Here is a 119,333-nt window from a genome sequence, read left to right as displayed (position 1 = left end):
AGGGGTCCCTGCCATGGCCAGGGAGAGTCAAGGGCTCCTCCCTCTGGGGTTAGGCCCCCCAACTTGGGCTCAGGACTTGGGGTGGGGTGGCGGTGTTGGACTGGATCCAGGACTGGGAATAACATGGCAAAAAGGAGGCGAGGATGAGCCTGTTGCCTTAATGTGAGGCTGCATCTCTCAGTATCTTAGAGCTGGAGGGTGGGGGCCCAAAGGGAAAGAAACTGGCCCCAGTCATGGCGATTCCCTCCCCACCCTGGCCCCAGCCAACTCTCCAGACAGGAGCAAGCAAGGCTCAGGGCCTGGCCAGCCTGTCTCAGGGAAACAAGTGCCAGAAGCTGCTCAGTTTTGAGGAAGCCAAGAGGAGACCCCCAAAGCCAGGCCTGATGGGGGACAGCCCCTCCCCGGTTTAGGTTTTTATCCCCCTACCCCCAACCGACGGTGGGGGTAGGTGGGTAGATGACTGTGCACTCCCCGGCCTGCCCCGGAGGAAAACTTTAAGGTTGGGGGACAGAGAGCAGCCTGCCCTCCACCGCCTTCCTACACAGGGTCCCGGGCACCTGGGGAAGGGCGAATGCCCCAGCTCCGTTAGCCGAAAAGTGGCCGAAAAAGCCACAGAAAGAGTGGCGGGGCCAGGACGGAGCCCTCGGCCTCCCCAACATTCCAGCCCCACGTTCTCACCACCCTGCTCTGAGGAGCCTCTTAGCTCCCCACCCCAAATGGGGGTTCTTCCTGGAAAATGCCACAGACGTCGGCTTAGGCGCGGGGGTAGCCGCCGCAAGCTCGGGGCAGGGGCCCGCAGGGTCTCCGCGCAGGCCCTGGACAGGTGGCGCGCGCCCCTCAGTGGCCGCTCGAGGGAGGAGCTGCCAAAGAGCCCCGCACCCCAAAAGCAGGACTCTGAGGAGCACAGCCACCCCCCCCATGGCCTCCTGCAGGCTCTCAGTGAACCCCTAAGAAGAAAGTGATGTGACTTACATCAACAGGTCACCGTGAGGCTGCACAACAACTTACACAGCCCTGTCGGTGTCGTGTTTTGCTAACAGTGATAATGGCGACACCAGCAAGAGGGAAAGTCATTTGAAACTTCGCAATGACCTGGTGAGGTGAGTGTTATTATTTCCAGGTTACAAACGAAATGTAAACTCAAGAGCACATAGAAGGAATTGGCAGAAGTTGGATTTGAACCCAGGAGTGATCCCAAACCTGTGCTCTTTGAAAGACCCTGCCCTATAATCACTCAGATCTTACCAAGAGAGGCCATTCCCAGCCAAGGGGTAGCTTTTTCTTGCCCATCTCCTGCTCCCAAGAGAGACTGCACTGGGGAGAAGGCAGGGAAATGGCCGTTCCTTTTCTCCAAGGATCAGTGGTAAACCTTTGCTTTTCTTGTTTGACTTTCACCAACGTTATCCCATGTGAGCCTCACATTAGCCCTGGAGGGAAAAAGCAATTGCTGAGGGAGGAAGCATTAGCTCCACGTAACATTTGACCCCAAAGTCAGCTGTCCACTCAACGTCCAGTCCTGCACCTACAGGAGCCGGGCCAAACCTAACACCTGAGGCCCCTGAAAAATCTACTCACAGAACATATTCGCAAAACCTTTCTGACGCAGGATATAGAAAGAACTCCTACAACTCAATAACAAAAAGATAAACAACCCTATTTTTTTAATGGGCAAAAGGTTCCAACAGATATTTCTCAAAAGAAAATATGCAAATGGCTAATAAGCAGATAAAAAGATGAAAACATCATTAGTCATCAGGGAAGTGCGAAATAAAACCACAACGAGTTACCCTTATTCACCCTCCAGAATGGCTAAAATTAAAAAGCCTGACAAAACCAAATGCTGCCAAGAATGTTAGTTAGAACATTCATATGTTATCGGTAGGAGTATAAAATGGTACAACCACAATGGGAAAAGGTCTAGTGGTTTCTCATAAACTAAACATACACCTACCCTATGACACAGCAATTCCATTTCTAGGTATTTACCCAAGAGAAGTGAAAACATATGTTCACAAAAACACATGTATAGGATTGTTCATAAAACCAAAAGCTGGAAACAGCCCAGGAGATGGACTGTGGTATGTATGCCTATACAATAGAACACCACTCAGAAGTAAAAAGGAACAAATGACTGATCTCAAAAATGTTATGCTGAGTGAAAAAAGTGTTACATAAAAAAGTGCCTACTGCACAATTCCATTTATATAGAGTTCTAAAACTGGCAAAATAATCTATGGTGGGAAAAAAGTGAGAACAGTGGTTGCCTCTGGGGGATGGGGCAGAGATTGATTGGGAAGAGGCATGAGGGAATTTTCTGGATTGCTGGTAATGTTTTATATCTTGACTGGAGTTTGAATCACATAGGTATATGCATTTGTCAAAACACAAAGGTACAACTGATATGTACATTTCATTGTATATAAAGTTTTACCTCTGTTTTAGTTTCCTAGGCTACTCAAAGCAGATACCACAGATTGGGTTAGCTTTAAACAATGGGTATGTATTAGCTTACAGTTTGAGACTGTGAGAATGTCCAAATCTAGGTATCATCAAGGCAATGCTTTCTTCTTGAAGACTGGCTGCCAGTCAGCCAGTGATCCTTGGTCCTCTGTCACATGGCAAGGCACATGGCGGCATCTGCTGGTTTCTTCCTTCTCTTCTAGGTTTTGTTGCTTTCGGCTTCTTGCTTCCATGGCTTTCTCCCTCTCTCTCTCTCTCTCTCTCTCTCTCTCTCTCTCTCTCTCTCTCTCTTTCTCTATCTATCTATCATCTATCTATCTATCTATCTCTAGTTCTATCTCTATCTCTATCTCTCTATATCTCTGTCCATTCCATTTAAAAAGGACTCCAGTAAGAGGATTAAGACCCATCCAGAATGAGGTGGGTCACACCTTAACTGAAGTAGCCTCATCCAAAGATCCAACTTACAATGGGTTTACACCCACAGGAATGTATTAGATTTAAGAACATGTTTTCCTGTGGTACATACAGTTTCAAATCACCACAACCTCTAAGTAAAAAAAAATCTGTAAACAAAGGAACCCTGGTTAAGAGCATGCATGTTTTTAGAGGGAAGGCTCTCTGGCCTTCTGTCTACTGCTTCTACCCACCTCCTACCACCACCAAAAAAAAAAAAGTGCTGCTGGTCCAGGAACCACACCTGGAGTGGTGAGGACATAGAATGTACCTTCCCACCTCTTCACCATTTTTCAAACTTTCTCCCCTTTCCTGCTTGGGTTTCGTCCCCCACCCCATACACTCACCCCCTCTGTGCCCATCCATAGCCTACCTTTTCCCATCCCTCCTCCTCCAGCAGATTACAACTAATAATAATAATAATTATGAAAAGTGACAACAACAAGAGTCATTTGTGACACCTCACTAGGTGTTCGGGACCATGCTACACACTTTACAAGTGTTACTGAGCTTAATCCTTTAAACGGTCCTATGATGTAGATACTAATAGTGCTCACAGATGAGGAAACTGAGGTCCAGAGAGGCTGAGTATTTGTCCAAAGTCACACAGCCTTGGCCATCTGGATGCTTCCCATGGCTCTAATTACTGGCAGCCTTATGGAGACAGCCTTTGTGTGTGTGTGTGTATGTGTGCGCTCACACGCTTGCGTGTCCTCTTTCCACTGAGATTACATTGTCCTTGAGGGTAGGGTTGGGATAATTCACCCCGCCCCCCTAATCAGAGCCTCTTCTTCAAAGCAGGGCACACCACCATGCCCAAGCAACTCCCAGCCACTTCTGTAAAATGAGGCCTAACGCCCGACTCTCCCCTCCCCTCGGGCTCTCGCTCTGGGGTCCCCTCAGCTGGGATGGAGCCCCCCAGGGATCCCTAGCAGCCGGCTCTCTCCCCTGCTGTGTGGGCATCTCCAGGGCACACCCGCGGGCTCAGCTTATCTCTGCTCTCGTATGGCTCCATCTTGTCTTCTCCCCATCACAGGGGGACGTGGAGGAGACCCCACCAAAGGCTGCCCCGCCCTACCCCAAACACTCCTCACCAACCCCCACCTTGCCCTGGGTCACAACCGTTTCCCCTGGACTAGTCTCTGAGAGCAGGGACTGGGCTGGTCTTGTCGCACTCCTCCCCAGCGCCTGGCATTTAGTCACGGTGGGGGTGGGGGATGGGGCAAGACACCTCTCTCCAACCCCACCCCAGGTAAGCTTGCACTCACTCGGTCTCTCTATCTGCAACAGTGCGCGGCACTCCGGCCCACAGCTTAGGGACTTGACGTCCTCAGACACAGAGCATTTCCCACTCTGCGTCCCAAACCCTGCCCTGCAGTTCCCATCCCTTCCCCAGCACCTCCTCCCACCTCCCACAGGCTCCTTTCGTGGTTTCTCTCCACCCTCAATACCACTACTCCTGGGAGGATATTTTACTTTCCCAGGCAAGCTCGGAGATGCAATTTCTACTCCTAAGAGGTTAGGCTAATTGCTCTTCCCAGAAGAAAATCCTCAGAGGTTTTCCTTGTGGTGGGATAGGAGGTTTGAAAATTATATGTTTGGGACAACATCAGGTTCCTATAATAAGTCTTTCACAGACCTGCGGCCCACTTGGGACTACAAGCGCCACCTGCTGGCCAAAGTAGGAAGTCCGCTGCGGAAGTATTCCAAGAGCGGACGTGACCCAGCAAAGTCACTGAGAGACGGAGGCACAAGCTGTTCAAACAAGGTGCGCGTCCATTGGCCAGGCCCAGAAACAAGAACACAGGTCAAACAAATGTTCAGACTTCCCATTCAGCTTTGCTTTTTCATAGTGTAAAAGCCCCATAACAACAGAGGTCTCTAATTTATTGACACATGAATTTTGAGATATCCAGGGATGGAGAGGCTTGTCATGTGGCTTTTTTTTTTTTTTTTTTTTAATTTCTGTAACTTTTATTTTGAAATAACTTTAAAGTTAAGGACAGTTACAAAAATTATATCATAATACAAAGAACCCCAATATACCCCATACCCACATACCCTATTTGTCTACCTTTAATATTTTGCCACAGTTTTGTATAATTCTATCTATATGTGTGTCTGTCTATCCATCCTTTACATATCTATATCTAATTACATATATATACCTATTTTCAAAATAATTATAGTAAGTTACATATATCATAATCCTTGAACTTGTCATACCCCTATGCATATTACTGACCCCATAGGAAAAAAAGGATCATAAGAATCTCTTATCAAAATAGAATCTATGAAAAATAGATCTGCTGATAAATTGGACAAACTAGATGAAATGGACAAATTACTGGTAACATCCGAACAACCTACACTGACTATACAACAAATAGAATATCTCAACAGACCAATTCCAAGCAAAGAGATTGAATCAGTCCTCAAAAATCTCCCAACTAATAGCTCAGGATCAGATGTCTGCACAGGTGAATTCTACCATTCATTCCAAGAAAAATTAATATGAATCATGTTGAAACCCTTCCAAAAAAACTGAAGAGAAGGGGACACTCCCTAATTCACTGTATGAGGCCAAAATTATCCTAATGCCAAAGCCATATAAAGATACTATAAGAAAATAAAATTACACACCAATTTCTCTTATGAATATAGATGCAAAGATCCTGAACAAAATACTTGCAAATTGACTCCAACAATGCATGAAAGAAAAACAAGATTTAAGTCGATTTTATCCCAGGCATGCAAGATGGTTCAACATTAGAAAATCAAAGAGTATAATACACAACAATATCAAAAAGGGAAAAGACAACATGATCCTCTCAATGGATGCAGAAAATGCTTCTGACAAAACACAGCATTCTTTCTTGATAAAAATACTTAGAAAGTAAGAATAGAAGGAAATTCCCTCAACCTCACAAAGAGCATAAATGACAAACCCAACTTAACATTATACTTAGTAGTCAAAAAATGAAGCTTTCCCTCTAAAATCTGGAACAAGACAAAGGTTTCCACTGTCACCACTGTTGTTCAACATTGTTCTAGAAGTTCTAGTCAGAGCATCTAGGCAAGAAAAAGAAATACAAACCCTGCAAATTGGAAAGGAAAAAGTAAAACATTCACTATTTGCAGATGACATGAACCTATATATAGAAAGGCACTTGACATGAATTCAGAAAAGTGGTGGGGTACAAGATCGACAGCTAAAAGTCTTTACTCTTTCTACACACAAACTTTGAATAATCAGAAGTAATCAAGGAAAAAATTTCATTCACAAGAGCAACTAAAATAATAAAAAATCTAGGAATAAATCTAACCAAGATATAAAGTGTTTGTACACCAAAAAAAAAAAAAAAATTGCTAAAAGAATTAATGAAAGCCTAAATAAATAATAGACTATTTTGTGTTAATAGATTGGAAGAAAAATATCATTAAGATGGAATGCGTTCATGGATCTGTGATATTCTGTTATTCTTCAAACAGATTTGGGATCCAGGTTTAAGTTTTAGTAAAGACCAGGATCTGCATCAGTTAGAGGCAGTTGACCACTGCAGCTGGGGTGTGGGGTCTTCCGGGAGAATGACAGGATACAGGTATGGAGGTGACCATGGAGGGCTTGGGGTCCAGGGCACCCATCCTGGTACCTGAGGGTTCTCCATGTAGATCACATGTGCGGAAGTCCACATCAGCTCTTCAGGGCACACGAAGATGGTGCAGGCCTGGAGCTGGAACTCGGGAGGTGGAAGCTTGGCCATGTCTGCATGTGGGCAACCTGAGGAGATGCTGTCCTCCCAGTTATACTCCATTATCCTGTGTAGGGCCTCTCCATAAAGACAAGGCAGGGGCTCAGTCCTTGGTTTCTGGTTGGCCTCATGTATAGTCCAATATAAGTCCATCAGACTTATCAACATGTGGAGACATTGTCGCCAGCTCTTCTTTATGCCCCTCTTCCTGAGCCCCTGGGCAATTGATTTCAACAGCACGTAATTCTTTTTCTTCTGAATGGGATACATCGCATGTTCAAGGGATTCCCATTCCCAAAGGAAACTCCTGATTTCCTCATCACTCCAAGGAGTATTTAGCTGGCCTGAGTGCTTCTCTGGTTCTTCAGTGTCTTCTTCCTCTACTTCCTGGAGATTTCTCGTCATGTGGCTTTAAAAATACCAGCCACACACTCTGTAAATATTATACCGTGAAAAAAAAAAAAAAAATATATATATATATATATATATATATATATATATATACACATTTTATACATACACACTCATATAAACACTATAAACCGTCTAACTGATGACGAGCTCTACCACTTCTTATATCAAATTAGATTATGCAGGCTTTATTCTGTTAGATTGCTTCAGATTCACCTTTGAACAAATGGGTTCTCTCAAACATTAAGGGGGGAAGTTAAATTGAAAGTAATTTGTAGTCTCTCAACTTATAAAAGCACATACTCATTCATTAATGCAACTGTCCCACGACTGGCAGTTTACTCTATAGACCCGTCCATGATCATGGGTACAAAGATACATGTACAGGGATTTCCCCCACAGCCCAGTTTATGCTAGATGAAAAACTGGGAACCACCAGTAGGGCACTGTTTAAATAAATGATGGTACATCTATATGATAGGAGCTAGATAGCCCTTGCAAAGAAGGAGGAGAGCCATATCTGCTTAAGTTCAACCACCTCCCAGATGTTGTGTTCAGTGAAAAAGCAACATGAAGAATATCTAGACTGTGGAGATGGTTGCACAACTCTGTTAATTTACTTTAAAAAATCAATGACTTGTTGAATCCCAAGTTAAACCATGGACTATAGTTAATAGTACATTTATAAAAATATGCTACCCTCAATTGTAACAAATGTTACACACCAATGTGAGGTGTTAATAGTAGGGTGGTGTATGGGCATCCTGTATTTTATGGATGATTGTTCTGTGACTCCACTACTTCTCTAATAAAGAAAAATAAAATAGAATCAATGACTTGTATTCTTTAAACGGGTATATTTTATAGTATGTAAATTATACTTCAATAAAGCTACTTTTTTAAAAGCACCATCAAGGATAATACGTAACAAATTCCTGTAAAACTAAATAAAAAGTACACATATAATCATGTATGCTTGTATATGTATAGGAAATTCAGAAAGGATAAATAAGGAAATAGTAGAAGCTTTTTGGAGAAGAGAAATTTTTATTGCATACACTTTGTACTATACCTATTTTTTACAAGCACATGTATATCCTTTCAATAATTTTTTATTAATTTTCATCATTCCATAGAGTATCTGTTTCAATAAAGTCTCCACAGCAGAATTTGAACCAGGAATTTAAATAGAATAAGAAATAATTTTAATATTTTAACAACTTAGAATAAAAAGAAATGTTGTTTTCACCAAAAGTCTTAGGTTTTATACACAAGGCACTTACTTGTCATGAATAGAATTTAAAGAAAGCTCTTTTTCCCCCATGACAATAAGACCCAGATTAAAAATGCATATACACACACATACAGTGATTTTTGTTTGTTTCTAAAAATAATACCTGTTTATTATAGAAATTTGTAAATAGAGAAAAATATAAAGAAGAAAACAACAATCACTTATAATCCTACCCTTAAAGGATTATAAGGATACTCTATACCCTTTAGGTATATAGCAAATGCTAGCATTTTCATGTATTTTCAGCCTATTCCTACATGTGGATATTGTTCTGTTTTACAATATTAGGACCGCATTACAAATAATTTTGCATCCCATCTTTTATCACCAATTCCCATATCTTGAAAATTTCCCAGATCTTTAAAAATATTCTCTGAGCACATGCTCTTTAGTGTGTGCATTATATTACATCCTATGAACATTTTCTTGTGTGTTTAACCAATCTCTCTTGGACATTTGACTGCTTCCAGAGCTGTGCTTTATAAACAGTGCTGCAGAGAATCTCCCTGCAGACCGATCTCCCTGCACATCTCTGACAACTTCCCTAGGATAGAGTCCTTGACTTGGAAGTCTGGGTCAAAGGACATGCACATCTCAACACTCTGGAAACAGGTTGCCAACGCCCCCTCATAAATGTCATAAAGGTGAGTTAGGTGAACTAGTGAGTCGGATGAGACACACAGCTGATACCTCAAGCAAAGAAGCTGGAGTCATGATTACGGAATTGCTGCTAAGCATAAAGCACCTTGCTAGGCACTTTATACTTGCTATTCCACTTAATTCTTGCAAGAGAGGTGTTGTTATTGTCCCCATTTCACATATGAGGACACTGAAGCTGACCGAGGCTGGGAACCTGCCCAGGGTCTGTCTCCTAGTTCGTTAATGCCACAGCCAGGACAGAAAATCCAGTCTGTCTGATTCTGAAACCTACACTCTTTAATCACTCAGGGGAAAAAAAAAAGACTATGGTACATTTTCTAAAGAAAACCACTTTTCTAGGTGTCTGAGTATTCCTGGGTCATGGAGTAAACTGAAGGACTCCATAAACTGGTCCATGGGCTTTTTTTTTTCCCCAGTATCATTTTTTTCAATTGTGAAGTTTAACATATATACATAACAGTGATAACTTTCAAAGTACAATTTAACAACTAGAGAGCAAATTTCAAAGAATGCTATGGGTTACATTTCCACAGTTTCAGTTATTTCCTTCTTGTGAAATATAAGATACATTCAGAAAGGTGATAACTTTCAAAGTACAATTTAATGAGTAACTATAGTGCAAATTTCAAAGGATGCTATGGGTTACAGTTCCACCACTTTAATGCTTTCCTTCTAGCTGTTCTACTACCCTAGCATCTAAAAAAATATATTTATATAAAGTTTCAGTATTCATAATCCTTTGTTAAATCCTATCTTGTCTGTTGCTACCCCTTCCTCTCATTCAATCACTTTCTTGATCCTCAGGGGTGTCCAGGCAGTAATCACCCTAACCTGTCCATACTGAAAGGGGGTGTTGACATTGTGGGAAAGGGGGTTGCATGTGGTTGATATTCTTAAAGAGGCTATTGCCTCTGGATTTTAGGACTTGTCTGGCCTGGGAACACTGGTGGATTTAAGTTTCTAAGAGATAAACTTAGTGGGTGAAACTTTTATAGAATCTCAGATAGGGATCTAGGTATTTCAAGACTAATGTTGGTTACAGTCCACAGGCTTTTGAAATGCAAATATTAATGTTCATACAGGAAAAAAATGAGCAAATACTTGGCCCAGATATCACCAAAAAAAAAAGAGGGGGGTTGGGGTGGGGTTGGGGTACAAATTCCTGATTCATAGCCATCAGTCTTACCTTAAGAATGAGGCAAGAAGGAAGAAAAGGCCATGAGTTTGCATTTTAAAGGAAAACATTTGACAGTTCAGGGCTGATGTATAAGCAGAACCTAGGCTGGGTCCGGGGTGGGCAACGGGCTCCAGGACCCCACACAACCTTGATCAGCCCCTGGACATGGATGGCCAGGGGCTGCAGCTCAACCCGGGTGAGGGAGACCATCTCACTGTGTCCTAAATCTCTTTACACAGCAGCTGGAGAAATCAGACAGGCACGCCCCACATTTAGAAAGCTGGGAGACCCACGTCGGCCAACATCCACAGCCCAGAGCCGGCAGACATGGGGTACAGCCACTGCACACCCCACCTTTCCTAGGTCCCTTGAAACAGGGCCCCCTGAGCCAGACATCTGACGCCAAAGGGATATTACAGGAGCTGCCACTCCGCTGTTTAGGAACAGGAAAGTCTCAAGGAGGCTGTACTTGTTATTATTAGTTGCAATCATTTTTGTGTGTGAAGTCCTTAGGATTTTCCATATTCAGGATCAAGTCATCTGCAAATAAAGACAATTTTACCTCTTCCTTTCCAAACTGGATGTCTTTTATTTCTTTTTCTTGCCTGATTGCACTGGCTAAAACTTCCAGTACTATGCTGAGTAGACGTGGTGAAAGCAGACAATGAGATATTTTACATTCTTATTTTCTGTAAGAAAGGAATAAGTTTCGTTTTCACATAGAGACAGCATGGAATAAGGGAAATGGAGGCAAAACCAGTTTAAACAAGCCCCAGACAAAGAGAAGAGAGAATCTGCCTGATGTAAAGAGACATGAGGTAGTATCAGAGGCGGGAACTCACAGCAAAAAAATAAAAATTTGGGGGGGGATTGGCTAATCAGTTCAAAATCTCAATAATGAGCTAGTTGGCTCTCTGGGATTGGCTGTACAAATTAAAATCTCAAAAGATGAATTAGTTAGTGTTCTCGGATAGGCTGTAACCTCTGTAGTACCCAGTCAATGGGGAAACAGGGGAGGGACTTGCGAATTAGGAGTAGGAGATTTAAAGATCGCCATTCTCTTCCTCTGGCGCGCCAGCCTTCCGCGTGTTTGGCTGGACGCCCCATCTTGCAAGATCGTAAATAAATTCTTTTCTCCTCCAGAACCGAGAGAGCGTTTATTCCCTTACAGGTACCACTTTATTTCCGACATTTTCATAAGTCTTTGAACTCCAGTGTGTATTTTACACATACATTACAGCTTAATTTGAACCAGCTACATTTCAAATACTCAATGACCACATTGGGCAGTGCAGGATTCCCTACCTTGCCACGCTGCTGGTAGGCTATGGCCCAACCTGTCGGTCAACACCCCCTGAGCATGCCCAACGCTGTAGTCCAAGCTCTGTCTGGCCTGTGCAGCATGCTTTGGTTTCTCTTACATCTCTCCACCACCAGCTCTCAACAGAGAGCTTTGCACAGAGGCTGCTCAGGGCCTTTGTTACCCCTTTTCTATGTTTCTTTATCTCTAACACGGGGAGTCCTATGTTTGTCCTTCTTCCCTCCAGGGCCTGGAGGCTGGGCAAGAATTCAACTCAAGAGCTTGCCAACCTGTTCTACCAGGCAGCGTGGTAAGGTGGCGGGGGGCACACTTGTCTTCCCACGGCCAGTTACGCTTCTGAGAACAGGAGGGCTGGTGGAGCAGGCATTGAGCAACTGCCTGTGCTCAGCTCTGCCCCAGAAACTGTAGAAGAGATCAAGAGGTAGAAAATAGCTTCCCCGGCTTCAGGAGAGCTGACCAGCTTCATGGACATCAAGACAGACACTCAAGGAAACCAGAAACCTCAGGTATACCCCAGGCTCTCAGGCACAAGCCAGCCAGAGGCAGCAGGATATGTGAAGAGAATGGAATGAAGGGATAAGAGTCTCTCTCTGAGTGGGACTGCTTGGCCATTGTAGGGGTTGAATAATGCCCCCCCCCCAAATTCATGTATACCCAGAAACATGGAATATGATCTTATTTGGAATTAGGGTTTTTCAGATGTAATTAGGTTAAAATGAGGTGATACTGGGTTGGGGTGAGTCTTAAATCCAATGACTGCTGCCCAAATAAGAAGAGGAGAGGACACAGAGAAGCCCACAGAGAAGAAGGTCATGTGCAGATGGAGGCAGAGATTGGAGTTAGGCTGTCACAAGCCAAGGAACACCAGGAGCCACCAGAAACTGGAGGAGGCAAGAAAGGATTCTCCCCTAGAGCCATCAGGGAGAGCATCACCTGCTGACACCCTGATTTTGGACTTCTAGCCTCCAGAACTGTGAGAAAAAATTTCTGTTGTTATAACCCACCTAGTTGGTGGTAATTTGTTATGACAACCCTAGAAAGCTAATACAGTCAGTAAGAGGTTATTGCATCCCAACTATATTCCACAGGCAGAAAAGTCCAGAAGCATAAACACCATGAATGAGATGAAAAAGAACTATTGCATTTCATCAATTCCAAGATGTACATATTTTTCACATTTTACTATCTCTGAAATCTGGGTACATCTTATAATTGATGGCAGCTCAGGTTATTTTTATTTTATCAACACTTCCCCCCCCTTAGAGGAATGTAAAATAAAGGTGCCTCTTAAAATGACAGTGTCTTAGATTCACTGAAATGCAATGTTATTTATTGATTCCTAATTATGCTGTAGGCACCCCATATTGGTCTGTTAGCACACATTGTCATAGTTGTCCCTCACACACTCCAAGAGCCCTACATTACAGATGATAAAGAGACTCAGAGAGGTTAAGTAACTTTCCCAAGGCCACACAGCTAGTAAGCAGCAGAGGCAGGATTCACATCAAGGTTTGCTGGGCCCCAGCACCCCTGTGTTTCCTACTCTACTGTCCTTGTCTCCTTTCCTTCCAGAAGAAGCAAGGGGAGCAGAGCACAAGCCAGCTTGTGATTTCTGCCCTCAGGTCTACAGGTCCTATGTAATTCTCCAGGGTAGGTTATCCCCCTGTCAGCTCTATTTGGATCCTTATTATGCAGCTCCAAGCCCAGAAGCTTCCAGGAAGCCCTGGTTCATGGCCTACAACTCACCCTGTTCTGGGGCAGCTCAGTAAATTTGGCCTCTGGGGCCTGTCTCCACTTCCCACTCTCTCCAGCTCTAATTGTGGGTTTCCTGCTGCCTTCCCATGCTCACTGAGCTCTTCATGGCCAAACCTGCCCGCTACTACTCTGCCCACGCCAGGCCCTGGGGAAAGAGGCCACAGAAGTCCCCTTCCCCACCCCCCAAGGTGGCAGTGATGGGAAGGACTCCTCTGATTGCAAGCTCTCTCATCAGATGGGACCTGGCTAGCATGGTGGTCAGGCCACGGCTCCCACTTTCAAACAGTTGGTGACAGATGGGGCCACCGTGAGGGCCCATCTGCATTGCAGCCTGGGGGGATCCAGTGGGACGGCCCAGGCCTGTTCACCCACAGGCCAAACCAGGGTGGTCATCCTCCAAACAGGCAGGGGGACCTGTCTCCTGCCTCCTCCATGCTGTAGCCATGGTCCTGCCAGGTCCTGGGTCCCCAAACATGGCCTCCCTGTCTTCGGGCTTTGTTCCTGCCGACGCTGTGTGTTCTATTTCTCCCTGCCAAGCCTGATAGACTCAGGCTTAAGCTTCTAGTCTCATCTCAGCTGCAGGGCTGCCCCTAGGCAGGCTTCCACTCTTCCAGGTGCCCAGGGCACCCTCCCTGACAGCCATCATCAATGTGTCTTCACATCCACTCAACAAGTATCTGTACCTTGATGAGTAGACTCTGTGCTAGGTGCTGAGGTCACAAGACAACATAGAGGGGACATGGACAAGTAGGCAGTGTGCTGGTTTGAAGCTGTTATGTGCCCCAGAAAAGGCCATGTTCTTTCAAACATTCCTGTGGGTGCAGACCTGTTGTGGGTGGGACCCTTTGGTTAGGTTATTTCAATTTGAGATGTGACCCAGCCCATTCAAGGTGGATCTTATCCTTTTACTGAAGTCTTTTATGAGAGGACAAAGGACAGAAAAAGCCCAGAGAGTTCAGAGAAAAGCCCCAGAGAAGCTAAGAGAGGACCCACAAAGGAAGCCAGCAGAACCAGAACCTGAAAGCAATGAAACCCTGGAGAGAAGCACCAGCAGACACTGACCCTGTGCCTTCCCATGAGACAGAGGTGTCCTGGATGACAGCAGCCTGTCTTCAGAGTTCAGATATCATCCTGTTGATGCCTTAATTGGGACATTTTCACAGCCTTAGTACCTGGAAATTGTGAGTTAATAAATCCCCATTGTAAAAGCCAAAACATTTCTGGTATATTGCATTCCAGCAGCTTTAGCAAACCAAAACCGTCAGATAATTACAATAGAGGATGGTAGGTGTTAACCACGACGGTGAAGTGTTGCAATCAGCTCTGCATTCAGTGACATCAACTTGGTAGCCTGAAATCAGCCACGGTGGAAGTATTACACCACAGAAATCAATGAAGGAGGCAAACCAGGACTTTCCCCATCCACTGCCCACCCCCAGAGAGCCAAGAGGAGCATTCCAGAGGGCTGTAAGTCCTGGGGAGAGCCACCAGCTTGGTTGGGGCTCCCCTAGACCCTGAGACAAGGATTTGCGAGCAAGTGGTTTATTTGGAAGGTGATCTCAGGCAATACCAGCAGTGCGACAGAGAAGGGAAGGAACTTACCTAAGGGGCATTATCAAGCCATTTTACCACTGTGGAAAACTGGGGATGGCAGACGGTCTAGAGAAGGCCTCAGTCATCACGCTGAGCTGTGAGGAAGCTGGGGTACTGACCCACCACACCCCTGGCAGGCTCGGGTCGGGCATGGATTCCCTGGCACTCCCAGCCAGCTCTGTGCTCGGCACCAGGCTGTTCCAGTCCACAGTGGCAGGCATTCACAGCAGGCAGCCTTCGTCAACTGGAGGCGAATGCCAAGGAGATCTGGGTGGGGTCCAACAGTGTGTGTTACAGGGAGCCCACCCACACTTCCAGACTGTAAATCTCCCAAGGGCTAAGACTCTGTTATCCTTCCCTTCCAGGAAAAACCTGAGCTCAAAACTATCTGTATAATCATATTAAAACATTATTTGCCTTTTGCCCTCTCCTTCTCTTATGAGTGTCCGTGGAGTATTTCAGAGGCTACATGATGTGTGATATTGCAATAGTTGTCACACTATGGATGTGTGAAACAAATATGGATGCAGAAGCAAATATGAGAATCCAACTGTTGTCTATACAGCCAGACATTAAAGAGATTTGCAAAATGTTATCATACCAATCTTCTCACTTTTTTGTGTTGTTTTGAAAAATAAATTGTTTTTCTTAAAAAATATATTTTACTGTTGACATAAAATGCATTCATTCATTTTTATTTTGAATTAAGAAATAATACTTTAAATTTTTCTGAACTTTCATGTCTAACTTGGTAAACATTGAGAGATACAACCCATACAAACAAAGGCTTTTAAGAGTCCTCAGTTCTTCTCAAGAGGGCAAAGGGGTCCCAAGACCAAAAAGTCTGAGAACTATTCTAGGCTCAGCTTAAAGGAGTAGATTGCACACACATTGTGGAGACCGGGTAGAGAAGGTACCCTGAGAAGAGTTAGGCTGGAGACTAAAAACAATGAACATTTGTTGAGTGTGCCAATCGAGCAGTGCACATACCATAACCTCTTAACAATCCCATTTTATAGAAGAGGAAATTGAGTCTCGATTTGCCTGAGGCTGGCACGGTTGGGATTTGGACCAAGGCAGGACAGTCTGCCCCCTCTCCTCACACTGCCCCACTTTCCTGATGAGCACGAGTTGCCTGGGCAGGAAATATGGCGACTCCATCTGTGCTGGACCCCTGGACCCCACGGCCACAGTCAACCCAGCCCCGGGGAGGCAGCACCAACAGAGTAAGGCTTTGTCATGACAATATGCAACTCAACCCAAGGATGACTGCCATTCGGCATTTAAAAGAAAATACCCCATTCCCACTACAAAGCAGTAATAGAAAATGTTTTTAAGCCAGTCACTTTCCTGGACCCTAAAAGAGCTCTTTTGCCTCAATGCCTAACAAAGTCTCAGCAGGGTGCCCAGACTCATTGGGATCCAAAACCCGTCATCACCACAAACATGGGAAAGATGCCAACCACATCAGTAAACAGGGATATGCAAATTAACACAATGGGGAGCAATTTCCACCCCACAGGTGCCGGGCCAGGGGGAACCAGTTAGGCGATGTCAGCTGATGGCCCGGCTCTGGGAAACAGGTACCTTCACACACCGCTGGGAGTGTGAGCTGGTGGCCCTCCTTTAGAGGCAGCGAAAGATGAGACACGCTGGTATCTGGAACCAGCTACATACGCTTGTGCCAACCCAAGGAGGCATAAACAAGGATGTTCACTGTAGCCTTGTCTGTAAAAGCGAAAGCCTGGCAAAAACCAAGCCATGGGTTTTGAGACAGTTGAAGAACGAGGTGACTCTCCAGATACTAAGAGTCGGTGAACCAAGGGGCAGTGGCTGCTGACTTGTACTCTGCCTCCCCAGAAGGATCCCTCCAGCCGGGGTCCAGGTTGACGCCTGGCACACACCGGTTCCTGACACCCTCCCATGCACACAACGCCGGCACCCACAGCGCCCTCTAGGATATCCGGGGGGTGGGGGGCGGTATTGACACCCAGCACCAGCGTGGTCTCTACCCGCCCCCCACAGGGGCTCAGTCCGTGTCCATCAGAGGAAAATTACTGGAATATTATCTGGGTCAAGGCTAAGGCGTGGGGAAGGCCAGAGGGCTCCGTGGCCAGGGCCTCAATTGGACTTTGTCGTTTTCACTGAAAAGATGGAAGGAAAAGTTAAACCCGCTGCCCATTATGGGGACCACAGCACCTGTTGCAGGCTCCGAATTAAAATGCTAATTATTCTGCAGTGACCCGTGACGCATTCCATATGCTAAATGTAAACACTTAAAATGTGGGCTCTTTTTAAATGTAACCCCAGGGTGTGTCTGTGTCTCTTTCTCTCAGAGCGAGTGTTCCGGGGCCCCTCGCAGCCCTTGGAGTCTAGGTCGCTGGGTAGGGGCGGGTCTGAGCTTGGGGAGGCTCCCGGCGCTGCGGGACGTTGTTGCGGAAGAAAAGGGACTCGGCTGCGCCGTCGGGAGCCGCGCGGTCCTGGCGCCCCGGAGCCCGCCCCTCATCGCGCGGAGGAGCCCGCGGCCCCAGCGCCCTCTCCCGACTGAGCGGTCCACACCGAGAGCGAGAACTCGCTGAAGGACTGTGCATTTCTGTTTTCCACCTAAAATCGGCCTTTCCGGGCAGCCCCCGCGCACGTGACCAGCCTGCCAACCCCCAACCCGCTCCTGGCCCTCGGAAACTGCGGTGGTAAAACCGAGACCCCCTCCTCGGGGGTGACTGGACAAATTGCACATGAATAGAAAGGAGGCGTCAGGCTTCTAATAAAAACAGGGCCCGCTTACCAGGCTAATTGTTTTACATTCCTCTTTTTGCTTAATCCTCACCGGAACCCCGCTGAGGTATTCGAATTCCAGTTTTGGAGAAGAGATCAGGAAATGGGAAATTTAGAGAAGGTGGCTGAGCTGGGATTTGAACCGAGGTCTCAGCCCAAAGCCTTGGCCCTTAACTCGAAACCAAGCTATGGCAAGCAACTCAGGTGAGTAACTAAAAGCGACCCCTTTTTTGCCAGGAAGGAACAGAGCCTGGATTTGAACGCAGCAACCATACTCTGGAGCCTCTGCAGAAGCCACAATTTACTTTATATCCTACTTTGGGCTTAAATTATGAGCATTCCTCACGCCACTACATGTTCCTCAGGTCATTACATGTTCTTCACAGCTGCTTGACAGGACTTTGTATTTCTTAGAGAGCAAGGTTTAGCCAGACCAAGAAAAGGCCCTCTTGGCGTCACTTGTCACCTCCTTGCACATGGGAGCTGCACGTGTTTCTTACACTAGCATCCTTGGTCCAGCCCATGCTCAGGAACTGACATTTCTAGGAGCATTAACAATTTTCTACTTTCATAAATCATCTTAAGATTTTAAGTTTTACAGGTGAAGTTTTTATATTGACATTTCACAATTGAAAGACATTTTATTAGAATAAGACCTTAAATTTCTGAATTAGGATTTCTCAAACTGGGTTCTGGGTGTTTTCTTGGGAATCTGAGAATGTATTTCTTTTAAATGACATTATTGCTCTGGTTGAATTAGCCTGTTTTCCTGAGGATTATCCAATTTGTAGTTTTCCCCAACTGAAGTGTTGGGTTTTGTTTTGCTTTCTTTGTATGATTATAAAAGCAACACTAGCTTTACACACACACACACAAAATAAATACCAGATGATCTGAAATGGTACAAAGAAGAAACTGGACACTAAAGAAAGGAGCAGTCTTGGGGGGTGGCAGTGAGGGGGAGCCCCATTGCTCCTGGGAAAGGGCCTGCTGCCTCTGGAGCAGCTGGAGGGGCTACCAACCCCAGCCCCTCACCCTCCAGGGCCATGAGGCCCCAGAATTCCTCTTGGCAGTGACCCAAGGTCCCATGTAAAGCTTATGAAGTTTGGTAACTGCCAAAGACCATACACCACCCATACATAACCCAGAAGCTGAAAATACCACAGTTTCTCCTCTAGGTGGCTTGTGTACCCCGCTCTTTCTGCAGCCTTCCTTGGGTAGTGGCTCGGTGTCCATGCCTGCCCATCCCCTCTCACACACGGCTCAGAAAACACCTGCCTTTCCAGGCCCGGACGCTGGGCCACCTCAGTCTACAGGGCCTGAGCTCCTTGGGCCGCGTGCAGAGGTTGGGAGCATATTTTTCTCTCAGCCCTTCCAGGCCCAGCTACACAGCCTGTCCCTTCCACCCACAGCTGGGAGGGAACCCCCCCCCCCACACACACACACATACACCCGCAGACACACAAGTAGACTAGGCTCAATCCTTGTTCCACAAAGCAGGGTTGGAGGACTGAGCAGACCCTCTTCCCCCATGGGGCCACCTCTGATTTCCTCCCATTTCACTGAAGGTCCAGTTCAAGACCCTTGAGGCCTTGGGTGCTGGAAAACCATCAGGCCTGTGGCCCCTGCCCCAGACGGCTTTCCCTTCTCCCTGATGGTTCAGCTATTAGGCTGGTCCAGTGTTCAACTGGGTGGGGCCAGAATTGTGAAACAATCGGCCTTCCTTCCTCCCAGCCTTCCCAAGCTTTCATGCTGCCCTGGGTCCTTTGGGCCTTGTGAGAACCCTGTACTTACCTTCAGGGCATCTTTTCCCCTAGAGGGATATGAACTTATCTGACAGCACTGAATAGGTTCACCTGAAAAGCAGCCCCTCAAACAGCCCTCCCAGGCATTAGCTGCCCCACATCCTGGATATCTGACTCTAAAGGCAGCTGCTGCAAAGGGCCACCGATCCTTCCGCACTCGAGCCTGTTCACAGTGGGTGGGGCATTACAGGTCAACAAACCCACCGTGCAAAGTGCAAACACTGTAAAATATGGTCTCCCTTGCCAGGCACTGCAAATGCCCTGCTGTTGAGATGCTTAAATTAATTTCCATGAGGGAGACCTGCAGTAAACGCACAAAGGAATGCAGGGTGGAGGCTCATACTGGGTCCCAAATTAGAAGAAAGGAGGGAAAGATGAATTCCTTCTTGGAGGTTCAGGCCCTGGTATCCTCATCTGCAAACTGGGAACACCTGCCTCAAAGAGTCACCAAGGAGGGGAAATGAGAGTGTATGTGAAAGCACCTATCAAAATCCTTGGCATATAGATGTCAGTTGAATCAGAAAATATGACTACTAGAAGTTCTTTCTTACACCCAGGCAAAATCTTCCGGTTGGTAATAATGAGATTTTAATCTAGTGCTTTTCAAAGTATGGCCCATGAACCTGCTTGGATTACTAGACCCCTACCCAGTCAGAATCTCTGGGGATACAGCCCTGGACTCTGCATCCTTAACAAGCTCCCTAAACAATTATTGGACATAGCAAAGTTTGAGAACCTCAGGTAAAGTGGATAAAACAATGCTTCTGGGTAGTAGAGAGACTTAGGTTCAAACCCCAGCTCTGCCACTGACTTAAGATTCCTATGCTTTAGTTTCCTAGTTTTTAAAACAGTGATAATAATATTTGTGAAGATTAAATGAGACAATTCATGTAAATTAAGTAAGACTTGGGCCAGCACGAAGTGCCCAACACGTTAACCATTATTTTTCTCCTGCTAAATGTTCCTGGTTCCTTCTGATAATCCTCTGCGGCACAGATCCAAGCCACCTCACCTTCCCGGGAATGACCCAGGTGAGTCCTGGTGGCAGCAGGTCAAATGCAAGAGATGATGATAGGGTGAGGTTTTGCTTCCGGCTCCCCTCAGACTGTAAAATGCTGTAATGACAGACTCGGCCACTGGAGGGCAGCATCCGCCCAGCTCATTTTTAAGAACAGGCTCCTTAAAAGGAAGCATCTTCCAGTAGCAGTTGTGGGGAAGGTGGAATTCCTAATGGATGTCTACTTGACACTGGGCTAATTGCAATTAGAAAATGGAAACTTCACTCCTAAACCTGAAGCCTCCAACTGGTGCTCAGTGCCAGACAGATTTCTGACTCCTACACTGCCCACATGCCTCCTGGGGATTTTTTTCCCACTGGCTGCACACAAAAGGACACAGAGGCAGCTGAGGAGAGGTGACAGCTCCTTTCCTGGACCCTGTCCAACTGACGCATATCTCGGTCACCCGGGTGTTAAATGCCGAGTTCCCTTCTCAGCTCGGCCTCAGGAATAGTTTCCTCCAACCAGTGGGTCCCAGTGTCCTAGTATTGTTTGAGGACCTGGACAGGGGGTTCCCGAGTAGGTCACTCTCCCCAAGCACATCCGTGAGAATGGCCTGTGCCTTAATTTGGGTTACCCCCAAAACATCACCTAGACAAGGATTCTAGCATGAGTGGTTGATGTGGGAGATGGAGGGGATTTTAACAGGGGAGTGAGGGAGTGATGCAGGGCAGGGCAAGCAGCTGATAAAGCACGCTCCTGGAGCTCATCCACCACAGTGGGCAATTGGACCTAATCCTGTGGGGAAATACTGAAGAAGAGTCCAAACACACGCCTTAAAAACATCCCACCCAAGGGGCGAGGATGCTGGTGTGTTCATACTCCAATCCCTGAGAGCTGAGGACTGCTCTCAGGGACTCCTTCCTCCGTAATCTGCCCCAACCTCAGGCAGAGTGGCCTTTTGTGGTTCAGGGGGCGGTGGGGGTGAGGGGCGGGAAGCTCCTAGGCACAGAGATGCGGGTATGCGGGTACCGGCTGGTGAAAGGGTGCTGGAGCACTGAAAGCTTGGAAGGGTATGGGCATGGGCGGGGCAGTGGCAGCAGCTGTTCCGGGCTGCCTTCGCCTCTGACGCAGGTACGTGCCGGCTGCCCACTGCCCTAGCACCAATTCCCCTTCCCTCCAGCAACAGCCCCCATCTTCAGGTGGGAAGCCAGTCGCCCTCCAGTCATGGACATCCATCATGCGTGTTGATGGCACCAGCATCTGGAGAAGCCCACACCTTACCTGAGTTTTGGTGGGTGGCAGAGTCAGTTTCTGTTGCTTGCAGTGAAGAGTTTTGATACCCCTACACTGAGTCCAGGTGGCTTGAATGGGGCTCCACCCTCCACTCTAAGGGTGAGCATCTGAAACCAGGCCAGGCCTAAGCCAATGAGCAAATCTCATTGCCCTGGCCCGACCACTGTGTTGCACATCTCCAGGATGTCATTTTGTGTCCAAGAGTCTCTCTGCTAGACTTGAAATTGCAAGGCAGTGAGGCTGGAGCTGTGGGCAGCCATTTTGCCCCCTTGGAGCGAGAGCCTGTTTGACAATGCAGCCAACCCAGAGAAACTGGGTCCTGCTGGACTTGCATGAGCCTCACATGCCTGGGAAGCCAGCATTACCTCTGGATTCTTCAGTTATTCAGGTCAGTAAATTACCCTGGCTTAACAACTTTGCTTGGGTTTTGTATTTCTTGCACCTAGAAGGTTCCTAACTAATATACAACCTAATAATTGCTGAGCAACTTCCACAAATGACACTGGGTTGGGAACAATCACGAGTTATCACATATAATCATCTTATATTGATGATGTCTGAAAACAAACTCCCCCACAGCATCCTCTCTCTCGTCTCTCTCCTTCTTTCTCTCTTCCACTGTGGCTCCAGATTTACTGTTCTAGAGAGAGCACTGGACCATGAGTCAGGATACCTGGGTCTTACTCCAAACCTACCCGTGACCTGGGATGAAGAAAGGCCCAGGGGCATTGGTTTTCCCCTCTATCAAATAGAGAGGTTGGACTCCATGGCCTCAAAGGTCTTTCCACCACTAAACTTCTATGAACGTTCTTCTCCTTCATCGCCCATCTTTAGCCAGTCACTGAGGGCCATTTTGTTTCCTTGGAAATCTCTAACCTAATTCTTTCTTCTGCATTCCCCACTGCCATTACCTTTGTCACCCTGTATATAAAAATGGGCTCTTCCTTTCCTTTCATTTTGCATAGTCAGATTGATCTTTAAATGCTCCTTTTATCGTGGCATCCAAATTTCTGAACTAAAAAGAATCTTACAGTTACCAGAGTCTGGGAAATCCTCACAGAAAATTCTGGAAGGACTAGGGGACAACTTCTTCAATTCTGATCATTAGCGTAAACCCCAAATGAACCTCAACCTCTATTTTCTCAGGTGACTGAGTCTCATTGGTCATGTTGCCTCCAGATCTCCAACCCCCTTTAAGGACTTTTGGCTACAGGTAACCAAAACCCACTTGAGCCACCCTGAGTTAGGAAAAGGGAAGTGTCACAAGGTACAGGGAGGCAATTCTTCTCGCTACAGGCTTGGGCTGATATGTGGCTGAGATCAGGACCACTTGTCTCTTCTCTGCTGTCTCTTGCTTCATTCTCTCTACTGTTAAACACCAGCTTTCTCTGCTCTATGTCCACACTGACAGAAAATGTCCACACCAACAACTTCTGAGTTTCCAACTTACTGGTCCAGCTCAAGAGCAAATAAACTCTTTTAAGCTTCTTCACCACCTTGTTGGCTCACATTAATTTTAAAACCTCTCAATCTCTTTTCCATGTGATCCTGCTACAGCCTTCCACCTTGGAGTTGTATATGGGTTTTCTTAGACCCAGTTTATTACATTTCTAGGACTGCTATAATAAAATACCACATGCTGGGTAGTCTCTCACAGTTTCTAGAAATCCAAAATCAACATGACAACAAGGTTGCTTCCTTCTGGAGGCTCTGAGGAAGAATTCGTTCCATGCTCCTCTCCTAGCTTCTGGTGGTTTGGTTGCTGGAATTCCTTGGTGTTCCTTGGCTTGTAGATGCACCACTCCAATCTCTCTCTGTGTCCTCACAGTGTCTCCTTGTGTGTCCCTCTGTTTTTACATGGCCTTCTATAAGGACACTAGTCATTGGATAGAGGGCACAGCCTAATTCAGCATGACCCTGTTTCCAAATTAGGTTACATTTACAAGCACCTGGGGTTAGGACTCCAATGTATCTTTCTGAGGGACCCAATTCAACCCATGACACCCAGTTTCATGGTTTTACATTTATCCTATAAAAGATAATCTTATGAGATCACCCCCATCATTACTGACTGTTGAGAACTTTTTAGATTCTAATTCTCTTATTTACCTTATTGCCTTTATAGATTTGATGAGTCCAAGTCATTAGGAAAAAGGCTGAACAAGACAGGACCAATGATTGGTCCTTACAGCATGTGGAAACTTCTCTGCAAGTTGTCAGATTGATAAGCCGGCACACAATGCACATGCTTTTTCACTCAGTCACTTGTACCTCCAGCAGGACTCTCCCCCATTCCTTCTGCTATCTTTCCCACAAAGACTGGAAAAGATACTGCTTGCCTGAATTTCAGCAAGTATTGCGATATACCTGTATTGCTCTTACTGTAGAGCCTGCTATCCAGTCCCCAGAGAAGACAATGTAAGTCAAGCAGAGCCTATTCTTCATGGAATCGGAATAAACCGATCACTGTATCCTTTTGCAAGTACTCACAAATTATCTTTTTAATAGCTTTTTCTAGAAGCTAACTTACTCTATTAGAGTTTGCAAAATCTCCCTTGCACACTTTATTAGGAAAATAGAACTCAAAGAGATTCTTAAGTAAAAAAAGTATGATTGATTGGAAGATGCTAGATGGGGGCAATTAGAAAGTACATGTTTAAGTAATCTGTGATAAGAATGGATGTTTTATATTGTCTTTGAATCTCTTAGCTAGTTGAATTACACAGAGTAAGTTCAGAATTAATCTTTTGTTTCCTTGTTTCCTTTTCTGTCAAAAGTAGGATTCAGATTTTGAGCAGTTGACGGGCAAATCCATTTGGTAGACTGAATTTCATTGACATATTGTGTATTATGGATTGAATTGTGTCCCCCCAACAGATATATTCAACCCCTAATCCCATCCTGTGAATATGACCCTATTTGGAAATGGAATCCATGAAGATATTATTAGTTTATTAGTTAAGATGAGGCCAAACTGGATTAGGGTAGGCGCTGGCCCAATATGCCTGGTGTCCTTATAAGGCGACATGTGACAGAGACAGAGATTCAGTTAAGCCAAGGAACACCGTGGCCTGCCAGCACCCACCAGATGCCAGGGGAGAGGGATGGAACACTTTCCCTTTACGAGGAAGCATGGCCTCGTGGACACCTTGATTCTGGACTTCTATCCTGCAGAACCATGGGACAGTAAGTTTCTATCGTTTAAGCCAACTAGTCTGTGGTACTTCATTACATCAATAACTAAGGAACCATCATACTTATAAGATGCTCCATTATTGTATGAACCATTGGAAAAAAGTGTTACCAATTAAACTGACACAAAGCTTTCTTATCATTCAGAACTGTATTATGTATTTTATGTATTTCATTATGTATTTTATGTATTTCATTATGTATTTATTGAAAGAGCTCTTTGATTTAGACATTTTTATAATCTATCACACTTGTGCATAGATAAAAAGGAAATTATAAGCAAAAACAAATTTTCTAAAATTTCATCAAAAGCACAGTCCAATTCTTTTAAAATTACCTGTTGCAGTCTTTAAGTGCCTATTTATACACACACCACTGTCCTCTGTGCCATCAAGAGCACTGATTAATGCTGCGTTTCTTGAGAGGGCCCCACTATGACCTTCAAGATTTTCTTTCAGTGTGCCTTTACCCGTTCTGCAAGTTCTGACACTGGTGCTGGATCTTACCAAAGGTGTTAACAGAAGTCTCTCAGAATACTGCCAGGACTCACATTCCTGTTTCAAATGGGCAGGCAATGACAGGGCTTGGGGGTTCTCCTTGTCCTTGGGTAAAATCACCCTGGAAGTGTATAATTGTCTCATCTTGTATCCTGGTCTAGAATCTCCTAGTGATACATATCACAGCTCTGAACCTTTGACCCAAAAAGCCAGCACCTCATAATGAGGGGACTTTAAGCCCCCTTCTAGAGGTACAGAAATAAGTAAAAGACGAAGTAAATCAAACACTTAGTATTAATACGTTGCTGTCATTCAGTGCTTTTATACCCATCATGACAACCTGTGGACAAAGGTGTCTGAATCTTGATTTTAATCTGAAATGTGACAGTGAATCTAGACATGATTTTAATTTTGGGGGTATAAGAGAAGATTTTAATTTTGGGGGTGTAAGAGAATCTGACTGTTGGTAAACAGCATTGGACCGCTCAAGGGAAACTGATTTACTACTTTTATAATATTTTTGAGCAAGATTTTTCTATTTAGGTTTCAATCTGCCTAGGTCAGTTTTACACTCTTAAGAGAATTAACTTTACTGAAATCTGTAAATATGGCTTAAAATGTTTAAAGGAATTAAATTAAGCTTGTAAATGGTGTTAGTTATTTTGAGAAATTTAATCTATTAAATGTATGTGGTTACATATTAAATAACAAGCATTTTTATTTTTACAGGAAGTTACATTATTGATATAACAAGATATGTATGATGTAAGAAGTAGGTTTTTAAAATTTTACCTCTCAAACAGGTTGAAAATTAATTAACTATAGTCATTTGCACACAGACAAAGAGCCTTGAAGTTTGTGAAATATCTGAGTGGACACACTTGTTCAAATGCCTCTTACAGATTATAAAACTGTACATTCGTAAGGAAGCCGACTGATCATACTTTTGGAAACTGAGGCACATTTCTGGTTGGAACATTTCCCGTCTTTAACCACTTTGCCCTTGGTTAGATACGCATGTAAACAGCTAAAACAAGATACTTGGTGTATTGGCCTCTCTCAAGACTTTGGCCCTTGAACCAGGCTCTGGCCTCTCTCCACAGTTTTCCCTACAGAGCTTCAACTTTGTGGGAAAACCTATAGGAATGTTTCCCAAAGCAAATTCCATGCTCTCCGGACCCTCTTTCCCTCCCAGCAGCCCTTCTCCCTAGACCCTCTTCCCCAGGGCAGTGGATGTTCCAGAAATCACTGAACTAATCCCTAAACAAGAGATCCTTGCCCTCAAAGACTGTCATGTTTGGCCCCAGCTCAACAGGTTCCAGTTTGGTCTTAATCCCCTTAATTAAGGGGACATAGCGTGTTAAGGTGTCTCCTATTTTTATGAGATCCTTCAACTAGGTCCCTTGAAACTTAAAATAAAATTGACCACAGCTGATACTGATATGCACCAATATGCTATGAGCTGCATGTGTTATAGCACTGACTTCACAACACTATTCTCCCCATTCAATAGATAAGGAAACAGCAGGGCACTCTTTACCCATCTTGATAATGGCAGTCATGGATTTGAACCCTGGCAATCTGAACAGACCCAACTCCCTGCAGATGCTACATGCCAAGTTGTTTAACTCCTAGACACACCCATAACTTGGAATACAGATCTTTGGCTTCAGTTGCTAAACTGCATTTCTGCAGCACATTGAGATGTCAGTAAGTCTTCACTGCCATGCACTTGTCAGCAAAAGCCTCAGGGCAGAGGGACAGGTAAGAAAAGAATGGGAAAAGCTAGAGCCCTGCATACAGATAACCCAGGGAGCTTATTAAAATGCAGATGCCAGTTTAGTAGGTCTGGGGTGGTGGATTTAGTAGGCCTAGCGATTCTGCATTTCCAATAAGCCCCCCAAGTGATGCTGAGGAACCACACTTTGCATAGCAGCAGGTAAGATAACTCTTGCAGAGACAACTGAATCTGTCCCATAGCAAGAAGGAAGTGGGGGGTGGGGTGAAGACACACAGATGTCTACAGAGCTATTTGCTAACTGTGGATGGGAAACAAATGAAGGTGGAGCTAGGACCTTATTTTCAACTCATACATGTCCTGTAAGGAAACCACCTTTTCCTTTTAAAAATGGAAGTGAAGCATAAGAAGTTTGCACTAGGGTCAAAAATACATTAAGGGTGGGTACAAGTGCCCCACACCATCCTTGACCCCACAGATGCTTCTGGAAAACAGCAAGCAAGGAGCAAGCCAAGATCTATCACAAGAGTGTCCTTGTTTTAATATGGTTTGTACTGAGCAATAAATTGTCCACATTCTCCAGGTCTGTCCTGAACATTTTAAAAAGTCAATATTAAAAAAAAAAAAAGGTGTGTGCAGGTAAGAGGCTAATCGTACCTCTGGACTTAAAAATGTAAAGACAAGCCCACATAAATTCTCTTCCTTAAAAAACAGCCATTTCAAAAGATTTTCTTTAATATCATAAAATATTCTCATGGATAAGTGAGCTAGCAAACACACATGCACCACTGTGCCTTTTGCCAAGATTACCCACTCCCCCCACCCCCACTCCAAGGTGGACATGAGATTGGAGAAAAGAATACAGCAGATGGAACAGATAGAGAAATTAAAAAAAAAAGTCAATAAAAAGGATGGAATATAACATTGTGCTTAGTTATCTTCCTATGTCACAACAAAACACTTCGGTGCAAACAGTTAATTTTTCCTCTTTTCCACTTACGTCTGGTGGAGAAAAAAAATACTTTTTCTATAATAAAATATGTGGCTTTTTGTTTGTTTTTGTTTTTACTTTTTTAGCGGAACTTTTTTTTTCTTTTTTGCAGAAAATAATTTTATAAACTGTCACTTCGCGGGCAGGAAGGCTCGGCGCCCGGCGAGTCCCAGCTCGCCCCCTGCGGGGCTGAAAGCGGAAACCACACCGGGGCGGGAGGCGGGGGAACAGCGGAGGCGCAGGACAGGGCGCACGGCGGGCGGGAGCGATGGCGGCCGGACAGGGCGCGGCGGGTTAGAGGTCACTCTCGCCGTACAGCGCCGTGGAGAATGACATGTAGTCCAGGGCACCCGGCACGGCGTCGGGGCCGGCGTAGGGGGCCATCCGCGCAATGCAGTACTCAGCCTGGTCGGGAGGCAGCTCACGACGCAGCTCGTCCACCGTGATGTAGTTCTGAGGGAAGAGAGCACCATCAGGGCGACCACGATACTCGGCGGCCGTAAAAGCGGCGCGGCCGCAAAACGCGGCAGCCGTAAAACCGCACTTACGACATTAGGTACTCTGTCCCCATTTTGGCCCCTCCTTGTATATAGCTTTTTTTTTTTTCTGGATAAATTTTTATTCTCATGTTTTCCACCTCAATCCTACTTTGGCCTTCTCCCAGGATAGTTTAACCTAATAATTATACCTATAATCTCATGTACCACACTACTCTTCAGTAACTGCATCTTGGAGCAACTTTAGCAGCTGTTTCTGTGTAAACTGTAATTTCTAGGGAACCCCGCACCCATTCAAATGATCTCTCTGGAGGCCATGGCCAGAGAGTCTAATCTTAATGAGCGTTCCAGCAGATTCCAATGAGCATCCAGGTTTGGGCATCACTGCCACATACTGCATCCTAAATCTGGCTGGGCCATGTTAACCATGTTTGCAAAATGTTACCTTGCCCTGTCCCAGAGTTGGCTCCCAGCCTGGATCTCTGCCTTCCCCTTCCCTGGGGCTTGCCCATGACAAGTCTACGTGGAAGCTACTGCTTTCGGGAACCCCCTGCCCCCACCTCTGCCAGAGTCCCCTAGGGCCCTGATTGAGAGAGGGGAGGCTACCCTCATGTCACTCTACTAAAAGTCAGGAGAACAGGCCCTTTCTGGGCCTCAGGTGCCTCCTCTGCAGAACGAGTCACTTCAACTAGATCCTTTGATCTAACTATGAATCTAAGGAGGGTGGCCTTAGTCAGACCTTTCAGAACCTCTTTGTAGGCTCAGTCTTTATGTCCTTGTGTACTGTGACATTTAGGAAATTATACTCCCTATTGTCTTTTGCTATTTACACTGAATCTTTTCAGTCCTGAGGGAAGGATAGCATTAGGATGATCCTGTGAATTTTTCAGAAAGGAAGGTTGGTTCCAGAGCCCCCAGTTTTCTCTCGATGCTCCTTGAACCTTTTCTGTAATATTAGGGGGATCCATGGCTCCTATGAACCCCTTCAGCTCCTGAGGCTAGAGACAGTGGTGGGTTTGTGTGACATCCAAGTCCACCAATGACCATCTCAGCCCAGTGCTGAAGTGGGCCTCTGGCTTCTATAGAAACAGCCCCTTTGCATCCCTCCCACTTTTCCACTGGCAGGTAGAACACTGCAGCGCACTTCAGGGTATACTTGGGAGATTTGGAATCCCAAAGCTGACTGCTGCTCAGAGTAGAAAAATGAGAGATGTGCCTCCCTCATGCTTCCCACAGTTCCTCAGCCTGCTGCCCACCTATACCCCATACCAGTGTTGGAGGATGACGTAAGGGTGAAGTCTGAGGGGTCCTCAGATGACCTCTCTGACTCCCAGTCACACACCCCACCCCATGATAGCCCTTCATCACAGTCACTTCAGCACTAGACACTTCTTGAAGGAGTCCCTGGTAGGGGATGCCCTTAAGCTAATACTGTGTCCTAACACCTAAGCTGGCCCAAGGCATTACAGAAATAAATAGGGGGGAAGCAGCAAGGAAAGGTGGGATTGTACCTGGGAAGAAAGAAGGGTTGGGGTGCTCCTGTCCAGCCCCGCCCTCTCTGCTCCAGGTCAGAGTCCTGTCAGTGCTGCCACCCCAGCAAGGCGCCCACACCCGTAGCAGACCCACCTTGTCCCCAGCCAGGATCTTGAAGGAAGCCATGACCTGGTCAGCCGTGTCTGTGTCAGCCGTCTCGCGGGACATAAAGTCAATGAAGGCCTGGAACGTCACTACCCCCAGACGGTTGGGATCCACGATGCTCATGATGCGGGCAAATTCTGCCTCTCCCTGGAGAGAACAGCCATTCCCAGGCCCTGTCAGCCTCTCAGCCCAGGGCCTGCTAGGAATATCTCATACGGACCTGAAGCCCCTGGGGGTTCAGAGGAGCCTGTGGCCGGAAGAGGAGGGCACAGTGGACCCCTGACCTAACCTGCGTTGTCCTGATAATGTAAGGACACAACACCCAACACTGAAGACCCAGCTCCAGATTCCCACCCACTACAGATGCCTGGGTTTCTCCTTAGCGCAAATAATGGCGCTGCCATGAATAATAACAATCACCGTGGCTGATGCCCACATAGCAATACTGTTCCCAGTGCTTTATGTATTTTAATTTAAATTCATTTAATTTTTACCACAACTATATGAGGTAGGTATCTTACTCCCTCCATTTTAAAGAAGAGAAAGCTGAGGCCTAGAAGGGCTAACTGAGTTGCCCAAGGTCACACAGGCAGGAAGTGGTTGAGTCAGGATTTGAACTTGGGCAGTCTGCCCCAGCATCTGTACTCTCACCACCATACTGCATTTTCTACGTGCCAGGTTTGTCCTTGGCAGTTTAAATCTGTCTGTTTGACCCTAACAACAGGCTTGTGGGGTTACCTTCACCTCAGCTGTGGCTACAAGCTGGTGATGGCACAGTTGGGATTTAAGCCCCAGACATGTGGCCTCTCGCACTTGCAGGCTCTGGACTTTGTGCAAGTTACCAAGCCAAGCCCCCCAGCCTGCTCAGAAGGCTTTGCCCCGCAGGAGAGGGGGGCAGACCCAGAGGGCCGGGGACAAGGGCAGAGGGATGCAGGCCTGGCTGGAGCCTCAAGTGAGATTTAACCGCAAACCCAGAATGTCCAAAACACCAGTCCTTCCCACCAGCCTCAGGGTCAGCCCAGCCATTCACAGCAGGAGTGACAAAGCCTCTGTCTCCACAGTTAAGCACCGGAAGATAAACTGGTGCAGAGACTGAGGAAGAAAAGCCAGGCCTCCGGGACACACAAAGCTCCCCGGTCGGGCCTGGCTTCCAGGGTGCCATCTCCCCCAAGGACCAGAAACCTGAGGCCCCTCTGAGGAGGGCAGCGCAAGGGCCTCCAGCCTCAGCTAGGACGCGGCCTCTCTGGCTGGCCGGCCGCTCCTCGCTACGGCAGGCCGCGGCCCAGCAGAGAAGGTGGGGTCTACATTACCATGTTGTAACCCATGGAGATAAGGCAGGCGCGGAAATCATCCGTGTCCATCATGCCTGTCTTCTTCTGTGGGGTGGGGGGTGGGGGCAGTGGCACCAAGACACAAGGAGGGTCAGAGAAGGGGGAAGAGGAACGGCCGGCCCAGGGCCAGGAAGACGGGGCACAGACGGCAGAAGGCAGGACAGGGTTCATGGTTTGGAGGTCAGGAAGGGGAGAGGGACGTAGGAGTAGATGCAAATACATATCCAGGGAACATGTCCACAGGAAGGAGGAAGACAGTAGGGAGATGCACAAATCCGTCCAGAGGTGGAGAGTGGTGAGGAGAGAGGAACGCGGGCACCGAGGAGGTTCCCATGAAAGACAACCGAGGGCAGAGTTCAGAGGTTGGAGTAGTGGGAGGAGGAGCCCAACACGGGCAGGCAAGGACAGCAGGAGAGGACGAGGCCCGCGGCCCACAGGAGTGGGGGACAGGGAGAGCAAGACAGAGAGAGAAGAGAAAAAAGGAGAAACACGCGTTATTTCTCGCCCCAGATGCTGCCCCTGAGCATGCTCCATGCAGGAGTCAAGTACCTGGGGGTCGTTGCCAATATCATAACCCAAGCTGATGAGGCAGGCTTTGAATTCCTCGGGACCCAGCGTGCCGGAGTGATCCTGGGGCCGCGGTGCGCCAGGCAGCGAGCCATGCGGTGCCAGGGAGGTGGAGGCCGTGAGGGGTGGGGGGTGGGCCATGCCCCAGGCGGAGGGTGGCGTGTGTGGGGGGACACGTGGATGGTCATGCGGATGGGGAGGGGGGAGGGTGGGAGGGTGGGGAGAGGGGGAAATAAAAGTGCACATGGTTAGACACACGGACGAGGTTCCAGAGGGTGTCCTCTCCCCAGCACACGTGGCCCTGCTCTGGGAAGCAGGGCCAGAGGGGAGCACGGTGGGCCACGAAGGTGAGAAGCCCCCCCAGAAGTGCCCCAGCCCCCCTCCAGCCCTGACACCCCAACCTTGGTTTCCTTGAGGGCTTCATGAATCCCCACCACCACCCCAGGAGCCTGGAGGGCAGTGAAGCAGGCAGGGGTGGTGGACAGCACCTCACACCCCATGCTCCCACCCCCTCCATCCCCAGGGTCCTGGGAAGGAATAATCCACCTAAAACCCAGCCTGTCCTAGGGCTGGGATGAGAACCCAGGACTGAAGATCCTGACGTTCCAAAAGCTGCCATGAGGGGGCAGCAGGGAGCTTCTCTGGCTCCTCTGTCCACTTACACAGCCCCTAAGTAGAGGCAGGGGCGAGGGACATCCCCAAGGCCAGTGGGCAGCAGGCCTTCACTTGGGGCTGTGGTAGCCTTCCTCCTAAGGGTTCATTCCTCATGGTGGGAGAGCAAGGGTCAGAGGTCAAAGGTCCTCTCCCTCCACCCATGGTTGAAAGCTCTCCCCGGGAATGCAGGCAAGATTGAGGCAACAGAGCAGGGATTTCAAGGAGGGCTTCGTGTGGGAGCAAGGAGTGAGGGCAGCTGATGGCAGGGCCTCCCTCGCACTCAGCCTCCTCCTCATCACTTGCCCAGGAACCGGCCCCTGCATGTCAGCCCAAGCCCAGAGCCACCATCCCCTCAGGGGCGGGACCTTCCAGCACCCAGGGGCCAGGGCCGGGGGCTGCTCCAAGCAGCCGTGGAGGGGGGCCTCTCACCCGGTCAAAGTGGTTGAAGGAGGCCCGGAACTCGTTCATCTGCTCCTGGCTGATGCCCTTGGCATCCCGGGTCAGGATCTGGTTCTCCACCTCGTTGATGGTCCTGGCGATGGTGGTGAGGAGCTGCTCCCAGCCCACGCGGATGTGCTGGAGGGGGGCGATGAGCCTGTGAGCAAAGGGGACCCAGGCCTGGGCTGCCCCTGCCCACCTCTTCCTCCCCTTCCGTCTGGATTCCCAGGGGTCAGAGGGAAGGGGCACCAGCAGCGTGAGGCAGCCTTCCAGGTGGGGCGGGGCCACTACCTGGGACAGCAGAGACCAGGAATATGGGTGGGGGATTAGGGCAGGAAGGAGGTGGATTTGGTAGTGGGAAATATTAAAGGATAAAGCAGTGGGTGATCCCCTGAACACCTAAACCCAGCCCTACTACCTCTGCCCTGCCACACACACATCCCACACCCCTTCAGGGTCAAAACAAGCAGCTACTTTAGAAAGCAGGTGCCTAAACCAGTGTTTGGAAACCAGCATCAGAATCCCCAGGGGTGTTTATTCAAATTTTAGATTCCTGAGCCCCATCCCAGACCTAGTCAACAAATTCTGAGCATGGGGCTGGAAACCCGCCTTCTCAAGCTCCTCGGGTGATTCAGAAAGATGCTAAAGATTGAAGTTTATGGGTGAAGAGAAGTGGGCAACCCCTTCGCTCCAAGGTGAATTTATCCTCCCCCTCGGACCCGTGCCTTTGGAAAATGGGTATCCCATCCCCGCCCGGAAAGGAACACAGGGCTCGCTGCCTGGAGAAGCAAGGCCACCCCACCCACCTCCATGGTGTAGTTGGTGTGCTTGTTGTCGAAGATGAGGGCCTCCTGGATGAGCTGGTGGTCACCCTCCAGCTGGTCAATCTTTGGCTTGTAGTTGACGATGCTCTTCTCGTACTGCCGCAGGTGGCTGAGCTGGTCCTCTAGGGTCCCGTGCATCTCGATGGAGATCCTCCCAATCTCCTGCTCATCGGAGGAGGCACCTTCTCAGACCACCCCTGGGGTGGAAACTGAGGCCTCCAAGGTCATGAGTTTTCATGAGTCAACCCTTCTGAGGATTCTCAGTTCCCACCCCAGTACCAAAGAGCCTATCACTTCATAAGTAATAAGCTCAGCGCAGTGCACATTTTGCATAGGACCTCACAGGAGCAAGGCCATGGGGACCTTGGCATGTGTGGTGGTACATGCATCATATAGGAATGTAACACGAACTCTCCCTGGATAACATACCTCCCATCTCTCAGGGACCTGTCAACCTCAGAAAGGAGAGGCAAGGTCGAGATTAGAAAGCAATTTGCTAACCTAAACGTCCACTCCATTGCTTGATACTCAGATCCTCTTCCCAAGCCTTGTTTTTATTATTGCCCACCCCAGGGACCCTCTCCGTGCCCACTGAGCCAGTGTCTCCCTGCTCTAGCACACCCGGCTCACCCCAGTGGCCAGGCTGTCACTCTGCTAGGGTTGCCTGCCTTGGCCCAACTGCATCCCACCCCTCTCTGCAGGCCAGGCCTAATCCCCATTTCTGTCTGTCTGCCTTTCACCCACGTAAACAATCTTTGTTCACGAAAGCATTTTCTGTCCATTCAGTTCAATCTGGCAGATACATGCTGAGCATCTACAATGTACCTGTGCTAAGCAGGTGGTGGTGGGGTTGGGGGAGACACAAATGTGAAGGTGACATGGTCTCTGACCTTGAGGAGCTTGGAGGCTGTGCCCTAACCCAAGTGGTGTCCTTCCCCTGATCTTCTACAGCACCCTTCCAGTTAGCCCACACAGTTTAGCAAAAAGTTCTGTGCTTGACTGAGGTATGGCTCTTTGGGGAATATCATTCTCTTTGAGCGAGCACATTGCATAGAAGGAGCAGTCACGGAGGAAGGGAAGACCTGGTCAACCAGATGAGCCAAAGGGATTAAACCAAAGCAGTCCTCCCAAGAGCCGATCCTCCTGTGAGACCTTGTGTGGCTCTTTAATGGTGTCCTTGTGTTGGTCTCTGCTCCCAAACCAGATGTTGGGATCAATCCATCAGGCCTCCCCTGTCATAGCCCCTCAGTCCAGAGCCCACAGTCCTCAGGGGTCCTGCCCCTTGGAGGAGACCAGCCAAGCCTGGCTGGTTGGGATGATGCTGGGAAGGGGCGGGACCTACCTCCATCTTGGTCTGGATCCAGGGCCCGATGACGTTGGCCTGGGCCCCAAACTGCTTGCGTAGCCGCTCGTTGTGCTGCTGGCGGGCATGCTCCTCCATCAGGGCCTGGTCCCTCCGCGGCACCAGCTGCCGCACCTGGGGAGGGAACCACCATGGGACATCGGGGATGGGACAGCCATCTGCCCCATATTTCAGGTGAGGAAATGGAGGTCCCATCCTGAGAGGAAGGCGTCAGACAGTAATGGAACAGGATTGAAGAGGCCAACGTGTCCTGGAAATCTGGTCATTCATTACTTTGACCACTAATGAGGGTCTGCTTTGTGACAGTGAGAAAAGTGAAATCAAGGACAATCAGTGAATAGAAGAGGCACCCTGCTCTTATGAAACTTAGAAAGGCTCAGCCCAGGCCCTGCCCAGCCCTTCAACTCACATGGTCCCATTTGCCGTTGATCTCCTGAGGCGTGATGGTTGTGTAGGGATTGGTGCCCGCCATGTTGACGTGGTAGGTCTGGACGATCTTGGACACCTCGTTGTGGATGCCCAGGATGGCCAGGCGCTCCTTGTCAGCATCGGGGAGTGTGGCCTTGAACTGCTCGTGGGCTGTGGTCAGTCCCTGGGAAGAGATGGGGGATGCAGCAGAAGCAGAGTCATTTTGGGAACCACAGTAGAGGTCAGTAGAAGAGCCACTGGATGTCCAATCCCGTCCCAATTGGGAGCCCCAGGGGCATCAGTCAAGGATCCTCATGGCTGAGAACCAGGATGGCAGAGCCAGTCCCGGGAAAGGGAAGGCCGAGCCATCAAAGCAACAGCTTCATCCTTGGAGCTGGTGAAGTTGGCAGCACCCACCCTGGGTCATTCGCCATCCCACAGTGGGATGGTAAACAAGGGGACCCCGGCGAGTCTGCCTCCCAGGTGACTTCCCCAACCCAGGCCTCCTTAGTTGTTTGTAAAAAGTTTTAAACCTAACACTCTGCAGCTGTATAAAAGAACAAGGAAGCTATTTATTGATATGAAATGAGCTCCAAGAGAACCGCTAAGTAAATTAAAACTCCAGGTTCAGGATACAGCACATAGTAAAAGTGACTGCTTGTGTTTAAAAAAAAAATGGGGCAGGAGAATATGTTAAAAAATCTGTTTGCTAATAAGTGTATATGCACAGACAGTCTGGTCTTGCTTACCTTGGGGAGGGACACTAAGGACAAGGGGTGGGAGAGAGACCCCATCGTACAACCTGTTTATCTCTGGGGTTGTGTACCATGTGCACATATTGCCTAGGCAAAATAAATACAGTGAAAAGGTTTCAAGTCTACGGCATCCAGGGGATGCTCGTCCTCAGTGTATCCCAGGGGGCTGGTCCTGAGGGGGTGTGGGCTCTGTTCCTGTTTCCCGCGTGGCCACCGGCCTCCAGGGCAGGGCGAGGATGCACCTGGATCTCCTCGATGGTGTGCACGATGAAGGTGTCCTGCAGGTCCTCCATGGCCCCCTCCATCCAGTTGTTGAAGGGTGCGGCCCGCTTGGCGTACTCCAAGTACAGCTGGTCAATGGTCTCCAGCAGTTTCTCCGTCCGCTGGGAGTGCCGAGTGGGGTAAGGGGAGGAAGGATTCAGCAGCGACATCCGGAATTCCCCACCCACCCCACACCCTGCAATAACCTCAAGAGCCTCCTGGGGGTCCCAACAGGCCCAGGTCTGGGAGCATAGGACTAACTTGGGCAGAAAAGGGGGGCTCTCTGTGGGGCACTGATTCTTAATGTGGGGTCTGTGGACCACCCCCACGTTGGCATTGCCAGCCTTGCCCACAGAGAGCTTGAGGAATGGGGAAGTTCTCAGATGGCTGGGGTTGAGCCGATGAGCGCACCAGGCTGGGAGGATGGGATATGGTTAGAGCGAGAGAAGAGGCGTCTCATCCGGGTGGAGTCTCAAGTCCCAGTCACAGCCTTCGTGAACCCTCCACAGTCAGGCCAGGAGTGTGTGTGTGCTGGAGGTGGGCGGGGGTGGGTGGAGGGGGGCAGTGTCTGGGGAACCCAGGGGCGTCTTTTAGCCCAAAGCAAAGAGAGTGAAGAAGCAGGAAGAGGGGCAGCCAGAGCGGTGAACGTCAGGCCAGGGTGTTCCTCGGGAACCTCACCTCCAGAGCTTCCCTCCGCTTCTGAGTTAGCGCCCCCAGATTGTCCCACTGGTCACAGATCTTTTGGCAACGGGCGTTGACACTGGGTGAATCATAATAGTCCAGCTCGCTGGGAGGGAAGAGATGAGGAAGAGTCAGATGAGCTGTGCTAATTCCATGGCCTGCTCGCCCTCTCCTGGGGGCTGGAGCTGGAGGAGGAGGTGGGAAGGGGGCTCGTAGGTGCTAGGAGGGCCAGGGATGCACCCTGCATCGAGGCCTTCCCAGGCTCTCCCAGAGAGGGCACCAAAGAAGGCCAACAGTCCTCCTCTCCAAGGCTGGAGATGGTACCAGCTTTGACCCTGATGTCTGATGACAGGGGCTGCTGAACCCAGTGAGAAAGCTCTGAGCCAAGGTGTGGCCAGCCTCTGGTCCTGCTCTAGTCACAGGTAAAGAGGGAAGTCCTGTGACAGGAAGGGCACAGTCACGGCTCCTTCCGCACCCAAAGGCTGCCAAGCCCCCTTCCCTGGGGTGTGGGGGCAGGGGATGGTCTCTGTCTTCTGTATGGACCCCCTTCCCACCCGGGCACCTGGGTGTACCCACCCTCCTCACTTCTAGCAGCCACACCCTACAGTCCCACTGCAGCTGAGAAAACGGAGCCCCAGCGCCTCGCAGGGGCCACCTGGCAGTGACAGGGCCCGGGGAGGGCATGGCCTACTTGAGCTCCTGCGCGATGGCCGCGATCTGCTCCACGCGGTCCTGGTGGGCGGCCAGGTCGCTCTCAAAGGCCTCGTGCTTCTTGAGCAGGGCCTTGATCTCGGAGAGAGTGGCCGTCTCGTAGTCCTTCTGCTGCAGCATGGCCTCTTTGCCTGGAAGAAGAGAGGGAGACGCAGGGCTGAGCAGGAGCCGGGACCCATCTCCTCTGCCCACCATTCCCCGGGCCCCCAGAAACCCGGGGACTCCACCTCCGGAGGTCCATCCCCAGGAGGATGATATTCACTGGAGAACTGTCAGCACTGCAAGAAAAAAGATGAGCAACCAGGCCATCCAATTATGGGGAACGGTCAGGCAAGCTACCCTCAAGGGAGCACTGGCAGGGTCATTAAAAATGGGTAAGTATGAAGCCTGTGCAGGAACGTGGGAACATACAGGTCACAAGGTCAACTTTACAAATAGCTGGGAAACACGATGATCGATGATCCGGGCCCTGTGGTATAACTAGTCAAAAACCCATCGGAGTGCCTCAGGGGGACCAGCCTTTAGAATTTCTCCAGCTATCGGCACAGTAGCTCCTTCTCCCTCCTCCCACTACTCCAGTGCAGTTGGCGTGTCCAGCTTTTTTTGCACATCACCTCCCCGTGGCCAGAGCCTTCTCTGGCACAAGTGCACTACACTTGCTCCATAGGGGCTGTAAGGGCTCTAGGGGCTGTAGGGGAAGGTCTTGCGTTTCTTGAATTTCCACTTCTACTCAAAGAAAGTGGGGATGAGAAACAATCTCCCGGGACTGTCGTGAGATGATGCTCGCCAGCTGCCTTGTGAACCATCTAGCACAGGACTGGTGGCCCATCCCCACCCTCCGTGTCTACACCCATCACAGATACACAGTTTGTCTCGGAAAAGTAAGGCTGGGCTGGGAGGCTACAGGTTGTGTCCCAATATGGCATTTCTCTCCTTCCCGCTATTCTTTTACTTTAAACCAGAATAATATAACATCATAACAAGTTTAGAAAACAGAAAAAAAAAAAAAAAAAATCCGATAAAACCGTTTTGGAGGTGCCCCCAAAAGTTAAATATAGAAATACACTATATGACCCAGCAATTTCACTTCTAGGTAGTACCTGAAAGGATGGAAAGCAGGGACTTGAACAGTTATGTGCACACCAATGCCCACACCATACCACCATGATCCACAATTGCCAAAGGGTGGAAGCAACCCAAATGTTCACCCACAGATGAACAGATAAACAAAATGCAGAATGTACGTACAATGGATATTATTCAGCCATAAAAAGGAATGAAGTTTTGACACATGACAACATGGATGAACCCTGAAGACATGTTCAGTGAAATAGGCCAGACACAAAAAGACAGATAGTGTATGATTTCATTTATATAAAATACTAATAATAAGCAAATTCCTAGAGACAGAAAGTAGATTAGAGGATATTAGGGGCTGGGAATGAGGGAAGAGGGCGTTATTGTTTAATGGGTACAGAGATTCTGTTTGGGGTCATAAATTTTGGTAATGGATGGTGGTGATGGCAGGACAACATTGTATATGTAATTAATGCCACTGAATTTTATCCTCAAAAATGGCTAAAATGGCAACTTTTATGTTTTGGATGTTACTGCAATTAAACATTTTTAAATTACTTCTGTACTCCTTTTCAGCCTTTTCTTCTCTGCCTGCTGTCATAGTTAAAACCCTAGGGTACATACAAATTACATTTCTTATTTTCAAAATATTTAACAGCACATGATGTGAATTTCCACTTTGGCTCCATGGTCTTCATATGTACCACTTTAGGGTTGTACATCCCATCCGGTGGCTGATCCACCATCGACTAACCACTCACTGCCCTCCCTACTTAGGTTCCTCGGCTTGCACTACTGCAGACTATCTCCATGTACGTGATGTCCCTCGTGTCTGGGGTCAATTCTCTAGACAGGCTCAAGAGATGGAATTCCCAGGTTAGAGGGCAAGAAAAGCCCATGTGTCCTTCCTGCAGGCCAGCACTTCTCACAGCTTTGCTGGTGGCTAGTTAGCCTCCACAGTAGAAGCATGTGGGTGAATCAGTGTAATTCCCACACCCCGCTTCCACTCTGCACCACCCACACCTGGGTAAATAACCCCGAACATGCACAGTGGAAGGGGGGACGGCAAGCTCCCATCACTGGGTACAAAGCCCAGCATATGTTCTTACAACAGGAGCTAAGCCCAAGCCCCCTTAGCCAGGTCAAGGGCAGACCTGTTCCCCACCAAGCCAAGCCCCCGCAAAGGCCACACATGGCCATCGGGTGTGGCCTTGGTACTCACCTCCAGGTCTGAGGAGCATAAAACAGGGTTGAATGGGGCATCCCGGGGCACTGGGCTCCCCCCTGCCAAGCCAAGGAGATCTGCCCCCAGGGGCTCCAGCTGAAGTGGCCAACAGAGACCTAGGAGATGGGCAACCCCTCCTCTCCCCAGCCCTGGCCCGGCTCTGAGGGCGAGACTATTCCAGGTATGATTTTCTCTCTTCAGCGGTAACTCTGGCTGCCAAGGAGCAGTCTCCAGACTCTCCCGGGTGCCTCAAGGTTGGCGTAATGGGGGAGACAGGGCACATGAGCTAATGCAAGGGCTCTGGGGATGGAAGTATCAGGAGTTACCATCAACTGAGTATGAAGTATGTGCCAGGCCCTGTGCTAAGCATGAAATGCACCTCACAATAACCCTAGGAGGAGGGCACCATCCTCAGCTGCATTTTACAGATGAGGCAGCTGAAGCCCAGAGGTTAAGCCACTGATCTAAATTTATGTCACCTCTAAGAGGCAGAGCCAGGATTCAAACTCCAGCCCACCTGGCGCAGGGGAGGAAGAAACAATTAGGACGACAAGAACAATGAACACTTATATGGCACTTCACCAGGCCAGGAGCTCTTCTCAGTGCTTCAGGTATTAGCTCATTTAATTCTCATAACCCTATGAGGTAGGTACTATTATTATCCCCACTTTACAGATGAAGAAACGGAGGTGACCAAGAAATTAAGGAACTTGCCCAATGTCACAGAACTAGTAAAAGACCAAACCAAACAAAACAAAAAGGAAGAGAAGACAGGGGTCATGGCTGGCGGCTGGGTTAGGGGAGTCTGGAAGCCCACAGGATCGGGAGGCAGGGCGTCAGGCTGGCCTTACCGTCTGTCCAGGCCTCGTGGATGGAGGCCTTCTGCCGGAACTTCTCTGCCAGGTGGTCGAGCCGCTCCAGCCGCCGGATCTCGTTCAGCAGCCATTCCTCATAGCCTTTCTCGGCCTGCTCCAGGCAGCCCCAGGCATTGCTGATGTCCTGTGGGGACAGGAGGGGCAGCTCAGAACCCCCCCAGCTGCTCCACAGCTGTCTTACCCAGCTTCTCTGCCATATCCACCCTGGCCAAGTGCCACTGGGATTTCCCTGGGCTGGCAGGTGTAGGCCTCCTGGGAAGGGAGAGGGGCTCAAGGCCACGTGGGTCATCCAGCTATGGGCTTTGGGTGCAGAGCCCAGTGGGAGAAGAACCCAAGTTCCCCTCTGCCCCAGGACCGGCTTCTGAAATGTCCTAAGGCCAGCCAGGGAAACAGAGCAAGGGACCGAACGAGGCAAGCAGGTGCAGGGGCATTCCAGCCTCCCCACACTCCGGATCCACTCATGGGGGCAGGGATCAGGTGTGCTGGGAGGTAACCCCAAGCCTGCAGGGAACCCTGACCTGGGCAAGCTGGCCAACATTCTGAGGAGAGTGACAGATGCTGAGCACAAACACACACCACCCTGCAGATGGGAGGACCCTATAGGGCCACCCCGTGCAGTCAGTACAGGCTGCCTGGCTGAGGGGGTGACGGGGCTGAATCAGGGCCTGCACACCACTCTCCCCATCACATGCCCCGCTGCCAGGCTGCATCCACTCGGAGGAGGGGACAGCTTGTTCTAATTCGCACGAAGCACCCTCTGGCTACCAGTGGCTCTGGCCACCTAAAAGCTACTGATTCAGCCTTGCGACCTGAGAAAGGACTGCAGTTTTCTAAACTGCACACTCCACGTCAAAAGCTGCCCACCCCCACCCTGCATATCTTGCCCTGTTCTCTTCCCTTCTTGCCCTTCTATGCCCATGTGTTCTCCTTAATCGTCATTCTAAAGGACAAAAGCTCTATTTATTTATTAAATTTTCTTCTGTATGATTCCCTGACTCATAAAATACCTCGTTTCTCCCCAAGTCTCAAGGACAGGGCAAAGGGAGATAAAGAACATTAAAAAAAAGGTGACAAAAAAAGAAACAAAATTTAATGACATGGAAAGCTGGTCACACATAACATTAGGTTTTTTTAAAAAAAGCAGCTTATTAAAAAATACATGCTTTGAAATTCTTTTTAAAAATCACATTAATACAGACAAACTAAAAGAATCTTTTCCAAAATGTTTTTAAAAAAGTGATACTGGGTAGAATTATGGGTCATTTCCCATCAACAAATAGATATTTCAAATAGTCGAGAGGTCATTCTGGAGGTTATTCTTATGCGTTAGATAGATATCCCTTTTTAGTTTTTAGTATATTGGAATAGCTGAAATTGCTGAACTGCAACCCAGTAGCCATGATTCTTGAAGATGATTGTATAACTATATAGCTTACACTGTGTGACCGTGTGACTGTGAAAACTTTGTGGCTCCCACTCCCTTTATACAATGTATGGTCACATGCATAGAAAAATGAGGACAAAAAGTAAATCAATAGGGAGAGATGAGAGGTATGGGATGTTTTCGGTGTTTTTTTTTTTTTTTACTTTAATTCTTATTCTTTTTTGTGTGTGGTAATGAAAATGTTCAAAAATTGATTTGTGAGAGATGAGTGTGGGGTTGCTGTTTGGGGTGGGGGGAGGTATCTGGTAATGGATGGTGGGAAAGAGCATTAAAACATTCTGGGTGTGATTGATCCCACTGGTGGAGGGCTGGTGGGGGGGGGGGGTTGCAGCGGGAGGATTTAGGCTGTGTGTGTGTTTCCACAGCTGAAAAAAAAAAAAGAGTCTAGATAGATGACGGTTGAATGCTGGGGATGAACTTGGATGGGATTGGAGGATGGAGGACAGGTGGCTCGAAGGGACACAGTTGAGACATAAGCAAAGGGAGGTGTGGAGTGTAGGCTTTGTGTAGTTGTTGGGTCTCTTGTACTTCTTGGCTGCGCTTGGTGGGATTGCATGGGGGGGTGTTCTTGTTCATGGGAGGTGTATACGTGAGTTGTGGTGTGTGTTTGGGGATGTGTGCAGCTGGCTCTCGTGTGTTTGGAGGACAGAGCAATGGATGATGGATGGTGGGTGGGGAGGGAGGGAGGGGGTGGCGATGTGGCAGCATGTTGGGGTTGGTGGATTGAGCTGTCAGGGGAGAGGGGTCGGGGTGTGTTGGAGTTCTGTGTGTGGGGTTGGTACTGTTTTTGCAACTGTTCCTGTAACTTTGAATTTATTTCAAAAAAAAAATTGTGATGATGAATGCACAACTATATAATGGTACTGTGAACACCTGATTGTACACATGGATGATTGTATGGTATATGAATATATTTCAATAAAATTGAATTAAAAAAAAAAACCCCAAAACGTGATACTGGGTGGAATTATGGGTGATTTCCTATTTCTGTATTGTGCTTATCTCCGTCTTTGAAATAGCCTACCAAAAACTCTACTACTTGTCTAAGTGATAAAAGGGTTTTTTTTTCTCTTTAAGTGCCTAAACAAGATTCTATGGAAGTGAAAATTATCTTTATTGATATTGAATTATGCCCCATTGGTTCAATATGTCCAGAGCATTTTGTTCATGAAGATGATGAGGGTGTGGTGTGTGCTGGGGAAGTCGGGGTGGCAGCTCCAGGGTCTGGAAAGGCAAGCCTGACCCAGAGAAGCCAGGGGGGAGGTGGGCTGGGGGCCCCCCACACTGCAGAGCAGGGTTCAGGTTCAAGCCCAGGTGGTTCTGGAAGGGGGGCGGGGAGGTCAGGCGGCCTTTGCACAGGGCTCGGGAAATCATTTCTGGAGAGGCATAGTGGGCACAAGAAAACACAGCCTCCCCACCCCGCCTCCTGCCATAGATGTCGGCTAGGGGAAGCTCAGGGAGGGAGGCGGCTGGGGTGGGGGGCCCAGACTCGAGTCCTGGTGGGGGCCTGCAGGCCAGGACCCGCCCCGCTGAGCTCACCGAGACCATCCTGCCCTCGGAAGGCATGAAGGCGGGCCGGTTGCTGAGCCGCAGCTTGGTCTGCAGTGTGTTGAAGTTGATCTCCAGCTGGCACTTCTCCTGCACCTTGGGCGGCTTGTGCAGGCGCCGGTAGTCACGGAAGTCCTCCAGCTTCTGCTGCATGGCGTGCATGGTGTTCTCAGGCGCCCGGTTCTCCAGCCACGGGATGGTGCGGCGGATCCACTCCAGCAGCTGGGAGGGGGAGAGGATGCTGGGAGGAAGTGTGCCAGGGCCGGCGGCCCCTCACCCCCAGGGAGTGTGCTGGCAGTGGTCTCTCCAATCTCCCCATCACTCTTTCCCAACTAGCATCCCAGGGCATTCCCAGGCTACGAGGCCAGGTTCCAGGGCATTCCCTGAGACCCACAGGTTCCATGAAACCTGACTACTGGGGCACGTTTAACACACAGCCAGCCTCTCTCAACCTCTCTGCTCTGCTGGGGGAAGAATCCCAAAACCCGGTGGGAAGACAGCTCGGCCAAGAGGCAGGAGACCTGGAGTTCTCTTTCTAGGTCCGCTACCAGGTCGGGCCTCAGTTTCCTCATCAATACAATGGGTGGGGTACACAGCTGTCCTCTATTGTCCTCACCACCTGGCCTTCTAGGAGCCTAGAAGGTGGGTCCCTGACTCTAAAGGGAAGAGGCCGGCTTCTGCGGCAGACAGCTGGCCTGGAGCACGGGAAGGGAACAGCCTGGTTTGTATTTCTTGAGCTACGGTGGCGGTGGTAGAGATGACAGGGGAGGAGTGGAGGTGATGAGAGGAAATGTATTGCACACTTGGAAGGTGCCAGGGACTCATATGAAGCAACTCATTAACAGTTAGGAGTCCTGTGGGGTTAAGTGCTGTGATTGCCCCCAGAAAGTGGAAACTTATCCCAAATGTAATCAGTGGTGGAACGGTAAAGCCAACACTCTCCCTCCATGTCCCCTAGATGGGGCCAGCTGCTAAAGCGAGCCTGAGCCAGAACCAGACACGATTCTTCCTGGTTTATGTGACACCCATAGAACAGCAGCATACCATGTGGGAATGGCCTCTGAGATCCCCCAGCTCAACTTTCACGTGACAAGTGAGGAAACTGAGGCCTAGAGAGGTGCAGGGATTTCCCTGGCCCACTGTTTGGGTTGATGGCTCTGGGATCAGGGACTACGCCTCAGGGATGGGATTGGAGGTATAATTCTGGGGGATCCCTTTTCTCTCAGGCCTTGCTGGGGCCAGAACAGGAGGACCCAGGGGGTACTCACATCACTGGCCAGCTTCTCGTAATCCTCCATGAGCTGCTCGTTCTCCTGGTTCACGGCTAACACCTTGCAGATGCGATTGGCTGCTGTCTCCGCCTGGCAAGAAGACACAGATGTTGTCATCAGACACCCCCAGCACACACCCCTGGCACTGGGTGCCAGGTACACACCCGCACTGACAAAGCCATCTAACCCCCACAGCTCCACGTGGTAGGAAGGACAAGGCTTTGAATTTGCATCCCTCCTTTCTCCTGCTAACCATCCTCTTTGCCAGAGCATGGCCAGGTCCCATGGTTCGCGAGCCTGGCTAGACGTCTTGGTGGCTGAACTGGGCCCCTGGAGGAGGGCCCGAGTTTGAGGCCCAACATGCATCTTGGGAAGAAACTAATCCAAGGACTGATGTCATTGAAATGTTCAGAGTGAGTGGAGAGGTAGAACAATTCAAGCCTATCCTGGAGTGCCAAGTGGAGACACTGGGATTCCAAGGCTCAGGGCCTCTGGCTGGACTGGCCAGGATCTTGGAGACATGAAAATTCAAATCTTGGAGTCCTGGATAAGATGCTCACCATCTGGCAGTGGGGCCCCTCAGGATCCCAGGATCTCTCAAGCCTGAAGCACTTTAGAGAACATCAAGGGTGCTGGCCTTCCTAAATCCACTGTGCTTGGATGATTTTTAAATTCAGTTATATTCTTGTGTGCATCCCATCCCAGCACAAGGGGAGGTCAACTCAGTGTTTCTTTTTTTATTGCCAGGGTAAACAGGCAGGAAGACAGCCTGGGAGCGGGAGGAGATCTGCTTATGAGGAGACAGATGCCTCCTGAGACCCTGAAGAAGGTTGGCCCGGTAGATGACAAAGGATGCCCAGTTTAAGGGGTAGAAAGAAGAGGCCTCATCTCAAGAAACTAAGATCATAAATCACATCCTTAGATCCTCATCCCCTTCCCCCAACTCAGCTCTTTCCTGACGATGCCACAGCTACTGCTCATGCCTCTTGAAAGCCACCAAGGAACCACGGGGAATCCCAAGAGGCAACAAGGAGGGGATTTCCTTCCCTGGAGCTTATCCCAGAAGATGGACAGAGAACAGGGTCATGGGGGAACCAGGCCAATGTGTCCACACAGGCTGGGTGGGGGGCACCTATCTGCCCGGAGGCAACAAGTCTACGTCTCTTGAAGGCAAGGCTGGAGCAGGGGGCCGGGGGAGGCCAACGCGCTCGCCTCTCTGTGCCGACATTTATGTAAGAGGACAGGGTGGCTGCAAAGACACCTGCCAGATGTGCTTAACAAAAGGGTAAGAATCATAGGTAACCACTCACTGCAGCAAGAAGCAGCTGCCCCTGCCATGATTTTATTGGAAAAAGGCAGGTCCACCTTAACCCTTTTATCCTCTTGATTCATCTTGAAATCCTGGGTTCCGTGGCCCTAAACTTTGAATTGTGAGTCACGCTATCAAACAGATGGACTGAGTGAAGACTGCATTTGCGGGATTTTAGGAGACAGGCCCTGTGGGCCTTCAGCCTCATCTATCCCTCAAACCCTGTTGACTGTTTCTCGGGGTCAAAGAGGGCTCCTTTTGGATGAAGTCGGGGAGATTCCAGAGGGGCCTCCTGGGGACTTTTCACAGAGATCCAACCTCTTTCCCAAGACATTGTCTCAGCCTACCCCCTTCCGGGCTGGCCTCACCAGAATGAGAGTCTAACTGAGAAAACGGATCACTCTAACCCAGAAATCTGCCTCTGGAAACCAAGCATGGGCATCAGGAAAAATAGTTCTTTCTTTAGAAAAGGCAACTGGCCTGATCTGAAAACTTGGTCAGGGTCGCCTCGAGTGACAGTCCAGCTCCCATCGTTACCTTCAGGAAACGGGGTTAAATAAAAAAGGGTTTAGCCAATCCCCGACCTCGGCCCAAAAGGTAAGATGGGCTCAGGAAGTACAAGTGTAGTACAAACCTCCACGTCAGAATCCCTGGAGTGGAAGGCAAGGCCCTTTTGATGGTGGGAGCCGGAATTCCAATCGTCCAATTTTCTAACGTTTCTCCCCATGGCTACAAGAACCCCAAGCACTATGGGGGATTTAGGAGAGAGGTTCTCAATGAGGCCAAGTATAAAAGAATCTCAGAGAGACTGCTTTAGCTCCAAAGCATAAAGGAGAGATTTGTCCTCCTTAGAGAACTCAGAAATTGAAGCAACTTCAGGAAAGTCCTAGGAAAACTGTGGCTTCAGGCTATTTCCTGCAGAGGATGTGGACTGCTCTGAAACCCAAGTCAGAAGCAAAACAGAATGCCTGGGCCTCCCTGATGCCAACAGAATCCGCATCGGATGAAGTAACGTGAGCACAAAGTCACCAATGGACTGAGAAAAATTCTGTAGGCAGAAGCAAAATGATTAAGTACAAAAGCAAAAGACTTCTAGAAATTTTTTTTATCTCTCCCTGGTTTGTATTTTCGTGTTTAAAACGTAACTGCTTTAAGTTGTAATATTAGAAACACACTTGATTTTATATTAAAAAGTTATTTTTTTAAAGTTATGGGCTATTATCCCCGGAGCACTATGCAATCCCAACCAAAACACAAGCCAAACCGCTACTCTAAAATTCAGCATCAATTTACCTGGCATGGGTATATCAAGAAAGGACCTATCCTCAATTAAGGGGACATCAAACATCCAAATTTGGTCAAAGGACACACCATGGCTCTGCCACCCACCACCACCACCACCCACAGATCCACATGGATTCCACGGAGAAATCATCTCTGGCATTTTTAGTCAAAATTTCTCCCAATTTAGCTAAAATCGCCCATTTCTTTCCTCCTACATCTACCCACTGCCTAGTCTTTCCTCTTGTCCCAAATCAGCAACCAGCCCTGGTGTCCCTCTAATGAGGCTCCCAGATCAGCAGGGTTCCCAGATGAAAGTTCTGGGCATCCCCAAGGTGGGTCCGGGCAGGGTTGCGTAACTGGACAGAGGCGTGGACACCGTGGGGAACGCAGCCCGGCTCCCCAGCTGTCACCTCAGGCTCCACCGGCAGAGCCTGGCCTGGAGCCGACTTGCCTTCTCTCATATGCCTTCTTCTCTCTTGCCTCTAAGCTTTGCACAGGCCGTGACCACCTTCCTGAAGGATAGGGTTTCCCCTTTCCCAGCCTTCCACTTGCTGCCCTTAAGACCCTCAAGCTCAGGGGCCTCCTGAGGAAAACCTCGTCCATGTCCTACTGTCCTGCAGTCTGTCCCATCCCTGATTAGACTGCAGTCACTGTTGGCTGCTGCTTTCTTTTTTATATGGTCTACCCAGAGGGACCATGAATTCCTTGAGGGCAGGAACAGGGTTTCTTTCCCTTAGAAAATTCACACAACAGTGATAAAGTAACTTTATTCACTATATGAATGGAGGCAAACAGTACCATCTACCCCCCAAAAGCATTCAGAAACTCCTGCGTCAGATCCAGTGCGTGCTTTAAAGGGTACTTTCTTAGAAACAGTTCCCAGTAGACCATGAACTTTAAAGGACAAACTACATAAATAAAATCTTGTTCTCCACCCCGTCTCAATCCCTGTATGGGGAGAGGAGGGAAGAGGAGAGCTGAGAAAGGACTAGAACCAAAGCCAAAGTGTCAGACAGAAGTTGTTCTGTATGTGTCAAGGAAAATCAGTCACACAAACTCACATACCTTATATGGGTACACGTACTGCACACATATGTGTACATATCTGCACACACGTACATTAGAGTCTACTGCCTTTCTAGATCCTCTGTCCAAAGTTTGGCAAAAGAAAGACAGTGGAGAGGATGGAGAACACTGGGCATGGGCTTGGGAAGATTTCCTCCCCGTTGCACCCAGCCATGGAGACAGTCAAGACAAGGACAACTCCTTCATGTGAGTGAGTAACAAAGTGCCCTCCTTCTCCCTGCAAGGAGAGGTGGGGATCCCTCCCGCTGTCCTGCTGAGCTCTAAGCAGTCGTCCAAAGTCTTCAAAGTGGTTGGGGACAACTCTGGGGAAGGCTCTTGGCCCAGGACATGAGAAGAACCCCCCCGCCCCACTGCCACCACCACTGCTACCACCACCACCACCACCACCCCCCAAACCCAGCTGGTTCTCCTTTAAGAAACCTCATCCTTCATGTGGACAAAAGGAGCATGAAATGGTTGCAACAGGGATGAGTGGAAGGGAAGAAGGCATGGGGGACACAGTATGAGATTTGGTGGGGAAAAAGCAGGCTGCCAAACACGCACGCACACGCACACACACACACTCGCTGTCAAGCACTGTCAACAGCCAGGACACAGGGAAGGCTTCAGAGATGGGTAAGGCCAGTGTCAGCAGGCATGAAGCCCTGGACAGAGCCCCTGAAGGAGTTGGGGAGAGGAGGAGGAGGAGGAGGGAGACTTGGAAAGAGGGGAAAGCCCACACTGGAGAGCTCAGTCCAGCCATGGACGTGGGCAGCAGATTCGGAGGTCACCAGGGCTGGGAGGCCAGCCAAGGCCAGGAGGTAGATGCTCAAAGGTGGGGCAAGAGGGGCCAGAGGAGGTCAAGAAGAGAGCACAGCCGCAGCAGAGAAAGAGGAAGCAGGAGGCAGGCCAGACAAGGGGCTGAGAGGGCTGAGCAGCCTGGGAGGGCCGGGGCACCCACGAGGGAGCCTCCAGGTGGGAGCCATTCTCCCCATCCTCAGCTAGGGCCCACGAGACCTGGAAAGCGGGAGAGATGGTCTTGGGTGCTCACCCAGGCAGGGAGCACGGCTGCTGCTGGCATGTATGTGCTTTGTATAATTTTCTTAAAAGCACCTCTTCCTCAAGGCACTCCTATCGGAAAGCTGTCATATTAGTTTTATAAGAGGATATTTTTACTGCCATCCACTGGATAATTCTAGTAATAAATATGCAAATCTTCAATGTCTACAATATGAACAGAGCCCTTTAGTTGTGGCACCCTTGTGTAATGTGTAAGCTGCACGACTGTCCATGGCAGGCCTGGTTGGGAAGCATCAGGAAGGGCTCTGAACCTCTGGCCCGGACATCAGGGAGAAGGAGGAAGTCTTCTACCTGCCCTGGCGGCTGGTTAAATTCAAGATGATGCCTTGCCCCAGCAGGAACGAGGAGCAGAGAGAAGAGAAGGGGACCTAGATGTTTAAGGGAATGGTCAGGAGGAACAGCCAAGAGCTGTGTTGCCACAGCTAGGGGCCTTTGATTCGGGTCCAGGAAAGGAGCTGAGACAAGAAGCTTCTTTCCTGTTTGTGGTATCCACTGTGCCTGGTGAGTGGGAACAGAGACTCAGGAGGCCACCCAGAGGCTGGGGTTCTCTGGCAAGGTTCAGGGAGTGTCCTGCTGCCCTGCAAGGAGAGGAAGGGGCTTCTCTAATCCCTCCTTCTACTCCAGGGGCTCCTGCTGGGGTGTCCAGGAAGGACGGAAGAGATGGGCAGAAGGGTGGCAGGGAGAGTGGGCGAGGCCGAGGGAGAGCTCACCTTCTGGGCACCCGAGAAGGCGTGGCAGTGACATGAAACAGTAGGTCACATGGCCGTCCCATCCGGCCTTAGCGTGCCTACACATCTGCACAGAGAAGGAGAAGAGGTTGAGGAGAAAGTGAGCAGCAGCAGCACAGAGTAAACCAAAACAGCTAGGTTGGACAGGGAGAGAACACAAGACAGACAGAAGGACGGACAACAAGGGAATGAGCAGAAAAAGAAAAAATGAGATGGTGGAAGGAGAAAGGCAGGGAGGGGAGAGGGGCCGAATCTGAGATGGACGATCCAGAAAAGGCACGAGATGGCAGCAGGGGCGATGGGCGGGGGGCAGGACGGAAACACTCCCATCATGCATGCCAAGACAGGTCATTCAGACTCCATGCCCAGGGTGGGGAATTTGCAAGAGCACAGTCTCGCGGATCAAAGCCGCCAAGGGCAAGCCTGTGGCTCTGTGAGTGCAGTAGGCTGGAGGCTGTGCTGCTTCTGGGTCCTGCCTATGGGGAGACCCGGGGGAGCGGCACCTGCCACCTGAGCTAAGCCTGGATTTAACCCCAGGCCTCCCTGAGCAATACTGAGGGAGGGGTCCACAGCCGCCCACCCCCTCCTCCTCCCTGCTCCCTCCCTCCCTCCCTCCCTTCCTCCTAGGGGCAGTGCTTAGGGCGGGGACAGGGGAACAGAGAGTTCTGGGTAACCACGTGGGGCCTCCAGGCAAAACGCAGGAGAAGGCCCCGAGGCCCAAAGGGGTTATGGACAGGTTTGCTAAATCGTGTCTGCCAGCAGCAAGACAGGATTTATGACAGCTCTGCAAACAGATCAGTGAGGACGGGAGGGACCTCCCTTCCCTGACTATGAAAATGTGTCCCCACCCCAGACCTGCCTCCACAGACGTGGGCACAGGGGGGTGGCTGCCCACGGTGCCTGCCAGGCCTGCAGAACCACCCCTGGCTGAACGCAGCCCTTCCTGCTTAAGCCAGTCGCCTGGACCCCACAGGGTGAGCTCCTGCACAATGTTCTCGGAGATCGTGAAGGAAGATGAGAGAGGGGAGTGAGGTGCAGGGTGCGGAAAGAGCCAAGCAAGAGCAACACGCCACTATAGAACCAGCTGCTAACTCTACCCAAGAGACCAAACCATCCAGATCCCTGTCACCAGGAGAGGCAGGGGCAGTGAGAGGGCATGGGATGCAGTCTGGCATGAGGTGTGCTGGGCATGGAAGGAGCTGGGGGCCCCCAGGTACCTTCTGGGCTCCAGAGAAGGCATGGTAGAAGCTAGACACGTAAGTCATGATGGCTTTCTCATCCGGGCGGGCAGTTCCGACGATGTCTGTCAAGAAAGATCTGGAGTTAAAGCCAGCTCATGAACACACGATCCGCCTCTTGGTGTGATACAGAAAGAAGCTCGTGGTACCACCAAGTCTTTGTGCCAAAACTTTGGGCCTGAATCTAACCAGCCTCTAGTGCCAACTTCATTTTACAGGACTATGAGTAAAGGAACGACGTAAATGATGCCCCCAAGGAAGCAAACAGACAAACCCAGGGTAAGGAGCGTTCTATAGGACGACAACGAGCTCAATGGCAGGGATACAAGGAGGAAGGAGCAGAGACCGGCTGCAGATTAGAAAAGACCCAAGAAATGTAACAACTATTGTGTGGAGCCTGTTTGGATCCTGATTAAAAACAAACCAACTCTATCTCCTCGAGTGCCTCTTTGTTGCTCAGATGTGGTCCTCTCTCTCTAGCTAAGCCAACCAGGCAGGTGAACTCACTGCCCTCCCCTCTATGTGGGACCTGACTCCCAGGGGTGTAAATCTCCCTGGCAATGCAGGATATGACTCCCGGGGATGAATCTGGACCTGGCATCGTGGGATTGAGAACATCTTCTTGACCAAAAGGGGGATGCGAAATGAAACGAAATAAAGCTTCAGTGGCTGAGAGACTTCAAATGGAGTCGAGAGGTCACTCTGGTGGACGTTCCTAAGCACTATATAGATAACCCTTCTTTAGTTTTAATGCATTGGAATAGCCAGAAGTAAATACCCGAAACTATCAAACTCCAACCCAGGAGCCTTGACTCTTAAAGAAGACTGTATAACAATGTAGCTTACAGAATGGGTGACTGTGATTGTGAAAACCTTGTGGATCGCACTCCCTTTATCCAGCGTACGGATGGATGAGTAGAACAATGGGGAAAAAAACTAGATGAAAAATAGGGTGGGATGGGGGTGTTCTTTTTCACTTTTATTTTTTATTCTTATTCTTATTCTTTCTGGTGTAAGGAAAATGTTCAAAAGTAGTTTGGGGTAATGAATGCATAACTATGATGGTACTGTGAACAGTTAATTGATTGCACACCATGGATGATTGTATGGTATGTGGATATATCTCAATAAAACTGAATTTAATTAAAAAACAAAACAAAAACAAAAACAAACCAACTCTAGAAAGACATTTTTCCCACAGTCAGGGAAGTCTGATTACGAACTGAGCAGAAGATGTATCAAGGAATTATTGTTAATTTGTTAGGTGGTTACATAAGAAAATAGCCACATTTTTAAGGTATGTATTCTGAAGTACGTCAGGGTGAAATGATGAGATGTCTGAGATTGGCTTTGAAGTATTTCAACAAAGAAAGCAAAAAGGAAAAGGAAAAAATATAGATGCAGTATGACAAATCTCAATAACTGTCATATCTGGATAATGGGTAGAAGGAAGCTCATTTTACTATTCTGGATACTTTGTATATACCTGAAAATGTTCCTAATAAAATTTAAAAATAAAAAAAGCCACTGGTGGGAGGGGGAAGCAGGGAGCAGAGGGGAAAGAAAGCAGTTTCAGACTCCACCACAGTCTCTCTCTGCCCCACGGTGCCTTCCCAGGCCCTCAACTCGGAGCAGGAGTGTTTCAAAATGGCACCTGAGCCGTTGGGGCTGAGGAAGACAGTCAAGAAAAAGAGACCACAGTGTGTCGAGCTCGTGCTAAGAGGGCAAGAGCAGAGGTGGGAACCAGATGACCTCGACTGCTCCCACTCATGAGGGAGACGACCATCCCTTCGTGGGCATGTGGCCCCCCACTCTCCCTGGATGCCCCCAACTTCTCCTCACACCCTCAGAGCTGCCTTCTTGGTGGGAGGTGGGAAGTTGGGTTTCACGGCTCTCAAGAGCTGAGTTTCCAACCCCGGGACCACAGCTTTGATAAGAATGCTCTTATGCCAAACCCCAGAACTGCCCCCAATGAGGAGGCCCAACTAGGAAGGTCCAGGACACACAGAACCCAGCAAGAAACAGGGAAGTCAATGCTAACTCCTGCCCGGGAACCACCTCCTCTGGCTGGGATCTGCGGAACGAGTGGGTCTGAGGAGTCCAGGCATGGCTCTCTAGCCCCCTTCTCAGAAGGCAGGGGAAGAAGTTGAGCGTCCAAGGTTACAAGACCTTGATGAAACTGGACCAAATACCACTCCCAGGCCCTAGTCATAGCCAGGGCAGGGCGAGGAGGCTAAGCTCAGCAGCCCACAAGCCAGCCCAGAGCTCAGAGGTTTGGGGCCGTTTACCTCTGCAGGGCACATCTCAGCCAGGGGGACCACAAGAGAACACCCCATCCCGGAGCCTGCCACACCTTGACTCCAAGACGAGAACAATCCTCAGGCAAAGGGTGCATGGAGTCTCAGCTATCCACTCACCCTCCAAGCCTCAGGGAACTCCGGAGTCTCTGGCAGGCAGGTGACCCTGGGCTGCTCAAATGAGGCTCCAGAAAACTAGGTCTTCTCCCTTCCTGTCTCAGGCTGCTGGGACCCACCCCTCTTAGACCCTAGTGGAGAGAAGAGCGGGGGGCCCAGAAGGAAAGCCCCTTTCACCTTCGGCATCCAGCATCTTGGGGATGTCCAGGTATTTCTCTGCCACATCGAAGGCCGTGTTTAGATTTGTGAGTGGATCATCCTGGAGGGAGAAGAAGAGGAAGGGGTTATGAAAAAATGAGAGCCACAAGTCGGGGCCTACTCCCAACTGGGTGATCTCTGGAACTGGGGGGCAGAAGCACTTCCTAACAGCCCCTCCCAGGCTCCATCCTCAGGGGCCAGGGCTCCCTGGCTGGGGGTGCAGAATGATATTTTATCCTTTCAAGGCTCAGTTTCTTTGTCAGAAGAAATGGAGTAAAGGATACTGGCCTGCAGCTTGAGCTGGGGGGGGTGGGTAGGAAAGAACTGCTAAGAAATGCATGCTAGGACACTGATTTGGCCACCATTAGTCTTGGCTTCTGGTTTGGGCTCTCCCAGCGGCCAGCAGGTTGCACGGGCTCATGGATAAGCATCACTTTCCCCATCTGTAAGTCAAGAGTTGGACCAGGGGCTCTCAAAAGCCCATGGAATTTGGGGGCTTTTCCAGATGGCCACAGCCTTTGCCTATTCTGGCTTCTCATAGAGAGTTTCTTGCTGGACCTCCCACTCTACTCTTGACTCCAGAATGACCTAAGACAAGCAAGTTTTGTCACTCCAGGACTCAGTTTCCCCATTTGCTAAAGTGAGAATTACAAGCTAGCGAAGGGATAAATGCATTCACTTGGGACACTTTAAGGAGGAAACTGCTCAAAATAGACAAGGTGGAGTCCTTCTGGGAGACTCTCCAACAGCAGCCCAGATGACAAAAAGCACTGCCAAGCAGTGGCAGCTCTTTCCATCCAGGACCTCAACAGCAGCTGCCATTCTCGGGCGCCGGGTGTGCACCCGCCTGCTGACTCGATTCCCAGGTGCTGAGCAAGTCCCGGGGGCCACGAGGCCCCACACCCACCCCGAGGCCGGCGCAGGAAGGAGGAGCTCCCCGGTCAGCCTGGGTCCCCCCCACTCCCAAGCACCTCTGCAACCTCCTGCTTCTGGAAAGTGTTAAGTTCCACTGGGACCAGGTCTGTGCTGGGATTTGGGCTGGAATTCACCATCTACTGAGGCTACTGAGTTAAAGAGAGGGAGAGACAGAGACCTAGTGACACAGGGAGAAATGGGTAGGGGCAGTGAGAAACGGACAGGAGTAAATAAAGAGACACCAAGAAGGACAGAGAGTGGGGAGAGGGCAAGCCCGGTATCCCGGTCCCCTGGACTCCCACCTCCCAAATGGCCGAGGCTCTTTAAGTCTCTGGAGGAGAGGATGGGGGACTCTTGAGCCACAGCCGGAGCAGGCCCCGCTTTCTATGGGAGTGGGGAACAGTGTGCCACCCTCAGCACACCCAGACAGGGACGCAGACACATGCCTACGTCACCAAAGCGCATCGGCTGAACAGTAAGGAGGCAGGTGATGCCTCTAAAAGAAACAAGAGCTGCCTCTTGGCCTGTTGGTTTGGCCACACAATTTTCAGGGAGGTCAGGAGGGTCCTCAAATTGACTTTATTTTTTTTCCTTGCAAAGCAGCCAAGTTAGAGGGTTGGGATCTCCCCTCATCCACCCCCAAGAGGTTTGCTTAGGAAGGGCAGGTCACTCTCCCGTCCAAGCTTGGCACAGCTGTGCACAGGGCTGTGTAGGGGGCTCCAGAGGGCCCTTCCCGGTGGGCAGAGGCCTCAGCCCTGAGCTTCAGGCCGGGCTTCCGGTGAATGGAGGGGGCAGGAACCTGCTCCGTTCCAGCCTCACAAATCCTTTATTGGCAGCTGACTCACTGACACCCCCAAAACAGTGGGCCTGACTCCACCCTGGGTTGCTAGAGCAACTCCTGCACTGGCAGCATCAAGCCTTGCTTAGCCGCTGGGAATTAGGAGAGGTCCTTCTGGGGGGCACAGACAGAATGGGGGTATGCTGAACACAAGGCGCAAGGTGAAGTAGAGACACCCAGTGCTGGCACGTCCTAGAAGCCCTTCTCGCCAAGAGACTCAGGCACGGACAGGCAACATTCCAACCCAGGCTTCAGAGCAACAACTGGGGTGGGGGTGAGGAGTGGGGGGGCCTCTCCCAAGACGCCCCAGCCACGGGGCCTCTGAGCCCTGGATGGGCTGAGAGGGAAGACTGTGAGGACGGTCAGAGCGGTCCGGGACAGGGCTCTCCAAGGTCTAGACCAAGTGTCCTTTAACCTGCCCAGCCGCCAAGAACCAGCTAGAGGCTAGAAACACAACACACAGCCCCCGCCTGTTCATCTGCTCCGTAGAAACCCACACACGCTGGAGAAAATCACCCAGCAGATTCATGCCAGAGGCATAGACGAAATCAAGCAGCATCAAAAGAAAAGCACAGCCAAAATTCAGCAATGAGGAAAATCAAATGCATGGGTGAAGCGACCTGCCCAAGACCACCCAGTAGTTCAGGATGAGGTTGGGATAAAATGCCTTGTAAAATGTGCAATATTATGAAGTACGAAAGTAACATATCCACCCTACAAAAACGAAAAATGAAAAGGAAAAACACCACATATAATTGCATTGTCCTAACAGAATTGCTGCCACGTTTCTGGCAGTTTTCCTGTTGGCCTGTGAGTGTCCCCACAGGTACACACGTGTTATGCACACACAGTAATGAATTGGCGCTGACAGTGAAGGGGTCTCTGCTTACTTCTAGAAGGGCCTTGGTCTTCACGGCCAGTCTAAGGGGCCGGCACTCCTCAGCTGGGGGGGCCCTGGGCTCTCAGAACAGAGGGCTCAGTTCTGCCCTCCCTCCCCACCCACCCGCCAGGGACCAGCAGGGCTGGGAGCTGGCAGTAGGAGGCCAGGTGAGCACATGTACCTTTCGCAGCTTCCCGTAGTCAATCAGCTCAGGCCGGTGTCGGTGGATCAAGGCACAGAAGCCAAGGCCGTCCTTCCAGCTGCCCGGGGAGAAAGAGGATGGGCAAGCTGGTGAGTGAGGCCAAACGTGCAGCAGAGTGGGGGCCTCTCAAGAGACCACATGGGTCCTTCCCTGCATCCCTTCAACACACTGTCCCTGAGCACCAACTCCGGGCAACGCTGTAAGCAGGGTCAACTTGTGTCCAGAGAGGATACATAACTCTTCGGGGCGGGAGTTAGGAGAAGTAGAGATGGGAAGGAACATTCTTTCCTGCCACAATCCCAAGGTAAAGACTTAGTGGAGGGTGGTGGTAAGCAGGGGTAAACCTGCTGCGTCCAGTCCTACCAAGGCCAGTGGCTCTACTCTACTCTGTTCCAGAATCCCAGGTTGGAACTTCCAGGTACTCTACCTGGGGGATCTTCCCAGTAGCATGAGCCTCAACCAAAAGTATATCAGGCCATGTCCAAGACACTGCTGGGGGATGGGAGGGTTGGACTTTGTGCCAGTGTAGATATATTATGTCCCCCAAAACTCCGTGTTCTTCAATGCAATCTCGTGGGAGCAGACATATTAGTGTTGATTAGGTTGGAAGTTTCTGATTGAGTGTTGCCATGGAGATGTGACCACCCAAATGTGAGTGGCACATTTGATTAGGGTGTGACTTCTTGATTGAATGTTTCCATGGAAACGTGGCCCCGCCCATTCAGGGTGGGTCTTGATTAGTTTACTGGAGTCCTACAAAAAGAGCCCACAAACAGAGGGACCTCAGAGCAACTGAGAGTGACATTTTGAAAAGGAGCTGCAGCTAAGAGAGGACAAAACTCCTCAAGTACAACATTTTGGAGAACGCCATTTTGAAATGCAACCTGGGAGCAAGGAGACACCCAGCCACGTGCCTTCCGAGCTAACAGAGGTTTTCCGGATGCCAATGGCCGTCCTTCAGTGAAGGTACCAACAGGGTAACTTACCTTGGACACTTCATGGCCTTAAGACTTTAACTCCATAACCAAATAAACCCCCTTTATAAAAGCCAATCCATTTCTGGTGTTTTGCAAAACGGCAGCATTAGCAAACCGGAACAGGCTTCAAATGGACAGTAACATCCCATTCCCAAGAATGGCTACTTCTTTTCACAAGGGCCTCTGCTCTGTTCTGGAGCTGGCACTGACCCAGCCAAGGAGACAGCCCAGCCACTCACCTTATGTGGAAGTTCTGGATGTTGACGTTTTTGTAAGGGGCTGTCTTTCTCTGACACCACAAGAGCAGTCCTTCCTTCGCTGAAGTCTCTATGGGGAAGGAGAGGGCAGAGGGGTCAGTGGGCAGGCTCCGTGGAGGGGTGTGGGCACACAGAGGCCCCCTGGGGCCCACAGGACCCACACTCTCTCAACAGGGAGTCCACGGAGGGGGTCCCTGGACTCTAACCCTGCCGTTACCAAGGAAGGAGGAAGATACAGCCATCAAATCTATTTCCTTGACAACATTTGAAAAGTTATTTGCGAAACAGAAAAACTAACTAGGAAGTCTTTCAAAGAGCTAGATGCATTATTCATTTAAATACCAAGATTCTGGCCTTTTGAACTTTCAGAATATCTCCCCCAACCCCCTTTTATTCAATGAAATGGTAGGGAACCTATGTCAGGTTGCCATTTTGGAAGAAAATGTGACCTAAAAACATTCAGGAAATCTCCAGAGAGGGGATCCCTGGGGAGTGCACACAGCATTGTGGGAAGAAAGCATCATGTCTTCTATTCACATTTAGTTTTCATCTAAAAACCAAGGTTTCCTTATATTTAATACATGGATCGACACTGGTGCCCTCTGTGCTGTGCACAGAACAGTGTATAAGATGAGGGACCGGGAACCCCACAGCCCTCATTATGAGGTCACTTCCTGTGTACCCAGGGAAGTGGGTTCACGCGCCATCTTTCTTACTGTCAACTCACAAACTAGATTTAAAATGGCTTTAAGCAAAACAATAATACAAGCCAAGCACAAGCAAACAACACAGTGGCAAACTAATGCTTCATCAGAGAAAAACAACGATTTAATCAGAGGTGACGAAAAGTCAGCCCCAAAATCAAAATGATAAAGAAAGCTATTGGAAAAGCTGATTCACATCCATTATCATTAACAAGAACTGTGCTCTAAATGACCACTGTGGGTCTTTTCAAACACCTCAGCCATGAATAGTAAGTCCAATAAGTAAGTAAAAAAATTACTTTGAAAAAAAATATTTTGAAGATTTCTGTATCATTAAAATGAATTAAAAAAATTTTTAAATTATTTCATCTCTATCTCATCTTTTAAAAATTTTAAAAATTAGTTTTGGTATGTGTTTTATCATTTTATAGCAATCCACAAATGTAGATGTTTATCACAATATAAATACACACATATCCGACATAAAGCTCAGAAACTGCTGGAATGTGGAACCAAAGTTTAGCAGGATCCCTGCCCTAGACCATGGCTGCCCGTTGAAAACCTGCGAAGCAGCCCCCAGAGGGAGCTGTGGGAGCAAAGTGGAGGCCCCGCGATCAGCTCCTCCTCCCAGCACGCTCTCCTGCCTATTTATTTCCCTGTCTTTTCTAATTAACAACCCGAGAGCCCCCCTGGGATGCACCAGGGAAAGCCTTAACAATATACTCTCCCAAAGTGGGGAGTTTCCCTGGGGTCAACACAACTGTGGGGACCAGCACCCCGGATGGTTCTTACTTCTCTACACAGACTGGGAGGGGAGGCAGGTATCCAGAAACAGGTAAGAAGCTCAGAACATGGCCCTGGATGAGGAGGTTCTCTAGGCTGAGAACAGAGAGGAAGACGAGATGATGAAGGTTGGAAAGAGAAGTGGCCTACCTTCCACGGAGATGTCCTGGATGGCAAAGCGAAGGATGATGGTCCAGATCATGCCCAGGGTCATTTTCACATTCCCATCCACGATTTCTACCAAAAGAGCAGCAGGACACGTGAGGATGGGGTTTTAGCAGGGACAGACTTAGCCCCTGAGCACCCACGTTGTGCCATGCCCCAGGCTGGGGATCAAGGACTACACAGCTCCACTTGTAGAGGGAAAAGATGTTTTAAAAAGTTAGTGCAAAAAAAAAAAAAAAAAAGTGTAATCATGTGTCACAGGTATCAGGAAAGAAATCTATTTGGGGCACAGAGGGTGTGGTCGATTCTACTTGGAAACAGTGGGTACCACTGGGAAAGGAAACAGAAAAGATGCATAAATATTCATAAAAGATGAATGGTGCTTGGCAGCCTGATGGAGAAGGCAGGGACGGGCTCGGGGTGGGGGTAGGAGGGAAGGGGGGTTCTCAGCCACCACAAATGTTCTGGCAACTCTGCAGGCTGGGGACCTCCATGCAAGCACAGCTCTCAAAACAGCCACCTGCACACCAAAGGCTGTGAGAGCAACAGAAGGTAATAAATGTAAAGTTTTGTAAACTGCATCTTGCATGATCTACTGAGTCACTAGTCAACCTCATAATGCCATTAATTAGTTGGGTGTTAAAATAACATTTTTGAAAAAAATCAATCCACAGCTTCAAGATCAGAACTAAAGGATACCCCATGATGTGCAGCCTGATTTGTACTTTTTAAGACTTTAAAATACTACACATTCCATTTTCTCTTTTTTTTTTTCCCTCAGGCCTAGAGTCAGAGAATTCAAATACAAATAAGCCCTGTCTTCAATTATAGCCTTGGGAGCCGAGCAGGTGGCATTCAAAAGTTGCACCCTCTCACCTGCTTCTAGACCAGGAGATGATAACTGGCCCCATGGTGAGTAAGGCACTCTCAGTTAAGGGCAAGGCACCCAAAGAATATCGTTTTTTCCTATCTAAAATTGTTTTAGGGGAGGCCAAACTGAACCATGAGAAGGGGAAACTTTCAGGGAGTCCTTTACTCCTGAGCTCAGGTGCACTAAGGTTTATTTCCCACAAACCCTGTAACCAAGAGTAGATTTCCATTCAGTAAGTTATACTCTCAGATCTTATTTCCTTTCTCAAAAGTGAGGGCAAAACTGCCTGCTGCTCTGTGACCAACAAGGAAGAGAGCATCGCGTGATGCCGGGCCGCGGCTGCTTCCCGGGCAGCGAGGGTTCTGCTGAGTCTGTGTTGGGGTCCTGAGCAAAGTGAAAAGAGCTCCCAGTTTGAACATGGCACAACATGTAACTTTCTGCTAACAGGGAGGTTTAAATGCCCCAGACACCAGAGAGGCACAGACTGTGTCCAAGGGCTTGTGCTGGAGAGACACAGGGAGCTGTAGCAATATGCAACCATTTTCACTAACAGGTCAGCCAGCGTGCACTTTGTGGAGCACGTCACAGGAGCACAGGGCAGGGGATAGAATCATCTTCTGTGAAGAAAGTCTGATATCCTAAAATTGCACTTTTATTTGTGTCTTGCAATGGTTCAACATCTGTAATGTTTAAAGAGTTGATACAAAATAAACACTAAAACCTCAATAGATAGACAAAAGACATGAATAGACAACTCACAAACTATGAAATACAAATAACCAATTCATAAGAATGTTCAAATCCCTCTGTAATCAAAGAAATACCATGTCCCAGCTATTTAAATTAGCGGAATTACACACACACACACACACACACACACACACACACACACACACCTGGATGCTAAACAGGCTACCGCACTGCCACTATAATTAGCTAAAAAAAAAAAAAAAAAAAAAAATTTCAGGGAAATAACTTGACTACAGGGAGCAAGCATCTTAAAGACGTTCAACGTTTCTATCTAGGAATCTAGCCCTAGACAACGATCTGAAATGCATAGTGAAGTTTCTGTATAAAGGTGTTTGTTGTTGCGGTTATTCATAATGGCCCCAAATGGAAAGTCGTTTGAGTGAGTGTGCCTTGTACCCACGTACAAGGAGTGACTGAGTAAATCCCAGACCTCTGCTCAAACCCCTCTGTTCAAAACCACCGTGGCTCCCATCTCACCCAAGAGTCAAAGCCCGTGGTGGCAAGGCCCCTATGTCTGGCCAGCTGGGCCTCTTGGAGCCCCTACTCCAGGCCCCTCCAGCCACACTGGCTTCCCTGCAGCTCCCCTCCCTGGATAGCCACATGGCTCACCCCTCGCCTCACTCCAATCTCTGCCCATCCATCAACTTCTTAACAAGATCTTCTGCAACCACCCTGCTGCACCCCTGCTTTTATTTTTCTCCATCTGACATGTCGTATTTGTGTGATTTCTCTCTCCTCCTTCCGGAACATAAGCTCCATGAGGGTGAGGATTTTTCCTGCTTTGCATCTCTGCGTGGAGCCCAGCATAGTACTGGATGCAGGGAAAGCTCTCCATCAATATTTGCTGACTGAATGAATTAAAAAAGAGAGGACACTTTATGGGTGCACAGGAGGGTGCCCGGGCACGAGGCCACACAGGCCTGCTGTGAGCCCACTGAGAGCACAAACTGGCGCGTACAGGGCCAGGACAGACCCCAGGGGTGGGGCAGAGCACAGCTGCACTCAACAAAGAAATTACTAACTAACACAGCCATGAAAAACTATGCTGCAAAAATCTTTATAACATGGGAGGTTCATGGAAAAAAAACAGGTATGAAATTTTATGCACGGGGGTTTCCAAAACGAAGGGGAATTTTCTTCAAGCCTATAAGAGGCTCCGTGTGGTAATGCAGCAGCTGGGCCTCCCCAGGAGAGTAGCGTTGGGGTGCCAGCTGCCACCTGCCCCAGCAGCCCTCCCACGCTGTCTCATTCTGTGGAGGTCAAATCCCTCAGCCACCCTCTGGCCTTGAGCTTGGCGCCCGGGGATCTGGGGATCTGCCCTCATGGAGGCCCTCCCAGCACCACAGGAGGAAAGCAGCCTTGTTTTTCGGTCTTTCCTATTTATTCCTCTCCCCATTCCCTAACACCACCCCCCCCTCCGCTCCCATCCAAGAGGTTGTTGCCTGCTGAATTCTAACTCATAACAAAGAAGCCATTTCACTCCATGGGCAAAGAGACTGGGTGTGTTCATTTAACACCCCAATGCTGACCTGACTCCCCTTCCAGGGTGTAACCCTCCCCAAGGCGGCTCCCCTTCCCAATGAGAGTCATCCCAGGGATCTCTAGGACTGGAGCCGGAAGAGCCAGCCCCATCTCACAGGCAGCTCTCTCTCTGGGGGCCTCTTGGAATGCTGGGTCCAAAAGGATTCAAAGCCCACAAATGGGCTCGGTGGCAAAAAAGCCATGATGACGGACTGACAACGCCTGCCACAGCTGTGGGAAGAAGCAGTGGCATGTGTGTTGCGTGTCTGTTGTTCTGGTCTACAGCTGGCTATGATGCTATTCAGGTCCTGTGTTTATTCAGATCCCGTTTCTCTCTTCTCCCAATGCTAGGACTGAATTACATGCTGAAGGAATTCAACATAACAAAAACTAGCACCAGGGGGTCACCACCTCCCAGAATAATGCTTTAGCTGTTAGACCTGCTGCCCCCTCCATCTGAAGTCACAGACCACGCCAATTCAGGGCACCCAGAGCCCCTAACCTTTCCCTCCTCGAAGATCTCAAAATAAAAACTCCTTCTCAATCTCTCCCCTGCTTAATTCCCAACCTCTCATCCAGGTCAAGTCTAAAGTCCAACAAGTCTAGACATTCTAGAATCAAGTATTGTAGAAGAAATCTTAAAGGATCTATTATTCTAACCCCTTCTTGATTCATAGAAGCTCCTTGCCTCTAGCCCCCATTTGAACACCTTCAGGGACAGGGAGCTCATTACCTTCCCAGAGCACCTATTCCCTTTCCTTAGTTTCTGCATCTTATCCAGAATCTGTCTTCCCAGGAGGTCAACCTTCTGGGCCTGGTTCTGCCCTTCAGGGTCAATCAGAAAGTCTCATCCTTTTTCTATGTGGTAATCTCTCAAAGGTCTGAGGGTCCCTTGCCCCCGTCATGTCTGGTCCCCACGGCACAGCCCCAGCAGTTCAGGATGCTCCTCGGTCAGGATAAGTGGCACCACCGCTGGCCCTCCAGGAGAGCCATTCCAGGTCGTTCACTCCACTGCCTTTATTTTGTAGGGGTTGGAGAGGCGCTAAGGCTGGATGGAAAGTGCTGCTGTCAAATGAAGATGCCACAGGTCAACCAGATGGAGGCGCTCAGGGTCCCACTTCCAAAAGCTCCCAGCAATGTGTCAGCCCAGGAGTCAGGGCAGAGAGAGCCAAGGAAACCAGGCTCCACTGGAACAGGAACTACTGGGGAGCAGGAACTACTCACCCTCAGCTCCAATGGACACCAGCTTGACCCCTTTGCTGGCGATGAAATCCAGAGCCTTGTTGACATTGGAGATCTTGTGCACCCTCATCTTGCCTCTCTCTGGCTTGGCCAAGCGTTCACCTGATTCGACCAAGACGGAGGAAAGGGCGGGTGAGATGCTGTTACCCAGGCCAGGGATGCTTTCATGACACTCTCATCCAAAGCACATCCTGCTTTCCTCCCCTCAAGATTACTCATTTGGCCACTAATGTATGCCCAGGACTTGGCTGACTGGGTGCTAGGAAGATGGTGGGAAACAAAACAGAAAGGTCTCTGCCTTCCTTACTTACAAAGTCCAGTAGGGAAGTGAGACCTTAAAAAGAGAACTACATAAATAAATACATACAAATGAACAAATACCAAGAAGGCTCAATGCTCTTAAAAAGGAGGAGGAGGAAGGAAAAGAAGAAGGAATTGAGACAGTGGTCAGGGAAGGCCTGAGTAGGCAGCCAGGCAAGGACCGCAGGGAATGACGAGCAAGGCAGCAGGAATGGCCCATGCAAAGCCTCTGAGCTCCTCGTCCAGACTATTTTGCCCTGGGAGGGGTGTCACTCTAGAGCATTTTAAAAAGTTCCCTGGGTGTTTAATGGAGTTGCCCACAGCGTCCCTCTCCCCAATGAGAACCACAGCTCATCCTGTTACACGGCCTCCCCTGAGTATCCACGGTTCAGCTCCAAGCCAACCCTCCACTATCGCTTGTCCTCTGAGACCCCCACCCCTTCCCCATGCCTCCAGCTTCCACGAAGAAGCTTCTGCTATTCAGGTTTCAGGGTCAGAAGCTGCAGGGAAACAGGGGTAGAGGAGCTGGTTTTCCAAACACTCCATTAAGAGCACTTTTATCTCAGAACAAGGGACTTAAACTGGCATCCAGGGACCTCCTGAAACTACGTAAAGATTTATATATGCAACACAGGTGTCCACACCTGGCAAAGGGGCCCATAGCTTCCAGGGTGCCCAAAAGGTCAGAGACTCCAGAAGGATGAACCCACCCTAGAGCCTGAAACTCAGGACATTGTGCCTGTCGTGCTCTCCAGACCCACCACCCAGCTGCCCCCCAGCACGCCCATGGTCTGGCTGAGAGGGTGGGACCATGATGCTGGGCCAGGCCCACCCAGACAGAGCTAGGCCCGCCAATTTCTGGAGACAGCAGACTTCCTGCCACAGATGGGATTTGGCACATCAGCCACCAAGGAAGCACAGCTGGTTTTTATACTACTAAATCACTTTCCACCTGTGGTTTTCCAAGGCCCTTGCTCTCCAGGGACTATGGCGGCTGCCTGGCCTCTCCAGCCAGGTACCCCACCATGCTTCTGTTCAGAGGAGATGCTGCAGGGGCTACCTCCCTTTAGGATGTTTGGAGGCAGCACCACACCCCTCCCTGGATGGCTGCTCCTGCTGAGCGGGAACTCGAACGAGGACAGGGGAGGAGAAAAAGGCTTCCAAGCCTAGGACAGTGGCTCTCAGACTTTACCCAGCACAAAAATTACCTGGAAAACTTGCTAAATTGTAAGTGTGCACCCCCTTCTCCTCCCCTTAAGTGTCTTGAGTTTGGAGGTCTCCGGTGGGGTCTGCATTTTGAACAAGCAGCCCAGCTGATTCCAGTGTGGGTCATCCAGAGACCACACTTTGAAAACCTCTAGACAGCATCCCACCCATCCCCAAAGATGCTTAGGAGGAAAAGGCAACAACTCAGTGACTAGATCTTCCCCAGGCCTGAGAGGGTGACAAGTCTGCCTCACAGAAGTGCGCGGATTCCCCTTGGGGGCAGGCCCATCCCACCCCGTGGGAATGCACTGGAGGCAAGCCAGCTCCGTTCATCCATCACTCCAAACTCCTGAGCCTTGCCTATCAGCAAACACAATGGTAAGCACGCGGGACCCAAAGCTGAGACAGTCCCTGCCCCAAGGAGCTCAGAGTGGAGCTCAGTCTAAACTTAAGTGAGTCAAGAGTGATTGTACCACATGGTGAATGACATAAGAGAGGAGTTCGTGAGATGTTAGGAACTGAGAGGGGTTAGCCAACTCAGATTTGGGGTGGGGAGGTCTGGGAAGCCTTCCAGAAGGAAATCCTTGAGCTGTGTTTTGAAGGATGAAAAACAGCAATGCCAAGTTTAAAACAAAAAAACAAAAACCATTGGGGTAGTGTAGGAGGAGGTAGGGAAGGACTTTCTAGAAGGCAGTTAGAGACTGTGCAAAGGCGTAGGTCAGAGAAACGCACATCATCTGGGAAGAATTGCATGTCTCCTGGCTTGGCAGGGGTCTCATATCTTTTGGGGAGTGGTTATTTGGAAACAAAGCAGGTGCCAGTTCACAAAGGATCCTGCAAACCATACTAAGGAATTGGGACTGCATGCTCAAAGCTCTGGGGAGGCACCAAAGGGTGTTCAGCAGGGAACAGAATGACCATATTTGGGTTGTCAAACAATCACTCTGCTACAGCATAGCGGATGGAGGGCAGTGGGAGGAGAGGAGCTGGGAGGAGGGTTGGTCGGAGGCCTCTGTGGTATCAGCTAGGTGTCAGCTGACAAAGGCCTGCACTGATGCCATGGTCTACAGAAAAAGGAAAGAGAATGAACAGAACCTGAATGCCAAGTTGGAAAGCAGAGCAAGGAAGAGCTAAGATGATTCCTAGATTAGGCATAGGAGACTGGATAGACAGCAGGATCATTTATCGAGGATAAGATAAAGGCTTCAGGAGGAAAAAGGTTTGCTAGAGCCAGGAGTGTTAAGCACTGTTTTGGACATGCCGAGTTTGAATGGAGAAGCCCAAGGAGGATCAGTATTTAAGGGGGAGGAAGGTGCTCATGGGAAATGTCTGGATGGAAACTAAGGCTGGGACTCATCAGCATCAAGGTGGAAGGTAAAATGAAGAGAGCAGCTGAGATTGCTCAGTGTATAAACCAAGGCTAGAATCTTGAGGACCACCAATCTTTAAGGGATGGTGGAGAAGGATATCCATTAAGAAAGCTGAGCTGTGCATTCAAGTGGCGCTGTCCCTCGAGATATTTGGACATCTAAATCCCTAGTTGTGGGCTGGATAAGAGCCTGGGATCATCTGGATTAGGTAGGCAGTACGAAGCCAAGGTTTGGAGACAGTCATCCTTAACTGCATTCTTGACCATAGAATCCTAGCATTTTTGGATGAGAAGGGACCTCAGACCTCCAAAGCCATCATTCAAACCCCTTCCTTATGCAAAGGAGAATGTTGAGGCAGAAGGGCAAGGTGACTTGTTCAAGGACACATGATGGTTGGCAGCAGAGCCAAGAATGAGCCCTGGTTTCCCGAATTTATCTACGCCATCCCCAATTTCCTTCAAAAGACCCAAAGCTGGCCATGACCAAGGGCTCAGTGCAGAAGCAGAGGTATCAGGGCAGCGTTCTCAAAATAGCAGAATCCAGCAGGCAGCACCTTATCCCGGGTCAGTGATTTGCCCAGCATCACTTGTGCCCTGGGAGACCCATGGCCAATGGTCCACCTCACCTGAGATGACCTCCAGCAGCAGCATGAGCTTCAGGCCATCCCGGAAGTCCTCCTCAATATTCTCGATCTGTGTACCTGCCTTCCGGAGATGGGAGTTGCACCACGCAGTGAACGTCTGTGCAAAGGAAAGAAGGGCAAGCGTTCAGTCTCTCCACAAGTCATGTGGGCAGAGGCCCCCCAACAAGGGCCTCAATGGTCCCCAGAACCCTCCTGCCTCGTGTCACCGTCCTAGTTGTTCTGTATGAGGCACTGGGCAGGCTGGTGTTGTCATCCTCACTGGACAAACATGTTTAATGGGTCCCGAGAAGGTGGGAACCCACCCTGCAGAGCCCATAAACTCTCAGCCTGGTTGTTCTTCATGGGGACAGCAACTGAGAAACAGCCCTACACAGAGCAAGCAGCTCGCAGGGGCAGCAGTGGGGTGGATAAAGCAGCACCTCCTTTAACCTCTCCCCTTACCAAAGTCTTCTGAAAACATCCCCACTCACATTTAGAAGGGCCACAGTTCCATTCTTGGCAATTTATCTCTTAGATTATAAGACTTAGTTTCAATCTTCACAGTTTTACCAGAGTAACATATTAAGACTCATTAACACCTAAGAGTAAATCAGTTTATTAAATCCTTTCCACCTGGCAGCTAGCTAAGGGAATGGATTACGTTTCGTTGGGGACAAAGTTGAGAGGCATGGTGCCAGGCTAAGGAGAAAGAAAGGTAAGTAGCCCAATGTGTATGGGTGTGTATTTGGGGAGGCGAAGGGGGGCACCTTAGCTGCAAAAACTAGAGGAGGAATTCCAAAAAGTGAATCTGAAAGAGATTACATGAAAAGGCAATCAATTTATTAATTTTTCCCTCTGTGGGAGAGAACAGCAACACTGAAGCTTGTTCTACAATGAACAGATCAGGATCAGGCAGCCACCAACCACGCTGTTCTGTGTCAACAGCACCACCTGGTGGCTCAAACAAGGAACTGGTGACAGCAAATACGGGGAACAAGTATAGACCTCAATTTCTCTCTCCAGCTGCCCTTAGGGAACGCCAATGTGAAGTGGGCAGGGGGAGGGAGGCACATCATGCCAGTGATTATTAGGGGTAATGAAATGGATACTTAGGTTTACAAGCAAGACTTGAAGAGCCTGTGACCAAGAACAGGGATGGAGAGACAAGGAGAAATCAATCACACACAAGTGGGGATTTGGAGGCAGCACTGTGACACCTCCCCTTAACTTTGGGCCTCATCTTTTAATCGTTCTCACTAGGAACTTACAATACAAGATACCTCTCTCTCCCTGCAAATACCTCCATTCTGTATGCAGCCCACTCCCATGATCAAGAGAATAGGGGGTATGTATGTGTATTATCCCAAAGCTTTGGGAAGACAGGCACACAGATTGGAGGTGGGCAGGGTGAATATACTGCTTCCTCAGCTTGGAATGTTCTCTATATATTGCTTGACTAATGCACGTTTATCTTTCAATAGTGGGTTAAACACCACCTCCTCCAGGAAGGCTTCCTGACAATCCCCTGCCATTCTGGGTTGAACACATGAAACCCATAGCACCCTGCACTAAATCCATCATTGCCCACATCCCACCGCTTGGTAATTGCCTGGCCAATTTTCAGCGCCACCACCTCTCCTTTTTCCCTCATCCCGCTGACCACCTGAGAGCTCCTGAAGGTAGGGACTTAATGTTTTCATCTTTCTATCCCTAGAGTCCAGGCACAGAGTCAGGGATACAGCAGTGAACAGAACAGCAAACAATCCGCACCCTTGTGCAATGGATTTTCTAGTAGACGTAAAAATTTGTGACTGAGTAAAAGGTGTTAAGTAAGGAACAAATGCAAAGCTGGGAGGTCCCAGGAAGTGCAAACCACACCTTGTGGGTGATATCAGGGCAGAGGCCTGATGGGACAAACAGCACTCTTAGGGGGGCCTCTGGAAGCAGAGGACAGTTTGGAGGAAGAGGGATGCAGCAGGGTAAGTAAGGAAGGGTACTGACGGGGATGGGGGTGGTGCCCTTCTAGCATTAGCATTGCAAACCTGATACTTAGCTTTCCTTTTCATCTCATAACTTTTTTGTTGTTGTGAAACAATATTAAAGGATATAAAAATTTTTAAATAAATATAATTTATTTTACTTTTGCATTTTCTCTCCCAGAGATCATCTTTCCATATTTGCATTTTTATCTGGGTGTCATCACATTTTACCTTCACATTTGTGGGGGGAGGGGAGGTCTTTTCTTATTTACCACCATCTTCCCACAGCACCTTGCTCTCACCACACCTTTTAGGCTCACACTCAACCTTCCGTCATCTACTGTCTCAAGGGGCACTGGATCAGCCCCAGCAACAAAGGGACTATTTCAGGTCCAAAGTGGCCAGCATCTCCCAGGGGACTCGCCTGGTGTCCCCACAGGTGGAGGCTGTTTACTGTTTACTGCCCAGTTGTGGAGGGTGGCTGCGGGCAAGAGGAAGGAAGAAGAGCTGGCTTTTGTAAAAAGACTGCTTTTGAAAGAGGAAAAGTACTGCTGAAAGCAGCCAGCCTCACTTCCTGGGGAAGCCGGGCTTTGAGCCCTGGGAGACATAAACACACCTGTGTTTGTTCAAGTCTCACACACAAAGCCCCGATTCGGAGGCCTGGAGGCCTTGGGAACAGAGCTTTGTAAAGGCCCCGATACCCCAGCTCTGGACCCCACAGGGGGTTACTGCCTTGGAGGCCGAAGCCCTTCCCCAATAGGAAAAGAACCTTTTGCCAACAAGCAGCACTCACCATGAAGTTCAGGCCAAAGCAGGAGCTGGTGGAGGTTACTAACTGATTGAGGACATGCACTTTGGGATCAGATCGGCCAGTTCTGGTTCAATCCCATATCCGCTAGTTACTAGCTTTGTGACCTCCAGATTAACCTCCCTAAACATCAGTTTCCTTAACAGTAAAATGGGGATAATAACAGCGCTTCATAAAAATCAGGAGGCTTAACTAGATAAGATTTACAAAGTGTCCACCATTCAGTAAGGGCTCAATAAATCCTAAGAAGGAGGGAAAAGCCTACTAGCCCCTCTACTCCCACCTGGCAGGCTCCCCTTTACCTCCAGCCCCTACCGTCTGCCCGTCAGAGCCCGCCTGCCCTGGTTCCAGCCCCTCAAAGCTTCCCAGATAACTAGTTTGTCTGGAGAACTTGTTTTGAACTGGTGCCGATGTGTTAATGAGAGATGGCAAAAAATGTGGTGTGGGGGAGCAGACAGCTGTGCTTGTGGCTGCAGCCTTGGGGGGGCCCCAGCAGGGGGGCCTAGTGGACGTGATTGGAGAGAGCTTAGTGGAAGCCCCGTGGACGCTCCACGCGTCAAGCCAGCACGCTCTCTCCCTGGGCACAGGGCAGGCCTGCTCTGGAGGCTCGAACTCCGGTTCTCCCATGCTGCTACAAAAAGAGGGTATGTGCCCATTATCAGGGCCCCACGGGTCCAGCAAGAAGGAAAACGCCAGCAGCCACACTGACACCAGTGGCCAGAGACCCACGGCCTCTGGCCTGGATGCCCAGTGTGGTGGGCAGTGCTACCCCAGCAGGTCTATGGCCCAGGCACATCCAAATAAAGGGTATGAGGCCATTTTGGTTTTGCCTCAATCCCACCCAGGCCTGACCCTATGACCTTCATCTTGCTCCAAAAGCCCCACACTGGGGTCCTTTAGTCACCCCCTCAGGCTACTCTCAGGATCACAGGCTAAGGAGACAGAGGAGATGCTGGGCCTTCAGTGGGCTCACTGTTTCAGAAATGGTCTCAGGGATGCTGAGCGGTCCCAGGAAAGTACTTGGGGTCAAAGTCCATGCTGGGAAGAGCTCGTGGAGATGCAGCAAGGGCTATGGCCCTTCTCAGCAGCCCCTCCCACCCTTCGCTCACCCCCAGCCGGGTGCACAGCCTCCCTGGACAGAGAGAGAGGGGCTGGGAGAGAACATAAAACCCTGCTCCACCCCTTGCTGACCTTGAAGCATCTCCCCATCTCTGATCTGGAATATAGGTAATTTTAGGAAGTGAGGAATGTAATGCTCCAGCATACAGTTCAGCATTCCAAATGGGCCAGGACAGGTTCTAACAAGGGGCTTGAGCCCAGGCTGGGGTCCATGGAGTGGGCCAGAGAGATGCACCCCTGCTCAACTTCTCTACAGCTCTTACAGTCTTGCTGTCCCACATTCCTCGAACATCTTTCCATTATATTCCTAATAAGCACCATGGCAATATATTTCCTTTAAAGTGTGCTAAGAAGCCACATGGCTTTTGAGAACACGCTCTCCCTGCTCCCCAGCTCCGACGCACTAGCACATGGCTTTAGCCACTCAGGCCTCTTTGAGCCTCAGTTTTTACATCTGTAAAATGGGGACAGAAGCATCTACCAGGCAGCAATGCAATGAAGATTAAATAGAATAATAATTTAATACTTCTAGTTTATATTAATAACAAAATATAATATCAATGTGCCTGAAATACAGTTAAGTCCACAAGAAAGCAGCAGCTACCACCACTATGATTGTTTAAGTTTTAGATTGTGAAAGGATGTCTGAATAATCACACACCCAGCAAGGATTTGGGGTATAGAGGATCACCCCATAATCATGAGTCAGGGGCTAAGCTTTTAAAGTCAAGCGGCCTTCAGAGCCTTGATTGTGGGGAGAGAGGGGGCTGATAAAACGCAAGAGGCTGGGGCACGGGAAGATCATAGGACTCGCTCAGGTTCACCCCACAGAGCAACAGTTCATGAGGCAGGAAGGATCCAGTCACTCTCAAGAGGACTGCATGCAAGTCCCAGCTCCATCAATGGCTCGTCCAGTGACCTTGGGCAAGGGACTTAACATTGGCTCTGCCACAATGTATCCACCTGCAAAATGGAGGAGATAATAGCATCTACCCCATGGAGTTATAGGAGGATTCAATGAGACAATCCACTTAAAGCAATGAAAAGAGGGCCTGACAGTGACTGCTCAGTGATCACTATTGTTACTATTACAGCAATAAAACTATTACAGCTCACCCAACCCCACAAATCAGAGAGTTACCATTATGACTGCCCAAGCTGTTCAACACATTTCATCCAGGAACATTAGAGCCAGAAGAGAAATTAGCCATCACCCTCACTTTACAACAGTGGTCCAGAGAGGGTGAGTGGCTTTCCCCAGGCCACAAAGCTGGGTGTCTTCACATCTGGACTCAGAACTTGGGCTCCTGACTCTCAGCCCCACATGTTTTCTGGAAGATGTAGATTTCAGATGCAGATCCAGGAGGAAAGCTAGAAAGTAGCAGCAGAACCAAGGCTGAGATTTTAAATGGCCACAAGAGTGGGTTGAATCTCAGCCGGTATCATTAAAAGGGGGTCGCTATGAGGTGAAAACAACAACCAGGTGAAAACTGGGTAGTTCCAGCCCAGCACTGGCACAGAATCTGAGTTAACGGAACGTCGGTAGAGCTGGCTGTGAGAGAAGCAGGAGAGTGGTTGCAAGAGGTGAGAGACCATTCCAGAAGGTGAGCAGATCAGAAACATGCCTTTGGGGGACCATGTCTGGGAACTGGGACTCTGACCAAGAGAGGAGGTGGCTCAGGTGCTCACACCTGTGGATGAACGAATAAACTTGCTGAGGGCAGCTCGAGGGCAGAACGAGGCAGGCAGCACAACCCAATGGTGAGGAGCACAGGTTCTAGGGTCTGGATCCAGGCCCAGCTCTGCCCCAGTAAGACCTTGAGCAAGTGAAGTCGCTTCTCCAACCCTTAATTTCCACATCTGTAAAATGGGTACAATCAAAGACTATCTCAGAGGGTTGTGAGGACCGAAAGCAATAACCCGTGGGAAGTGCTGAGCACAGTCACCCACACATAAGGCTCAATAAACGGTAGCTACTATTACCGGAACCAAGGACAGGAATGTGCAGGGAAGGTCAGCGTTCAATATAATAAAGAACAGACCAAAAGCTGGGTGTGCAGAGAGTTACTTGCCACCAAAGGTATGTGCTTGTTGAGGGTGCTGGGGAAGGAGTTCAACTCCCCCTTTCCGGGGGGCTAAGCTATGTAAGGTCCCTTATAATTCTACAAGAGCCCAAGGCAGCCCTTATAATGTTGGTTTAGAATCATGTTTGAGGATTTCAGTTAGAGCAAGAGAGCCACACACTTATATATCTAAGAAGGGTTTCTCAACCTCAGCACTGTTGACATGTGGGCCAGGAAATTCTGTTAGGGGCTGCCCTGTACAATGTGGGGTGTTTAGCAGCACCCCCAGACTCTACCCATTAGATGCAGTAGCAACACCCCCACCCAGGTGTGACAAGCAAAATTCACCCCAACTGAGAACCACTGTTCTAGAGGAAACAAACACATGCTATAAGTAGTCATAACAATAGCAGCTAACATTTACTGAGTACTTACTATATGCTAGACCCCCTTCTAAAATGCTTTACCTCTCTTAGCTATTCACAATAACATGATGTTATTTACCCCACTTTACAGATGAGAAAATTAAGGCATAAAGAGGTTCAATAAATGAGCAAAGGGGCCAAGGGTAGAAAAAAAATGTGGGAATGGCCCATACTTGCAATACTTTTCGTTTGTGTTTTTCTTTGAACAGTGGTCTTCTAGAGACATTCTTTTTTTTCCCACCCACGAGAGCAGCTCTGGGTACAGAGAAAGAGTTGCGAGTGTCCAGGTGTGCACATGAGCTGATAAACGACACCTGAAACACAGCCTCAACGTCAGGACAGGGGGTGGGGACAGACGGGAGCAATGCCCCACCCCCTTCCGGGCTCCACGTAGGAACCTATTTCCAGACCGCCAATAAAGAGGAGCCAGAAATCTGTGAAATCCCCTAGCTTTTAAATGCTGGTACAATTTTTAAAATAAAATAAGACATCCCATGGGTACCCCCCAAAAAGATGTCAGCAGGCTAAATCTGAGTCTTTGGTTCTACCATGGGAAAACATGAAATGTTTCTAATCTCCTAACAAAAAAGTTCCACACGTCGTAACGTTTAGTGTGTACTAGCGTGCTCTCGGCAGACACCTGCATCTCACAGTCAACACAACAGGCCACTGGCTGACAGCAGACATCTGGGAATCTGGTAACAAAAGCTGGGGGACTTCCTATGAGGACCAATGGTGGGGGGGCATCCCTCCTTTGGGCTTGACCGACAACCAACACGTATACACGTGTTACAAGGGGCCACAATCAGACATGCCACACACCCCGACGATGCCTTGCGAATGAAAACAAAGGTACCAATTTATTAAATCAGCAAAAGAAAGTTTTTGAGAATTCCCATTGTTAGAACGGGTACAACGACAAAGCATGCAACACACAGCTGTGTGCAGGGTGATCCAGAAAGCAACTTGGCAGGGTGAACTCATTCCAACAATGCAAACTAAAATGGGTATACAAACCCTCAGCCCAATCCTGGGATGCTATCCCAAGTAAATAATGCTAAATAAAGAAAAGGATGTGAGCACGAAGACATTCTTGCCAGCACTAGTTGAGAGTAAAAAAATCTAAAATAGCCTGAAATTATATTAATAAGGTATTAGTTAAATAAATCATGGTTCATCCTTTTAATGGAATATTACATAGCCAAAATAAGAGGTTCTGAAACTATTGCTATGGAAGAATACATACATATTTTAAAAAGCAGGATACAAAATTACACGTATTGCAGGTTTACAATTACGTAAGCAATCATACAAATGCATTAAAACGTTAAAGTTCACAATAAAAAAAGCATTTAAAAAAGAATTCACACAAACAGAAAAAAAAAAAAAAGACTGAAACAGAGTACATCAAAATGCAAACAGAGCTTGTGCTCCTATAACTGAATCGATGATTTGTTTTTCTCCCTTACTTGCCCAGTTGTCTGTGATGTGGTTGGTTTGTAATGAACTACTCCCCACCCCTTCTCCCTGCTATCGCTCTCCTTTTTCATGTTTACTTGCCTCAATGCACAAGCCCAGGCCGTCCACTCTTGGCTGACCTCGTCAGAGAGGCCTCCAGTGACAAAGGTGCTTTTCTACTGGCTGTGCAGCAGGTAAACAAGATAACCCAGCTGCAGCCAAATGAGGTGACTGTGCAGTAGTGGGGCAGAGGTGTCACCTCACTGGCCACTGTGCCAGGCCCTCACGTGTCGACCACACCCCTCCCAGAACATCCCCCTGTTCCCCTGGGATGGCGGTGCTTGACTCCAGCCACAGTTCACTCCAGGCGAGTTATCGGTCAGGAGCAGTCAGGAAGCCTGGGCCCAGTCCTGGCTCGGCCGGGCACGCCTGTAACCTCAGATTAGTCACCTCAGCCTCCCCCAGCTGTGAGCCCCAAACAAATCCCCTACGCCTTGCAGGCTGGAGCCCAGCAACTTTTCCCGTCATAACGCATCTGATTAAAAGATGCGATCAGAGCACCCAGTGACTAATCTTCTGTTCCTATCTAGGGTTTAGTCTGATGGGTGGCTCTGCTCCTTGTCAAAGAAGGCCAATCAGTTCCACAGGGTCAGTTTCATCTCGGCAGACTCAAAGCATGGCCAGTGTTTCACTCTTAATACTGTCGGCTCCATTCTTCACAACTGTCAAAAGGTGGAAGCAAGGCAGTGTCCATCAACAGATGAACGGATAGACAAAATATGGTATATGCATACAATGGAATCCTATTCAGCCATAAAAAGGAATGAAATTGATACATGTGACAACACGGATGAACCTTAAAGACGTTATTATGCTAAGCCAGTCACAAAAGGACAAATATCATATGATTCCACTTATATGAAATATCCAGAATAGGCAAATCTACAGAGACAGAAAGTAGATTTAAGGTTACCAGGGGCTGGGGGAAGTGGGGTAGGGGGAGTTACTGCATAATGGGTACAGAGTTTATGTCTGAGGTGATGACAAGTTTTGGTAATGGATGGTGGTGATGGTGGCACAATGCTGTAAATGTAATTAATGCCACTAAATTGTACACTTAAAAGTGATTAAAATGGCAAATTTTGTTGCATATATTATCATAATAAAATATATTTTTAAAGACTGCCAGCTCCTGCCCCTCAAAGCCAGTCCCCTGTTATTAGTCTACTGGACAGTCCACGAGGGCAGTCCAAGGAAGGGACTTGGGGGGCTCTGGGCAGGGAAGGAGGGAAAATATTTGCTTTTCACTGAGTACCCTTTTGTTTCTTTTGAATACTGTACCATGTTCGGTCATTATCTATTTTGAAAATCAACTATGCAAATGTAAGAAAAGTCTGGAAGTCTGTATACTGAGTTGTTACATCAGAACTCGGGGATGGGATAGAGAGAACTTCCCATTTCTTGATTATGGGGTGGCAGTGGGAGGTTGGTGCTTAGTATTCATGTATCATCAGGAAGGAAAAAAAAAGACGTTTCTGAAATAAAAAAGAAGCAGAAAAAGACCAAAAAGGGAACCATTATCTCATTTACTTAAAAGAATTAGAAGAATCAAATAAAATACAGAGAAAAGGCTATGAAGAATCTCAAAGTGTAAAATAATCCATGCAAGACACTGTAACGTCGTAAGAAGTGGCCAGGACTTGAGTTTAAACCAGCAGTCTGGCACACCATCCATACCAGTCGTTAGATGCCAAACTGTGGGGAAAGATGAAAGGATGCTCCCCCTGGCCAAGAGGCCCTAGAAAACCCCCAAACAAGCTTCTAAGCCTGTTCCCGGCAGTGCAGGGCTTCCTGTGTAAGTACAAAGCCGGTCTCTAATCGGGTGGTTTTCCCTCTCCCGGAGCAGAGCTCAACAGATCCAAAATGAACGCAGCAGCCCCACCGCAGCCCTCCACCCCTCTGGGCGAGCACCCCATCCCCCCGAGTCCCGAGGCCGCCTGCTCTGCCGGTGTTGGCTGATGCCCAAGAGCCAGGGCCCTGGGGAGGGCTGGGCGAACATGGGCGGCAGGGTTGAGTTCCCGCAGCATCCACTGACGCTGGGGAGGTCACTGCCCAGCAGCCAGGGATTGTTCTCTGTCCCCCAGCCATCCGACACCCCCACAGCGCCAGTCCGGCCAGGGCGTGAGCAGTGACCTAAGTGCAGACCTGCCCAGAAGTTATCTCAAATGCCCAGTTTTCTGGTAAGGTAAACAGGAGTATCTGGTTAACTTATCAAGAGCTGACTTCCAGCCTTTCAAAGCAGGCTGTCAGCTGCTCCGCTCACAGAAGTAAAGCAGGGGCCTCAGAACTTCCCTCCCACATGTCCTTTCTTTCCACCCACCTACGAGTGGTTGCTGAAAAAGCTGAGAACCGCCAGGCCATTTCCTTTATCCAAAGCTTGCCCCACATGACACGTGAATCCTGGGGTGCTGGGGAAGCAGACAGCTCCAACCTTCAGTCCCAGCCTAGCCCTCTCATTAGCTCTCAGCCTCAGGATCCTCATCTATACAATGGGGTTAACAAACCTACAAAGGCACAGAATTAGAGAGGAGCAAATCAGATCACGTGTATTTAAAGACTTAGTTAGGTGCTGCATCCCCGCAGATGCTGAATGAATGTTCATCCAACCGGCCTTTGCTACTCACTAGCTGTGACCTTAATTAACCTTTCTAAGCCTCGACAGCCTCATCTGACAAATGGGGATAAAGAACATCATGCTTTGCAGGGCTGTTGTCAAGATCCAGATAATGGAAGCAAAACAGCAAACAGAAGCCCAGGACATAGGAGCCCAATAAACACTGCCGTCACAATGCTCTCACTTCCTAGTCAATCAGAGTTAATCATTCACAGAGCTCTACACGTCGGAAAGAAAGAAGTCCTGTTATTTTTATTTTTTTATTTTTTTATTTTTGCAACTGATTAGGAAACCCTGAAACCAGCCTCCCGGTCAGGGTGGGGAGCCTGGGGGTGGGGGAACTGCGTGTCCTGGTTTGTGCAAGTCGGCAACTCACTGTGGAAGGCACAGAACCAGACACTCAGAGTCACCAAGGCCAAGGCTGGGGGCCATTTGTGTAATGTGATTCTCTGGTTGGAGAGGGGTCCAGGACCACCAGGAGGCCTCCTGGAAGGCAGCCTGGATGGCTCAGAGGCTTTCCTGCCCCATGCAGGTGGCAACTGGGGGCTCCAAAAGAACTCAGAGCTGTTTAAAAGTCATGATCCCCGTTAGAAACAAGGTCTGTCCTCTTAGCTCCTGGCCAGTGAGAGCCACCCTCCACCCACAGCCACTTCCACTCAGCCCCCCACCCACAGCCCCACCTCTCCTCAGGGACCAAAGAGCCAGTAGCAAGGCCCAGTCCTCCTAAGGCTCTGTCAATTACGTACCCCTGGACTAGTTACTGGCCTCACCATGTCTCCTCATCAGTAAGATGGAAACAAAAACGAGTCTCTATTCAGAAGGGCTGTTGGAGGGAGGGTTATATGAGCTATCAGAAGGGGCTTAGCCCAGTGCTGGACAGACTAAATGCTCACTGCAAGTTAAAAGCAAACCGTGCTCCAGGACCCCACTAAGTCTTCTGTCGCGGTAAAAAGACTCATTAGCAGGAAATGTCAATTAACTGATCTAGTTCAGATGAGCCCATAAGCAGGCTGAAAGGATGATCTGGGGTGCAGGTGGGGTGCACTGGTCTCGGGGCAGGTAGACTGAACCCTGAGCTCCCAGTGCAGGTGGCCTTGCTGCTGCCTGCTCAGGGGAGTGGTCACTCCGAAGGGCAGGCTCACTCCCCAGCACATTTGCTTAGGCAAAGGGTGGCACCTGCCAGCTCTAGAAGGCCAGAGTGAGAACAGGCCTCTCCTGGCATCCGCCTGACTTCAGTCCTGCCGGTGACACCTCCCCCATGTCTGGAATCCAAGTCTGGCCATTGCAGGTCTGACAGCACACAGGAGCAGCCCACACATTCCTTCCCCAAAGAAGGAAAAGGCACCCAAAAGTGAGGTCATTTGGTTTTTCTGGCACAGATGTCTAGAGCTATGGGTCACTCAATTTCACAGAGAGCTTCCCCAGATGACAAGGATTTGGCCTGGCCTGATACTCATAACATATGGGGGTCTGTGGTCTGGCAGACGAGCTCCTAACATGACTCCTCTGTGTGGTTGAGGAGTGACCCTGGACAAGTCACGTCACAGCTCAAAGCCTTCAAGGCCTCACCTGTGAAACGGGAGTGAGCAAATCCCCCTTTCTGGGGGTAAGGTAAGAATTACATTGCATATATAGAGCCCCAGCACAGTACTTGACCTCTGGAGGAGGCTCAAAAACAAAATAAAACAAAACACAGTTCACCCCCTTCCTCTCTGCAGGGTCATTTCTGCCAACAGTGCTCTGCTCACTGGGAATGATGAGTCTGCCCAGATTCCAAGCCCCCGAGTGGAGGTTCCTCTCCAGCTTGCAAGAAAAAAGGAGATACTGTCAGGAGAAAGAAGATTCCCAGGCCTCCTCTCTGTGCCCCCCAAAATAACCTGCCGGACGAGAACTTCTGTTCTGGCCTCCCCACAGTCCACCTCTGGCCGCCCCAGCCCTCTTGAGGCACCTCCTTCAGTGCAGCACCTGGGCGTGCAGGTCTCCTTGGCAGCCACTGTCACCAGGCCTGCAGCCAGAGGCAGCTGGGCATCAGCTCAATCAGCTGCTTTTGGGGACGTGGGGAGGGGGTCCTGAAGCTCCAGGCCCAACGGGAACCACTGCATCTCTTTGAAATGGGCATGACGCCCCTGTGCAGCAGCAAGGACCCAAAGTCTGGCCCACCTGGCTGCTGCAATGACAGAAGCACAGAAACAGGGCAGAAAAGAAAAAAAAGTTAGAAAAAAAGAATGGCAGAACAGCTAAGGGCAGTGGTTCTCAGACTTGAAGGTGTTTGGAATCACCTGGAAGGCTTGTTAAAACACAGATTGTCAGTTCCCATCACCAGAGTTTCTAATTCAACACGTCTGGGGCATGCAGAGAAATTGCATTTCTAAAACTATCCAGGTGACAGGGATGCTGCTGCTGGTCCAGAGACCATGCTGAGGCCCTCGGCTTAGCAGTTAAGAGGTCAGGTTTGGGAGCAGAAGATCGGGGTTCGACCTGGGTCTGCAATTGAGACCTGAGCAAATTCTTGACCTATCTGAGCCTCAGTTTCCTCATCTGTAAAAAAGGGATAATACCTTTCACACAGGGTTGTGAAGAGATTTCAACAAGCTAATATATGCAAAAAGCCTAGCACATAAGAAATTAATAATAATAATAGTATCTAGAGTTCATTATTAAAGTGCAAGAAGGAAGAGAGAAAGGGAAAAGGGTGGGAAAGGATGAGACACAGGATGACTCCAGGGCCCCTGGAATTTGCCCTTGTGTACTAATGGTGCCCTGGAAGCACCGAAGGGATATGGGGGTCACTGATAGCCAGTTGTCCCTGGGTCTGGGCTGGCATGCTCCAGCAGGCACTGCACCCCAGCTCTCCCCGGTCCCAGAAGCCCTGACCCCAGCAATAGGACCTCAGGACAGTGTGACCCAGACTCCAACCCAATGCCCTGATGCCTGAGGGACGCCACCCCGCAGCCACATGACCTCCCACCAAACGGAAATGCAGGTGGAAGCATGGTTTCCCAAGGGAAAGCTCAGTGCTCCAGGAAACCCAGAGCAATCAGTTTGCCAGAGATACCGCCAGCAGGGTGTGGGGGCATGAGCTCAGAGTCCAGCAACTGTGGAAGTGCCACAGGCCACAGGGCGGAGGCCCTTCAGTGATCTGCACCCCGGGGATGGGATTGGAGCAGAAACACTCTAAGGAGCAGAAAACTTCCTAAGGGGAACAAGGCACCAACAAGCTATACCTATAAACTGCCACTCCCAAGGGGCTTTTGCAGAGAATCGCAAAGATTATCAACTATGACAGTGATTATTCCATGCCCAAGGGGAAGTTTCTAGTTTCCAGGAGAGCCAAGTAGGGGAAAAGAACAGGAGTATTGGCACTTCAGGAGTTCCTCCTCAGTTGCACACTATAAAACAGTAATTTATCCCTTTACAGCTAAGAGACTGGCAAACAAACAGAAAGCTGATGAAGTCAAACATTGGTGGGGTTCAGAGCTCCAGGAGCCCTCCAGCCCGGCTGGGAGAAGGGGGGATGTACAGCTGTCCTGGAGAGCAACCCAGCGCTGCACATGAAACTCAGTGCACACCTACCCTACCACCCAGCGATTCCCCTCCCAGAGAAATTCTCACGCAGGGGAAGATTGGGTGAATACTGGGATGCGTAGGAGTGTTCTTCATTGCATTACTTGTGTTGGGAGTGAGGTTACAGGGGGATGACCTGGGTGTCCACTGCGGGAAGAGTACAGGGTAAAATGTGATGGTGTACAGTGGCCTTGCATGGGCCGGCAATGACAGTGGGCTGTGAACCGAGGGGCCACATTAAACTCAATTCCCTTCACTGAAGGTCCAAGAAAATAAAAGTTTTGCCTCAAACAAACAAACAAAAAACCACCCAGGCCAACCCATTAAAGAGCAGCACAGAACTCCAAAAACCCTTTAAGGAGCCAAGGCAGCCTGTGGGTCACGGAAAGCCCCACCCAGGCCCAGGACCATGTGGCCCAATGCCATGACTGCCCGATGGCCTGACCACCAGGCTGGTCCGAAATCTGGGGCGTGAGCAGCCTAGCACAACAGGCTGCTGGCTCAGCGTGGCCGGCCTGGCTCCAGGGACAGGGCAGCAAGAAGAGGAACAGGAATGTGTCTGTGGAAACTTCCACATTTCCGGAAGGGTGGGAAGAGGTGCAGCTGCAGGAAAATCTGGCTGACACCCTCCACCTCTGCTGGGAAGCCCAGGGGGCCTCTAGGTGGAGCAGGACACGGGGCTTCTGCGTGTGGTTGAGGGCATTCGCAACCCTCCTCCAAGATCAGAAAGATCCACGGGGCTCCTGGGCTAACCTCAGAACCTGTGCGGCAGGGGGAAGGGACTACAGAGAGCAAGGGCAGCCCGAGGGGGGCTTGTTGCCACCACAGCCTCCCCCCTCACCGACAACTTATTCGAGAGGGAGGTGCAAGCGTTATGCCTTCGATTTAAAGATGGGGACACTGAAGCCAGAGTAGATTTCTCAGAGCCCCAAGGGGAAGGGAGGAGAGAGGGAATCTGAACACTGCAGCTGCTCAATGATGTTGGCTATCATCCTCACCGCCCAGGGAGTGCTCATGCTGGGCTCTGCCTGCACCAAATCAGCAAATCCCACTCAACATGCCTATGTCACTGATAAAGAAACTGAGGGTCAGAGGTACGATGCAAACTTTCCACAGCCACACAGCTAGGAGGAGGCAGCACTGAGATTTGAATGCAGATCTCTAGGACATGAATACCTGAGCCCTTTCCACCACTCAGGTGAGGAGTCAGTAGGCTCTGCCTGCCCCAATTCTTCCAGCTCTGCCCACCCTGCCTTCATGCACAGTTCTGGGTGTAGAACCACACAGGGACTCGTTGTTGGGCGGGGAGGGGGGGCACCCAAGACACCAGCTCCACAGCCTCTGGGCCGCAGCTCCCAGAACACCCCAGAAACTCACAAAGCTGGGAACGTCTGCCAACACTCACACACACACACAGGAGAAAGCCCTGGAGCCTCTGGCTTCTAGAAGATGCAAAATAGGGCAGGTAGGTTTATCTTCTAAGTCTCGGTTTTGGGGAGGTGGAAGGAGCGTTTGAACGACTGTCTCTCTTGGCTTCCGGAACACAAAGCCCATTGAGAGATCATGAATAACTAAAGGGGTGGCCAAGTCGGGAGGTTTGTATGCCAGAGTGTGGGCAACCCACTGGTTCGGGCTTGGATTGGCAGTGTCAGCAGCCTCCCTCGTGGCAGGTTCTCCCGACTCATCCCAGGTTCCAGGTTTCCCCTGCCAATGAGCTGGGGCCAGGCTCATTCATTTATTCATTCGTGCCTTCATTCCTTCAGTAAACATGTACCTGACACTGACTGCGTGTCAGGTGCTGGGGTTACATCATGGGCAAATAAAGACAGACCCTGTGCTGCTCATGGAACATGTAGTCTGATAGGGGACACAATGCTAATCAGGGAATCATATAAATGAGCATATGTTTGCAATCAGCACTCAAGTACACATAGGAAAAGATCCAGGAGGTGCAAGACCAGACCTGGCCCAGGGCGTAGATGTGCCTGGCGTCTGCCCCGAGCAGGCCAGTGAATTTCTAGGGCTGAGCCATGTTAATTAGATGAAGAATTTGTAAATATGAAGGGGGTCCATATAAATTATTGTCCAAACTGGGGCACTTGAAAATAGTAGAGGGTGCTATAATTACACCAGGACAACAGGTGCAAATCGGGAGGCACAGTCACCCTATGTATGTGGGGTGTGGGGAGCCAGGGGGTGGGAGGGCAGTCCTCAAAGCCCCAGTGAGAAGCAATAAGGGCTGTTCAAAGAACTAAAAAATGGCCCTTGGGGCTGGTGTAGAGAGAAGAGGAAAGGAGTGGAAGAGGCTCAGGTCAACAGACACAGCGGCAGATGTAGGGGACGCCTGGGGCATGCCCTGATTATTTCTCCTAGGAACAATGGGAGCCGCTGGAGAGGCTTTGCTTGATTGCAGGTGAGGGTGGGGGTGGCAGGAGGTGTTGGTGAGCATAACTCCGTCTGCGTCTTGGAAAGAGACTTCTGATTGCAGCATGAGGAGCAGATTGGAGGTAGACAAACATGTCAGCAAGGAAACCAGGAAGGAGGCTACAGTGAAGGTCCAGGCAAGAGACAAAGGTAGCTCAGATCTGGGTGTGGTGGTGGAGTCAGAAGTGGGTGGATCCAAGAGCTACTAGGGATTGAGGAAGAGGGAAGGATCAGAGGTCACATCCAGGTTTCCTACCTGAGCCAAGGGATGGATGAGTGGACAGACAAGAGACCATTCACTAAACATAGCTTTCCACTCCATACTGTCCTGCCTGCTCAAAACCTACTGTGGCTCCCAAAAGAAGGTCCAAGGTCCTTGGCCTGACCATCTAATCTGAAGGTCCGAGCAGAAGGACTTTTGGAGCTCAGGATGCCTCCCCAGCAGCCCACTGTCCCAAGTGCTCCATCAGTGACCCCAATGCATCCTCCTATCATTAATCCCATTTCACAGATGAGGAAACCAAGGCACAGAGAAGTTCACAGTCACCCAAGTTCACAACAAACAGGTGGAGGACCCAGGATTGCTGTCAGCCTGGCCTACCTCATCCTTCCTCTCTCCGGAGGCTCCTGAGGGCCAGCAGCAGTCAGTGTGCACCAACCACACTCCTGCAACTGTCCAGAGCAACCGCCACCCCCAGGCTGCCAGCCAGAGCCACCTCACCCCGGACCAATCGAGTCATGTTCTTGGGGTGGGGGCAGGCAGAGGCAGGTTTTCAAGCTCCCCAGATGATTCTAAAGAGCAGTCAGGGTGGACAACCACAGCCTTAGAATCCTCTCTAAAGAAGTAATGTCGGTGCCCCCTCCCACCCACCCACTGCAAGCATCTCTACTAATATTTAGGAAAAAATCAGGTTGAAATGATTATTAAGAGCCCCTTGAGGGTAAACTGGAAAGAGGAAGTGTAGAGAGGGCCTAAAAGGGGTTTTCTCTAATGGTCCAGGGCCAGCCCTGGGAATGGGGAAGCGGGCGAGGCAGTGGGCCCCTCTGCCCACGGTGGCCGGCTGACCCGAGCCATTCCCACTCCTGGCTTCCCATGCACTCCGCCTTCTTCCCCCATCTGAGCAGCGGAGCCAGCCCTGTCTGTGTCTCTAGAAGCCTCCCCAGACCTAACAAAGAAGCGGGAGGAGAGAAGTGGATGCCACCTACCCACACAGCTTCCAGGACTTTGGCACCAGCCCTGCGATGGTGGTTGCCCCGTTCACCTCACAGGTGAAGCCTAAAATCACACCCTCCTACTCTTACATTCTCAGTGGCCCTGGGAAGGAGCCCAAGGCCAGCCACACTCACGTGGGCAGTGGTTTTCAGAAGGCAAACCTGGGCGAGTGTCCCTGGTGGGGCTCGGGGTTCAGGCCCCACCACCCACACCCCAGGGCTGGTTCTCGCCGGCCCCAGGCAGCAGACGAGGGCCACAGCTCCCCTCTCCGCAACTGCAGACTGTGATACTCACCTCCTTCCTGTCGCTCCATGTCTCCCCATCTCCCACCTTTTCCATGCTTTAGTGGAATCTTTGTAGGCACAATGAGCACACAGCCCTGGGAGATCTGAGTTCTGATTCTGGTTCCACACCCAGGACGCCGAGGGGCCTTGGGTCAGTCCCTTCAGGGTTCACAGCCTCCCCTGTAAAGTGGCCATCCCCACCTCAGTTCAGCAGGCTGCTGTGACAATCAAACATTACAGCCCCTGGGAGAGCAGTGTTCTCCAAATGGCCTGATTACAAGAAATGTTAAAAATACAGATTCCCCCCACCTCATACCTGACCATCGCCATTCCGGTTCAGAAGTTCTAGGGTGGGGCTCATGGTAGGTATTTTGACAAGTATTGCAGGTGAATCCTATACTCAGGCAAGTTTGGGCAACTCCAGGCTAGAGGAAGGCACAGGAAGTTTTTAACGCCTTCTGTGCACAGAAGGGAAAGAAGGGCAAGGAAGAATAACCTTTTGCTAAAAGCTTTCCTTGGCTTTGTCCACACATACAATATAACACCTGCCACCACTCAAGGAGACCACCAGGTGAGGAGCCGTCCAGGTGGTTCACATCCATCATCTCCTTTAGTCCTGACCATAACCCTGCAAGGCAGAGTGTCTCATTTTACAGACAAAGAAATTGAGGCTCAGGATAAGGAGCAGCCCAAGGATACAGCTAGTAAGACGGCAGCTTTCCTCCACCCCAGGACTGCTGGGGGCTCTTCCCAGCCCCACGAGATCCACTCTCCGGCTCGGAGCACAGACTGCAAACAGCAGCTCCAAAGCAGGACTCGCTCTTCTCTCCCCTTCCCTGAGCCCAGACACAGCCATAGCCCCAATCTATGCTGCATGAGGGAGGGGAATTCCACTGCATGTAGATGAAGCTGCTATTTTCTGTCCCCAAATCTCAGGGAAGTGGGGAACCTGGAGCCTATAATCTTGAAGGGGAGGTAGGACCCACTGAGGAAACAGTCAAACAACAAGCCAGGGCAGGAGGGAGTTCTCAGCCAAAACGTCCAGTGCTGGAGTGCAGGATTCCTAGAGGGTCTGGCAGGAAGGGTCACTGTGTCCGAGGCGAGAGAACAAGTCACATCTGGAAGGAAGCCCAGGGTACCCCTCTTCCTCGGTCCCCCTCCCCCGTAATCCCATAACGCCGGCCCCAGGCCAGAGCTCAGTGACTCCCATTTCCCTGGGGAGGAAGCAATTTCTTGCTGCAGGGGAAGCTGCCGCCACCCAGCCAGATAGCATCGCAGCCCCCTCCTCCCCTCGTCCAGCCTCTCCAGGGGGACGCAGCCTGGGAGCAACCACGGAGAGGGAAAGCACCCTGGGTGTCCCAGGAGCAACCACGGAGAGGGAAAGCACCCTGGGTGTCCCAGAGCCCTCGTCTTCCTGCACAGTCCTCACCCAGGCCCAGGTGGTGTTGACTCCTTTCCCGCTTGGGGAGAGCACTAGCTGACATTTATTGACTAAGCAATTTATACTGATGATCACATTTCCTCTTTACAGCAATCTTAAGAGGTAGGCTTTTTTTGATCCAATTTTAGAGACGGGAAAACTGAGGTTCAGGAGGGTTAAGTAACCCAGCCAGCAAACAGCGGACCCAAACCCAAGCCCAGAAGTCCCTAATACCAAATACCAAATTCTTTTCTCTGTGTATGTCCCTCACTGAGCACCTGCTAGTTACAGTGTTCTAGACCAGCTCTTAGTGAGCCACAAGAAAGAACGAGAAATGGCCCTGCTCTCGGGAACTACAATCCAGCTGACATACTCCACGCATTGCCAACAAGGTTGGTGTCCCTGCGTGGCACTGGCAAAGCACCCAATAGGGTACGATGCACAGAGCCCTGCAGGGATGTCAGCGTCGCTTCCTGGCGGAAGGCTCCTCATGGAGGGACACATGGGTGAGCAGCAGAGACCAGTTTGCTCTACACGGAGCTCCCCGGGGGGCCGCATTCGGGGATTAAGACCTGCTACAGAGAATGGCACTCAGCAGTCGGGTGCAGCAGCTTTGGCGAGACAGGGCTCAGTCAAGGACATGCTGGGATCTGTTAGCAAGAAACAGACAAGAATTTCTCCCAAGGAAACTAGGAAGTTTTGCATTAGTCTCTGTAACTCAGTGGCCAAAAATCCATCACACATCATCCCTCCAGGGGAGCATCTGGAAGAGAAACAGCCTTTGGGTAAGGAAGAACTGGGGGGGCAGGGAAGAGCAAATGTGGAGAGCAGGGCCCTGCTCCTCTCCAGGAGGCCCCGAGTCTGCTGCAAGAGGACAGCGGGGAGAAGGGACGACAGGGATCTGGCCCAGGAAGGCCCTTCTCTGCCAGAAGTCAGTGCCTCCAGATATCCCCAGAGCCGTGCAACAGCCAGTTCCCGACGCGGCCTCTCTTCCATCACTCGGTCCCCCGCGGGGACCAGCTGGCCAGCCCACCCACCTCTGAGACAGCTACTGTGACAGGCCTGGCCAGGGACCCCGCCCCAGGGAAGAGGGAGATGTCCACGGCCCTCTGCCGACCTGTCAGCCCTGCCGTGGGGCTCTAAAAATCCCTGAGAAGCACAACCAGTAAACACTCAAACATAAACTATTTATATATAAATATGTAAAATGCAAAATCTTGAATAGGGCATAGAAAAATAACACTGATACCTGTGATGAGTTGGATTGGCAATAAGCAACTTTTTATACTTTCTATACTTTTTTTTTTTACCTTGAACATGCCTAATTTTTATAAAAATAAAAAGAAATTGAAGATTGCAAACCAAAAATGTTTTGAATCATGATTCATGAGGATGTTTCAGAACTCCCTGTTAGAACAGGGCAGAACTACCATCTGGCCAAGACACTGGGCCCCTCTCCTTGCTTCCTGCCCTGCAGAAAAGGACAAGAACCAACACCCCAATAACCATAAAGGCAGGCTTGGGTGGGGGCCCAGGTGAACAGCACAGGCGCCTTCCCTTGCCTCCACCCTGGGCGAAAATCAGCTTCTGCAGAAGGGCAGTCATCTCCCAGGCCAGAGGCGATGGGTGACTGATGGGCCCCTCCCTGGCCCTGACTCCAGGGTGACTGGCCTCGGTTTCCCAGGAAGTGAGCCAGCCTGCCCTCTTTTTCCCTTTCTAGGAAGGCACAAGGGGATGACTTGGCCCAATCCCTACAGGCCCAGCCCTTTTTAACCCAACTGCTCTGGTGAAATCACCCCACCATCCTCCACTGCAGGGGAGGAGGAAGCAGAGGGAGGTGGGAGGGGAGAGAGAAGAAAGTGCTCACCCTGCTGAGGGAGATACAGGATGGAGCGTGGCCCAAAAGACAAGATGGGCCTTGCCGCTTTCCACTCTCAATTCCTGACATATGTAGACGGGCAAGAATGCGCAAAAGCTCTGGAACCCAGCAGACTGGGGTGCTGGCCCTGATATAGCTGTGTAAACTTGCCTCAGTTTCTTTATCTGTAACTTAAAGGGGATGGAATATTTGATATCTAAGGCACCTTTCAGCAAAACTCTCGATGTGCTGAGATGGAGAAAGGGCTGGAGAAGGCAGGACGTGGTCTCAGAAGGAGAGCCTTGTGAGCAGAGACGTATGTCTGGTATCCCTCCCTCCCTCCCAGAAGCAGCGGTCTAATTGGAACACTAGCATGCCCACCCCCAGTGGGCATTCCTTTAATATTTTCTAAGCTCTTATTGCATGCCAGGCACCGTGCTGGTGCTGGGAAAACAGCAGTGAACAAGCCATGCATACGAGGCACTCAGTCTAGTGAACTTTTCTGCTGAGTTTTGAGACCTGCCATACTGCCCCTTGCCCCCAAAGCCTGCCCTTTGAGGAGGCAGAGCTTGAAAGAGTAACACAGACAGCAAGGCAGAAGAGAAAACCAGATAGCATCGTGGCAAGAGCACTGCACCAGATTTAAGAGTCAGGAGAGCTGGGTTTGAATTCCGAGTCTGCCGCCGATTGGCTATGTGTCCCTGGATGAGCTTCTCCAGCCCCCTGGGCCTCAGTTTCTTCATCTGTCAAGAGGCGACTGGGATCTGGTCTCTGTTGGACCTTCTGGCTCTGAGGCTCCACTCCTGAGTCCTGAAGGGGACCACGGGAGGGAGGCCGTTGGCGCGAAGCCTTCGGCGGCAACTTCCTACGGGCCCCTTAGATCAGGCAGCAACACTGAGCTAACTGGGTCCCTGCAGCCTCCAGACAGACTGAGCTGACAGACGGCCAACTCCGGGGAGTTCTGAGGCACAAGGGATAGCGCTTTGGCCTGGAAAGGGCCAGCTGCTGCTGGCTGTTTGAAGGCAAACGTTCTGCTTTAACTTCAGGGATAAAAATGGATGTCGCAGTTTTCTCAAAGTTGGAACCGTTTTGCTTGGGACAGGGTCAGACCAGAAGGAAGTATGTGCCATGTCCCTGCGCCACACTGTCCAGTGGGGGTGTCCCTTCCTCCCCGATCTCTGCTGGATTTTAACCATAAACACAGCTCTTTTCTGCAAGGAAAGGCTTAACACAAACCAGATGTGGTAGGGACTCCCCCACCCCCTCCTCAGCCCTAAAATTAAACCTTCAGTGTCTCCTCTGCCAAAATTCACTTGAAAGCCCAGCCTTAAAGAGCCAGTGCCTCCGGTTCTCACCCTCACACGCTTTCAATCACATCCCAGTTTAAACAAAACGTCAAAAGTCCCCCTAAATGGAAAGTGTGGATGGGGCAGTCCCACCAGGAGTGCCCGGCACCCATGCAGACCAGGGGCAGATTTAAAAGGAGGAGTCACCAAAGGAGAAAGAAGGCTGATTCCCCAACGCCAGTGCAGCCATCAAACCCAAAGCACCACCTTCTGAGACGTGGCTCCCTAGGCCTGGGAGTTTCCCACTGGGGATGGTGAGGGGGTGGGGGGAGCCAGCCTACACACCACTGCTGTCCCCGTGGGGCTCTGGAGATTCCTGGAAAATGGGTGAATAACAGACTTCTCACTTAACTCTGATCTTACTCAAAGCTGTGATGAACTGAACACAACCCAACTTATATGACCTATACACGGCAGCTCTCCAGGCTTCCCCCGTGCTGGGCTGGTTGCCCTCATGTCCCAGAAGCTCTCCTGGACCTAAGGATCCTTCCATCATCCCCAGCTGACAGCCCAGACCACTTGGCTCCACCCTTCCCCCAGGGCCATTCCACAGCTAATCAGCACACCCAGCTCACCTGTTATGGGTTGTGTGTCCCCCCACCCCAACCCCAAAAGATATCAACTTCTAATCCCGGTACCTGTGAATGTGTCCTTATTTTGGAAATAGGGTCACTGAAGATGGAATTAGTTAAATGATGTCATAAAAATTACAGGGAGGTCATTCTGGAGTAGGGTGGGCCCTTAATCCAATGATCAGTGTGTCCTTAGAAGAGAATAAGGCAAAGGAGAGAATGTCACGTGACCACAGAAGCAGAGAGCTACGGCTGCAAACCAAGGAGTGCCAAGGAGGGCCGGCAAACACCAGAAGCCGGGCGAGGCAAGGAAGGATTCTCTCTTCCAGGTTTCAGAGGCAGCAGGTGCCTGCTGACCCAACCTGGATTTCAGGCCTCTAGCCCCAGAACTCTGAGGCAATGACTTCCTGTTGCTTTAAGCCACCTAATCTGCAGTACTTGTTACAGCAACCCTAAGAAATAAAAACATCGGTGCAGCCTGCTTCCCCAGCAACGGGCACCTCTGTCCTTAAGTTCAAGGGACCACGTCTTACACCATCTGTGTCCTCCACAGGGCCTGGCAGGGCACAGCACACACGGAAATATGCTCAGAATGGTCGCTTAGATGTCCTTGAGCTGCTGTTACTCAAGAAAAGGGGCGGGTGAGAGCAGAAAAATATTTGAAGAGGGATGGTGCTTCACCTGGAAATTCTCTGTCTTGCTATAAAATTTTAAATTTAAATATATATTTTAAAAGGTATTTACTTTTACAACCTTCATAAGTATTTTTGTTTGTGTATATTATCTTCCTCAGTTACACTGGTTTTACAGTTGCAGCCAATTATAATGTACACACTATTTAATGCTCTGAACCGTCTATTGAATATTTTGTTCCTATATAATCTTCCTAATTATCATTTTAAAGGCTGCAAAAACATTCCACACCATCATGACGGTTTGTAAAATTGTTCCCCTAATGTTAGCAAGACATGAAAGGTTTTATTCCCAGTTTTGCTCTTATAGATAGCAAAGAGAGGATATTTTTAAGCATTTCTTTGTTTTGGTTGGATGGGTTCCTTAGGACAATCTTGGGGGTGGAATTACCAGGCCAAAGGGTATGAACGTTTTCACGGCTTTCGCTACATAAAGGAGCCACCATGGCAGCACAAAGGCTGCACTAAGAGTTCTACTCATCCCCATCAGAATTTTTTCCTGTTAAGTAAGACTCCTCTGCCTGCAGATGGGATGATTTCATCATCTTGGGGCCCTCCAGGTCTCCAGGTTCCACCAGGTTAAGGACTCTGAAGATCCTTTTCTTAAATGTTGGCTCCAAGTCCTCCCTCCTCTACTCCAAGCCTCCTTATAATCTTCGTCCCTCTGTCACGGCTCCCCTAATGCCCTCCTTACCAAACTTAACTCCCTCTCCCCCCAGGCCTTGGCCTCCCCTATTCCTGAGCTCCTGACCCCCTTCTGCACTCTGATCCCCACTATGCCACATCTACCTTGAAAAGAGAAGCAGCCAGAGAGTTTCTTGACCTGGAGCCCCCAAAGTGAACCCTACAGGTGTGCTGTCGTTAGGGGACTGCCTGTTAAATCAACCCCTCCAGGCCTTCAGATCTCCCGTGGCCTGGGCCTCTGTCTCAAGGGGCAGTTTGAGGCTGTGCCAGCGAAAAGATCCACTGCTGGCAGACCCCTAGGCTGAAATGATCCGGTATCATGACAAGAAGGAGGCATTTAGAGTCTAGAGCCAACCCAAACCCCTCTTGTCACACTGTTTGGATGAAAACTAGAACCTGACAAAGGCCACAGTCACAATCTGGCTCAACTGAGACTAGAGAGTCAGAGGTCACTAAGGTGGGACAGGGAGGGGGAGCAGGGCGAGGCAGGATACAGATTGTTGAAAAGCCCTCTCTCCACAGGAAACCAAACAACAGAGCTGGAAAGGTCCCTGAAGGACACAGATGTTTTGCTCATAGGCAGGGAAAGGCCCACTGAGCAGGGTGTGAGGGATCGACGGGCAGAGGGGGCCACCTGCCTGATGCAGACGGCCCCTCAGATGACCCAGGATGAGAAAACATGGCCTTTACCATTATCACTGCAATATTACTTTAAAGCAGCCTTGCAGATAGCCAACCAGCCCACCTGCTCCAAAGCCAAAAACAGTTTATGGTCAGGAAAGCAATAAGCAATGCTTAAGTAATGGGGGTTTGGGGTCCAGAGAGATATTTGATTCATGTTTGGGACAGCTGGTGAATTTATGCCTATAAGGATTCAAAGCTTCATTGGAATGTTCTGGAGGAAGTGTGAATAAGAATGAAGGAATGAGTTTGTTTAGAAAAACTCCCACCATTCAGACTGAATCGATAATATTGTCCCCAGATTGACCTTCAAAGGGTTCTCAATTTTAAGAATTAAGTCTGGAGCTTGTGTAAATATGCAGATCCCTGGGCTCTGACTCCAGAGCATTGGGCTGGGTAGATCTGGGCAAGGCCCAGGAGGCTAAAGTCTTTACAAGCACCCCAGATGGTCCAGGGACCACCCTTTAAGAAACCTGGCATTAGGGTGAAACGCTCTGATTCAATGGCAGAGGGTGGACACGCCTATGGGAAGGAGAACACCTACAGGAAAGTAAGTCATGGACATGTGGAGTGAATGATCATTTAATACAGGCTTAATCTAGCAGCCTTTAATTGCTACCCACCTCCAATCCTCATACATAGCGGAGGAACCTCTCTCTCAATGAGCAAAGCCCAAAGTCACTGTCTTTCCAAGGACCAGCCTTTATGGTTCATTGTGGTTTCCTGGGTGGAGAAACAAAGGGGGTGGGGTGTCTAACCAACCAGACAGAGCAAATCAATCCCAGCCTGGCCACATGGCTACAAGCTCTTTACACAAACGGCAGCTGACACATTCTGGTACCTTTCCCCACCAGTGCCCCCAAGGAAACATCTCCAAACCAAGATTCTCTCTAGTGAATCCATGGCTCCAAAGTTCGGCTCATCCCCAGCCCCCTAGAATCTGGAAAACTGCCCCTGTGAGTGCATCAGATGTGCTGGCCAGGAGCTACGTCAGTATTAAGGACTTCAAGCATCCTCCAGGTGCAACTCCAAGAAAGGCCATGTGTTGGCAGAAGGAGTCTTGATAACCCTAACCCTAAGATGCTATCATTTAAACATTCGTCTCTTCTTCCCCAAGGAGACACATGTCGACCTCCAGCCATGGTCCCTGCCCAAATCCCTCCCAACCCAACGGAAGGGCCAGAGATGCAGGAGAAAGGACATTTCTCTACATCACCCTCCACATGTTCAGTGATGACATCCATCTAGGTGTGTCACTACTGTGTGTACCAGTCACCTCCATTGGCATTTGAAGGCACCTAAGAAACCTTCTGTCAGTTCCTAAGAGTTGCTACAGACTGAGGTCTCACTTCCTATCTGAGGTCACGTAATTGCATGAACAGACCATCCACTTGCTGTCCTGGCTTCTGGGAAATTCACCTGCTCTGGTGAAAGCACAGCTACCCAGTAACAAAAGTAACACTCTGGGTTGGGGTTGCCGGCCACCCTCAGCCCACAGCCAGCACTCTGGTCAAGAACTCAGCAAGGCCTCTGGCCAGCACGGGAAGGGGTCTCTGCCCCGCCTAGGAGCCGTCCTCCTGAAGATCAGGGGAGCAGAGAAGAGCATCTCCCTGGACCGTGGGACATTTGGTTCAGAAGTGAAGAGGGGGTTGGGGAAGTGATCCCTGGGTATGGAGAGAGCAGGGTTAGGTTCTCATTTATGACTTCTCCCACTTCCCTTCAATTTCAACACCCCGGCTCTTCAGACAAGCCTCACAGACATACAAATACCAGGAACTTGGGGAATGTGGTCAGGAGTCAGGCCTGGGCAAAACTGCCTCAGACACATACGCCACTTCTTGACCATTTCTCCCAAGGAAGCTCATCAGTCTGACGTCCCTACCTCTGCAGGGCTTGCCTGGCATGTAGTAGCTATTGAGGAATCTGCCAAGTTCCCAGAGGGTAAAATAATTCAACATTTCTCTCCCAAATATTTAAATTCTGAGAGTTTTCTGAACCACCTTTTTTATACACGCAGCACAAGAGGAAAATGTTAATTGGGCTTTCCGAACCCTAGAAATGTCAGCCCAGAGCCAGACAGAAAGGCGGCTAAGACACTTCCACCGAAGACAATCAGGTGGCCCAGTGGATAGGAGGTTCCAGGGACGGCACTCATGGGGGACACCTCCCCAAGCTCAAACCTGCCCAACAGGGGCAGCAGACTCACTGCAGCAGCGGACCAAACCACACACTGCGGCGCTCACAGGGTGGGAGAATTTCGGGCAATCCTTACTTTCTTCTTTGTCTTTTGCTGCATTTTCTAGATTTTCCCAATAACTATTACTTTTCTTTTTAATTAGGAAAAAAATATGTTGTGTATTGCTGGTGGCACATCAAGCTGACCAGTTCTTTAAAAGCTGATTTCCATGTCAAAGGAGTCCCAGAAATGAGCATCTCCATTGAACGACTAACCCAGCTCCTGGACAATATCCTAAAATGAAGGGAAATGTTGGCGTGAAAAGAATCTTTATAGATGCATCGTCTCTGAGAGCCAAAAACTGAAACAAAAACGTCCAAGACAGAATTCTGAGGCGTGTGTGTCTCCTGGCCAAGGCCTGAGGCAGAGGTTAAAGGTGACAAACCCAGAGCCCAGCCCCTGCTGGCCCCACCTTCCTTCCTCAATGACCTCGACCCTGCTCCGTGGCTGAGAGCTCCCAGGCCAGAAGGGCCCTGCTGACGCTCAAGAGCAGATCCCAAACTGCCTCTAGAGGCCAGCTTTGGCTGGTCAGCCATCCTCCTGAAGAGGTAGGCGAGGCCAAGCCCTCATTTTCATAACAAAATAGCAGCTTTGCACCTACAGCAAACACTTAGTTCCCCTTTCAGGAAAGTCCTCAGGAAACTCTGAATGCAGAGCCGGGAAGTCCACACAGAGGCCCTTCACTCCTGTCATACAAGTCTTCGAGAGTCTCCAGGAAATGCTAATGAGCATCTCATCTCCAAGGGCTTTAGTCCGCTCTTAAGCTAAACCTCTAGAAACAGTGGAACTAGCTTTCATTACTTCAGCTCCCCACAGAAACGCCTTCACAGGAGTGTGATATGCACCATGCCTCTGGCTTCTACTGGGGGTAGATTTAAGAACCAAGTGTACAAAAAAAGGATTCTGGGTGTTCATGAAACTAGCATGATGGCATCATCCACTGCACAGCTCCGTGTCTCTCTCAAAATGGCAAAGCCCTCAGACTTTAGCACTTACAAAAAGTGTCTCATCCCTATGACTGGTATACTTCCTTCTATTAGGTAATCAACATTATGATACTTACAATGTCCCTTTTTGTTTTGGCTGCCAGGAAGCTCAGAACTAAAGTTTGTGCTGACTTACAAAACCTAACCCCTTTTGGCATTGTTTTCTGAACCAATTACCTCACCCCACCCTGAGAAAATTCTCAATCTTCTAACTTTAATTTAAAACTCTACCATACATGTGCCTTTTAGTTTCCACCTCAAATGCTTTTTGGAAAGAGGCAGGAAGGTACAAATAAATATGTATCACGAAACAATCTCTATGTTTGGATCACACTTTCTCCAGGGAAGGAGCATAAAGGCTGTATAAATATATAGGGAACAAATATTTTTTGATAAATACTAAGTGGGAAAATATAAAAACAGAACTAAGTTTTTAGATACACCACTATCAAAATTATGCATGCATGAGGATAAAAGCAAAAATAGGATTCTGAAAATATAAATAGTTGTGTTTAGGTGAAAAGGTTAAAATGGTCTTTTTTTTCCCCTGAAGTTTAAAATATCTTCTCAAATTATTGTCTCAAATGGAGCCCATGTGAGTGAAGGGAGAAGCTAGAGAAGCAGAGTTCCCTGGCCTTTCAAATTCCATCCCACAGGCTGCCACATTGGGGGGTGGGGTCATGCTACAAGTTCCTATTCAGATCCTTTGAGACAGGAAACCAGTGTGTGACAAGTATGGATTTCTTAGGGTCTTGGGGAAGATGTCTGGTGCTCTGGAATCACAGCTGTTTGAGATTCTTGCAGCCCCCATCAGTAGCTGACATGTTCTGAGCATCACCTCACAAGAACACCAAACTGGACACATGGCAAGGGGCTGGGGGGTTGTGCCCAGAGAGAAGGAGCCATGACCCCTGACCTCCAGTTGCCCAGGACCTCATTACCAAACTAAACTAGCTCCTCCTCATCCTGCCAGCCTCAGATCAATTGCCCCTCCCCTCCAGGAACCTTTCCCCATCCATCCCAGAAACTACCCCACCGCATCAGCCAGACAGACACAGACAAACGGCCTGCACATCTCCTTCAAAACCCCAGCACACCTGTCAAAACATTGTCATCACATTCTCAGGTCCAGCACAGGCCTAAGGTGTAGCTGGTGCCAGGCCATTTCAGTTGAGTGTTGAGGGCCCTGGATCTGGAGGGGACCTGGATGCCCAGCCTGCCAGCGTGGCTGCCTCTGCCTCCATCTTCCCTCAAATGACAACAGCCCCACATCCGGGCAGGAACGTATAGGTGGCCCGAGGTGGGGGGTGGAGGCAGGGCTGACTCATCGCCTCTCAGGCGGAGGGAGCGCCCTCCCTCCCAGGGCATCCTTTGAATTGGAAACCCAGAGCGGAGACAGTTCCCATGGCAACGGGCCAGCACCTCCTCCACAGCCGCCTTCTTTGGAGCACCATTTTGCCTGAACCCACCGGTCACTGCACCCCCTCTCCCCCAGCTTAAATCCTTGGAACGCGACGTGAAGACCTCCTCCCTCCACAGCCTTCCCACCCCTGCCTGGAGAACCCCCCAGTCTTCCTGAACACATTCGGGACCACAGAACGCACAACCTAGCAGTTCGTTCCTTCTTTGGAAAGTTTTGACTCAGAACATTTTAGTCTGAGCTAGACCCTATCTTCGCACAACTCTGCGGAATCCTACTTCTACCCAGGAGCGAGTGTAATGCAGCCCGTCGTCCATGTGGCAGCCCTTAGCCTGCTCCAAGCAGCCCAGGTGCCTTGAGAACCCCTCAGATGGGGTTTCCTCCCCTCCGCACCCTCTAAAGGGGGTTCCTCGGGCCAACAGGCCTCCCAGCGCGGCCTCTGGTTTAGAGGGCCGCGCGCTGAGCAGGACTCGGGCAAGCCTGGCTCCTGCCTCCGCCAGGAAGATGGCCAGAGCCCGTCCCTCCGCCGACTCACCCCGGGCGTCTTCACTCCAGCTGCCCGCGGCCCACTCCTTCACCAGCTCCTGACGCTCACTTCTTGCCGTCGGTCACACTCTTGGCCTGGCCCACCTCCCTCCTCCCATCCACCCTTCATCACCACTCCCTTTCCTGACTCACCTTTACATATTCTAGATTTTTCTTTTTTTCCAAAACATTTTATGATGAAAAAGTTCAAAGGCAGAAAACCTGAAAGAACTGTAAAGTGAACACCCACACATCTAGCACCTGGATTCTCCGCTTGCTTCATCAGGCATCCAGCCATCCATCCATCTATCCATCCATCCATCCAGGCATCCAGATTTCATTTTTAACTCACGTCATCACCTCCTCCAGGGAGTTTTGCCTGTCCCCTCCAGGGCGGGGTGGGGCCCCCCTTCTGGGCTCCCTTCCCTGTACTGGATGTGGCTTCTTGGTACATTACAGGGAAACTGCAGGAAAGAGCAGGTGCTTAACGTTTTAAATCTGCATGGTGGGTACATGGATAGTTGTTCTACTTTTTCTTATTCTTGAAATTTCATATAAAAAGAGAGAGAGATGATCCACAGTAAATGGTAGTTGAAAGGATAAACTATTGCTGGCTGTGTAGCACTTTCGGCCCCAATGTATAAGTTTGAGAATCTCACGTTTCCAGCTGAATTCATCCTTTAGAAACCCCCCTACCCCACGCCACCCCACACACACACCCAGGGGATGAAGCTCAATACCATTTTAGCCAGTTATTGAGTGTCATCCATTCAATCCTTCACATGCTCTCGGGAACCTGCCTGGCACCAGGGTGCGTTTTATTATTAGGATAGTATCTTTTCATCTCTGTCTGTCCTCCTCCATTTGAGAAGCTCCTAGCAATTCCTTACTCAACACCAATCTCACTGTAAAATAACCTAGATGACTAAATATTACAGGCAAAATCATTTTTCAGGTGCTAATTGTTGAAGCTGGGGGATGGTGAAGTGGTGATTCACTGGACTATTCATTCTCTCTTCTTCTTTGCCTGAATTTTCCATAAGTTTTTAAAAATCATTCATTTGTACAACATTCCTTGACATGCCAGGCACTGCGGATAAAGAGAGAAACAAGAAACAACCCCCACTCTCCCCATGTATTAATAACTTGGCATAATTCTATATTACTTGCTATCTTATCCCTCCCTGGAAATTAAGTACCTGATCAGCATCAGTGACATGAAGAAGACAGTGACTCTCCAAAGGAATGAATGCTAGGGAGGAGCCTTCAGGCGCCGTCTCCTGGACACTAGGGAGCAGGGAGCTTCCCCGGTTTTACCCACTCCATCTACACTGGAAGTCTCCCCATACACTCGGGCTTCCACCCCAGGCAGTGAGAAGTGCAGGGAGCCATGGGTGTGGCCTCAGCACGGCTGCCAATCTCACACCCACAGGAAACCGTGCCAGGATCCCTCCGATTTTAAGGCAACTTTCCCTCAAAGGGCAGAATCCAACCCCCTTTCCTTCTATTATGACAGCTTTCCTGAAAAGTCGCTATGTGGGGCATTAGAGATAAAGGCCACATGGAGGTCCCTGTCCTCAAGGGACTCATGGTCTTACTGATGGGAAACTCTTGCATTTAAATCCTGGCTCTACCACTTACTAGCTATGGGAACTTGGGCTGGTTACTAAAGCAACCCGGGCCTCCATTTCCCATCTGTAAAACAGGGTTGTTGTGAGATGTGTGAGTATGGGGAAGGCACCTGTCCCAGTGCTTGCAGGTAGAAAGCTGAGGACACTGCCAGGCACAGAGCATTAGGAGAATCAGCATGTGACACCTCTGTGGCTGTTATTATCATCACTATTGCTATTACTATTTATTTTTGTCCACCAGGCTCCCACAATCCCAGGATAAATGGGCACTGAAACTCAACTTGAAAAAAGACTAGATTCGAGACAAGGCTCAGACTGGCTTCTGGTTGTCCTCACATCACTGCGTGATCTGCCTGGGCTTTTCTGAGCAATGCCTCGTCACAAATCCACCCACAGCCTAATAGGTCAGAGGTGCCCACGAGTCTGGGAAGTGCTTTCCATCTGGCCTTTTCTCCCAGGGGAGGCCAGCAACACACTTCCTCAGCAAGACACGCCTGGCCAGCCCTGACCCAGGATGCTGTCACCAGGCTGGCAGCCTGGGAAGTGTTTTGTGGTGGTTGTTTGGGTTTTGTGTTTTTGAGCCACCTGCCACTTTCTCCTTGTTCCGGGCATGAGGCAGTGTGGCACTTTACCCCACAGACCTGGATGGGAATCTGTCTTCTATATCCTAGCTTCAGAGAGTGACTTAACTTCTCAGGGTTTTGATCCCTCACCTTTCAATGGGGCTAAAACCTCCTACCTTGTTGTGGGGGTGAAGCATGATAAAGTACGTGATGCAGCTAGCACAGAGCCTGCAATAAAGAGGTGGGAAACCCTACACGGCTGTTTCAGAGGGTGGGGTCTGGAGCCCCTCTGTGGTCACAGACTCAGCCCGACCTCGGCACAGCCAAGAAGGCACCCCCAGCTCTGGGGCAGCCAGTGAAGGCATGGCCGGCACCCCTGGGCCCCCAGGAATGCAAGGCCCAGCCACAGCTCCCCAGAGGTAAGGCCCAGCAGAGCCTCACTCCTGAGACCACCCTAGGGGTGACCAATGCCTGTGGTGTCCAGAGGAGGAGTGGGGGGCAAGAGGTAATGAGAACAGACAAGGGGGGAAAAGCAGGAGGGTGAAGAGGAAGAAGTACAGAAGACGGCTAAGCAGCTCAATCTGGCCCCAAGCTGTTTCCATCCCCACTGCTCTGCCCTGCTCTGGTTCCTCAGGAAGGCACGGGCCCAGAGAGAGGTATCTGGGGCCCATGGAGGGTGGAGATGCAGCCCCATCTCTCCTGAGGAGCTGCCCTTCTCAAGTCAGGGCTCACAGCTGGTAAGAGCTGGAGCCTGTCAAGGGTGTGGGCCCCAGCCCAGGAACCCTGGGTTCAAAGCCCAGCTGTCCCACTTAAGAGCTGGGTGGGTTGGACAAATTATTCAACCTCTCTAAGTTTCAGTTTCTTCAGTAAAATAGGGGTGAAAATGTAATAGAACTATAATTCATTGGGTGGTCATGATGATTCATTGACATAATGCATGTAATGGACTTAGCACAGGGCCAGACACACAACCACCACAAGGCTGCCACGTCTGTCCCTCAGGCTCATTTCTCATGCCTGTCCTCCTGAGCCATCTGGGGAACCAGCCCCAGGAACATCCAAGTGTCAGGCAGTTATGCAACAGGCCTGCCTGCCCTTCACCGTCTCCAACCTAGCAGGGTGCAGTGGCCAGCATGTGGGATTTCACCTGAAGTGGATGCCCCACAGACCAGCCAGAACCCCAGCAGCTTCATCTGCCTTCAGAGCATAGAGGCTTGACCTGTGTGTGTCTCCCAGCAGATGTTCTGGAGCCCACCAGCAAGGATGACTTTAGAAGATGGCTTATATGTGCCTGGAATAAAGAGCTCCTGGAGCTAATAAATGAATTCAGCTGGGGTACAAGATCAACACCCCCAAATCAGTGGTGTTTCTATACACAAGCAACGAACAATCAAAAGAAGAAATCAAGAAAATAATTCCATTCACAATAGTACCTAAAAGAATCGAATATCTAGGAATAAATCTAACCAGAGATGCAAAGGACCTATAGACAGAAAACTACAAAACATTGCTAAAAAAAATTAAAGAAGACCTAAATAGATGGAATAACATTCCATGTTCCTGGATTTGAAGACTAAATATCATTAAGATGTCAATCCTACTGAAAACAATTTATAGATTCAATGCAATCTGGATAAAATTCCACAACCTTTGCAGAAATAGAAAAGCCAGTCATCAAATTTGTATGGAAGGGTAAGGGGCTCCAAGTAGCTAAAGCCATCTTGAAAGAGAAGAATGAAGTTGGAGGACTCACTTCCCAATCTTAAAACTTATTTCAAAGCTACAGTAATCAAAACAGCATGGTACTGGCAGAAGGACAAACAGAGACCAATGGAATAGAATTGAGAGCTCAGAAAATCAACCCTCACATTTATGGCCAACTGACTTTTTACAAGGGGGTGAAGACCACTCCATTGAGAAAGAATAGTCTCTTCAACTAATGGTGCTGGGAAAACTGGATCTCCACTGGAAAGGAAAGAAAACAAAACAAAAACAAAAAATTCCAGCCCCGCAAGGAAAGCATTCATGGCAGAGTGTTCCTGGGCAGGACAGATCATCACTATGGACCTTGGTCTCTTCATCTGAGGCAAGAGCGGGGAAGGTAGCAATTTGCATCCCTTCTGGCTCTGGCATTCTGACTTGACTTCTTTCAAATCTCTGCAAGGGAGAGAAGGGATAGAGCTGAGCTCTGGGAGTAGACAAAGTGAAAGACAAGGCCACCTATTGACAACAGTCCCTTGGGCAGATTCCAGACTGAAATCCTTGCTACCTGGCTCCACTCAGAGTTGCTCCTACCCACAGAGGCCCCAGGCAGGCCACCTCCCTCGCACCAGGCCTACAGGTCAGCCAAGCCTCCACAAAGGGCCAGTTATGAATGATCCACCTTGCAGTGTGCACCCTGCCCACTCCTCCTGAGCCATTCTTCAGGAGACCCAACCCCCAGACCACACCTGGAGCAGGAAGGCTGGAGGCAGGGCTTAGGGACTCTTCACCAACCCCAAACAAGGCCTCTCCCACTCTCCCCTCCAGGCACCTGGACCACACCTGAAGAAGGCATTCCTAGAACAAGAGAGTAAAGGCAGGGTCCCAGACACATAGAGAAGTGGCTTCCGGGTCCACAAAGGAAGCTCATTCACCTGACCCCACCCACGCCCTCCCCAGAGGGTGGGAACAAATTCTGGGGAGCTGAGGATACAGAAGACTCCTAAAGAAGAGATGCAGCTTAGAGGAATGTTAGCTTAAGGGCCAGGCTGGGAAGCCCAGGGGTCAACCTCAAGCCTGACTCTGCTGAGTGCGCACCCCCTCCCCCAGGGGTCAGAGACCCAGGAAGCTGGCATTGCGCCAGGCCCTACAGCTCATTTCCACATGATAATCCAAGCAGTGCTCTTAGAACAGTCATCACACCACCACCATCGTATAATTCAGCCCCCTCATTTTATAGGCGAGGGTCAAATGTGACCTATCCGGCCATGAGGGTGGCTTAGTGGGCAGCAATAAGAGGGAAACTCAGGCCTTCGGAGGCCCTGGTACATAAAGCACGGTCGTTCGGGGAACCCCGGGCCCCCAGGTGTCCTGAAGACTGCACACAGCAGTTTGCTTGACTTGGACAGTTGACGTTTGACCTATTCTCCTTGTCCCTGCTACATGTAATCTGTAAGTACCCTCCCTGCGACTCCCTGGGATACTGTTATCTACAAGATAATCTATAATCCTCCCCTCCTCCCTGTTGATTACAATCAATCCCTCCCTACACTGCCCGAGGTTCTATCTGGTTCCACAAGCCCTGGGAGGCTGTAGCTAAAGAGAGCAGGCTGCCCGCGTCCAGCACTCCAGAGAGAACCGTCGGCTCACAGCTAGAGGGAGAAGGAAAACTGAAGCCTAGGTTTTACTTCCTTAACCCACACAAGAGGACCAGGAAACTCCCTAAGACGTTCTGAAACAGGGCCCCGTCAACTGCGATGACTCCACCTTCCAGAGAGGAAAGGGCAGGGTGTGCAGGGGAAGCCCTAGTAAATACCAGCAAAGTCAAGGTCTAGCTCAAGACATTTAGAGGAGATTGCAAAATGTGGCCCCAATTCTTCACCTCTGCCTGTATCTACACCCTTTGCAGAGTAACTGTAATGCTCTCCCACTGCACCTGGTTAAAAATGCAAATTCCTAGGCCCCACCCCAGACCTCAGACTGAGGATAGGGACAAGCAGTCTGTTTTAACCAGTCCCCCAGAGAACTCTGATGCACTCGAGCTGGGCTACCACTGCTGTAACCGACAAACCACCCGTCTCACACTGCCCAGCTGTTCTGGGCATTGGGGCTCTGGGATGAGGTTGGCACAGCCTCTAAAGTCCCTGGACAACAGACCCTTTGCTAGGTAGAGATCCCCAGGAGACCCCACAAACTGCCTTCAATCATCCAAGGAGCCTCAGGTCACTCACAGATAAGTGAAATCCACTGAGAATCCTCCAAATGTCCTTAGAGCCAAGTTTCACAACCATGGCCAAAGAAAGGGTTTCTAAGGGCTTCCAAGAGCCAGCAAAACAAATTTGTCCTTTCTACTTCTCTCTCCAGCCCACCCTCTAGCCGAGGTGCTAAGTGAGCAAGGAGATGGTGGGGTGGTCAAGAGCCAGGAAACCAGGTGGGGACAAGGAAGACAGAACTGTGACCCCCCTGGCTGTCCCTGACCTGTCCAGGAAGGACTTGACCATGCCCCCACCCCCCACCTCTGGTCTCTTCCAAACCTCTCCGTGCAGCCCAAGCACATCTGGAAACGGAGCACAGTCTTCTTTTAGAGTGTGAACAGCTTCCAAATGCTGCAAGACGCCACTGTACGCATAAAATACAAATTCATTTAGAAGTATTCCCAAACTTACAGTGGCTTTTTGTCATTACATGTTTGCTTCATCAAGGGGTAATAAAAGCACAAATACTGTCCTGGGAGGGGAAAAAAATGGCAAAGCTGAGTGGAATCACCCCCAAGAACCTGACTCTCAAGGGCCCCAGGAAAAGAGAGCACAGGCAAGGGGGCAGGTCCCACAAGGGATGAGAGCCAGGAGCTAAAAACACACGTGAGAAGAAAGAAAATAAGAAACGGAGGCTGACTTGTCCTGCCCTCCCTCATCAAATACCAGCACGTCTTTGAACTCGGGCGGGGCTCTGAGCAGCAGGTGTAACACAAGGCAGCTGCCCACGTGGCAGGAAGCCAGTCCCACCTCCCACCACGAGGAGCTGTGTGACCTGCTCAGATCTTCTAAGTCCTCCAACTCCTCCATGTCTGGCCGCCTTATCTGTGAAAGGGTGGGGGGGGCGTCCTGCCAAGGTCACGTCCGTGACTCCAGGGCAAGGAGAGGTGTGCACAGCAGGGCCACTGCCTGGGGCACGACTGCATTTATTTAAAATTTTAAAACAGACCCAAAACACAGACACCCACATATGCAGGGGTGATATAAACAAATGCTCAGGAATGAAAACTCCAAACTCGGGATTGGGGAGAAGCATGCCAGGGCCTCAACTCTAGCTGTAACATATGACTTTCTTAAAATAAAAACCGGAAGCCAACAGGGTATTTGGGAACAGACTTCAAGGTGAAAAAAAAAGGAAAAAAAGAAAAAAAATGTAGAAATAAAGGCTGTAACCATCTGAGTCTTTCAGGCACAAGCAAACTTAATTTCCAAGTATCCTCCAATTTCCTTTACTTCCTGGTAAACTATTCTTAAAAGTATTGTGAAGAGTAAATGAATTAATATCTGTAAAACGCTTAGAAATGTGCTGAGCCATGGCACAGAATCAGGTTAGTTCATGCTGGGGGGTGGGGAGAGAAGGGGGAAGAGCGGATGCTCAGCTCCGTATTCCGGAGCGTGTTCCCAGGCCAGCAAGGCGAGCTCAGAAGCTGGGCCCTTGGGATTGAGAACATCTTCTTGACCAAAAGGGGGATGTGAAATGAAATGAAATAAAGCTCCAGTGGCTGAGAGATTCCAACTGGAGTCAAGAGGTCACTCTGATGGACATTCTTACGTACTATATTGGATAACACTTTTTAGGTTTTAATGTATTAGAATAGCTAGAAGTAAATACCTGAAACTACCGAACTCCAACCTAGTAGCCTTGACTCCTGAAGACAATTGTATAACAACATAGCTTACAAGGGGTGACAGTGTGATTGTGAAAACCCTGTGGATCACACTCCCTTTATCCAGTGTATGGATAGATGAGTAGAAAAATGGGGACAAAAACTAAATGAAAAATAGGGTGGGATGGGGGGGACAATTTGGGTGTTCTTTTCTATTTTTATTTTTTATTCTGATTCTGATTCTTTCTGATATAAGGAAAATGTTAAAAAATAGATTGGGGTGATGAATGCACAACTGTATGATGGTACTGTGAATAGCTGATTATACACCATGGATGACTGTATGGCATGTGAATATATCTGAATAAAACTGAATTTAAAAAAAAAAGCTGGGCCTTCTCCTGAGCGAGCCACTCCCAAGGAGCGGGGATGGTGGGGTAGGTCCCCCAGCCGGGTACCCTGGGGCTCCACCGAACTGAGACCCCAATGTGGCATTCCTTAATTTTTTTAAGAGCTAATTATATACAATGAAATTACTGTTGCTTGACAATAACAACAACAAAAAAAAGAGAGGAGGCTCTCATCAGGGCTAAAGTTTGGAAAAGATATCCAAATTTTAAAAAGGGGCCTCAGGGATTTCTGCATGCAAAGCTAACTCCACATGGTCCCAGCCATCAGTGTCCCGGACAAAAGGCAGGAAGCTGGGGGTCTGGCCCCACTTCCCCTCCTCTGGGAAAGCAGAATTCATGAGCCGCAGCCTCCTCCAGCTCCCAGCTCCCAGGGCCAAGTCTGGAAAAGCACTTTGGGTTCCTGGAAAGAAAGGCCCTTCCGAACTGTCGGGAACTCCACTGGAAAGTGCCGTTATATATCATCTGGAGGATGTCTGGAAGGGAACCGCTCCCCTGCCAAAGTCAAGGCAGTGGCCAAAACCAACAGAGGGGCTTCTCGACCCAGAGACACGCACACGTGCCTGCTGATGCACACATGTGGCAATGGACAGACACACCAACCACGCTCACACACAGGCCTGGGCAGACACATAGCAGCCCGGCCACAGCAGTGGTGGCTGCTCCTTTGCGAGCATTGGGGTCCTCTAACTGTGGGGTGGTGGGGATCCTATTTCTTGATGTTGAGGTTCGACTTAGAAGAATTAATAGCTCCAATTCTCTATCCATCCCCAAACCACAAGCTGTTATGCATGGACATCTTCACCATCAGACATAAGGAGAAGAGATCGAGTCTCATTTTAACACACACCTCCTCCCACCCACGTCCAAAGCTTGGTGCTTCTCTTCCAAGATACAAAGCCGGGTTCCATCAGGAGAGGCTCCTGAGAGCAGCCACCCACCTCAAAGTTCCCTCCCATCATGTCATTTCACCTACAGATGATTTGAAAATAGAGCTCAGCACCACTTCATTCGACTCCCATCAGTTATAATCAGCTTTGCAGATGGTTTTTAAAAAATAAATCTTTGGTTCTATGGTGTGCGAATGTATTTCAATAAAACTGAATTTAATTTAAAAAAAAAAAAAAGAGTAAAAATAAATAAATAAATAAATAAATCTTTGGGCGCATAAAAGACTCCCCTACAAGCCTGGCCTCAGATCACAGCCCTGTGACCACACTTGCTCCAAACAGCCCCATGAGCACCAACTACCAGGAAATAGGGAAAACAAGGCAGCAGAGAGGAGGCAGGCTCCCACACCCAGGATGGCTTTTCCATCCTTAGCTGAACCTTTCAAGGCCTTTAATTTAGACCCTTGCAAGGTTCAACACTGTGGGTCAGGAAAGGGTACTGCCCTCAGTTCTGTTTGCTGGTCTGGCTCAGAAACTCCCCAGCCCTGCTGCGCTGAAAGCCAAACCCAGTTACCCAGACTAAGGCCCCAAACTTTCCCTCACAAACTTTCTTAACAGTCTCAAAGGCTTAAACAAGTCTCAACCTTTGCAGGTTTCACATGCACAGGCTTTTAAAATCAAAATAAATATGGAACCTCAGTTACCTGGTACAAAAGCCTGCCTGGCTCCCCGGCGCCAACAAAGGAAGAAGCTCCATACAAAGGGAAGGGCAGAAGCAGGTGCAACTGAAGGGACAGAAAGAGCAGAGAAGGCGAGGGGCCTGTTGAATCCTAAAGCAGGGGAGACCAGTTCCCAAAAGCTGGAGAGGCTCTAGAAGAGGCCATCTGGGACAACTGAGGGCTTCCAGGTTTCAGGGTCCTGAGTTTATTCCTGACATTTACTCCTTCTCTGAATAATGTGGAAAAATACAGCTAGCATACTCTATTAACATTTTAATGGAGAAAAATAACTTCAGAAAGGCTCACACCCACCCCTTTAGCCTCAAAGACCTTCCAGTCAAAGACGTGGGTTCAAAATCAGACTGCAAGGGAGACCCTGGCAAAGTCACTTCACCTTTCTGAGCCTTACTTCCTCCATCCATAAAATAGGGATAAGACCAATCTCACAAGTTTGCATGTCATGATTAATGGAGAGAAAACTACACGAGAAAGCATAAATGTCAAATTAAAAAAACATGTTTTACAAAGTGAGTTCTTGACTGCATACCATCTTGAATTGTTCTCTTGTTATTTCATTTTTATAAGCCTTGTTTCCCAATTAAGAATAAAGTCTTTAATAGCAAAGGATGTGTCTGTACTACCGGTTAAGAGCCAAGTTCTGAGGTCATCTGTCTGGGCTCATTCACAGCCTGGCTTACTAGCTGGTTGATCTTGGGCGTGTTACATAACCTCTCTGAGCCTCAATTTCCCTGTCTGTAATACAACGGAAAAAAATAGCACCTTCCTCAAAGGGCTGTTTGACAGATTGAGGTAATCTAAACCATTCAGCCTTCAATCAGTGTGAGCAATTATTCTTTTTACTTATTTGGGGAACCAAGACATTAGTAATGAATACTGGTTGGTTGGTGGCAGGATGTAAAACAGGTGCCTCTCCTTTCCTGCCTCCCATCTCTCCTCATATCTTTCCTTCCCAGGAGGCACAAGGCATTTACATTCACCTCCCAGTATCTTGAGCTTGTGATATGCTTTGAACCAAAATGAAAGGTCCCCTTTTAAGGACCAAGGCTACCAGCGTCTTCCTTCCCAGCCCTTCCTCGCTGTTGGGCTGTAACATGCTATTTTATATCTCTGAGCTCAGGATCTTCTTCTATAAAGTGTGATCATCCCACATACCTCGCAAGGCTGTTGCAAGCATTAAATGAAGCCGCCAACAGAACATGTCTAACCTACAGTTCATGGGCAAGAAGAGTTTCTCTACATTCCCCTGTCCCCCACTCAGATCCTGTGGGTGACAGGCCTGGAGAGGACCCCATTCCATCTCAAGAAGAATGGAGCCCAGCCCCAGATATGGCCTGCTGTATGCCGCCAAGGACCAAGCAGGCAGTTTCCAGGGTAACAGCTTCCTCTGCATCTACGCCCGATTTCCATCTTCGGCTGCCTTTATTCTCCTCCCGCCTCTGTAATGGGCTAAGTCACCTTTCCCCACCATTGCTAGGCAACCTCCAAGAATGTGCAGCTGCCTCCCAGGCCCTGGGGAAAGGCTGCCCCCCGTGGGCCCCCACCGTGAACCCTGGGACGGCGGAGGGTGTGTTGGTGAGAAGCCCTCCCAGACCAACAGGGGTTACAGGCACAGATCCAGTGGGAATTTCTCCAAGGACTTAGGCTCGGGTAACTGACGAAGCCCACCACCTCTTCCCCACCCTGACTTCTGTTTGTCTGCCTGTGTTTATCTGGGATCTATTCATGGGCAGTTTCCAAGAAAAGGGCCACATCGTGCATCAGACTGTTTATGAAAGCTGAAGCTCTTGACTGTTCTCCTCTTGTGGGCTCCCACTCACTCACCATGAACCCAGACCCCTGACGACAGAGCAGTCAGTGAGCAAGACAGAAGAGGTGGACACAGAAACAGGAGAAAGAGATTCAGGGATGGTGAATATCGTCTGAAACTCCAGTGAGTGTCCACCTCTGGGAGGTGGGAAAATGGGCAACTGTCATGTTCTCCTTCATATTATTTAGTATTTTCTAGGTGCTCTTTCTTCATTGAGATATAATTCACATAGCATAAAATTCATCCTTTCCAAGTGTGGAATTCAGTGGTTTTTAGGATATTCACAGGGTTGTGCAACCATCGTCACTCTAATTCCAGAACAGTCTCATCACTGAGGTTTGGTTTAGTATATGTTTCTCTTTGGTTAAATGTTCCCTGATCAGCAAGTATTGGTTGTATAAGCAGCGGAGTGAAGTGGTGAGGAGTGGAAACTCTGGACTGCCTGGCTTCGAGTCCCAGCTCTACCATGTGGTGGCTGGGTGATGGTGGCAAGGTTAGTTAACTGCTCTGAGCCAACTCTATCTTCCATAAAATGTGGCTAATGATAGCACCCACCTCCGAGGGTCAGATGTGTTAGGGGCTGGGGAGCACTTAGGACAGTGCCTGCTACCTAGTCTGCATGCAGAAAGGGCAGGCCACGTAACCATTATGAGAAAAAGAATTTATTTTAATATAAATCCAGTCCCGATCTGCTCCTGAACTGAAGATGACCCTGTGCAGGCTGCAGCAGTTTGCCCTCATTCTTCCGGGAGGGTGGTGGGTCTGGACTATGTCCTGCCCATCCCCTCTACAACCAGTGAGGCTGGGGGCAGAGGGCAAGTAGGGTCAAGACAGCTGTCCCATGTGGCTTTAGAGCCTGCTGCACATCGCCAGCCCAGACACAAGGTGCCCCAGCTATCAGGTGCTGCCAGATGACCCCCCCCCCCCCACCAGGCCCACCCTACCCAGAAGATGACAGGAGAGAACAGCAGGCAAGGCAGGGAGGAGCAGGCCTGATCAACCTTCTCCATACATTTACCCCTCCCCAGCCGAGAAGGAAGGACTCCAAGGAGCCTGGACTTGCCACTCAGCCTGGGAACAAGGAAGAGATTTGTGGTCGTGTCTTAAGAAGGTGGGCTTCTAGGATGGCTTTCAGCCTGGTTTGCAGGGTCTCTCCCCCATCCCCCTCTCCCAGGGCTCTTGACTCAGTCAAGGCCAAGTTTGGGCAAACAGGACTTATTAGCACATGGAGACAGAACCCTGGGCTGAATTGCAAGTTTAACCAAGGCCGACCCAGTGTGACCAGGACTAAGGAACCATGATGTGGGGCTTTCCTCTGCCCACAGCCTCCTCAGCCGTGACCTCTCCTGCAGACCAGAACTGCCCAAACCCTCTCTGGCTAGTGGGCTCCAGGACACCTCCAGTATTCTCGGTGAATGACTCAGCCTGGTTCATGGATGGCCCCGTGTTGTCAGCAGCACTCTTCCAGGATTCCCAGCCCTGGGGCTTTTCCTGCAGAGATGTGGCCACACTGACCTCACTCAAGAGGGGATAAAGGCAGGGCTGGTGGGGGAAGGTGCCCTGATACACCAACCCCTGGCTCGTCACCACAACCCAGGGAACTGTGCCCATCCTTGAGTGGGTCACACCCTGGGGGCAGCTGTACAGAGGGGTGGGGCTTGAGAGCCAGCCTGTGACCTGTACAGCCAGCCAGGCCTGGCCTTCCTCCCAGAAGAGGGAGAGTCAGCTCTGGGAAGGGCAGAAAGAATGGGAAAGGGGAACAGTGCAGGAGAACAATGGGAGGGAGTGTTCCCAGCCTGGGCAGCTTGCAGGTGGCAAGAGGAGGGAGACCTGCACCTGCATGGGTTACACACTTGGAGCCCTGCTCTGCCCTTCCAAGCTTCTCCTTCTGCCCTTTCTACTTCTCTCCTAGTCTCCTTTACAGACACAGCCCATCTGCCAGGAAAAGGTGAGGCTTCCCAGCAGAACCTTCTTTGAATCTGTACATCCTTTGAGGTCCAGCTCATATTCCACCAGCTCCTCGCTTTCCCCACCACCCCAGGCTGCAGTGCTGGCTCGCGCCCGAGAGTGGCATTCGTCTCAGCTGCACCTCTGGTCGTTATGACACAGCCTGGTATGACTCTGTGTCTTTCTGGTTCCCTCTCCACCTACACTGTGATTCCTATGACTCCAACACAACCAGCCGAGCATCTGATACCTAACGGGGGTTCAATTAACATTCACCGATTGACTCCACAAGGAGAAACTGTTGACATTCTTACACTACTAAAGCAGGGAGCAGAAATGCTGGGCTCATTCCTGGTGACACACAGTAGCAAGACCGTTTCTAGGCCCCTCTCAGGCCCTGGCTGCCCTGCCCTGGCTCCAGAGCCACCAGAGGAATCAGGTCTCGTGTGACAAGTCCTCAAGCCAGGTTTATGGTTTTTGGCCACTGGCCAGATGCCCAGTCCTAGGCCTTTCTCAAGAAGACAAGAGAAGGCGGCCAAAATCCCAACCAGAAAGCCCAAATTACAGCACACACATTTGGGTTGGACCCCCTCCCCCCCACATACACACACACTCAGAAACCCCCCACAGAGAAGGGCCCGGGGTTGGGACCTCCCGAGCCACTTGCCCTGCTCTGCTGACCACTGAGACAGTATTGCAGCGTCTCCCCAAGAGCCAAATTTAGGAAACGGATTCCCTCTTTTTGAAAAGGTCAGTGAGCAAGGATTTTGCAGGAGCCTGCTAGCTATTCCTACAAGTGCTTACTTACCCTTATTCCTACAAGCCCAGCTCCAGGGACCCCAATAGCCCCCCCATGTCCCACTGTTCCTCAAAACTAGGAAGTCTGGTTTTCAGTGCTCTCCAGGCCTTCTCGCACCTGTCTGTCCTAAGGCAGCCTAGGAGGCAGCCAGAAGCAGCTGCAGCCAACCTGCTCCAGGGCCAGCTGGCCTCCCCTGGGCGGCATCCATCCATCCCTCGTCAGGCTTTGTCAATCGCTTCACCAATGGCACCTGGGTACAGGCTTTGGAAAGAAGGAGGCTGCAGCAGGTCTTTGAGTCAGGAAGGACATGGTAAGCTTCTGGGAGGTGTGGGTGGGGCCCAGAGAATGCCCTTGGCTTCTTAACAATGGAGTATAAGGGCAATTCGAAGTCTCTTTTAGAGAAAATTCATATTTTTTGATAATTTTACCTGTACTATAACAAGCTGACAAGGTCTTTAACGTCCATCATTTCATCCTGGACTTCCCAGGAAGCAGGGGAAGGACAGCAAGGGATCTTTATCCCCACTCCTCATTGATGGGGACTGGGAAATGAGAGCAGTCAAGTGAATTAGAACGAGCTGGAGCCGACTTCAGAGTCAGAGGTCAAATACAACAAAACCCCCACAATCCCTATCCAGCATTGGCTCCTTCAAAGATGGGTTTATATAATATGCCTTATCCCAGCGTGCATTGGGTAGAGGCACAGAAACTCTGGGTTCCTCAAAAACATATATTGAGCACTGACTGTATTCTAAGTACTGTACCAGTAAGCCTCCATACAACCTTATCAGGAAGGAACTATTATCATCCCCATTTTCCATTAGCATCCTCAGGCACAGAGCAGGGCTCACTCAAGATCACACAGCTAGTGAATAGACAGGCCAAGGTAGGAATCCAGCATGCCCAGGGCACGTCCATCTGCAGAGGCTTGAGCCAGGGTGTAGCCCCAGGATAGGGTAGTTTACCTAGAGTGTAAAATATTTCATCCCTATCCCCACTCCCCAGCCCAGACTCGGAGGACATGCATGATGCCATTTATTCAATTATTCAGCAGTATTTCTTGACCACCTACAGCAGGTCTGACCTTGTGCTAGACACCCGGGAGGGATACAGCAGAGAACAGGACTGGCTGGGTCCCTGACCCTATGGCCACCAGCACGGGTGAAGCAGACAGGAGAGCAGAACAGCGAGGGGATGGGAACTAGAGTTGATTCTCTCCTCTTTCAGGTTTTTATTCCCACCAGGCAGACAAGCCCATCATCCTGGCTAAGGGGTCCCAACCTTCATCATGAGCAAAGGGCCCAGCCCCTCCCCAAGAAAGCCCACCTTTAGCAGCACCCCCCCCCCATCTTTACAGTCCTCCCACTGGATGGGTAGCCTGGGTGAGCTCCTGTGATGGTCTTGATGTCCAGAAGAAAGTCCAAAACAAGGAAGCCTGTGACCTGGCCTGATGTGGGTGCACAATTGGGACCTGGGCCTTATTTACAACCACCTCCATTCACCAGCCAGCGCTTGCCCATGTATTTAAACATCCATTTGCTCAACAAGTATTGATTAAGCTCCTACATGCAAAAAGCTCCAGGGCCAGCACCTGTGGGATACACACTAAGCCAGAGTCTCTAGGACTTAAGAGGGAAAAGAGAAAATAAAATTTAACAGCTACCATCTGCAAAGTACTCATCATATGCCATTTTATGTTTCTTCTTCTGCCAGCCCTGCAAGGTGGATATTATTAGCCCCTTTTAAATGAGGAACTGGAGGTTTGGAGAGGTTAAGTAACTCGACCAAGATCACAAGCTTGCAAGTGTACAGCCAGGATCCCCCTCAAAGGCCCAGCTCTCTCCAGCATGCCAGGCTGGCTTACACCTAGCACACAATCATTGTAAAGAAGGCAGAGGTGAGACCCCTGTAACAGGATAAACTTGGGACTGTGGGCGCCCTGAAAAGGTGAGCACTGCCCAGAGAAAAGATGGCTTCAGAGCTCAGCCTCGAAGGTCAGGAAGACTGTGAAAAGTACAGGAAACTCCTCCAATCCATTGCGCTGTCCATAAAACTGGCATTCTGGAGCCCAGCCCCAAGAATTCTGCATCACAACATTCTTTCAAGAAGTAACAGGCCATGGCCAACCCTATCGGGGCTCCTGAGTCATGCCTCCTGCTTGTACGGACTTCTGCCTGCGTTGGCACCAAAGAAGTACTTCCTACCACGTCATTTCAGCTGATCCCGTAGTAGCCCAAGGGCTCAGCAGGGCAGACGTGTCCCATTTACAGAAGAGCAAACCATGGACCTGCCAAAAGAACAGGGACCTTGTCTGTCTCATTCAGTGCTCTACTCCTAGCACAGAACTGTGCCCAGCACATAGATGCTCACAGGGTATTTGCTGAATGAATGAATAAAAGCTCAGAAAAGTGCAATGCCTTGTCTACAGACTCATAAATAGTCCACAACAGCTAAAATGGGGTCTCGTGCCTCCTGCCCAAGTGGCCTTTGTATCGCACCTCACTGGGTCCTCCTTCAGCACGCTCACACCCCTGCCTCCATCTGGAACGGTCGGCCTCTGTCCACCCATGGGATCTGGTCCTACTCAACCCTCACCTCCTGGTCAGTAGTGAAAGTGTCAAAAGCAATAAGTTACTTAACGTCTGATCCTCTACATGTCACACCACTTCCTTATATCGCCACACCCTGCTGAGGACTAGGCAGGGCAGAAATTTTACAAGTGAGGAAACTGAGGTCTGTACAAGGTAATGAAGAGAATTATGGGCAAAACAACGAAAACAAACAAAAAAAACTGTGACCTGACATCCTGATTCGAGCCCAGAGCTCCTTCTGCCCTGTCCTCCTCCATCAATGCCAGCAAAGCTGGTCTAACTCCAGAGATCCTGGCTGGCGTGGGAGGCCTGGCCCTGCTTTCCTATCTCCCTCACCAGTGAGGGACAAGTGAGGACAAGTGGCCTGTCCCGACCACAGCTGCACCCCAGCCCCCCCAACCACCACCATGTTTCCCCTCCTCATGTGGGCCTGGCTCATAGAGCAGCTGGGAGTATCAACGGAGGTGATGTATATGACGTGATTAGAACAGTGCCTAGCACAAAGTAAGAGCTCAGCAAACGCAAGCTCCTGAACTGTAGAGTTGGCTGGCTGATCATCAGATGCCCCAGCTGACCCTGTTCCTACCTGGCTGTCCAGAGGCCCACACCCACAACCACCAAGGTCAGGAGTTTAGGAGTTTATATTTTTCTCCCCAACTAGTTCATTGAGTCAGTGGTACTGAGAGCTTCCTATGTGCAGGCTGGGTTGTCAGTGCTGGGGAGACGAGAGTTTCCCACAGTCCTTAAAGGGACTTGATTTGGAGCATCTCAGGCACCCTGCTGGAGCATATACTAAGTGCTTCTTTTCTACTTTCCATGGATACCCACCACCCAATCCCACCCCTCCTGTCCAATTTAAAATCTATTCTCAAGAACGCATCTTCATGGGGGTAGAGGGGAAGAGCCTCCTTGTCTTGCCCCACCCCATGGAAATCTCTAAATTACCCACTCAATTCTCAGCTCCACCAACATCCCAATGGTCCCAGGGAGTAAACCAGGGGACTGGGGGCTGCTGACCGGCCCCTCCCAGGCCAGCTCTCCCCCAGGGGACCAACAGGAGGAGAGGGTGTTAATGTCTTTACAAAGAAGTCAACTCAAAGTGAGGGGACCATCTGACATAGCTACTTAGAGCGGGATGGAGTGGGCCCCAGGGCCCCAGGGCACCCTGCTTTGAGGAAGCTCTTTGTGCGTGTGTTCTAAATAACCTCTGCTTGTCTGATGAAGTGAGTAAAAAGGGCGCCGTTTCAGGGCTTAGGATTCCTGAGTGAGCTAATACAGGATGCCTTTGGCTGAGAAAAAAAAACTTCAGTCGGCTCCCTAAACTCCCCCCCTTTCAAGTTTAAAAAAGGGATGAACGTTACCATTTTTGGACATGAGCGCTCTCCCTCAAGCCCAGCCCTAACCGCACTATCCAGAGGGACGCGCCATCCTGTCCCCCCATTCCCAGATCAGCGGGGGAGCGGCGGCGGGGGGGGGGGGGTAAGAAATGAAATGGGGAGGGACCGGATGGGAGGGGGAGACGGTTCACGGTACGTGGCCGCCTGGGGCAAGGGCTCACCGCGTAGGCAGGAAACGGCGGCAGGGTTGGGGCGCCCTCCCCCAACCCCGAGCGGTTTTCTGACCTCTTCCTGCCACCGGCCACTGTGCCTGAGTCCCATTACCAGCTCGGAGTCCAACCCCTGTGGCGGGACGGGAACCCCGCACAAGGCGCTTGGAACGCAGCTTGGTGGCTCAGCAGGGATCCCCCCCACAGTGACTGACCGCAGATCTCCCCGGGTACAGTCCCTTGCCCTGGAGCCCCTCGACTCAGAGCAAATACCAAGGGAAGGGGTGGGGGTCGGAGGGGCAGGCCGCAGAGGCAAGTCCATTCGCGGCTAGCAGCTACCAAGCCACTGAGTTAAGCAATAAAACGGTTTGCCTTCCTGATCCCGCCCCCACAGGGCAGGCTGGGGCACGGCTTTTGCCCCCAGGTTTTCTCGGCCCCAAAGACACGCCAGCGGGTCCGCCTCCAGGCAGAGCCCGAGGCTGCCGCCAATCCTTCCGGAGCCCCCCTCGGATTGTGGGCTGGGGCTGGGGAGCACAGAGTCCCGGGCACCTTGCCCCCTCCAGGTACTGAGCCCAGGGCGGCCCAGAAAGAGCGCAGCTACCGCACGCCATATGGAGAGGCGGCCAGAGGGGCGGGGAAGGGAAGGGAAAATCGATCCGGGGCAAGCAGCCACCAGGCGAGGGTCTCGGCCCCAGCCTCAGGCGCACCACCCCTGCGCCCTGCAGATGCGGGAATTGTGCGGCAGGAGCCGGGATGCCTGGATCGCGGTCCCCCCGGCGACCTGCTCTCCGGCGGCCCCACCTCTCCTCGTTCGGACTCGGCTTTCGCCGGCTCTGGGGCTGGGGCGCTCCCCCTTCCGCCCCGCGCCTGTAACCCAACACCCCAACCTCGCAGAGGCAGCACATCCCCGCCCCCGCCCGTGCGCGCCCGGAACCCGTTCCGAGCCCGGAGCCCGGAGCTCGGAGGGCTGAGCCGGCTGGGGCTGGGGGACTGCGGCGGGCGCGGTCGGTTGCTGACCTTTCTCTGCTGCTTCTCCCAGGCCGGGTCCAGGAGCAGGTCTCGGTCCCAGTCCTCTTCCGGCTGCATGTAGTCGTTGTTTTGCTGGGAATCATAATGGTCCATGATGGTGCGCGCGTGCTAGGGGTTGGATTTCTTCCTCCACCTTCTCTCCGGGCGGCGGCGGCTGCTCCTGCTGCTGCCCCGGCGCGGGAATGGAGTCGGGTCGGGCTGGGCTGGGCTGGCGGGGCCGAGCTAGCTCCCCTGCGCCCAGTTTCGCCGCGGCGCTGCTCGCTTAGGCTGGCTGCAGGCAGCAACGGCGGCAGCGACGGCTGGAGCTTGCGAACTGCCTGCCTCAGGGCGGGCGCTCGGACCTGATCTCCACGCACACTGAGCTAGGCGGACACACTCTTCGCTGCGGGAGCCGGGGCGGGAGGGGGCGGGGAGAAGGGGCAGGGCCCTCGCGAGGTTCTCCATTGGCCAGGTCGAGTGGCCCAAACTTCCCCCCATCGCCTCTCATTGGGAATTCCTGGCATCCGTCAGCCGGGCTGCAGCACATATAGGTGGACTCGGCGGCCCCCTCCGGGCTCACACTCCCCGCCCACTCCCCAGGTTCCCTTTCCCCCGAGGCTCATGTGACACCAGCTTAAGCTGAACGGGACTGAAGCCGGGGGACGCCTTCCTGAGCTTGGGGACCGAGCTGCGCGCTCTGGGTCCCGAGGAGCCGCAGGGGATTGGACCAGTTCCCCGCCCGCGGGAAGGCC

At 50.0% G+C, this 119,333-nt stretch overlaps 1 protein-coding gene and 1 long non-coding RNA gene across 4 annotated transcripts; one reads left to right on the top strand and one right to left on the bottom strand.

Annotated features, from left to right (window-relative positions):
• Window positions 1-21,990: 21,990 nt before the first annotated feature.
• Window positions 21,991-24,490, top strand: LOC119531312. The gene is made up of 3 exons (XR_005216301.1): window positions 21,991-22,141; window positions 22,900-22,966; window positions 23,879-24,490. It is a non-coding gene; the product is annotated as an uncharacterized LOC119531312 (long non-coding RNA).
• Window positions 24,491-25,797: 1,307 nt separating this feature from the next.
• ACTN1 (actinin alpha 1) lies at window positions 25,798-118,989 on the bottom strand. 3 transcript variants are annotated; one of them, XM_037832458.1, is made up of 22 exons: window positions 118,591-118,988; window positions 68,662-68,776; window positions 65,143-65,262; window positions 60,762-60,848; window positions 59,107-59,194; window positions 57,870-57,948; window positions 55,035-55,116; window positions 52,423-52,508; window positions 45,737-45,829; window positions 44,460-44,690; window positions 41,453-41,600; window positions 38,280-38,430; window positions 37,586-37,694; window positions 36,889-37,029; window positions 35,893-36,075; window positions 35,463-35,597; window positions 34,103-34,282; window positions 33,288-33,434; window positions 32,187-32,267; window positions 31,617-31,682; window positions 30,295-30,453; window positions 25,798-28,624 (listed from the first exon to the last, which is right to left on the bottom strand). In XM_037832458.1, exons 1-22 carry the CDS (start codon window positions 118,693-118,695, stop codon window positions 28,466-28,468), a joined length of 2,745 nt encoding a protein of 914 aa, XP_037688386.1. In that variant the 5' UTR covers window positions 118,696-118,988; the 3' UTR covers window positions 25,798-28,465. The 3 variants fall into 3 exon arrangements, with proteins under 3 accessions (XP_037688386.1, XP_037688387.1, XP_037688388.1); XM_037832459.1 differs by lacking the exon at window positions 31,617-31,682 and having other exon boundaries at window positions 118,591-118,986; XM_037832460.1 differs by lacking the exon at window positions 32,187-32,267 and having other exon boundaries at window positions 28,466-28,624; window positions 118,591-118,989.
• Window positions 118,990-119,333: the final 344 nt, after the last annotated feature.

Source organism: Choloepus didactylus, chromosome 4 (assembly GCF_015220235.1).
Source record: "Choloepus didactylus isolate mChoDid1 chromosome 4, mChoDid1.pri, whole genome shotgun sequence".
In the NCBI taxonomy this organism is placed as follows: Eukaryota; Metazoa; Chordata; class Mammalia; order Pilosa; family Megalonychidae; genus Choloepus; species Choloepus didactylus.
The sequence above is the reverse complement of the archived record's forward strand: the minus strand, read 5'-3'. Positions and strand labels throughout refer to the sequence as shown.

Coding starts and splice junctions, on each gene's coding strand:
- ACTN1 (XM_037832458.1), bottom strand. CDS start 118,695: ATGGACCATTATGATTCCCAGCAAAACAACGACTACATGCAGCCGGAA. Junction 44,691..45,736: donor ACGAGAAGCTGGCCAGTGAT/GTGAGTACCCCC, acceptor TCCCCCTCCCAG/CTGCTGGAGTGGATCCGCCG. Junction 31,683..32,186: donor ATATTGGCAACGACCCCCAG/GTACTTGACTCC, acceptor CCCACCCCACAG/AAGAAGACAGGCATGATGGA.